General features: G+C 38.3%; 2 protein-coding genes across 4 annotated transcripts; one reads left to right on the top strand and one right to left on the bottom strand.

Moving 5' to 3' along the window:
* Nucleotides 1–47,498: 47,498 nt before the first annotated feature.
* Nucleotides 47,499–51,066, top strand: LOC131046716 (disease resistance protein TAO1). Of its 3 annotated transcripts, XR_009358581.1 has the most exons (5): nucleotides 47,499–47,790; nucleotides 47,882–48,921; nucleotides 49,002–49,146; nucleotides 49,302–50,488; nucleotides 50,594–51,066. XR_009358581.1 is itself a non-coding variant. In XM_059209365.1 (3 exons), exons 2-3 carry the CDS (start codon nucleotides 49,102–49,104, stop codon nucleotides 50,280–50,282), a joined length of 1,026 nt encoding a protein of 341 aa, XP_059065348.1. In that variant the 5' UTR covers nucleotides 47,499–47,790; nucleotides 47,882–49,101; the 3' UTR covers nucleotides 50,283–50,489. The 3 variants fall into 3 exon arrangements, 1 of the variants encoding a protein (XP_059065348.1); XR_009358580.1 differs by having other exon boundaries at nucleotides 47,882–49,146; XM_059209365.1 differs by lacking the exon at nucleotides 50,594–51,066 and having other exon boundaries at nucleotides 47,882–49,146; nucleotides 49,302–50,489.
* Nucleotides 51,067–52,653: 1,587 nt separating this feature from the next.
* On the bottom strand, nucleotides 52,654–141,328 carry LOC131046705 (uncharacterized). Its single transcript, XM_057980488.2, has 4 exons — nucleotides 140,821–141,328; nucleotides 53,494–53,548; nucleotides 53,321–53,384; nucleotides 52,654–53,210 (listed from the first exon to the last, which is right to left on the bottom strand). The coding sequence occupies exons 1-4, from the start codon at nucleotides 141,219–141,221 to the stop codon at nucleotides 53,158–53,160; spliced, it is 573 nt and encodes a 190-aa protein (XP_057836471.1). The 5' UTR covers nucleotides 141,222–141,328; the 3' UTR covers nucleotides 52,654–53,157.
* Between the last annotated feature and the right edge of the window lie 2,851 nt (nucleotides 141,329–144,179).

The raw sequence follows: 144,179 nt of genomic DNA, 5'->3' as shown, positions 1-144,179 counted from the left end.
TTGTTTATGAGCTTTTTGGCAACCTAACTAGTTTTGCAGGACGATTGTCAAAGATACGCTAGCCAAAGAATTATTTCAACCAAACACATCATGATTACTAATGGATCTATTTTGCAGGTTGCCTAAAAGAATTCAACAAAACTTTGTGTATTTCTTAAATCTTTCTAGGCACACTTATCTTTTGCTAAAGGAATGAATAATCATGTATTTTGTGTTTTTGATGATAGGCGAGTGTGCTCTCACCTTTCTTAGGTGATCAAAAAGCTAGACTCATCTTTTACTTTCATTAGTGCATATCTTTAGCGGGCCTACCCTCCTGAGGAGCTAATAACTCTTAGCCATTAAGACCAATGAGAGGGGAACGACCTAAGTGGGAATGGCTAACGCCTAGTAATCCAACCCACTATAAAATAAATGTGATTTGATGAAAATAAATTCAATAGCAGTGCTTGGGAATAGCTCTGCTTCATACCTTCGGGTATAGAAAACCTTGGTTTTCAAGGCTGGGAGACCTCTTAATTGAGTATTATACCTCGACGCGCTGAATAGATCCCTTACTAGTTCAAGTTAAATTAGAAGCTACCTGATTCACCTCTGAAAGGGTGATAATCTTTGTGCAAGAGAGATAGTAACTCTCCCAAGACACTTGCCATATCGTGCGCCCATTAGCGTTTGGAGTCGGATAATACGGCATTGAGAATCCATTGCGTGAGACTCAACGGTTGTATTCTGATTAGCTATTGGGTGTGTACCTAAGATTGCAAGAAGAGGTTTTCTCTCTCAGCCAACTTCCTTAGGGTTTAGCATGCTTGAGGTCACTTAACATATCGCGTGATTGCTATGTATTCATCCCTAAATCAAAAAATCAGACATCTAAAACTGAAAAACATAAGCAAAACATCAAAATTCATTAATCAAAAATCGACCAAACAAACACGTTTACCTTTGTCCTGTTATTTGTCGTACGAGGCATTTATCTTGTCGTATGGTTCAAAAAAGTTTGTCGTACTGATTGGTCATTCATCATATCAGATTAATCTTTAGTCATATGGTTCAGAAAAGTTTGTCGTAGGAGCCTGTTCTTTTTCACATGAAAATCCTAGTTTGTCGTATGGTCTTGTATCTTTTGTCGTTCGAGGCTATATAGTTTGTCGTATGAGTCTCTGTTTCTATCAATCCAGAGCTATGTCTTGCATGCCTTTTTCAGATCTGTCATTTTTTCTTGAGCAATTTCCCATTATCATAAATGCTTGTTCTTTGTCAATATGTGCTTGGATTGTCTTCTTGGTTCGCTTGCTCAAGTTATCATCCGTCGAAATTAGAATTTAGAACATTCAAGTTCTCACCCTCAACAAGTTCAAGATCTAAACATCTCAAAGTGCATTATCACCCTCTTTGGTAAACTGATCACTCAAACATAGTTTCTCAACGGGATATATCATCCTCTATCACGAAACTAAAATGTTTGGTCAAGATAATCTTGTCCCACATCATAGGACATATCGTTCCTACTAGACTTGGTTCTTATCAAATCATCATCATTGCACTCTAAAACTGAAGATCGAAAAAACTTGCAAACTTTTAAACACTTGAGTCATCTTTTTGTGTCATACCCGCTAGCACATTTACATCGACAATTGTTCACTTACCAACGCAACTTTTGGACAATAGAATTCTAGCACAATATCTAACGCACATGTATGCCCGTTCTAACTAGAGCTTAGAGACGAAGAATCGTAGGACGAAAATTGAAACATTGGAAACAACTAAAGAGCATATAACCATGGAACATGAAGATGAAATACAAGTTGAAGGAGAAATAACAGAAAAAAATATCAGAGACATCAAAAAGGATCCTCAATTCAATAAGTTTATGCAGAAATTATTGGAAGGGGAAAAAGAAAAATATTTTTTATTATTAGCAAAATCTAGTGCTACACTCCCCCAAGATTTTGATGTGAACAAATTGACAAAAAAGAAAACTGATCCTCCTCCTAATAACGAACAATACGAAGATATTTTTGGTAGCCACATGAATGACACATCAATTCCTAGTAATACTAGAACCAATGAAGAAACTTACATACCCCAAAGAGATGAAGTAGAAATTCTGAATAACGTTCAATCCAATGAAGATACAAGAAGGACTAGAGATGACACAAGAAGAGATCCAGATCCTCCTAGAATGCAAAATCATGGCTATGCCATAAAAAATCATGTTGATAATCCGATCACAACTCTAACACAACAACTACAAACAATGCGAACACAAATTCAAGATATGCAGAGAGAAAATGTTAGAAGATACTCACTTCAAGAAATTTGTCCTTATCCATTTGACAGAAATATAAACATGATACCATTTCCTATAGGTTTTGAAACTCCTAGATACAAAAAATATGATGGAAGCATTAATCCTCAAGATCATATACAAGAATTTTGCACAATGAGTATGGAGTTTGCACATGAGGATACCTACTTGATGAGATTATTTCCAAAAAGCTTAACTGGACTAGCTATGGAATGGTTCTCCAAACCTCCACCTGGAATCAGATCATTCTTAGAATTGGTGGATAAGTTTGTTTCACAATACTCTTACAACATACAACATAAAATAACAATGCTAGACCTATGTAACGCCAAACAAAAAAGTGGAGAACCTTTCATGACATTTTTTACAACGATGGAGATGGTTACCTTCGCGATATCCTCGTACAATGCTAGAGTACAAAAAAATGGACATATTCATCGACAACTTGAATGATCAAATGAGTTATTATTTAAAAATGCAAGGAAATCAAAGTTTCAAAAAAATGATTGATAATGGAATCAGAATGGAAGAAGCCATGATAAAGAAAGGCAAGTTGAAAATATACAAAGAAGGAGTCCATCCTCCTAACAACAACAATCACAGTGATAAGCCAAAGTTTTCGAATAGAAATTGAAATATCATCAATGATGGAATAGTGGATAGAAAGAATGTGAAACCAAAGCAACTAGTTTTTAATTTAGCCACTCACTCAGCAGCGGCTCAACAAAACAACCATCACCAAAAAGCAACTATCAAAAATTTCTTTCGAAGGCAATTTACAAAAATTAGTGAACCCCTTGGATCCACACTAAAGACGCTTCTCACAAACAAATTGATCACTTTGCTAGAAGAAAGAAACTATGAACCTCAAATAAAACCACCTTGGTGGAATGATAACCATTATTGCAATTTTCATCGAAATGAGGGACATCACACAGATAGTTGTCAGCAATTGAAACATGTCATCCAAAATTTGATTGATAATGGAGTACTAAATGTGGATGGACATACAACAAATGAATCTCATACAACTTTTAAAACTCTGCTTCCAAACTATGAGAAAGGTGAATCATCAGCAACAAACAATGGTAAGGGTAAAGTGAAGGTAAACTATGCTCATACATATGATAATGTGGCAAATGTGATTGTAGTTAAAGAAAAGAAAAATCAAGAACCTTCTCATGCTATCACAAGTAAAGCCAAATTTGTTTTGTCGAGTCCTACGATAAACACATCATCCACTACCAAACAATACAATCTAGTAGAGCAATTGCAGAAAACACCCGCACAAATATCCATCTTAGAAATTTTAAAGCTCTCACCTACACACAAAGAAATTCTTGAATGAGCATTAGTAGATACAATGGTGTCCAAATATCTTGATATTGATCAATTCCAAACCATGGTTGCACACCTCACAACCCCTCACTTCTTATCATTCACCGAAGAAGATGACATGTCCTTGCAACATCCCCATAATGCTCCTTTGCATATCAAAGTCATCATTCGCAAGACGTGCATTAAACATGTCCTAATAGATGGAGGAGTTGGCTTAAACATCTGCTCTTTCAGTCTTGTTCGTACTCTAGGTTATTCAGAAGATGTAGTTGATCCCCAAAAAAAGATCACCATTAAAGCCTATGATGAAGAAGAATGTTCCTCTAAAATAATTGTGATGTTACCCATCAGAGTCGGACCTTTGTAGAAAGACACAGCATGCCAAGTTCTAGACTTAGATTTATCATACAACATACCCTTGGGAAGACCCTGGATACATGACATACAAGTTGTTCCATCAACATACCATCAGTGCTTAAAGTTTCCCTATAGTGGACAAGAAATTATGATCTCAATAGATTTAAATCCATTTTAGTATTGTAGTAATCTTAAACCAATTCAAGAAGTCAGTGTTCCTCATAATAGGGAGGCATCATCTTTGAACACACAATCCAAGGAACAATCATTTGCCTCTATCTTGTCATGTATGGAAAAACAAATGCAGCTAAGAGATCAAGGGAATGGAGAATATTCAATATCACAATTACCACTTTCTCCTAAATCCTTTGGAAAACCATCAAACTCTAAACAACAACCAATTGTAAAACATCTTCCAATATTTGATGGAGCATTTGTTAGTGTTGGAACCTTATCAGAGGAAACAGAAGACAAAGATGTGCTACAGTGGCTATACAAGGATGAAGAATTTCAACAAAAGATCAACAATGTTCGCATACCTGCAGAAAAGTATGGAAAAGGATTTAACATTCTCAGAAAAATGGGATACACTGGAACAAGTCCTATAGGAAAAACAAAAGAAGGTATCTCAGAACCTATCCAACCTTACACTCAGGAGACTATAGACAAAATAGGCTTAGGGTATGGATAAGTTACATTACCAGAAGACACATCTTTTAGTCAACAACAAGAGGAATATGAAGACAGACAAGAACAACTAGCAATTGAAAGAAAAGAAACATCAGATAAACAACAAACACAAGCAAACATGAAATGGGAAACAAAGAAATCTTGAAATCAACAAGACAAACAAACTAATAGCACCTCTCAAGAAGCATTAAATCTCAATCAAAACAAGAAAGAAGCTAATATAAGTCAAGGAGATCTCGTAGCAAGATTGACAAAACTCAATCTCAGTCCTAAAGAGGTTGAATATGAAAGAAGAAAAAATATAGCCAGAAAAGCAGAAGAAATGCTATATGACCAAATCTATAGATTGCAAGCTGCAAGTGATACAGATTCTAATGAATGGGATTGGGATTCCTATCACTCTGAAGAATCAACTAAAGAAAATTGCTTTGAAGGAGATGCAGGAGTCAATGTAGTTCACACGTATGTAGGACAAATGTCAGGAAATAGTTCACTTGAATTAGAATTGCATTCGGCTGACTTGGACTTAACCGAGGACGATTAGGAGTTTCTTATGCAAGGTCATTCTAATGAGAGTGCCATTCTAGACATCGACATGCATTTTGAAAAATTTGATACATCTATCATAGCCCTTGAAACCCTTGAAATATCCCAACCTGAAGACCCCCTACCTCTAATCCACCCTGAGCTTATTGATTGGGAAAATGAAGGACATACCGCCATTGATACCTTTCCAAATGACCATGCCATATCTATATATCTTAATGCAATCGAACCTGCAACAACTCTCACTAGGAATTTCAACAACACATCTTCTAGTCAAGTGGGTGCCAAATCTCCTAGTTGCAAAAGTGAAAATAATGGAAAGAATGTCAAGTCTAATGCTGAAAACCATTTCTTGGCAACATTAGATCAAGAAAAAGTAAAAAGAAAGGATGCATCTAACGGTGAAAACCTCCTCGAGGCACCGAAAGATGGGAAATTTGACACTTTACCTGGGCACTATCAAGAAAGGTCATCCATTTTGATCGAACCAACAGAGGCAGTTAACATTGGGACAACAGAGTAACCAAAGATTCTTCATCCGGCAACTTCTTTGTCTAAGCAAGAAATACAACAATATGTGGAATTCTTCAAATGATGACAAATCAATTTTGCCTAGTCCTATGCAGACATGTTAGGGTTAGATCCAAAGCTTATTATGCATCACTTAAATGTGAGTCCAGGAGCCAAACCAGTCAAACAGAAGTTAAGGAAAATTCATCCTCATATTTCCCTTCTAGTCAAGGCAGAACTAAAGAAATTATTGGATGTTGGATTCATCAAACCTGTAGCTTATCCTCAATGGGTATCCAAGATTGTTCTTGTTTCAAAACTAGATAAAAGCATCAGAATATGCACAGACTTTAGAGATCTTAATAACGCATGTCCAAAGGATGATTTTCCTTTGCCTAACATCGACATCATTGTAGATTGAACTATTGGATACTCTATGTTTTCTTTAATGGATGGTTTCTCTAGATACAATCAGATCAAAATAGCACCCGAAGATCAAGAAAAAGATAGATTTCACATGTCCATGGGGTACTTTCTGCTGGAATGGCATGCCTTTTGGATTAAAGACTGCAAGTGCTACATATCAAAGAGCTATGACAACTATATTTCATTACATGATGCATACATTCATGGAAGACTATGTGGATGACATATTGGCTAAATCATACAATAGAGAAGAACATATAGAGATACTAGAAAAGATCTTTGATTAGTTAGAACAATACAACCTACTGCTAAACCCTAAGAAATGTGCCTTTGGTGTTGCTTCAGGAAAGCTATTAGGATACATTGTTTCAGCTAGAGGTATCGAAGTGGATCCAGCTAAGGTTAAAGCAATCATGGAAATGGCATCTCCCAAGAATATAAGTGAACTCAGATGACTCCAAGGAAGACTCCAGTCAATTAGAAGATTTGTTGCTCAACTAGCAAATAAATGTCAACCATTTAGTCATCTATTGCACAAAATGGTTCATTTCAAGTGGGACCATCAATGTGAGGACGCATTCAACAAGATCAAGGCATGTCTCATACAACCACCCGTCCTAATGTCACCAATTCCAGGAAAACCATTGTTACTTTATGTATCAACCACTAAAGCATCATTAGGAGTTTTTCTTGCACAGTAGGATAATGAAGGAAAAGAATGAAATATCTACTACATCAACAGAACACTAGTAGGGTACGAGATCAACTAATCACCAATAGAAAAAGCATGCTTGGCAGTAGTTTTTGCTTTTCAAAAATTATGACACTATCTACTATCTCACTCCATCAAGTTAATAGCTAAAATTGATCCATTGAAGTATTTACTCAACAACGCAACATTAACAGGACAACTAGCAAAATGGATCATGATTCTAAGCGAGTTTGATATTGAGTATGTTGACAAAAAACTATAAAAGGACAAGTCATTGCAAACCAACTAGCAGAGGCACCACTTAAAGATGATCATCCTTTACAGATTGAATTTCCTGATGTTGATATCCTAACAGTCACCACAAAAACATGGCAATTATACTTTGATGGTGCATATACACAACACGGATTAGGAGTAGGTATTCTATTCATCACACCACAAGGTCATACAATCCCAAAAGCATACAAATTAAGCTTTCCATGCACCAACAACACCGCAGAATATGAAGCTTTGGTTATAGGTATCAAAATGGCTATAGAATGGAGCATTACACAACTTCAAGTCTTTGGAGATTCTCAGCTCGTCATTAATCAAATCAATGATGATTATCAAACAAAGGACGAAAAATTAATGCCTTATAAAAAGATGGTTGTCGATATCAAGAAATACTTTGTAGAAATAACTTTTCAGCAAATTCTAAGGAATGACAACAAAGAAGCAGATGCTATGCATACACTTGCTTCTCTCCTTCAGACACAGGAAAATCAACAGTGTTATGAATTCCTGGTGGAAGAGTTGTTTTACCCTGCTCATAATTGTCCTGATTCTCAAAATATGTCACCTTGTGGGGCATGATTCCTCACATTATGGCCAAACTTACACACACCTGAAAGATAACACCTTACCTCCCAACTTATCAAAAAATCAAAAGACAAACTTTATTCGTCAATCCTCCCATTTTACTCTCGTCATGGATACCCTATTTAAATGGGGTCTAGACAATACTCTTTTAAGATGTCTCGAACAAGAAGAATCTGAGAAGGTCTTACATGAAGTCCATAACAGCATTTGTGGCACTCATTCAAGTGGTCTTACCCTTTCAAAAAACTCATATGCTTGGGCTATTATTGGCCGACTATGGAATGAGATTCTTTTCAGATAGCTAGAACATGCAAATAATGTCAGATCCATGGGAATTTGATTCATGCACCAGCACAAGAACTTCATGATTTGGCAACATCTTGGCCTTTCTGTCAATGGGGTCTTGATCTAGTAGGAAAGATAAATCCTTCTTCATCTAATGGTCACAAATTCATCCTTGTAGCTAAAGAATATTTCACAAAATGGATTGAAGCAGTACCTCTCACAAACATCATAGAAAAACAATTTTTTGCATTTATCTTGAACTACATCATCTGTCGCTATGGAATACCAATGACCATTATCACTGATAATTGGCGACCATTCAAGAATAAGGATGAACAAGAGCTATGTGAGAAATTCAAGATCCAACACAGATTCTCCACACCATACTATCCACAGGGAAATGAACAAGCAGAAGCATCAAACAAAACTATTTTGAAAATCCTCAAAAAGACAGTGAATGATGTTGGAAGAGATTGGCATATTAAATTAAACCCTGCTTTATGGGCCTACTGTACCAGTATCTACACGTCAATAGGGACCATACCTTTCTCTCTTTTTTATGGATCAAAAGAAATACTGCTAATAGAAGTAGAGATGCATTCTCTACGAGTATCATTAAAAGGTCTCATCCCAGATGAAGAACAATGAGTATCTAGATTACAAGAGTTAGAACTGATCCATGAACGAAGACAAAATGCCTTTGATCATTTAAAGGTATATCAGCAAAGAATGTGTTGGAGTTATAATCACAGGGTCAAACCATGAATCTTTCAAGTAGGGGAACTAGTACTAAAAAGAAAATCCACGCAACCAGGCAAATCGAGAAAAGAAAGGAAAGTTTGAACCAAACTGGTTAGGTTCGTTTGTGGTCACAACAGTATTTGGATCAGGAGCATATCAGCTATCAACATAGGATAGAGATCAGCTTGAGGAACCTATCAATAGCATGCATCTGAAGAAATTATATGTCTAAAAAATCAAAAAATCAAACAAAAAAAGTGAAAAATCAAAAATAAAAAGTGAAAAAGCAGAAAAATAAAAAGCAGTGAAAAATAAAAAAATAAAATAAAAAGTGAAAAAGAAGAAAATCAAAAATGAGAAAAAGTACAATAAAAACTGTAGACATCTAAAAATGGTCAACGCTTGCGGAGTCATACTTTAACATTGGCGCATTGCCTTATTTTAGGGTTTTTGCGTCGCATTAACATTTCTCCTATGTTGCGCACTTGGTCTTTATTATTTGCGAGCATCGAGTCCTTCTTCTGTGTTCTTCATTTGTCTTGCTTTCAAATTTGGTCTTGTCAACAACAATCTTCAGTCATGATTTTGGTCAATCTTATCTTGTCGCATCAATGTGCGTGCTCATTTGTTATCATTTTGGACATCGTCAATCCTAATTAGGGTTTTGTCCTTTATCAATCTTGTTGTTTTGTGATCGATTTGTCATCGATCGTTGGTCCTCTTATCAATCTTGTCATCGATCGTGGTCATTTCCAATCTTGTCGTTTTGCAATTTATTTTTGTCATCGATCGTTGTCGTTTTTGTCATTTTGCGATCGATTTGACATCGATCATTGTCCTTCTCAATCATGTCAATTTGGATCAATTAGTCATTGTTCCTCATCAATTGGCACATTTGTCAATCAAATCACTTATCAGCATTGGTCTTTTATCAATTCAAAATCATGATCGAATCAACATCAAATCAATCTTACATCAAGACCTAATTGTCGTCCTTGCATTTCTAATTTATCTTCTAGGGTTTCATGATTTATTCATTTAACCTTGTTTGTCATTTTCTCTCCATTTTCTCTTTAGGATAAAAGATTTATTTATTTATCCTAAGTCTTCTTGTCACAATTAAATGTTTATTTAATTGGCTAATTAATTTCTCCTATTTTTGTAAATTAATTAATGAATGAAAAATTATTAATTAATTTACCTAATTTGCATCAATTTCCTAATTTCCAAGTCATTATTTCCAACTTAATTTTCTAATTTCTCCTAAATTCCTAAATGTCTATTTCTATTTCAAAATCTTGTCATAAATTCTTGCATAGCAATTTGTCATAAATTGTCATGAATCCTTGCATAGCAATTTGTCATACAGTTGTCATAATTTTTCTATTCCTGATTTGAATTTCCATTCGAATCACTTTCATGCTAATCTGATCTTTTCTCCAATTTGTCTATAAATTGGATGAATTTCTTCAATCAAAGTCCCTGGTCGAATCAATCACGCTTCTAATACCCTTATGTCGTCATCTCGTCTTGTCTACTTGCTTTCACATCATGCTTATGCACTAGTAGGTGAAATCCACAAACAAAGCTATTTGGAGGAGAAAGAAGGACAATAGAGCCACATGAAGGAGACATTCAAGTTTGCAATGGTTTGCGTTTGAATTGATGTCTTGTTTTCATGTCTTTATTGAGTGTTTTTTAGGATTGTTATCATTGCATTTGAGTTTTCGTGATTGAGCTAGTCCAATTTGATATTACTTTGATGATTTCCACATTTCCTATCTACATAAATTGGTGAACCCGACGTGAACTAACCCCCTAACCATGCTTTTGAGTTCTTTTCAGTTGATTTCCAAATGAAAAACCCAAGAAACAGGGTAATTCAGGGCTTTTTGGGCACTTCTGTGCCTGTGTAGGAGAGTTCTGCGCCTGTGTCAAGCAATCTGCACCTATGTCAAGGACTTTTGCACCTGTGTCAAAGGGATCTGTGCCTATGTTACTGCATTCTGCGCCTGTGTGAGACATTCTGCGCCTGTGTAGGGCCAGAAACAGAGGTAAAAAGCAGTGTTTCTTACTTGCAAATTGTTTTGTTTTGCATTTTGTTTCTGCTTTTTGGTTTTTTGGTACTGATTCTTTGTGCAGCACCTTGGCATTATGCATGGCAAAGACAATGATGAAACTACTAATGAATTTTATGCAGGTTCGCTAATCAAAGATCAAACAAATCAAACTTCTGACTTGGTGGTTTTGCAGGTTGCCTTGTACTCCAACTAAACTTTGTGTTTGTGATTCATAATTAGGCACCTAGTATGAATGCTAAGTAGGATGGAATGAATGTGTGTTTTCTTTGATTGTCGAGTTTGACATTGGAGTAGGAGAGTATGCTCTCATCCTTCTTAGGGTGATCAGAAATCCAGATCTTCGATACCATTCTCTTGGTTTAGATTGTTTGTTACCTTTAGAGGGCCTGCCTTCCTGACCATTTGCTTTCTTTTGCAAGCAAGTGACAATCGTGAGAAGGGAATGACCCAAAGTGATTACAGCTAGAATACCTTGGCATTCTAACTCACTATAAATAAATACCTGATGGGCGAAAGCTTTGAAGGAAGGGTTACGTGGGAATTGTAGTTACTTGGGAAGTGATGACCCTTGGACTCTTTCTCATATCAACATCTAAGTAGGGTCTCAAGGTCTAAATCATGCTTGTGCGACTACATTTGTTTGGTATCTTGGTGGGCTTAATGTCTCAATCATGCTTGTGTGACACCAAGGAGTAACGCTTAACAGAAATCCTTACTAAACACATTGTATTTAGAGGCCAAAAATCCTTCTAGTTGCTTGAGAAGGATGAGTTCGGATACTTGGAAGAGATACTAAGTTCACCATGGGGAGATTTCCATGGGGACTGATGCTTGGCTACCCTGAGAAGTGAGTGTCATGGAGGAGAACCCGTGGGGTCAAGCATCTATGTATTCTCCTTGAATCTCATAACGAGTCTACCTCTCAAGTACCTACTGCCCTTGCCATCCATAAGAAATGTGTGAATGAGCATGATTGTCTTGAGTCTAAGTTAAAATATCTTGTCTTCTTTACCTGTCAAAAGTTGAGTTGTGTCTCATTTCAAAAACAAGACAAATTGATTCAAAACAAGGTTAAACACAAGAGTATTTCATCCAACAAAGTTTAAAAAACACCTTCAAACATGGTTGTCAAACATTTTTCAAAATCTTGTCTCAACATTCATGTCACTTAGATTTAGGTTCATCCTAGGTTTGCATTTTGCAAATTCATTGTCAATTACCAAGGTTAGTTTGCACCTAGGTCATACTCCTTTGCATATCAATAAGGGTCATCCATTTGCATGTGTCCTCTTGCATTAGAGTAACACCATGTCATAATTCAACCTTAGGTTTTGCCTTAGGTTGACATTGTCATACATTTGCATTTGCATCCTTGTCCTCATAACATTAGGTCACATTTGCATACCCTAGATCTCTTCATTAAGCTTAGGTCATTATCATATCATATTAGGGTCATCTGCATAGTAATTGTCCCTTTGCATATAGTGTCAAAAGTAGGTTTTGTCATACTTGAGTAATTGCAAATCTTTGATAAACCCTAAGTCATTGTTAAGAAGTCTAGACCTTATCAAACCTTTGTCTTTTTGTCATCACTGTCATTTGGTCAAACCTATCTTAGTATCCAAGCATATAGGGGAGACATTGTCATTTTGTCCTTTTGTCACTTGGTCCTTTTGTCCTTTGAGGTCTAGACATCATTTCAATTTCCTAAGGGTCTCATTTTTAGAATTGCATTCATGAGTTCGTCAAAATCTTGAAAAACAACAAAAACATTAAGTTGCATTGTCATCCTTTAGGTTGCATTTGTCAATCCCATTAGTTGCATTTCATAGTGACATGTTTGTTGAAATGAGGTCTCACCCTTCTTACGAAGCCATGTCATCACAATTGAGCAATCAATCATGTCAATCCAATCTCTACATGTCTCATAACTTGGATCAAACTTATCATGATGATGTAAATGTCCAAATACAAAAACTAGAGGAGAAACTAGCTCAAGAAAATGAGATTTTGGAACAAAGAGTGAAAAACATTGAGAAGAATAGATCAGAAATGTCCAAAATGTTTCAAAAATTTCCAGGTCAAAATCCAAATATTGAGCCAATTGATGTAAGATCTCTTATTGAACGATCAGACATACCAGCTCTCCTCTCACAAATAGAGATGATGAAACAATTTCAAGAAAAGATACAACAACATTATGTGCCTCCACATCAAGAACAAGAAGGTGTTTACTATCAATCACATTTTCAACCATCACAACCAATGGTTCAACTAGTTGTTCAACATTTCCAATAGACACAACCAATGGTCCAACATATACAACCAATACAACCAATGGTCCAATTTCAACAATATGTCCAACCAACTATACAATGTCCACAAATGGTTCAACCAATGGTGGAATATCAATGTCAACAACCACAACCAAACATTCAAAAACAAAGGTTGCAGCCCACACCAAGCCAAGTTTCAAATATGTTGGAACAATTGAACCAAGTCCAATATCAAAACATGACATCAGATCAGAACCAACTCCTTGCCAAACAAGTTCAAATTCCAGATACAACCATGTCAAAACCTCGAAAAAAAGGTGGCTTTATTGCAATGATCTTAAGGAAATTACCAAGTGAGTTCTTTGAGGAAGATCAAGATAATACAATTATGTCTAGCAATGCCTCAACCCCCCACAAACAAATTGACTCTCTAGTGGCATCTATCCCTACACCTTTAGAATTTTCCCAAGAACCTTCCATATTGTCCTCATCAAACAATACACCCAAGGATGAAATTATCCAAGAGCTATCCATAATTGATTGCCAAGATAATCCAACTCATGATGCACATCCTTGTCATGTTTCAAAAATACAAGACCCAATGCCACCATGAACTTTATTGCCATTACCTATTTTAGAGGACCCCATTCAAAGTCTCTCTTCCTCATGTTCAAGCATTGATTCCTTGCCAAAATCCATCACAAATGTTCAAAGTTCATTTCCTTCATGCCTAAACATTGATTCCTTGTCAGAATCCTCCATGTATATCCAAAGTCCAACCTCATGTCAAGAGGATAATTTAGAGCACAAAGAAATGAGTCCTAAAGAAAATCAAGATCAAGATCCTGAAACCTTATCATCCCATCCAATTGTTGACCAGGACCCCATGTTCCCAAACACTCACGATGACTCCCCTATTCTTGTCCATACTATCCAAAGTCCTATTGACACTCCATTCCCTGAGCAAGATCAAGATATCCCAGTCCATCCAATCCCAAATGATCCCCTCCCATTTCATGAAAACAATGTCTTTTCAAATCCCATTGACATTCCACTTCCTAAGAAAGATCAAGATATCCCTTCCATCTTTTCCGATGATTCCATTAAAAGTCAAGAGCAAACCACCTTTAAAGAGGATTCCAATGGTCTTCCTCCTTGTCAAGATCAAATTATTCCTTTAAATCCTCCACAAGATCCTTTTGTTCCTCCATCTCCTTGTCTTAATGCTCCATATACACTCCAAGATCGCATTTCTTTTGATGATCCCATTATTTCTCCCATTCCATCTCTTGAAGAGCCTATCATTGAACCATGTCCACTACACAATCCTAGCCCCCCTCATGATCCTAATCTCCCTCATGATTCTAATGTGTCAGTGCAAGATGTTCATGAACCCTCGACATGCATAATGGGTTCTTCCACTTTGGTGCAATCCGATCCACTTCAAGATCTCATTATTTCTCTAATATCATATCCACCTCATAATGGACTCGCGTCTTCTTCTCAAAGAAAAGAGTATCCTACAAGTCAAGGTATTCATAAAGGCAAAGGAGTAGATCTCCATAAGCAAGCATCCCTTCATGTTAAAGAAAATATTAAGGGTCACGGCCTCAGTGAAATTCCTCAAGACGTGGGTACCCCTACTAAATCCAACATCACTTCAAAATCCAAACATATCCCTTCCCCATCGTCCCTTCCATCCATCTTAGGTCCTTATATTCCTTCATCCTCTATGCAAGGTCAGCAAAGGCACGCATCTTTGAGAACCTTCCAGTCATCCAAAAGAAGTCCATTTCATTCATATCCATCCATGCATTCCTTTTCTCCTCCAAGCAATTTGGATGCCAAGTATAAATGTCATAAGTCTAGCAATCCACATGTATTCAAGGATCAACATGTCCAATATAATCGACATGTCAAAACAAAGAACAATATGATCTATAAAGAAAAAGAAATATCCAAAAGGTCACAAAGGCCCATTGCTCAAAAACAAAAGTTAAAATCTATATGGGTTCCTAAATCCCTTATACAAGCAATGCACTCCAACGAACCACAAAAGCATGAAAAATCAAAAACCATGTGGATCCCTAAGCGGCTCCTTGAAGCACAAAAGCCTAAAGAAACATCCAACTTGGCATCCAAAGTTCCTATTCCTCCATCCAACCCTCTCAAATTTGTTCCTCCATCACCTTCTTCATCCATTTTGGGCCCTTATGTCCCAAAATCCCAAGCCTTTCCTCCGTCAAAATCTCAATATCCAAAACCCACTCTTCCTCCATCAGTCCATCACCCCTCAAGGTGTATGCCAATGTTGATCTTGCCTTCATTTCCACCCACTGAAGCCTAATTCTTCCAATACCCTATCCATTATTATTTTCCATCCTTCGATCCCTTTGGTCCAATCCTTTACATAAATCATTGCCTTAGTTTCATCTTATTTTCCATGTCCTTATCCTACCAACATCTTTGCGTATAATTTTAAAGGTCATGGTCCATTTTTTTTTCAAGGCTACTATCCAAAAAAAAAAGACGCTTGAGTCCTTCTTCCATTTTTCCCCTATCATGTGTCCATCTTCTATTGAAAAAGTCAAAAAAAAAAAAAAAAGACAAAAGAAAAAAAAGTAAAGCAAAAATAATTCGTCCACTGGTGAAAACCTGGCAAACAGGCGCCTTGGGCAAGTACCATGATGAAAACCTGGCAAACAGGCGTCATGTGTAATCTATGAACTTCTTGCACACCACACTTGGGGGCAGGTTTCCTCCTTCATATCATATTGCCCTTCATTATCCTATCATACCATGTCATACTCCTTCACGTCCTATTACCCTTCCTTATCCTATTGTCCATTTCCTCTCATACCATGTCATACTCCTTCATGTCCATTTCCTCTTTCCACCTTTGATCTTAACAAGGCTGAGGATCGTCATGAGCATCATGCATCTTGTTTGTAGCTTTTAGTCCATCACAGCTTTTGGTATTTATCCATTTGCTTATTACAACCTTTCATCCATATTCCCTAGCTTATTACAACTTTCTGCCACTATCCCTTAGCCTACCCCGACCTTCAGTCCATGTCCCTTATCCATTCTTGTTCTTGCTTATCCTATCCATATCTTATCACTATCAATACACTTTTTATGTCCCTTGATCTTGATCTGACATAAGGACGCAAAATTTAAACATGGTTTCAAACACCTCTTGACATGTCCCTCATGCCATGTCACTGCTTTACATTGTCATATCCAGTCTCTTGTCCCATCACGCCATAGCCCTTGAAAATTGCATCCGCTTTGTCTCCATAATAAAAGGTCTTTGTCTTCCCTCTATCCACCATCATTTCAGAAAGCCTATTTATTCACCTGTCATATTCCTTGCCTTGCTAGACACTGGGGGCAAAATCATAAAAATCAAAAAATGTCCTGAAATAAATCATAAAAATTGAAAAAAGTCCTGAAATAATCCAAAAAAATCAAATAATGTCCTGAAATAAATCATAAAAATTGAAAAATGTCCTGAAATAATCCAAAAAAAATTGAATAGTGTCCTGAAATAATCCAAAAAAAAATTGAAAAATGTCCTGAAATAATCCAAAAAAAATTGAAAAATGTCCTGAAATAATCCAAAAAAAATTGCAAAATGTCTTGAAAAAATCCCTAAAAAGTCAAATAAAGTCCTGAAAAAAATGAACACAACAAAATAGTAAACACTCGAAAAGCAAAACAAAAAAATATCCCTTTTGTGCATAAGACAAATCACTGAGCATCCCTCCAACGACATGCAATCACACATTGTGCTTTAATGGAATCATGCGTTAACAGATAAACTTTTTCAATCAAACCAGACATTCAAACTGATTAAAATTGTCTTATCAATCGAACATCAACATCAATATCACTCGTCCTTGGCACACTATCATGGGTCTTATACAGGGTGTGGTATACTCGAAACCAGACTGTGTCCTGTCTTAGACAGGGTACCGCATGTCCTAAAACCAGACAGCATGATCGTCCTATCAACACTTTCAACTTTTGACAATGAAGATCAAGATGTTTGTTTGACTTGTTGGAATTAGTGAGTCTTATCATTTATTGATTTATCTTCGATCATGTTCCTATGTCGTTCAATGATGTCACTGAGTGATTTAGAGTAACCGGGATGGTTCATGGTCCCTTTCTTTTTTGTTGTGATTGTTGTTTGTGGAATATTTGTTACAAACTGGGGCAACTATATCATTGGGTGTCTGTGAACGCCGCACATACCTCGACCCTTGATGTATGCACCCTAAGATGCTTCACTCATTCCTTGTGTGCGATGTGTCTGTCTTTTGCAAAAAGGGTTGTGTTTCAGCTCTGGCCTTCAATGCCATGATGCTCTGCATCCATTTTGCTACATTAAATAAAGGTTCTCACCTACAAAGTACATTAGTGAAAGCAAATTTTTCCTCGTCTCTAACTGTCCTTTGTCTCATTTCTTCTTACTAACATTTCTTCCATCAGTTTGGGCAATCAGTTCAGTCTAGTTCTCCAATTTCCCCAAAAAACATAAGCTGCATCCTGCATACATTGATTAGTACATTTGCATTATATCAAGCATTTTATCCATTTCATATTATCAATGTATCAAACACACATAATAATATATCCATACATTTTCCACAATGGTACATAAATGGTGCATAAGATATCCATACATGGAAACCAACTATAAGTCATAACACATTGCATCCCATCATATTGATGCATATCATATCATATGTCAAAATAATATCGAAGTACAAAATTGGACTGTCTGTCCTAAGTATGGCCCACAGGCTGACTATATAATATCACACTACATAATACCAACTGTCTGTCATAAGGAGCACGTACCTCTGTCACTGGGTGCTCCCTCTGTTCTCCTCATCCCTACCATGTCTCATGGATGATGTCCCTCCTGCTCCTGGTCCTGGCTGTGGTAGTCTCATAGGTCCACTCACCCCCATGCTGCTCACTAACCTCCGAGAGTGTGCCCTACTCTCTATCCTCGATCGTGCCTGATATGATGCTGCTCTCTGCTCTGGTGGAACTGCACTGTCATAGAGTGTCCTCCAATGGTGTATCTCCTCTCCGGTCTCTACCAACATTTGTGCCATCTCATGTGCACTAGCATCCCTAATTGACCCAATATACTCAGTGACTCTTTGTTCTTCTCGTTGTGCCTGAGCTATTGTTGTATCTCGAGCTGCTATAAGTCTGGCTATCTCTGCTCTGAACTGATCATGCTCTATCCTCAAGATAGCATTTTGTCTCTCTAATGTCACAATGTGATCATGCTGACTCGCTATGGTAGCCCTGCACATCTCCATCTCCTCTATGCTAGCTATCTCCAGCTCTATGGGTATATCCTGCAATGACTCCTGATCGGCTGAGTCTGGCTCATAATCGTCATCCCCCTCATCATCTCCATCCTCATCATCCACCTCAACCTCATCATCACCCTCATCCTCCTCATCCTCCTCATCCTCATCATCTCCCTCCTCCTCTCCTATGAGTGGGAAGTCCTCTTGTCTCCTAGGTACTGGAATATCAGGATCTGTCAATGGCACTGGCCGTCATCGTGCAAACCATCGCTCATACTCCTCTATCATCCCGGCATCCACCACAACTGATCTCCAATCCCACTTTCTCCGTTGTAGCTGTGTGAAGTCAGCATATGCTATGTGTCGCTAAATCATCCTCCCCCACTGACTCGTCTCTCTGTGAGATCGGGCAAAGTGTGCAGTCCCTCTCGGTACATCCTGTCTCTCTCCAAACTATCATCTGACTCTCTCTGGCAGGTACATCTCAATCACTCTCTGGCGATTCACTGGTCGCCCAATCAGGTATCTCTCATGTCTGCAATACGATAGCTCATCACTATCATCTGACCATCCAGGGCAATCCAGATATGGCCTCCATGTGAACTCTCTCAATCTGTCTAGCTCATGTCGCCAATACAATATGTATCCAAACAGACCCTGTCTCAGTGCTCCCCCATAGCAATATACATATGGTCGGTGTGGTAATACCTATCTTTCTGCAATTGGTCGACATATGGCTATGTGCTCAAATGCCCATACCTGTAACAATGTGACTCCATAGCTCAAAGTCTGAACTCCCTGATATGCTATCTGATGCAACTGAAAATATAGCATCGCGAGCACGCATGGTCCCCATGTGTACACCGTACCCTCTGTCACCATCTGCTATAGCACTCTTCCCCATCCAATAGGGAATCCATGTCCTCGTCTGTCTTCTGCTAATAGGCATGCTATAACCACTACTATCACCACATATCGTCGATCGTACTCTGATGCCATGGTCTCCCAGCCAATCTCCCTCTCTACGATATCCAGATCATCTGCGTCGCACTCAAATAATCTGCACAACATGTCTCTCCCTGTCACTAGGTCATACTCTATCATCTACCCATGAATCAGAATGTGGAGGATACGCCATACATCCTCTAGTGTCACAGTCGCCTCTCCAGTTGCCAGATGGAATGATGAAGTCTCTGAATGCTATCGCTCTGCTAATGCGGTAAGCAGTCCTATGTTTTCCCTAATCTTGGGCATGAATGTGATATAGTATATTCCAAGTCCTGCTAATGTATCTTTGTCTGTGCTTCTGAGTCTATGTCGTAACATGAAGCAGTCAAGTCGGTTCTCCTACGTAATCAGTGGATACTGTCGACTCTGCATCACAATTGGGGCACATTTTGTCAGTTTTAGGGTTTGCTCCTACAGGCTGCATTTCCTTGTTTCATGTCCAAATCAGGGTGTTTCTAATCTATTTTGACCTATCCTACCCTTATCCCCCCTTTTCAGATCATTTGCATGTTGTTTTTGACCAAAATTGAGTTCCCATGGCACAACTGCGCCTGTGTGTTGTATCTTGCGCCTATGTTGCATTGACTTGCTCCTGTGTACCCTACACAAGCGCAGGTTACCCTACACAATCGCAGGATGTGCTCACACAAGCGCAGAAGTCAGTTTCTGCATTCCTTGTGGGCCCCGCAATGTCCCGCAAGCAAGTCAAATTCATAAAATTGACAATATGGGTTTTTGAGACACATACCGCTACTCTCGCATCGTCCGATTGTCTGTAGGTGTGTACATGTTCTCCGAGGTGATCTGCCATTGGAATGTTCGCCATCTCTCTTCACGTGTCCTTTTCCAAAGCAACAAATTCTCCTATTTGGCTAGTGCAAATGAGCTCTTTTCACTCTCTTTGTCTCATTTATAGATCTTTGTCAGTACATAGATGGACGTGCACTCTTTCCATCCTATGTTGGTCGCGGTCTTTTGCATCTTCCTTTGCTTGTCATTCATGCATCCGATCTCTGATTTTCAGTTTATTTGCTCCTATCATTTTCTATCATTCTTATCGATCAATTGGCCTCTTTTCTGGACATTTCCGGCCAATTCCTCAAGGGGGCATGCATGTGTCATTGTCAGTGTCTGGGGCATTTTCATTATTGTTCTTTGAAACAACGCTTGAAATTGCATTGTCTCAAAGAGGGGCAAAATGTAGACGTCTAAAAATGGTCAACGCTTGCGGAGTCATACTTTAACATTGGCGCATTGCCTTATTTTAGGTTTTTTGCGTCGCATTAACATTTCTCCTATGTTGCGCACTTGGTCTTTATTATTTGCGAGCATCGAGTCCTTCTTCTGCATTCTTCATTTGTCTCGCTTTCGAATTTGGTCTTGTTGACAACAATCTTCAGTCATGATTTTGGTCAATCTTATCTTGTCGCATCAATGTGCGTGCTCATTTGTTATCATTTTGGACATCGTCAATCCTAATTAAGGTTTTGTCCTCTTATCAATCTTGTCATTTTGCGATCGATTTGTCATCGATCGTTGGTCCTCTTATCAATCTTGTCATTTTGTAATTTATTTTTGTCATCGATCGTTGTCATTTTTGTCATTTTGCGATCGATTTGACATCAATCGTTGTCCTTCTCAATCATGTCAATTTGGATCAATTAGTCATTGTTCCTCGTCAATTGGCGCATTTGTCAATCAAATCACTTATCAGCATTGGTCTTTTATCAATTCCAAATCATGATCGAATCAACATCAAATCAATCTTACATCAAGACCTAATTGTCGTCCTTGCATTTCTAATTTATCTTCTAGGGTTTCATGATTTATTCATTTAACCTTGTTTGTCATTTTCTCTCCATTTTCTCTATAAATGATTTATTTATTTATCCTAAGTCTTCTTGTCACAATTAAATGTTTGTTTAATTGGCTAATTAATTCCTCCTATTTTTGTAAATTAATTAATGAATGAAAAATTATTAATTAATTTACCTAATTTGCATCAATTTCCTAATTTCCAAGTCATTATTTCCAACTTAATTTTCTAATTTCTCCTAAATTCCTAAATGTCTATTTCTATTTCAAAATCTTGTCATAAATTCTTGCATAGCAATTTGTCATAAATTGTCATGAATCCTTGCATAGCAATTTGTCATACACTTGTCATAATTTTGCTATTCCTGATTTGAATTTCCATTCGAATCACTTTCATGCTAATATGATCTTTTCTCTAATTTGTCTATAAATTGGATGAATTTCTTCAATCAAAGTCCCTGGTTGAATCAATCACGCTTCTAGTACCCTTATGTCGTCATCTCATCTTGTCTACTTGCTTTCACATCATGCTTATGCACTAGTAGGTGAGATCCACAAACAAAGCTATTTGGAGGAGAAAGAAGGACAATGGAGCCACATGAAGGAGACATTCAAGTTTGCAATGGTTTGCGTTTGAATTGATGTCTTGTTTTCATGTCTTTATTGAGTGTTTTTTAGGATTGTTGTCATTGCATTTGAGTTTTCGTGATTGAGCTAGTCCAATTTGATATTGGTTTGATGATTTCCACATTTCCTATCTACAAAAACAGACAGTGAAAATGTGGCAAATAGGCGCTATCTGTCTGCTAGCTCTTCCATCTATTAGTGCATGCATCTTTTCGCTTGCATTCATGTTTCAATCAGCATTGCCATATCCATCATGAAGCCTTTGTACATACGCAGGCGTCCCAGCTAATGTCTCGTCATGGTTTGGATTATTGAGTATATCATAACAACTTTGTTTCTAGGCTTGGGGAAAAATCCTACACCTAGCTGGGGGCAAACTTCTTGATCATTTTGAGCTTAATCAAATAGGTAGAACAATAGTTAGACAACTGTTAACAAGCGAAAACTAAAACACATCCAATGTTGAACACGAGATCAAATTATCAACCATCAAACTATCACAAATTCAGTCTACGCAAATCACACTTTTCAATGGATGATATCTTTTGGATAATGATTTTAACATGATTATTCAATTCTTTTCTATATTGATTTTCGCTATCATGATTTCTGAGTGACTCCAGGATGTCTTTGACTAGAGGAACAAGGAAGGAACAAGATTTTTTTTTCTTGTCTGTTGTCTGAAAATTAATCATTAATATGTGCAAATTTGTCTTGGGACATGATCATCAAAGTATCATTGAAGACATTTCTGATTTGCGTATTGAGATGATTAATACTGCCTCTTTTACGCAAGCAACACTCGGTTCATCTTGGTTCAATTATACCTCGATGCTTGTGCTAACTTGCCATATCAAAATATAGGAAAGAAGTGCTTAGGTCATCATGGTTTAATTATACCGTTGATGTTTGCACTCACTTCCCACATTTCAAAAGCTCAATGATGACAAAATGCAATAATCCAATGACTAGTCCGATCGTAGCTTTGCCTTTGCATTGGCATTTTAGCTTGCATTTCATTCTTGCATGGGATCCCGCATGCTCATTTTATCCAAGGTTAAATATATCGCAGGAATCACCAAGGTATCATCACAAGTGTATACGTAATCAAACTAATGACTCATATCTCTCCAGATATTGTCAACCCAGCGAAAATCTTATGCTATCCCTCTCAACAGAATCAAGATCAGCATATCCAAATCTTTCTGTAACTTGATATCAACAAACTGTCAGTTCTTTATCTAATTAATCTTACCAATTTTATCAATCAAACCTAATCGATTCTATCATGTCTTATACAGGATTTATCTTTCCTGAAACTAGACGTTCTGATCATGTCTTATACAGGATATATCGTTCCTGAAATCGGATGCTTTGATCATCTTTGTCTTATACAGGAGGTATCATTCCTGAAACCAGACTGAATTTCGATCTTATCAATCTAATCAATCAAGCTTTATCAATAATCAAGAACCACATCACCGTGATTGTAGAACTCGCATTTTCATCAACCATAGTTGTAGAAATCAAATCATTTTTAATCAGGATATCAATTTCGCAAAAGATCCAAAAACTCCAAAGATCAATTATCTCAATTGATCTCCCGAGGGGCCGTCATCATATCGAATTTTATTAATCAAGAGCTAGGGCATCCTATCAAACCAATATCATCATCAAAATGAGATTATTCTTTGAATCAACGTCTCATCACACCTCGCTTCAAAGAGGGGCAAAATGTATACACCTAAAAAATGGTTTGAAGATAATTAATTGAATAAGCAATTATTTAATTAATCCCCCTTCCCGATTTAATTGAATTCATTAGCAATTTGATTAAATTGTCCCTTTTCCTCTACTTATTAATAAATCTAAGGATTTATTTAATAGGTTCATTTCAGTAATCCTCTTTGATTAATTAATTCAAATTAATTAATTCTTCTCCATCAAATTCATTTCTTCTAATCCCTAATTAATTAAAATAAATCAATTTATGAGCTGTTGAGAATTAATTAGTCTTTTCCTATTATTTGAATTTTTAAATTCAAATTACCCACATGCCTCCTAAATTCTAACCACCTAACCTAACCACTTCTAAACCTAACCCCTTCCAGCTAACCTTGGTTTTAATTAAACCTACTCTCCCCTTGAGACACATGGCATTCTTGGGACACATGTCCCATTTCCTTATACACTTGCTCTCTCGTGAGAAAAGCCTCTTGACACTTGTCACCATAGAGATGAAAAATGTTCCCTTTCATCCAACCTCTCTAGAAGCTTCTTGACACTTCTCACCATAGAGATGGAAAATGTTCCCTTTCATCCAACCTCTTTTCCAACCTCCTCCAATTTCACCATTGATATCTTCAGACTCAATCTTGACCGTTGATTCCTGCCACCTCACCCCTAGCCTTGGAAATCCTATAAATAGACCCCATTTTGGAGTAATAATCATCCCATCTCATTTGCATTTCAGGCATTGTTACTATAGGCATATTGATCTTAGCATATCATTTGAGCATTGTTATCATAGGCAATTGCTTTCTTAGATCTAGCTTATTTTCTATCATAATTGTTGAATCATGTAGCTTAATCATTCTCTTTTATAGCTTAAATGCATCATTATCATCTTAAATCCTCCATCTAGATGTAGTCAAGTCACTAGAATTTTCTTATCTAGATCTGAGAGCAAATCTACACTTGCATTTATTAGGAGGCAATAGATTGATTAGCCATGGTTTTATCTTTATTTGTTTTAAATTTGCTAACCATGCTTGTAATGATCTATTGAGTGTTTTGTGTTGCAACTGCAAGTATACACTTCATAGGCATGACAGATATCGAATAAATCAAATAACAAAAAGGGTTCCTCGCAAAGTTTTTTGCTATATTCTCATTATTCCACGTATACAACGATTATTCAAGTGCACTAGTTTGGCACAATTTATGGATTACCATGCACACAATAGAAGTCGAGATGACATTATTCAAATGTCTGCGGATGGTTCAGCATTTATGGGCATAGAGGAAAAGTAGCCACACTTTAAAGAAGAACCTCGTAATCTCATGATTTCATTGGCAGCGGACGGTGTCAATCCATTTGGAGAGTTGAGATTTGTTTACTCAGTGTGGCTTGTTTTTGTTATCAAGAATAAGATTCCTCCATGGATGTCAATAAAGAGGGAGCACATAATGTTGGCAATGATTGTTCTTGGTATTTTATCATTTAATAGTCGTTTACATTTAATTATAAATATTGCAGTAAAATGGTCATAATAATTATGTAATATTTCTGTTCATTCGATTAGGTAAGTACCAAGTTAAAGATATGAATGTATATATCGAGCCTCTTATCGACGAGTTATTGGAGTTATGGAATGGTGTCACTATGTATGACGTCTCTAGACCAATAGGACAAAGACAATTTCAATTCCATGCAATGCTTGTATGGACAATACACGATGCCCCAGGGCTAACACATTTTTGTGGTATGTTATAGTGTTCAAGTTGTGCATGATAATTATAATTAAAAAATTTAACATATTTAATCCAATTATACATTATCTTGTAGGTCTTCAAACAAAGGGAAAATTTGCATGTCCAGTTTGTGGTCCAAAGATGAAATCTTGTCATTCAAAAAGTTTAAGAAAGCAGGTGTTTGATGAGTATAGGCACTTTCTCCACAAAAATCATAAGTATTGAAATACTGAAAAAAAAACATCTTTTCAATGGGAAAGAAGAGAATACATCAAAGGTATGAAGAATGACACCTTACCTGTGGAAGTTGGAATATAATAGAATTAATCGTCAAGGTAATGCCATTTCATCTAATGGTTTATGTCATAAAACATCTTTTCTATTGTGTTTTGTTTACTGATGATGTGATTGATGATCATAAAGGTCGTCAAGGCATAAATGACCACCTTCCTAAGGGACTAAAAAGTTATCTCTGACAATTTAGTAGGTTGCCCTACTATGAGCAGTTACAAATTGTGCATTTGTTTGATACTATGCATATTGGAAAGAATATAACAGAGGCATTATGGAAAATATTGGATGGAAGGTGTGACAAAGAAAAAATTGTCAAAATTTGTACTGAACATAAACAATCTCATATGAAAAAATTGATTTCCCATAGGATTTGTTGTGAACATAAACAATCTCATATCAAAGAAAAGTGAATTTGGGCCAGGGATGAAAACGCATGATTGGCATACCTTCATTAAGGTAATTCATGTTCTTGTGTTTTTACTATATATTTGTATATTGTGCATGTAATTTTCATTGTATTATGTTAGAAAAAAATGAAAAGATAATTTTATAATTGTTGCAGTACGTTCTACCTCTATCTCTCGCAGACGACTTCGACAATAATTTCAAGCAAGTCATATATGATCTTGGAAAATACATGAGGTAAGTAGTGATATTTGTTCAGTTCGTTGTATAGATATTATATTTGTGATTTGTTTTACTTGTTATGTAATATATTTTTTTGTGCCTTGAATATCTTCTAGGTGGTTGTCATGTAAAGAAATCCACAAAGATGATATAAAATATTGGAAGAGAAAAATTCCTCATCTAATGTGTGAAATGCAAGTGTCTACCTTCAGCTTTTTTCAATGCACAAGAACACTACCTCATACACCAAGTTGAGGAGATTGAATTGTGTGGACCTGTACACACTAGTTCAATTTGGATAGTTGAGAGGCACTTGAAATTTTTGAATTCTTTGGTTTGACAAAGAGCACATATTGAGGGTTCTATGGTGGAGGGATATATGGTATACCAAACTATGGTGTACATTTCTCAATATCTTCCTAAGTTTGCAACAAAGATCCACGTGGATCGCATTTGGGATCCCAACCCCATTAACAAATTCAAAGGGGAGTACTTCACAGGGAGAGGTAGATTAAGGAAAGTGAGAGGTTATTATAATTTGTTATTGTAGTTAATTAATTCTTAATCTTCGAAATAAATTTGTTTTAAGATGTCTATTTATTGTTTGTACACTTGGTCGAGAGTGGGATGCACTACATTTGTCTATTACAAACAATCTTGATTGGATGACGGTATGGATTGAACGTTGTCAACATTCTGCTCGCACATTAACATGGGAAGGTGTGGCTTCATTGGTTAAAGAAGTTCATCGTAATGGAGATTCTAATGTTACGCAAAGGGAAATGTATTTAGCATATGGTTTAAGAGATAAACAGGTATGTATAAATTTATTAATCACCCATATGTTTATCAACTCACGATGCAATAATTTTTACATGTTTAACATATCACAGGTCAAACACCACAACACTATGTGTTGCAATGGTCATAAATTTCGCATCAAAAATTTGGATGGCACGAAGAAAACTTGTGATTATGGGATAACTGCAGTCTTTGAGGTGACAAATATTTCATCGAGAAACGACATACATCCTTAAGAGTTTCAAAATCAATACTATGGCATTTTGGATGATAAACTTGAGTGCGACTTTAAATCCTTCAAATTAGTTGTGTTTGTCGTCAAATGGTATAGGCTACGATTGAATAAAAATGATCCTGATAGAACTGTTATTGAACATGATAATGGTTTTACAATGGTTAATACAAGGTCATTTGAACCAGTTGGGGATGAGCCCTATGTTCTTCCAAGCCAATGTGAGCAGGTGTTTTACTCAGAGGTTCCACATAAACTGGCTTGGTCATTTGTTGTTAGACATGATCCAAGAGGAAGGCCAATAAAGTATAATTTGATTGAAGAAGTTGAAGATGATGTAGATGATGATCATGATCGATAGTTACTCGATGATGATGAAAAAGAAGAAGTTGACGATGATGATGATGATGATGATGATGATGATGATGATGATGATGATGATGATGATGATGATGATGATGATGATGATGCTGATGATGATGATGCTGATGGTGGTGGTGGTGGTGGTGGTGGTGGTGGTGGTGGTGGTGGTGGTGGTGGTGGTGGTGGTGGTGACCATGATGATCATGATGACGATGATGATCATGATGGTCATGATGATGAATGAAATATATGGTAGAAATTTAATATTTTCTATTTAATATTGATTTCTTGATAGAATTTTTTTTGACTTATATGGTTACATAATTAATTCATTATGTTTTGAATTCTAATGCCATTACATAATTAATTCATGATGCACCTTTTAATGTTTTTAATTCATGTTCCTTGACCTCTAGCAGGTCCTTATAGTAGAACTATGCCACCTCGAGGAGATGGAGATAGGGAGTGACTATTTATGTGACATTTTTTAAACTTTGTGTTTATTTATGGAATTTGGATTGTTTATTAGATATGTGATGGATGTTGATTTAAAATACATATGTGATGGATTACATGTTTATCATGATACATGTGACATTTAATTTTGAACTTTGTGTTTATTTATAGAATGTGGATTGTTTATTACCTATGTGATGGATGGTGATTTATGATACATATGTGATGGATTACATGCTTATGATGACACATATGTGATACTAATTATGATGCTCAATTACATATATGATGATACATCATGTGATGCTTATGATGCTTATGATACATATGTATTTATTGTTTATCAACTTACAAATGTAATGCTTATGATGCTCAATTGATGGTGTTGATTTCATGTATAGTCCCTGTGTGATGTTTTCACCCTTGGTGGGAACACGTCATTGACTACAGACATTGTCAACCTTTTAGTTGAGGATCCTGCATAGTCTACATAAAGTAAAGGTAAGGAATTAAAAAATTTACAATGATTATGATGACAACATTTTTTTTTTATTTAATACTCTTTTTGTCTATAAAGTTCATGTTGTTCATGTTGTGTACTATGTAATTTTTAGCTAACATAAGATAATTGAATTACATGTGCAGGAACCTGAACCCCTTTGACGGGATCCTACACAGTCTCATGGATCGACAGGTATAAGTCAATACACCCTATAGAAATAATTTATTTTTAAAAAATTACTTGGAAAACAAACTTCCTTAGTTTTTCAAACCTTGACATGCGTAGCAAATCTAATACAGTTATCAACACTTGAGGCCCCAATTGGACTTATTCAAATTTTAATCTCAACATCAACTTTAGGGCCAACTTCTTCATCAAAATTACCCTCATTTGCAAAATATCTCTCATTACCAACTAACTCTCTCATTTGATGGAGTGCAAGTACCACCAAATAGATATTTGTCAGATGTGTCTTCCTCGAGTGAGGGAAATGTAGGAATAGAAAATGAAAGTGAGACATGTAGTAGGTCTACAATAAGGAGATCAACTAGAGGTCAAAAGATTAGAAGAAAATTCAATAAACCCATGAAATTTTTCCTTGCTCAAGGGGGGTCATGTTCTTATGATGATGAGACCAAAGCCGACATTGAGGTGCCCTTGAGGTACAAACATCTATAGAAACAATGGATACCCAAGGAACTTCCTCCAATAAACACCATTTTTTGTGTTAACGATAGGATATATCGCATACCACCTTCGTCGTTACATAGTTTGGGCCTATTTTCCATGGACAGCATAAAGGTTTGTTACAACAAAGTTGTGTTGAATTGATGGAGTTTGTCGGACCTTGTTACAATTACAATAATTGGATGCAGATTGTTCGATATAAAAAAACTATGTGTAGGTATGCACTGTCAGCAAATTATATACAACAAAAAGATAACAATGAAAGTAAACGAGTGGTTGTATACATTGATGGAAGGCCAAAAGCAATAGGGAATATTGCAAGATTTATAAATAGTGCACGACCTGGGTCAACTAATAAACAACCCAATTGCATATTTGACGCGTGCGAGGGAAATCATGTGTTTGTATGTGCGATAAAATCAATAAGTGCAGGGGAAGAGTTGTTAATCGATTACAATTTGAATCATATAGATACAAACAAAGTTACTGTCATGGAGATGGTACATACTATATACCTTTTAAATTAACCAACCTCCAATTAATGACTCGAATATACCATTTTATTATGAAGTTTTGCTAAGTCTATTGGTTTAATTTCGCTAACGTTTTTATATTTTTTCTTCGTCACAAGGCGACATGGATCCATCACATAGCGTAGACAGGGATGTAGGTCACAACACTTCTACCGAGCAGGTAAACCTCATTGTAATTGTACAAATTAGATAGAAGCAAACTGTTACATTATTATGTTCTTTTTTTGAGTGTTTTAGACTAATTTTGTAATTGTTAATGATATTCTTGTCACAGACGGATGTTCGGGGAAAGGGAAAGGAGGCTGCAGTACCTGAGCACCTCTCTAGGGATGTGGACTCAATAGGATTGAGCGATGATGACCCTGGAAATTCCACAAACCCTATGGGATTGTTAAGAAAGTCTATTAGAAAAAATAGTAGAGAGATTATTGCTTTAGCAGCCATGGAGCCTCAGACTACTGAGGTACGAGAGAGGGTGCAAAAATTGATTCGAAAAGCAGACAACTTGCAAGTAAGTAGTAATAAAAGCTTTAATTATAACAAAAGTTCAATAATGGTTTATATTTTATACTCTTTTATGTCATTAACTAAAATATGTACGTGTTATTTTTATAGCAATTTTTGTGTCATGAGACTCGCGGCCATGATCAGGGTGTTGCAGGTAGTTCAGGTGATGATAATTTTCTTGGCTTATCACTTGCTTGGTTTATCACTTTGAGTACCCAAAATACATCATACTTGATACTGTCAATGTTCATAATAAAGGTTCATCCTTGTTTACAATTCTTGCACTTTTCATATATTTACTGTTTTATATATTTAATGTATTATTCTTCGGGTGTTGCCAATGTTCCTGTGCAAATGTCGTTGGCACCTCATCAAAGGTCAGACCCACCTGTATTGCCGATTGCAATGTCGAAAACAAGTAGCATGCAGACATCCTCTACTACACGTCATATTGGCTTGCCCACTGTTGGTAGATCCCTCTTTTTCTCTATCTTATGTTATGTGTTTAATTCCCTTCAAGCGTTCTGTCTTGGGGGCATTTCATAGTGGATTCATTTTCTGCAGCAGGAGATGCACATGAGGATGCGCCAAAGGCGACTACTGGTGATAACATACCATCATTTCCTGGATCTTCTCATATTGCTAGTATGGGAACGTTGCAGGCCATATTAGTGGTGAGAGACGAAGAAATGATTCCCTTAAAGATACAAAAGGTTCCAGGTACTTTAAAATTATTATTATATATAGTCTAATTGTAATTTACTTTCTGATCACTCGTTTTGGACTAATGATCCCATGAATTTTTTGCAGGAAATGATATTTTTATAAAAATCTCAGTGACATTGCATTGCAAATATCTGGGCCCACCATACGTAAAAGGTGGAACATCATATGTGAACTAACCCTAATCCACTATTTTGATTTCATATTATTGCTAGAATAGTTTTCCTTTCATCCATTTCTTGAACTATAATAAATGTAGCTTCAGTTCATTTATGAATCTAACAAGTTTGTTTTTTCTTTAAAAGGTGGAATGACCAAGAAAAATGGTTAAAAGGCGAATTGACAAATTATATGGTTGAGAGGTTTGGAAATGACACCTTTGACAAAACCAAACTCCTTGAAAAATTTGGCACATATCTAAAGTATGTGAGGGACCAATACAAGACCCATTTAGAGAAGAACATAAAGTATGAGCATCCCCCCACGATTCTAGAGAGGGAGTGGAAGGACTTGATTTTGTATGCCAAGGAGATAATTGAAAGGAAAAAAGGAAATACACCACCAGACGCCAAAAGAAGGTGCGGGATACTATTAAGAATGTAATTATGTACTAATTAATTACTCTTTATATTTATATAATATAACATATTTCAAACTTTTCATAGACTGAGTGACATGTCAAAGGCAACCAAGGCAAGACAAGAAAAGCACAGGCAACACAAACTCGGCTCTGGTGGTTATTTGAAACTTGTCGCACGAATTGTAAGTATTTGTAAATGAAATATCGCATCAAAATATTTATAAATTGCAAACGATTTTTTTTTTATCAAACAATGCAAGCAAAATTCACGATACCAAGCAAAAATGAAGGGCTCTAAATTCAATAGAGTGCCCACAAAAGATGACAAGAGAATTGCCTACATGCAAGGCTATACAGTCGTGGTTGATCAACTACGAGAATTGAGTGGGCAAACACAAGATTCTGGTGCATCCATCACATGGGTAAATAAGCTAAATAAAAATTGTTTCAAATTGAATACTTTACCAATAATCTAATTGGTGTTGAGTTCCAACATAAAGTGACTATATTTGTTTTAAATAAGAAATCAATGATAACAATGTGCATGACATTGGAATGCAGTCTGCTAATCGTGGAACACCACTTGCACATGAAGGTCTGGATGTGCATCCTAGTAGTGGAGGTATTCATTTTCTATTCAAATTTATTTATGTAATTATTAATACAATTAAACATCTTAATTTGTAATTAGAGTAGTAATTAATTGTAACGTCATAAATTGTACGCACTTGCTAAAGCAGTACAATTTAACACCTAGTTTAGCACCCGCCTTGGCACAGTTGCATTTTGCATTGCATTTCCCCTTTAGCACTTAATTAATCAAATTAATTAGGTCTAAAGGTTCTATTTCATCATCTTCCACATCACAAAGTCGGGCCCTTTCATTAAAGCGTGCCCCTTTCATTTTATTCCTCCAATACATCACTTAATCAAAAACCCTAATTAAGCCCTATTCTGAGCTTGGGGGCTTGATTTTGGGGGTCAAAACATCTCGAAATCACCTGTAACTTCGGGATTCTCTCTAAAATCATCATATCTGACGGCCCTGAAAATTTGGTGAAAAGTTGTCGGGACCGTGGCGCCCGGAGTGCACACGGTCCTGGACATTTTTCCTGAAATTTTAGGAGCGCGATCCAATCATAAAATAAAGCTTAACCCCAAGAAATTCGTGGGATATTCGATCTCTAGGTCGGCCAAAAGACGAAATGGCGACCTAGGGTTTCATACATAAGAGCTCTCTTTCTTCATTTGAAAGCATGGAATTTTGTTTTCAGGAACCTCATATGCAGTGAAAGAGCAGATCTTTGAAGACTTCAACATCTTACAACATCCCTCTACCAAGCATTTATCAATTCCATTCATCCATTTAGGGCTTGGAAGACATTGAAGAACAATAGGAGATTACCGACTGAAGATTGGCTTGTACCTCTCCCTTGAGGGTTGGGTATGATTTCATGTTGTTTTCATGTCTTTGCATAAAGCTTCAATATATCCTTCATTCATGCTTTAGATTACTTTGCATCTTGATTTAGAGCATTTACATTATCATTTACAAGCAATTAGGGTTTACTTTCTAGGTTGCTCTAGTTTGCTTTCTTGCATTTTAGGACCTTGCACACACACTAGGTCTGCACACACAATACATTTTACAAAACAACTTGGCTATTCGTGGAGGTGGAAATCACCGAAGCGGGGGTTTGACTAAGGCAAAACCCTATATAGCCGCCCATACACCCTTTTTCAGATATAAGTGCAGGTTTCGGGGCTCGGACGACGCCGCAGGATACAGATCCGGAGAGAACAGGTCGAGACAGCACTCTGTATCAAATTGCAGAGCAGAAGACTGGGACAGGGGCGCTGGGCGCCCTGGTCCCTAGGACAGAGGCGCTGGGCGCCCTGGTCCTCCGGACAGACAGCTTTCCGACAGTGTTTCAGAGTGCAGAACGACAGTTTCCGATGCAGTTTTCAGGACAGTGGCGCCCGCGCCCCCGTCCCGCACATTTTCAGTCCGATTTTGACTTTGGGTACACATCTGCATTCTTATTCCATCCTTGTATTTACAGCTGTTCATTGATTAATCTCAATTCTGCAATCTTGTTATTAGTTTATACTTGCATTTTGGGATTAGGGTTTGAACTTGCATTACTTGATCTTACAATTTCAACAAGGGAATAGAAACCCTAATAGGTAGCCCGTGGCTCTCTCTTTCACAAAAAGAAGTAGCCAATTGTGTGATACCTCTAGGCTCTTTCGTATTCTGTAATGTGTGACAAAAGGTAGGGTTAGGGCATGATAACCTAGTCTCGCTTTTTCCCCCACACATTAATGTAACCTTTTTTTTTAATATTTTAGAGCATGTAGTCGGTGTTGACCAAGTGGAGCATGATCTAGGTACACAACATCAGAAACGTGATGTTCCCCAATTAGGTAAAAAGGACCACTATTATTCCTTTAAAAAACTATAATTGCAATTGGTGTTTAGCATTAATGTAACCTTTAGTATTTCAACTCCAGATGATCTAGAGGGTGTTCAGCATGTTGAGGTTGAGGCTAGACAAAATGATGTGGCCCCATCGGGTAAAGAGTGCAACAATTATGTTCTCTAAATTAATGAAATACTTGTAACAACAATAAAAAATATTTTGAATTTAACCCATTTCTTCGTTATTGCAGAGGACCCCCCTTAGCTTCAGTGTGCTCGTCCTCAGTATAGGACTGGGCATACATCGAGATCACGAGCAGAGGACGAAACAACTGAAGAGGGGGGAAGTGATGAAGAAAACGATGTTCCACTTAGTCTTTTCATAGCTTCAAAGAAAAAACAAAAAAAGAAATGATTATAATCTACTGTATTTGATAATGACTGATTTTTATGTGTTAATGAATGTAATTATGTGCTAATCAATGGTTATGAATGATATGTGTTAATTAATATTGATGAATGTTGCATGTCAATTTATGTTAATCAATGTTGTGTTAATGAACGTTGTGTGATATTAATGAATGAATGTTATATTTTATTAATTGTAGAAAGAATGAATGAATGAATGTTAGATGTTAACGGGGAATTTAGAGTGATTTTAGGGGGGGGGCGCCAAATGAGCTTCCACCTTCACGTGGTTGGCCCTATTAATTAGAGAATATTAAACTATTCTCAAAACCAAGTGAAGCTCAATAAGATAACACACTTTTCAATATTTCATTATGTTGGACAGTTAATCTTATTGAATAATGTATATTGAATCTTAATTGCAGGGTCCAACAAAGCCAACGTGAACAACAACACCATAAGTTGTTGGGTATAATGAGCTCCCATATTGTCTTGTATGTACACTAACAGTATGAGTTGCTTCTAGTGTTGATATCCATGGCGAGACTGCAAAAGTTATGAATATGCCTCATCCTTGTAAGTTTTTTATTACTTGACATTTTCTTTAGTTTTTACTTCATGAATGAGATGTTTTCAGATGTCTATTCCATGAATACCTCTCTTTTGTATGCTTCATGATCGATGTGTCTTCAACATGTCCACTCTGTGAGAACCTTTCTCATATATACTTGTACCTTATGTGTATTTATGTATTACTTCATGGTTTACATGTATGATTCATGCCTTGCATGTATTCATATGTATGGTTTGTGCTTTACATAGCTCCTTCATGCATTATGAGCATTACTTCATGCCTTGTAGTCTTCTCAAAATATTGCAAAATCATTCAACAAGAAAAAGAGTAGTAGAGGCTACATACCAAAATAAATTAGATCTCCCTCTTTATTTCCTCACTTTCTTCCCTATTTTCTTCCTCCCTTCTTTATCACTCTTCCCTTTTTTCTTTATACACCAATCTCGCATTATTCAAAACATAAATAAATAGTTTAGTAATAAGTTGGTCCTTCTTGTGCATCCATGACTATTGATATGACCAAGGAATTAATCTTAAGTGAGGATTTAGTAGATATATTTTATGTGTGTTATGCTCACCCAGCTATATCAGCTATATAGGGGTTTTATGCAACCAGTCTTCCTTCAACTAGGGACAATATTTGGGGTCGAGGGTGTAATTAGGTTTGGGTATAACCCACTCTTATAGAGTTGACCTTTAACCCTCCATGTTTTGTTGATGATCCAGTTTCACTTGCATGATGACAACCCTAGCCTTGTGAGTGGAATTTCACTCTAGGATGTGGAGCAACAATTTTGGGACCAAAGTCCCTTCTTTATCACATACCAAAATCAATTAGATACTCTTGTTGATCGTTTGGTGGCTCCGAACAATGGCTCCTTTGAAGAAGTAATGCTTGTAATTTTGGCCTTCCATGATTTGAAAAGAGGTTATGTTATGAATAATGGTCCAGATGATTTAGTTATTTCTTATTATGTTGAGTATCAGTAAATTTGGGCTTCCTTGGCTGTGGTCACTATTTTCTACTAACTATTGTGATTTAGTGTGACTTGAGCATGGACTTCAAGTAATCAAGAGGGTGGAAACAATCTTCAAGTGTTAGGGGGTATGCGGCCTTGACCAAGGGATGAAAGTATCAAGAAAGTACAAGTGACTCATGTGTAGATCAATGTATCATTCACCTATTAATTCCTAGCAACATTCTTAAATAAACAAGCAAAGAGGTATGTTGAGTGCATATATACATTTTATGTTGCCATGATATAAGTAAGATATCAAACATGTAACTTGGATTGAATTGCATTTTCATTCATAAATATTAGATCTTCCTTGTGGATTTTTGAATGCATAATGTCTTGTTGATTTCAATATCTTTATTGCAAGTACTCTTTTCAACATGAAACTCCACTCATTGAGGTCTCTTACTAAATGCAAGTCAGTTATCCTATCAATGATGATACGTTTTTCATGCATTTTATGGGGAAATCTTATTAATAGCTATGGTTGGGTTGTTCATTGTTTTGTGAAAATATATACAAGTAGATTGGGACATTAGAGTTATAAACACCATAAATCATGTTTGGGATCATTGTCATTGTGACACCAAGGTTTGTGCATACTGGTGTAAGGGATACTCTTAGGATATTTCATTACCATTACATATCCACGCCTGGGGTTTCCAAACACAACTTGTTTGAGTAGGCAGTATCACTGGTAAAATTGTGATTGTCACAATTGGTACCCTTAGGACAGTCATTAATATTTGGCCTATGGCACTTTTTTATGGCTTCTAAATGCTTCTATCGGGTGTGTGGGGGTCCCACACATCTCTTCCAACATTCCATCCAGGGCACTTCACTCTCACCTATCTTATATTCCACTTTCGCTATGTTGTTATCCCAGAGGTCCGATACATGATGAATATCAAACCAATCAATCAAATCTAGCATGTGTCTCAAGGTTTTGGAGACCTAAAAGAAAGAGAAATGAAAATACATATTTACAAGAGACTTTCCAACCAGTGGTGTGATTTTTTAACGGTGAAAAGGCCAAAAATACATTTTTTCCCACTCATTGCAAACCCTAGTGAGGGTTTTGATAGTTTTTGGAAAAATAGTGATATCTTCTTCAAATTTCAATGGATCTCAATGCTACAAAAGATGAAATAAAGTTAATTCACTTCTCTACCATATCCAATCGACTTCTAATGAAAATATGATGAATTTCACAATTAAAGATAATGAGAATCAGACTGAAACGTTTTTGTATGAACAAAAATCTCCAACTTCATTTATTAAAATTTTCAAAATTCAACAAGACAAACTTGGGTGGTGTGACAAAGGCCTATTTATGCCCATCCAAGTGGGTTACAATCTCAAACCACCAAAAACCAACCTCCCAACCAAATTTTAAAAAGTTGTCATGACAATAATGATAACTTTTTACAATTTTTATAATTTTTGCCCAATGGACCTCAAACTTTCCCAATTAGGTCCAAATACATCATAATGGCCTCAAATGGCCTTATTTACATGAAATAACACAACAACAACAACAAAAAATTGACCATTTTGGCCAAACCTATGCTTATCTTGCAATTGTAACGTTTCATGAGGTGACAACAGCTATGAGTTTTAATTGATGTTTTCATTAAAGGAGTTGTTGCATATCCTTCGTCAATTATGTAAACTACTTTATTTAAAACTCCATTGGATTTATATCTTAGGACTGAAATCTAAACTTAATTATTATTATAATGGCATCAAGCAAACAATAAGGTAAAGAAAAATGGTTTTATTCATGATTAAGTTGTCGGGAGATTTGTTTTTGTGATGTCCCTTATAAATTCTATTAAGCAATGTGTAGTGGATTCCATCAATAATCATCCCATTTCATAGGTTAAATGGTTGTTTGTAATATTTCAATTATTTCTTTTACTTCTAATCACCAAAGGTCTTTTGTCTAAGGTTTTGCTTGGCTTTGATTTTTCTTTACCTCATCGTTTGCTTGATGTCATTATAATAATAATTAATCTTAGATTTCAATCTTAAGATATAAATCCAATGGAGTTTTACATAAAGTAGTTTACACAATTGAGGGAGGATATGCAGCAACTCCTCTAATGAAAGCATCCATATACCCTTGTCAATATCTTCCCACTAATTATAGTGATCATGGGGCAAAGATCTAGGCAATGGACTGTAGGCCATGGTTCAATAGTCGGGCAAACTTTGTCACTTTGTCTACCCATTGATAGAAAGCCCTTTCAAGGGTTCCTTAGGGACCAATTCATTCTGCATATATTGATTATATGTAGAAACCCTAGAATTGGCAAGTGATCATGTTTGTCACATGATCCTTGTACTCATGTTAGCATGCTCACCGGTATATATAAATTGAGATAAACTAATTGAGCTAACAAATAGAAATTGAAGATAGTTGAGAGACATGATAGACAAAGAAAATAACTTTCAAGACATTATTGTAAGTCTGTAAGTATGATAGTAGTTCTTTATAAATTTAACGTTCTTCCACTATTTTGTTAATTGTTATTTAATTTTAGTCTACCTGTAGTATTGTTGGTGTGTAGATATGTCTCACTCTAATACTTGATCAAGCACAATCATCTTGTGATTATGAGAACTAAGTATAAGATCTTCAATAGGTTCTTTGCATTCACTTTTCCAAGGAGAAGCAAAATAAACAAATATGCTTAAGAAGATATAGAAATGAACTTAATATGAGGAAATGGCCAAAAGGTCATTCACTGGATAACAATAATCAACAAATGCATAACATAAGAATTCACAAATTAAAAATTCACAAGTGTTTCAATTCACAATGACAATGGTTTCATATCCCATCCTTTATGGGTACCCTTGGACACACCTATTGGCCACTAGACTTTGATCACCCTTTCAAGGCTTGATCCAACATTACAAGGCAATATAAACATCATGGTAAACTAGTCTTGGGCTTGTGACATCATAATAAGTGCAAATTAGTGGATCTCAACAATGCCACGCATACTATCATTGACGGTTACTAGTCCTTTGCAATTAGGATTGTCAACGTTGATGGCCAAAGGCCAAATCAACACATCTATGCCTTTAAAAAAAAACCCTTGAAACTGACTTGCAAAACCTACACAAGAACTAGGACCAGTCTCTTGGACTTCCAACCTCCCAAACCCTCCAACAAGACTCTGTTTTGCAGCAATGACACTAGTAATTTAAATTTGTCACAGTCTGTCCTTCTAGGAAAGTCAATAGTGCTTGTGTTCTTCTGTTACAACATGATCTCCAACCTTGTTGATCAGATGCACAGGGCCCCCACACATCTCTCTATCACCAAACACAAGGTGAATTAATCTCTATTCATTGAACATGGTGTATATTCAATCTTGTTGTCCTTAAATGTCTGGTACATGGAGATATCAGACCCTCAATCCTTCACCACAAATACAATGTGAGAAAGAGAGAGTGAGCTTAGCATACAGTCCTCTTAGTTGGACCATCTCAACCATTTTTAATAGGTTTATCAGTACTCAGTGGTTCATATAGTCCTCTTAGTTGGACCATCTCAACCATAGTGTGCCTCATATTAGCTTGAAACCAGTGCCCCTCATATTAGCTTGAAACCTATGCCCCCTATTGGTAGCTGATGGGGATAGAATACCATTTGTTGTACATATCAATGAGGTGTTCTTTACGTCTAGATAAGGAGAACCAGTCACAGTACGGAATAATCAAATTTATTTATTTTTAACAAAAAATATTGACGTGGGAATTCCGACGAGAACCAAACTTTGCACTAACGGCCGAACCGTCAGACCAACAGCATTCTCGTCGGTGCAAAGTTTCTGGTTCCCATCGAAATTCCGACAGCATATAGACTTTGTACTGACGGCCAAACCATCAGACTAACAGCATTCTCATCGGTGCAAAGTTTTCGGTATCTATCGGACTTCCGACGCGAACTAAAGAAACATTCAATGAGGATGTTGTATGTCCGACGACACTTCCTTGTCGGATGGTCGTCGGTGCATAGTAGTGGGCGCGCGTCGGCATTCCGACATCCATTCGATGATATTTTTGGCCGAAGGAGGGATCATGGTCATCGTTGGAATGTCAACCTTCAATGGCATCATCGAGAAGTCTGACGACGAGTTTTCGATGGCATCAATTGTCAGTAGTTCAACGAAAAGTAGTCGGAATTCCGACAATAGGCCATCGGAAATTAGCCCCGAATGTACTAGTGATGTAGAACATAAGGACAGACACAACATGTGTCCTACTGTCTAAACGATTTGAGAATATACAAAAGATACTGGAGGAATTTTGGACTGTCTACCAGAGAAACATGGATAACACAGTGTCGCACCAGAGGATCCTTGATAGGTTAAACATGCTACTGCAAGATCAGACATTGAGTGACAAAAGGATCAATAAGGTTAAAAAATTGATTGGCACTCATGAAGGATTCACAACAGAGTTGGAAATTGAATATGAGGAGTGTAAGGATATTGTCAATCATGGATTCCCCAGTGTGGTAGATGATACAGGGGTAATAAAGGACAAAAACCAGTGGATCACCGAATGTAGATCCCTACTCAGTTCAGCCCTTAGCGTTGCTCATGCGGATACGTTGGATATGAATGAAACAGGGGAAGAGGTTGAGAATTTTGTTATAGAAGAGATAGCGGTCAAAGACATTATCTTCAACGCCTGCACATATAAAGATGAAGGATATCTTCGACATCCAGAAATGTGGTCAGCAGCTGGATGGAAAGAATTAGTCTATGTCATTGTATTTTGTTTTGTTTATAGCAATTAGGAAGTCAGTTAGGTTTCTGTTAGTTTTAGTTTGCACTAATGAAAGGATGTGTCCTTTCAATCATATCTTTTGAGTCATATAGAGAGAGAGAGTCATTTTGTATTCTAGAGGGGACAGAACGAAAAGAAAATTGTTATCTTTCCAATGGTTTGTTGGAACTAGTAGTGTTATGTAAAGCAGGTTTGTAGAAATGAAAATCCATTTTGTGCAAGCAAATGTATCATGAAGTATTTGTGAGTCTGCAATTTTTGTACACCCATTGTTCGAAGAAATTAATATACAAGATTTGTTGCTTTTTATCTTCAGATTGTTTTTGTACACCCATTGTTCCAAATAACAAACGAATCAAAATTGAAGAAGTGTGAGGAATTGCATAAAGAAAATAAGAAGTTGAAATTTGTGTCAATTGTAATATGTTTTTTAATATTGTTAGTTGTTATAGCAGTTGGGGAGTTATTAGTTAGGTTTTTGTCAGTTTCTAGTTTGTACTAATGAAAGGATGTGTCCTTTCATTTGTGTCTTTTGAGTCACATATGTATAGGGAGTCATTTTTGTATACAAGGGGAGAGTTCAGAATTTACAAGCTCCTATCTTTCAGATTGATTGTTGGGACTAGTAGTGTTAGGTTAAAACAAATCTATAGAAATGAAAAGTCATTTTTGTGCAAGCAAGAATATCATGAAGTACTTATGAGTCTCTAGCTTTTGTATATCTTTTTATTCCAAAATTAATATAAGATTCGTTGTCTTTATAACACATAAGCATAGTTGCAGGAAACATTTTGCCATTCTTGCAAACAGCTAATTTGACAAGTTTAAATTCACTATAAAGAAGTCTCTTTATGCTTTTGAGATTAAGGTATACTCGCCTACGTCTAGTGGAGCCTAAAGTGCAGAGGAATTTGGTCTTTGACCATTCCTGTTCATTGGCCAAGGCTGATTGAGAAATCGGTAGGAGATTTGGCAAAGCTCTAGGATTTCCAATCTATGGTTTTGGGAACCAACAGGTTCTTTGAGTGAATTTTGAGTAATTGCCTAAAAAACAATTGGAAGCAACTATTGAGCACAAATTGATAGGGAGCACTCCAAGAGAGTTTGAGTGTTGGAAGCAACTATTGAGCATAAATTGATAGGGAGTACTCCAAAAGAGTTTGAGTGTTTTGACTTGTTAAAGGACAAGTGAAGAGTGATAGGAGCCCACTAAATCATTATCCAACTACCTTTTGAGTAACGTGTGACTCTCTTTGAGAACCTCTCCCCATCACCCATGAGGAGCTACAAGATGTTGTTTATTATTATTCTCTGAAATTATATGAGATGTTGCAATGGCATTGAATAAGGGAGGTTATAAAAGGAAGTTAAAAACAAGTTATGTATCATCTTTTTCAAAATAGGCAATGAAAATATGAATACAATTATATAACTTGTGGAACTCATAGCAAAGAGAAAGTAGGCTTGAAAAACAAGTTATTTATCATCTTTTTCTGAACTCCACAAAGAAATGCTGGATGATTTATTAATTCAATTCACCATTGCATTATCATAGGATTGTTGGGAGTGGATGCGTAAAAGGTTGAACTTGATTGACATTTATTTGGATTCATAGTTTGTAATCAGAGTAAATCATCAGATGTAGAAGTCAACAAAGATAGTAAATCATCCAATCATCAACACACATAAAGAACAATCATAACACAAGTAAATGGACCAGCAACAACATCATTATTGTTTGAGTTGTTCCCTCTAGATGTGAGCTTGTTGTAGCTAACCATTCAACACTTCTAACTCAAGCCAACTCTACGAGTGATATCCCATCTTGGCAATTGTATATAGCAACATTGGAATTGATATCCGGAATACAGAATATAGAATATGAGATAGAGAACAATTTCATGCACATAGAATCAAAAGACATTTTTTGTTTTTTTTTCATCATATATATTGAAATCCTCCAATTTCTTACCGAGCCAAAATAGAAACTCAATTGTGCTACAAGAATTTAATTTTATTTGTAGTCATATATATTGAAATGCTTGAATTTGATGTTATAGAACAATTTCATGCACATACAATCAAAAACATATGGTTTTTCACCATATATAATGAAATGCTAACAACAATTTCAAAACAGGGAAGATAAGAGTATCAGTTGGTGTCAACAATTTTTATTTTTGTCCGGTGAAGCTATATTTTATATTAATTCTAAAAATGTTTGCATTCTAAAAGAAAAACCTCCACGGCTAGCCGACTAGACTATCGAAGCTAGTATACATAACGGCCCATACATAACACATTCAAAAACATTTTTTTTTAAAAACACAGTCCTTGCTTCAAAAAAGGTTGTATGTTCCATCTCACTACTCCACGTGAACAGTGACCGTGCCCTCTTCCACATCCATCACTTCCATGTTCCTAACTTGGTTCATTTATGTCTGCCTGTTGGAGCCTTCACCAAACTGCAGCACACAACCATTCTTAGTTGTCCCTCTTCCACAAGGTCGATCCCATCGTTTTGTGCGTGTAGGAACCATTCGTTGCACAAGTGCTTTATATTCCAACCAAGGTCCCCATTTTTCCATCTCCACACGCACTTGTCAGACATCAACCGTCTCAAGGTATTGCACAATACCATACATTTCAGCCTGTGATACACTTCTTCTCGCCTCTTTATTGAATGTGATGCTCCAAACCAAGAACAATCGCAAGGGAGGAATGAATTCACTCACGTGAATCCACGCTACGTCCACACTTTCAAAGTCGTCCATGTCTCGTGCCAAACCTAATAAAGCTTCCATTCCCCCTAGCCATTCCTTCTTGACACACCTATTCATGATTTCTCTGACTTTCACAACAGGTTGGAGCTCCAGACACCATGCCATAAACAGAAACACTATGTTCGCATTTGTTTTGTACTTCCATCTATCATCTACATACTCAGGTCCAAGGATCAACTTCAATGCGGAAAGGAATGCAGTGTCTTCATAGATAAACAGGTTCATCAACCTATCATCGCTTTTTCCTCCCCAAAATGCACCCTGTGTTTTGTTTGTCTCTAAAGAAAAGTTGGCCTCCATATTTGAAATCAAGATACCTGTGATTCCAAAACGGACATGCAACTCTGTCAAACTAATAGCGACGTCTATAAATTATTTGAATTTTTATCAACCTATGCGTTAATTTTTTAGTGTTTTCTAATAACTAAATTCATCTACCACATGTTCCATGTTATTCTAGAATCTAAGTACTTGTATTCTGCATCATAGTCTGTGGACGTTTTTGTACACTTACACCTATCCATATCATGCTATCCTACGAAGACCTTGGATTCATATGAAGCACACAGCTAATAGAAAGTTTCATTCCGATATTGACTAACAAGGCGTGTTATGCGCTTTCGCGCATGACCACTTCGAAACGATAGTATGCAATAACTAACACGCCTGTTTGTCGCACGTTTTGCACCATCGATTTTGCAATCAACGGGCAACGATTGACTAACACAACGCTAACACATTGTACGATAGGTGCTCCAAAGCGGACATTTCGTACAACATGTTAGCAATAGGTTAGTCAATCACAGCCATTAATTGCAAAATCGACGATGTAAAACGCTCTACTAACATGCGCATTAGTAAATATGTACTATTGTTTTGGAGCCAGAATAGACGCGTCTGCTTCAACTCCGCTCCCCACCGTGCGGGCTAGGGTCAAAGCCTTTAATATGCAAAGTTAATATTGCATGTTAAAGTTGCAAAGAAGTCAATTTTTTTAATGTATTTGATTAAGTATATTAAATTTTGTATTTATTTTACTTTTTAATAAATCTATTTATGTAAATATATTTTGATTGAGATAGTGTGCATTAGTTTATAAGTTTTATTTTCTGGCTCCAAAACGGAACTTTCGTACAGTGTGTTAGCGATAGATTAGTCAATCACAGTCGTTAATTGCAAAATCAATAGTGTAAAACACGCGACTAACACGCATGTTAGTCAATCCGTACTCTCGTTTTGGAGCCAGAATAGACGTATTCGCATCTCAGGAAACATAATGAGAAAAGGCACCCTTATGGATGGAAGAAGTTCATGTTTGATTATTAATCTTTTGTATCCTGGAGAGGAAAAAAAATTACAAATAATGGAAAGTTACACTATCAGGCTAAGTCAACCCGATAAAAACACTTAGGCAACAAATACTAGCTTTTGATCGGCATATCATATACCGATAAGCATGCATGGAAATCCAAGGTCAGACCTATCGGCATCAGTCTCGCCAATTATAGTATGGAGTCAACGGCAGTTATATCGGAGAAGCATATACCGATAAGGCTCATCGGTATAGTGAATATAAGAGGCAAAAGCAAAAAATTGTCTTGTCGATAACTGATGAGGCTATCGGTAAGACTTATACCGAAAAGCGCAATAGTGAAAATGTCCATCAGTGAAGGTTGTAGCAAAAAGAAAGTCATCGAGGAAAAATGTTAGTCAATTATGTCATTTCGCGGGGCAAAAGGAAATGGCAGCCAGGCAGTCCGCGAATCAGCGAAATAGACTAACACGACGTGTTAGTCAATTTCGTTGTTTCGCAAGGCAAAAGGAAATGGCGGCCAAGCAATCCGCGAATCAGCGAAATCGAGTAAGACGTGTTCGTCGATTTCGCTGATTCGCAGACTGCTTGGGTGCCATTTCCTTTTGCCCCGCGAAACGGCGAAATCGACTAACACGTCGTGTTAGTCGATTTCGCTGATTCATAGATTGCATGGCCGCCATTTCCTTTTGCCCCGCGAAACGATGAAATCGACATAAGCAACAAAAGCAGAAAATTGTCTTGTTGATAACCGATGAGGCTATCGGTAAGACTTATACCGAAGAGCGCAATAGTGAAAATGTCCATCAGTGAAGGTTGGAGCGAAAAGAAAGTCATCGGGGAAATAATGTTAGTTGCTCGTTTTGCACTGTCGGACCTTTCGTACAGCGCGATAACAATGTGTTAGTCAATCGCAACCATTTATTGCAAAATCGACAATAAATCCATTCTATCATTTTGGAGCCAGAACAACCTTAACACGCGTGTTAGTAAATCTATTCTATCGTTTTGGAGCCAAAACAGACGCGTCCATTTTGGAGCCAGAATAGCTTCGCCCAAACGGGACTGACCAAAAACCTCACACCACTTCTAACCCTAACGTCGCTAACCCTAACCCGCCTTCTAACCCTAACCCGTCTTCTAACCCTAACCCACCTACTAACCCTACCGTCGCTAACCCTACCCGCCTTCTAACCCTAACCCGCGTTCTAACCTAATGTCGCTAACCCTGACCCGCCTTCTAACCCTAACGCGCATTCTAACCCAATCCCACCTGTTGTATCCAAAATCTCACAAAGATATTGGACAAAAATGGCGTGTTATGCACCTTCGCAGATTCGCAGACGGCCTGGCTTAGCCGCGGTCGCACAACCTACGGTTAAACAGGTCAACCCACTACCGGACTACCATGGATTGTTAGTCGGGAGTCGGTAGTCACGATGTAAGGCTTTTTGGAGCCACCAAACACGCATATCTACCCTAATGCGACAATTAGACAAGCAAATTTTCTCCCTATTATGCCTCCAAAACAAGCAAATTTTCGCACTACATATAAACCAAAACAAGAAACGAAAACAAACAATGCAAACATAGAATATATGCATCCATCATTTTAAATAAAATCCAAACACAAACAAGAAAAAGATAACTTGTAGAGGTCGATTTCCACATACCTCACACCCTTCAAAAACGCAGTCTGCTTCAACAATCGGATGCCCTTCAACAACAAGAGCCCTTCAACAATGAGTCGCAACCTGCTTCTTCAACAATAGCACTTCAACAATAACTCGCAGCCTACCTTTCAACAATCATGTTTTAATCACGCATTAGTCTTCTCTTTTCCACGTTAGGCACAAAATGGCGCCACGTTTTCTGACGAAGGTACATATTTTGAAAGCAACGCCCTCTTTTTCCCATCGATATGTCATCTGAACGCAATTTCTTAAATCGTCAGCGGTTTTTTTATTTTATGGCTTTTTTTAAAGCCTGCGCTTTCTTTTTTCTACCGGTATGTCGTCCAAACGTGGTTTCTACAGTCACCGACGGTTGTTTCTTTTTCCTGGCTTTTAATGTGTGTTATGCACAACACACTGTCGCTAACCAGTAAGCGAGCCGCGGTCGTCCTCCGGCATGTCCACATAGTTTCGCATGGGCTCCGACGATTGAAACAAACCGGCGAGTCCACGACAAGTCCACGTCACATATTGTGGGTCCAGCCGCTACGCCAAATTGGCATGGTATGCATGTCACGGACATGTATGTCGTTGCATGTCGTTGGTACGACAAGCACTTTTGGAGCCAGAATAGACGCATCCCTAGTTTAATATGAAGAGCATTGACTTATACGCAATGTTGAATAGATTGATAAAGCGCCAACCAACATGAGTATCTTCATTCTTTCTTTTGAGATGAGTAAAGTAAAACATTTGTCCACGAGGAGCCTAGGGTTCCTCTTAGAACAACCTTCCATTCACATTTGATGGAAATTATCTTTAATGTGTAGCAACATGAATTATTTTCTCGGCATATGCGTTGAAAAGAAACTCATTTACCGCCATCCACTGAAAAAAATGTTACATTTTATTGCATGTAATTGAAAGATTGTTGGAAGCTGGAACGGATGGACAAGAACTTGCAAAGCTTCGCATTCAAGTGGATGAAATGGGCAAGACGCTTCTTTCACAAATAAGCCTTTCTACTTTAGATGTTGCGCATAGCAATTTAGTATGCAGCCATCCACAGGTTCCATCCCATAATTCTGCAGGTAAATTATCTCTATTTAATTTATCAATATTATTTGTTCATGGCAACCATATGCTTGGTTTGTTTAAAACTGATATTCTTTTTCTCTGTAGCCGTGGGCATAAATCAAAAGATTACTGAAGTGATTGAACTCCTTAAGTGGGGAATGACAAGTCAGCTGTGGCCGTGGCTGTACACGGCATTGGTGGAGCAGGAAAAACCACCTTGGCAAATGAAGTGTATGCATCTTTAAATCTGCAGGGCTGGAAATATTCAAAGGTCACCCTCATAAAAAATCTGGAATTAAATCCCAACATAGAAGAAATCCAGTCTCAGATTTTGAGCGACTTGACGGGTATAAAACATGGTGTAAGACAGGATGGACAAAAGGAGCTGAAATCAATCATAGAGAGAGAAGTTGTTTTCATATACATCGACAACATCTTAAAGAGAGAACATCTGGAAATGCTTTTACCCAAGCTGATCGACAGTCCAAAAAAGAAACTGAGGATTCTTGCAACAGCTAGAAAAACAAACATCTCTGGCGTGTTTGAAAGTTGCTGAATTAAACACAGTAAATTATATTCCATTGAATCCCTTTTGGTTGGGGATGCCGTACAGCTATTGTGCAAGAAAATTGACAGCGAAATAGACGTAGAGTCCATGGTGGAAGGAAGACCTCAGGCAATGAAAATAGCGGAGAAATGCAATTGCTGTCCGCTATTTTTGGAGTGGTGGGAGCCTATCTCCATAAGGAAAAAAACGAAGCTGAAGCTTATGAAAAAGTATGTGTTTGGCTAAGAGATGGAGAGGATTTCAGCTGTGACAAGGAAGACTCTTTTGAGGATTCTCGAATTCTATTTGCTTACAATGAGCTTACACTCAGTGCTCAAGAGGCGTTCCTCGACATCTGCTCATTTTTCTATGATTGGGAGTGGAATGAAGTTGCCTGCATTGTGGGAGAGGAAGAACTGGATTGTCTACTAGAGGGTGCTCTGGTAAAAAAATTACGGTTTGAAGCTTATGATGGAAAAACCAGAGAGAGAATAAGCATCCACGATCTTATATTGACAGCAGGTCGTAATAAATCAAAAGACAGTCGCTTCAGAAGCACAGATGACTTTTCTTCCGCCATAAAGAATGAAGAATTCAAGTATAAAATACTCAAATGATTGAAATTTTATAAATTACGTTAGACTCATATGTAACTTTTCTTGGTTCGAATGTATCCAGGATCTGACCCAAACAAAAGGGGTTCGACTAGAGGTTTCTACAAGCGGGCAAGGTGCCCGATTTCGCTTTTGACGTATCGAAGCTTAACAACTTACGCTTCATGGATTATAGTTTCAAGGAGAACGAAATTTGGCGTCTGCCCAAGGTAAGTTTTCCTCTCTACTCAGAAATATTTGTTGTAAATATTACCCTTATGTTTTGGTTATGAAATCTTTTTATATGACCTTTTCTTTTCTGTTGTTCCAGTTCTTAAGTCTTTTTTTTTTCCAAATATTGTTAATAAGGTCCTTTTGGATGCAGAATTTCTCTGGATTGAAAGTACTCAAACTTAAGAGGAGCAGGGGAACTGACAGGTGCAATATACATGCAGATATAGAGTTTGGGCATCTTATTAAATTAAAACACTTGGAGTTGGAAGGATTTCATGATACGCAAATCTCAAGTTTTGTGAAAGTTTATGGTCTGCAGAAGTTAAAACTGTCCAGCATTGTAGGTCTGAAGAAGCTACCAGGGTCGATCAGGAAGCTCCGATCACTACGAGAGTTGCATATATTCAGGTGTGTTGATCTTATGCGATTAGGAGAAGGATTTGGAGAACTGAGCTCCCTTGCCAAGCTTAGTTTGAAAGGTTGCTGCAAATTGGAAGAGCTGCCCTGCGAATTCCAGAAACTCTTGTCATTACAGTCACTGGACTTAACAAATTGCTCTGGTCTTGTTCGGCTACCAGAAGGGCTTGAAAACTTACCATCTTTAAAATATATTAGTCTCCCGAACAGGGTCTGCAAGTTATCTTTCTGGAAAAATACAATAACATTTTCTGGAATTTCAAGTTTGAAAGAATTACCAGATGAAATCTGCAAATTCACAACATTGACTGGCTTATCATTGAAGTTCTGTAAGAGCTTAAAAGTGCTTCCCACCGGCTTCGGACAACGGAGTTGTCTGGAAAATTTAGACTTGAACGAATGTGAAAGTTTGCAAGAATTGTGCGATGACTTTCATTGCCTTGCAGCGTTAAAAAGATTAAGCATGTCTGGATGTAAGAGTTTGTTAAGAGTCTTAAGACTACCTGAAGGTTTTGGGAAGCTTGGCTGTTTGGAAAGGTTAGAATTATCAAGGTGCTATAACATTCGGGAATTGAGCAGTGACTTTGGGTACCTTGGAGCTCTAAAATACTTGGTTTTGTCCAAATGCAAAAACCTGTCCAAACTTCCTGAATGTTTCGGCCAGCTTGGATACTTGGAAACGCTGGTTTTATCAATGTGCTCTAACCTGGAGTAGCTTTCTAGCGATTTTCACTGCCTGACGTCTCTAATAAAATTAGACCTGTCGAATTGTGAGAGCCTAAGTGAAAAATGGATGGCCTATTCAGAGCTTGTGGCGGTTAAATATTTCACTAAGTGAAAAGATGATCAGGCGGCGGATAGAAATGCAAAGAGAAAAAAGAAGATTGAAATTTCGTGGTGCTAGCTGACTCCACTTGGGAGGTACGAGTAGTCCAACTACTACTTAATTATATTTTATTTTTCAATGTATTTCATTTGCAGCAAATGAAAGATTTAATTCATTCCATTATTCATCTTGCTTTGCAGGAAACAGAGGATTGGCAGAAATCTTTGATGTTGAAATGTGGCCCCATTAAACACATTTAAGTAGGAAGGCCTACCGATTCGTTGGAAGTTGATTCCAACTATTGTACCAGTCATCTCTGTTTCCTCCATATCTACAGATAATATCAATATCTATGACAAGCATTTAAGGCAGGATTTTGCCATGGATTCAAATGAATTTTGCATTAAATCATTCAACATGCTCATTGTCGCATCAACTGGTTTCTCATGCGTTGTGGGCAATATAAAATATCTTATTTTATGTGTTCTCTCTCTGCATCGTATATGTTTAGCTTTCTATATATTGTATGGCTTTGTATTTTGTATGCACTCTCTTAGTAGAGTCCGGCTCTGGAGAGCTGTATGAAGAAGTAAGAAATTGTGAGTAGGAAGAATGTAATCATGTTTGTATTAAATGTTTCATTTTGTTTAATATAAATTTCTATATTTGTTTCTCTGCTGCTTTTTGCCTCTTCCCTTCACAATTGAATGAATGATTTTAATAATGTTAGTGAGATCAAAGTAGTCTATGAGATTCAAAAGTAGGACACGACTCTTTACAAAGAAGCCTTATAAAGTTTATAAATTTCTCTTGAGACTATTTAACTTTGATTATTTTGTTTTCTTTGTTCATGAGATTATTTTTCGACGATTTTTGCTAAAAAATATTTACTTTTTGTTGATGTAGAGGCATATATGGGATGGTCTTCATAAAAACTTCATAACACTAAACTGCTCAATAAAATATAATGCTGATCCTAGTTATGTGGCTAGAAATCAGTCATATTCTTGGTATAAACAATACTCACATAGGGGAGAGGACCCAGTAGTTGAGCACCCTAATTTTGCACTTCTCAAAATCCTACGTGGAAAATTTCAAATCACTCCCAATTTTTTTACAGTAGTTTACTTGGCAAGTCCCCTTTTCATAACTAAGGTTTCAAGGCCAAATCATCAAATATGATGCCACATCAGTATGCTTTTTGCCAAGGTGTCCAAAACAGCCCAAAAAAAAGGTGAGACCAATAGTCACGCATAAGGGGCCCCCATACTTGTGCAGCTGATGTGGCATCACATGATTGGTTTTTTTTTACAACTAAGGGTACATTTCATTCAATTATGGGTATTAAAGTCACAACTATTGGTACAATGTTAAAAGAATTGGACATTAAATAAACTAAAAATGAGTATTAAATCAACAACTACTATCACAACAGTTGGAACGCACTCAACTACTAGGTCGTCTCCCCTATGTTTATTAATCCATTATCTATATATATGTGTGTTTACATGCTGCTGATGCCTAGTAAGTGATGCTTAAGTGTATACCTTATGGTAGAAAATAGAATATGTATACTTGTCATTTGCAAATAGATCAACCAGCCATTCCTTAATAAGTTCAACTATAATATTCTTCTATCCTTTCAAAACCTATTAGAGTATCTAATCAGTGTGGTTTGACAGATGTGTTCTTGCAAGTGACCTACGGTTACAACATTCTTACATTTGCTTACCTACGCCAAGGCATGTGTGAGAAAAGCAAAACACAAGGCAAAAATGTTGCACTCGAGGTTCTTTGAGCTGCGTGGAGAACTGCTAATACCAAGCTCTACACAAGAAAAGACTTGCATGTAAATTGAGATGCAATTCACCAGAAACGCACCAAACCAACAAGGTCTGCAAAAGGTTGCTAGAAAGTTACCACACCATACATAGGATGTGCAGAACGCTCAAAAATGCCCAGACAAAATAGAACATGTACACACAAGTTAAGCTTGCATAAACAATCAATCACAACACAACACACACACACATGAAGGTTACATGCATGGGGAGCTACAAACACAACAAATATATCTAGTTGACATAAGATTGCTCCAACCAAAGATGATCTTGCATCAATTTCAAAGGTCCTATAGATCGATTTGGCTGAAAGAATGTTAAAAAATTATCATTATATTATTTCTTAATAATAAAACAATGCTGGCATATGCCACTGATTATTTTATCCATTATTTTACTGTTTCTTTAAAGAAAAAATATCAAAAACTTGATTTTATTATATTTGTATATTGTAAGCCTCAGAGTAATTCTGTCGAGGACTCGAATTAAGGTGTTCAGATGTACTGCAATGAAAAGAAAATATAAATGGAAATGGTTAGCACTTCTTCAAGGGCACATCACAGATTTTTTAAGCTTTCTCCATCCACACAAAAACAAGATAATCGAGATTCTTTCTCTCATAAGCCTCATTATCCGACAGCAAAATTCTGGAAGCAAGAGTTTCTAATCTTCTAAAACAAGTTGCATATCATAGCCTGATTCCTACTTTTCACATCTGTGTTATACTTTGATGAGGGTGTACAGAAGTGTCTAACTCTTTTGACTTTTTTTTTAATCCTGTGATGTTTTAATTGTATGGGGTTCTCATAATCGGCATCACCTTCATCATTTTAACAGGTATCTTCTTGTGCAGATGAGTCATAACCATTCTCCACTTCAACTTGGTAACTGTTTCATTTTAGAGTCATATCTTATGGCAAATCTCATGGGTTCTCAGATCTTCTATCATTTATGTCTTCAACAGTTATGACAGAGCCTGCTTTATTGGAAACAACAGTAAAAGAGCACAACCATTAACACAGTTGACATAGATAAAACTGCTAATTGTTACTTCATCATTAAGCAAACAAAGACTATTTATAGCACCTTCACTTCCACTACTGTCATCTTCACTGCCACTGTCATGCGGTAGGACAAAATTTCTTAGGGCCTGCATAGTAGAAAGAAATAAAAATACAGTTGTTTCAGTTATTAAAACTGTAAAACATTTGCATAAAAATACCAAATTATATTAAATGAATAGAAATAGTCAAACCTACATCCAAATTAAAAAGTCGTTGATATGCATCACGAGAATAGCGATCGTACCCCATTCTGAAAAGAACTAAGCAAAAGGGTAAGATGTTATTTTCACAATTATATAAATATAACTCTAAAATACTACAAGAAACTTGCGAAATGCTATTATGAATGCACTAGGCACGTAGAGGACATGTAACTTCAGCATACTATCTAACAGTTTGATAATGTGTTCTGGTAATCAACAAAATAAATAATCAAATGCATAAAACACTTCATTCACTCTCACTAATCAAATTCTTTTCCACCGGTTGCATGTATGATTTCCTACATCAAGCCATTTGGGGTGCTGCCCTTGATTCTTACCCCCACAGCATAAATTACCTCAGACCTTCTCACCTCCACAGATCCTGTCCTCCAAACTAGTGGTTTCATGACAAGTGTAAATCTCTTCATCAAAGACTTTGGTCCTTTGGTCCTCCCTAACCCATGACCCTAACCCTGTACCCTCCCATCCACAATAAGTATTGTTGTCTTCTCTATGAGAAGCAAGAGTTTCTTGCTTTTTAGCAACTTTCCCTCCTTTTAGATCTTCACTGCTCCCCCAAAACCTTTTGGCATACTCTCCTCCCATAAAAAACTTGATGAGGACATGATTATACTAAAGAGAGGGGATGTCAATCAGTATAATCCAATTCTTTACTTTTTCAAACTTAATACCATACGAATATCAATTGCACAATATCAACAACATAAGATGTAACAATTACACAACACAAGTAGAACACATGATTTACATGGAAACCCTTAAGAGAGAAAATGATGGCAAAATATCGCTTATATAAATTCTCTTTTACAAACTTTGTAGGAACCAACCCACAGGAGACACCAATCCCCTAGATTCATAGGCACCAACCAACTTGAGGCACTGACCGCCACAACTAAGCACCAACTTAGCGAGAGACACCAATCTCTCCTTTAGGAAACACCAACCTCTCCAATATGAGACACCAACCTCAACACAACAAAGTCTATCTTATTGAAAAACTCCTTCACAAGTCTGCTCAAAGCCCTTCTCTAAAACATTCTTCAGAATTCAGAGATTTCATAAGTCTCTCATTATTCTGCTCATATGTGTGCTCAAATTTACTATGTAAGTTTGGTCCAAAAACTCTCTCCAATATGCTCCAAAATCTTCTTTTAACCTTGCATGAAACCCCCTCCACAGATCTCTTTATGCCTCTCTTGAAGTCTGCATATACATACTCCTAAATATGCACAAAACTTCTTCATGAACCTGCTCATAAGACATTCAAAAATCTACTATTAGGCTGCTCATAAATCTGCTATAATATTGCACATAAATCCTTCATAAAATCTGAATAGATATAATTCTTAAAATCTGCTCTTTATGTGATTGGATCTGCTCATGTATAGATGATATAACTGTTGTTCTCACACACTGCTGAAACACTCATTCAAAATTCCTTTTATGACCTAGCATGGTGTGGTATTGTTGGAATTAAGCTACATACAGGTTTGCCCCTTTTGGATGGGTGATGGTGACTTCAAGAAGAATGAAACACTACAAATTCCTAGCATTGTGAAGGCAAGGCAATCAGTCATCCTTTTGGGTGAACAAGGAATATGTAAAGATTTATATATCATGATCTTGGAGGGATCAACAAAACATTGAGCTTGCATTGGGAGCATGTAATGGGAGAGTTCATTGGAATCTGTTGTCCTTTGATTGCACCCTGGGTCCATCAATGAGAACCAATCAAAGATATGTTCCATGGACCAGCACTGCCCCAGTTGATCAAGGACAAAACCAATGGAATCATGAAATGTTAAGTGTTACCTTGTCAGGAGGCGATTTTGGGCCTTCCTCCTTCCTTCGAACCCCGGAATCCTCGAACCCCCAGGTTCCCGAATCATGGAATCCCAGAACCACCGATTTCCTAACCTCCTTTCCTCCCTTTCCTCCTTCCTTCCAAACCCCGAAATCCCAAAACCTATCCCCTTGCAATGTTTTCCAGAGGGCCCAATGTCCAACTTTCGACGACTTGCAACACTCCAGATGACGTGATCAACACTCAAAGCTCTTAATGCTCCACCAACCCCTATGACTAGTCTACTTTCATTCATGGAGCTACGAAGGCGCATTTAATGTTTTTTGCAAGATTGCCACCAAGTGGAGTCCAAGGCCATGCTTATTTATGGTTACTTGATGGACTTCATGTTAATTTTGCATGTTTAGACTTTGGAATATCAGGCAATCCACCTTCTAGAAGTACTTCTCTTCTTGGAATTGCCTTGTCAAGGTATGGCCAGGTTGCTTGCGTGCACAACCATATCAGATCTATTCCTAGACTGACATCCTCCTGTGCACACCAAGGTCAAGGCTTCCCCTCCTTGACCATTGGTCTGTTCTTTGCGACTAGTTCGCTATATTTAGGCTGTTAAGCCTCATTGTAAAGGGTTCTCTCCCTGCTAGCTTGAGCTACTCTTTGCTCTTTCACTTCTCTTGAAGATTTGTATATTTTCTCGCATTTCTATAACTGTAAGTTTGGCCATTGGCCTGAGAATGAATTGAGATTATCATTCTTGCCCCCCTTCAACTTATGCATGTTGTGTATGTTCTCTTACCTTCATTGTAACTATATGTTTTGTGGCTTTCTCTCACATATATGCTCTGTTAACTTGTTTTTGATTGTGACTTGTGGGAAACCTTCTCCCCTTTTGACATTCAGCAAATTCTAACCTCCATACATGTGTTTGGGGTCATTCATGCAACTAAAGTTTGTGCATCTCCAAGGTTACTTGATTGATTATGTTTGCAGCTATATCTGATAAATTAAGTACAGGAAATAATAATACAAATGATAATGCATACTAGACACGGCGGTAAAATATATCTTTATTCGCACATGCAATTATTACAAAGAAGACCAAAGATAGTCGGCCAAGTATTACAAATGACCTGAGAGGTACACAACATATTTAAAGGACCCAACGGTTGCCAAGAAGTACACAATCGTCAACCAACCGACACATTAACTACCTGAGAGTGACAACCCACTTAATACAAACAATTAATACATTGACAGATAACAAATATTATCACATAACAATAGCCATTTTATGCCGACTACATCATCCCCCCCAAAAGAAAAAGTCGTCTTCCAGACAACAAGTAAACATCAAGTGATATTCGGAACAACTAATGATAGACAATAACTTGGACTGGACGACCCCAACTTGTAGTGTACCTATCAAATCAAATGGGGGTTTGGGGGCAGTGCCCCCAGCAAAGTCAAGGGGCAGCGTGTTGATGTGTCTTTTGTACACGACCAAACACAGAATAAAATACCCAAAGGTATCTTATCCTCTCTTGAGTAAAGTTCCCGAATGCTGAAGATATCGCAAAAGGATCAATCGAAGGAACTTCAAGGTTCTGTTATGTAGGACCTCTACTCGTGGATAAGCACCAGTGGTCATTCTGTTTGCTGTTTTACAAGGGGCCTTACGTATTTTCAAGGAAAGCTTGTTCGTACAACTATTTTTCTAATGAGGCTCTTAATACTAACTGATGTTTCAAAAAAGATCAAAAGATAAAGGTTTTAAGGAGGTGATACTTAAACTAATCCTAAAGAACGACTCAATGAGGACTGGTCTTGATAAAACTCTACCAATTTCAGTATTGCCAAAGGATTACAACTCCACTGGAATTGGTGCGATCTTCTAAGGGGATTCAATGGTTTTCAAATCATCAATGGGATAGATACTATCAGTAAGATACATATCAATACCACAATAATGATTGAACTTTCAAACAATCTTAATGTCTCCAATTGACTACACAGGGCGTACCAACAATCAGTAAGGAGCTAGTGGTTTGGATTCTGAGTTTTACCAAAGATCAAGCACAACATTCGTCCTTCAATCTTAAGACTTAAATGCTATCTCTACTAAGAGTGATTCAAGAAGATAAACAACCATGAAAATAGCCACAAGGATTGCAATAAAACACCATAACTTCAATATTTCATTGATCTCATAGCCAAATAAAACAACAATTGTTCAACTTTCTCTCTTCACTACTTATTTCTCTGCTGCTAACAATATTAAACTAATTTCTCTTTTTAAATTCTAACTCTCTCTAACTCTTTAAAATGAAATGAGTGAGGGCTTATATAGCACTCTCAAATACAATGAACGGCCTAGATCAAAAGAAGATCAACGACTGAGATTTTGACACCTAAACCCTAATTAGGGTTTGTTACAAAAAAGTTCCCATTTAGATAAACATTATTAATCCATAGCCAATAAAAATTGGCACAAATAACGAGGAAACATAGCCCAATGGGAATAAAGTTGCCACATCATTTTATAACAACTTTTCATCTAGAACTTTGTTCCCTTTCCTATGCTCTTTTCTAGCATATTCAATGAATCTGGATGTAATCCCCTCAACCTCAGCAATGGGAATCTTATGAAGATTCTTCATTCGTTCTTCTAAGTGGAGGACTTGATCAAAAGCAGTGAGAAGAGTCGTCTCCCATCCAGGCTCTAGCTCTTTTGTTTTCTCAATCAAGAACATAGTAGCATACATCCGATCTCGCTGCTCCTCTGTGACTAAGTTCTCTTCCTTGCAAAAAATGATCTTGATCCTATCTTCCAACTCTTGGACATCCACATCTGTCTCAATCTCAATCCTTCTGTCAAGGATCGTACACAATACATCAAACACCTTGTCTCGAATAGGATGGATCGTGTCTTCAACTCGATTGCATCTAGTATTGATATCTTCGAAAAGAACTTCCTTCATCTGGAGCAAAGTTGACCACTGCAGAAGGCTATGGGCTTCTCCATCCATTATCTTCTCTTGTGCTAGAATCTATCTCGGTGTCCTTCTTATCACTTGCAAGATCGGGATGACAACATCTCTAGTGTGAGCGAATGCATCCACAGTTATCAATAGATTATGAATGATCTCAAGAACCTGGATAGCCCAATGGACTGTCGTCTTCATCCTTGTTGCAAATTCAAAGGCTACCTTGTAAGATTCATCAATCCAAGAACTCATGAGTTGGGCTAAGTTCTTCATCCTTTCTGCCTCATTTACCGATTCGGGAGGAAGTGCCTGCAAAGGTGATATTGCTGGATCTTGTCATCTCAATGGCTGACTAAGATGACTAAAGTAATTTCTCCAAGCACTAACCTCTCTTTCTAGCTTCTTATTCTTTTCCATTTCTTCCTTTGAGTTTGTCATTAATTGCTCTCACTGAATCAGTTCCTTCTTCCATGGCCTGCTCGGAGGTAAGTGGACCAAGATCAAATGTCTCTAGATCATATTCCTCTGCTAGAATCTCATCCTCATACTTGTCTACCACTGGTGTAGCTATCTGTACCTTTCTAGATCCTGCTTCATCTCTAATTACCTTTGACATCTTTGTGGCCTTCCTCTTTTCGATCTCTTCATGGGAACTTCCTATGAGACTTTCCAAGTCGAACAGTTGTTCTTCCTCTTCGACCACAACTACCCTTGTAAATCTTTCTTTTAGCCAATCTGGAATAGAAGAGTTTCTTTCCCTCACTTGTATTTCCTTAGGCAGAGGTCTATCTTCTCTGAAGGGGGATGTTGCTTCATCATCATTCCTTCCTTCTTGTTGTTCATTAGCCCCAACCTGGAGAGATTGACTTGATGAATGCTGAGGTGTTTGTCCTTTACCTTGTTTATCATTCTACACCATGGATTCCATAGACTCTTCAATCTCATACACTATCCGTCTTTGATCTTCTCTTTGACTTGTTTCTTTTTCATGCCTAGAAGATGTACTCGGTGGACAATCAGGATTTACTTTTTGCTTCTTCTAGGAAGGTTCTCTCTTCTTAGGTCCTTCCTTTCTCTTCGATCCCTTGGAATGAGAAGCATTCTCACTCACACTTGCTTCTCCTTCCTCCGTTCTTGTTTCCAGGGTGAATGTCATAGATACATTCTGCTCTTTCAACTTTTGATGTTGTACATCCACCCATCTGTGAGTGCAAGTTAAAACGGGATCCATAAATGCTCTTAAGTCTGCAACTTCGGGCTCGTTCCAATCTATCTTCACCTCTTTATCCTCCTTCTCATAGGAAGATTGGAGATATCTACCATTGTCCTGGGCTTGATCGGCTACTCTATAAACCTTACATTTCCTGATGAGATCCAAGGGTAATCTGGAATGCATCTTTCTTTTCACCTCTATATCATCCTGAATATTCATCCAGAAGTCTTCTACTTGAAACTCATGTTTGTGCTTCCTCCCAACTGTCTCTTCCATGTGACCATGAGGGTCAAAATTCTCCCTTGAGGCAAAGGATGTGAACAAATATAGAGATAACTCCTTCTCTGCATCCTCCACGGCTTGAGAATTAGGACATACTTCAATTGAATTCCCTAGTAGAATGGGTACAGGGATTCCATTTCCATGCTTATGTCTTGATGCTCTAGCATAGGCTGCCAACTGTCTGGTCACCTCAAGTAATACTACTCTATCTGTCGGATACCTTGGCAACATATAAGGAGGTGAGGGACATCCATGAATCTGATATAGGTGAATTTTGGAAACTGAATGAACCATGCACCATGCTTCTTCACGAGTTCTTGTGCCTCCGGAGACAATCAGTGATGAATCCCTCCTTGCAATGTCCTGGTGATATACATCGTGAAGGTGTCATTGATTAGCTTGTAGTCATTCCTTGGCGGATGATGTAGTTGAACATAAGAATCACAAACTCTTATTTCTCCGGGTCTTCTTCCAACAACTCCCCTGTGTGGTAGCCCTGCATACTCAAAACTTCTGACTAAGGAATATATAACATATGAACTCATGTGAAATGACTTGGTAGGGGCTAGCCTCCTCAACTGCACGTCTAGGTTATTATTGATGATTCTAGCCCAATTGAGCTTTTCTTTTCCTTGGACAATCACTTGTATGAAGAAGAACATTCATTTGTCGAAGAAGGCTTGAGAGGCACCAGTAACCCAGTTGAGCATGGTTATCAAGTCCTTGAATTCTTCTTAGAAATCAATTATGTGCGGCGTATTGGGAATCTTGTTCAAGCGAGGTCTACTCTTGAGTAACCAATTCTTGTTGATGAAGTTTAGACAGGAATCAAGATCATCCTCGTAGATAGACCTAGTTCCTTCCAAACTTTTGTAGATGATGTCTCTTTGCTCCGGGAGATGAAAAGCTTCACTTATAGCTTCCTCTGAAAGGTAGGCTAAGATAGTTCCATCCTCAACCACGATCGTCCTTGAATGTGAATCATAGTGTCGGGCACATTCAATCATCAACTCGTGACACTTGACTGCAAGAGGGAAACCTGCAGCCTTGATGATGCCACTCTCAATTATCTTCTTGGCAACAAGCAACGGCTTGCCGATGTAGGGCGCTTCCTGAAACTTCTTCACATTGAAGTTTCCTAGATTGGTGTCTCCGATATTGCTCCACTTGGACACGATCCTGGTCTCCAAATCATCGTTCTTCTGATCCTCCTTGATGAGAGCTTGCCGGGTAGTGGATCCACTAGCCTTGGGGGTCGTCATTTGATACCTACAAGAAACACTTAAGTTAGGTTTGAGCATGATATCTTAAGATAGGAGATTTGAGACCTTTCAAGGAAATGATAGATTATAATTTGAAAATAGTGTGTTAAATCCTTAGAATTATGAATTTTCAAATTGATATTACTTATGAATTAAATCAGATTATGAAAGACTTAACATTACAAAGGATTGATATAGAAAATCAAATTAAATCTTCAATAAGCTTTTAAAAATCTGATTATACATACCTTTTCCTTGATTTTAGCTATCAACTTTGAAAAAATGGATAAAGGAAAATGAGAATTTGCTGGATAAGAGGCCTTTGATCACTTTTCAGGTCCTTCCTTTTGATGACTTAACCTTCAATCAGCTTCCAGCAAGAAGTTCGCCTTCAACCAGCTTTCAAGTATTCTTCAAAATCTGGAAATTCGCCTAAATCTGCTCAATTTTGCACCTCTAAATCTGCTCTTCTAATTCGCATAGGAGAGAATGAATAAATGATAAATGATTTCACAAAACACACCTCTCCTTTATAGGGCGCTCACATTATTTGCCCAATAGGCCGACTTGACAAATGCATAAATAAATAAAATATGGCCGACTTGATGATAAAATACAAAAAAATGTGTTTGAGTGCCAAAATGTGGATTATTTGATTTTTAAGATAATTTCAAAGCCTAAAGGTTGATTTTAGGTTGATTTTGCCAATCTTAGGAATTGCTTAATCAAGGAATATTTGCTTTATTTAATCAAGGATAAGGCTTAGTGAGTGATTTGAAACAAGAAGAAATGGGCCCTGAAGAATTTCGCTTGTGAATTATTTAAAGAGACAAGGTAAATCAAGGAGATGCTTTTCATAGACACTAGAATGTCCATGGTATGAGAGAGGTTTAGATCACCCCAAGGAGGCTTGTTTGACTATCTCACTTAGTTATATTTACTCCATTAATCAACATCTTCATGACCTTGACTTTTCACCCCTTCATGCTCTTGTCATCATGTCTTTGCCTAGCCCAAACAAGGTGAATAATAGGTATCTCCAAGGATTTCGCCCTCGACCCTTTGGAAGGGTCAGGAGCGATTTCCTTGATTTTGCCTCAATTGCCCCATTTTTTACTCCAAATTCCTCTTAAAGGTGAGCACATGCTAGCTTTAGTTCAACAAAGCCTAGGGATTCAACTTTTTAGCTTCCACTAAGGGCAAATTAGGGGATTATAAGAATTTCGCTCTGGACCCTTTGGAAGGGTCAGGAGCGAAATTCACTTTTTAGGTCAAAATTCACCTTTGTTTCACTCACAATCTCTTCTAAGGCAATCTCTAGGGCAAATCCATCTTGATCACTGACTTGGCTCAACACCACCCTGGAGGAAAACATGACATTTTGTGAATTTCGCTCTGGACCTTTTGGAAGGGTCAGGAGCGAAATTCACCTTTTAGGCTTAATTTTCAATCTCCTTCACTTCAACTCATCTTGTAAGGCTTAAATAACCTCACTCCAATCTCAACTACACTCTAGGAATCAAAATCCTAACTTGACACAAGGAGGAAATAGTGGGTTTGAAGAATTTCGCTCTGGACCCTTTGGAAGGGTCAGGAGCGAAATTCACCTTTTGCTTGCTTATCCACACTCAATTCCATTCTCTTCACTTCAACTCATCTAGACTCCCTCACTTTGAATCCACTTCTCAACTTGGCAACATTTGTTTGATCTTAACAAGGCTTAAAAAGGAAAATTCGCTCAAAAACCTAGCCAGGGACAGGACCTATCCAAAATTTCGCTCTGGACCCTTTGGAAGGGTCAGGAGCGAAATTTAAGTTTTAGCTCAAAATTTGCATTTTGGTGATCAAAAGTCTTTCCAAGGCAATCCAAATGGCTTCTCTCACCCTGGTCTAGGCCTGACTTTACTCAATTTTTGGAGAAAAAGATGGTTTTTAGGGTTTTCGCTTTGGATCCTTTGGAAGGTTCAGGAGCGAAAATCTTGTTTTAGGCTTCTTCCTCCATCCTTTCAACTTGAATCAACCTCAAAAGGCAAGAAAACACTTCTCCTCACTCATCCAAGCTATAAAAACCAAAAAATTGACTTGATTTTGCAAGGAAAATAAGTGATTTTAGGAATTTCGCTCTGGACCCTTTGGAAGGGTCAGGAGCGAAATTCATAATTTGGCTCAATTCCTTCAAATTTGATAATCATTGGCAAGTCAAAGTCGCACCCAAGGACTTCTCCTTCTTGAATTTACCTTAGCCCACACTTGATCTAGCACAAAGTTGAGAGAAAAGAGAGGTTTTGAGAAAATTTGCTCTGGACCCTTTGGAAGGGTCAGGAGCGAATTCTCATTCTTGACTTGATTCTTCATCCTTTCAATCTCATTCCTCATTACAAGATAAAATTTCATCGTTTTTCACTCAAGGAACAAAGTTTTAAGCCGAAGCAAGGTTAAAAAAATAGGTTTGCAAGGAATTTCGCTATGGACCCTTTGGAAGGGTCAGGAGCGAAATTCACCTTCTAGGCTAAAATCCTTCACATTCTCACATCTCATCACTTCAATACTAGAATGTAGGTCCAAACAAAGAAGGAAAAGAGGTTTATGGGAAATTTCACTCTGGACCCTTTGGAAGGGTCGGGAGCGAAATTTCCATTCCTAGACAAAATCTTCACTCTTCAACGCTTTCAAACATCCCCCAAGGCAAGAACACATCAATTCACTTTCCAACATGCCTTAGAGATCAATACCTAGCCAAAATTAGGAAGGAAATGAGGGTTACGAGGATTTTCGCTTTGGACCCTTTGGAAGGGTCTGGAGCGAAAATCATGTTTCGGGCTTGATTGCTCATCTTTCCTTCTTCAATCTTCTATGGGGGACAAACATAAACTACTCTCCTTGCATCTCCATCTTGGTCCTAACTCTGGCTAAAGGGAAAATGAGTGTTTTCAAGAATTTCGCTCTGGACCCTTTGGAAGGGTCAGGAGCGAAATTCACCTTTTAGGCTAAAATCCTTTATCTCCTCCACCTCAAGTCACTCCCTAAGGCTAGAACATGTCAAACACTTCCATACATGCCTTAGAAGCTATGAACTTGGCCTTGATGAGTGATAAATTAAGGTTTAAGGGGATTTTCGCTCTGGACCCTTTGGAAGGGTCAGGAGCGAAATCCCTATCCTTGGCTAGTTTCCCACCTAGGTTCATTTCATTTTCCTTCAAACTTGATCAATCCAACTTCCTTCTATCGCAATCAAAACAATCCACCATCCAACTGGCTCTAGGCAAGGTCAAACTAGGTTTTCTAAGGCCAAAAGAAGGCAAAATGGAGGATTTCGCTCTGGACCCTTTGGAAGGGTCAGGAGCGAAATTCACCTTCCAGGTTGATTTTCATCATCCCAAGGTCTAAAACCTCCTCTCCAAGGCAAATATACATCAAAACCTTCTCAACTTCGCCTCAAAATTCGAAAAACTTGATCACATCAAGAGCAAAGTGGAGAAAAGGTAGTTTTTGCTCTGGACCCTTTGGAAGGGTCAGGAGTGAAATCCATGCCTTAGGTCAAAACCTTCATCTTTTAATGCTTTTGATCACCTCTTAGGCAAGAACACATCAAAAAACTTCACCACATGCCTAAGGAACAAGACTTTTAGTGCAAACAAGGAGAAAAAGGGTGCCTTCTTGGAATTTCGCTCTGGACCCTTTGGACGGGTCAGGAGTGAAATTCATATTTTAGATTGATTTCACACTCAATTCCATTCCTTTTCATTCCAGACTTGATCAACTTCATCTCTCCCTAGTACCATCATGTCTACTTGCCATCCACTTGACTCAAAAATCTTCATTTTCCATGTCTTAGGCCAAAATTGAGGGTCAAATGAGGGTTTCGCTCTGGACCCTTTAGAAGGGTCAGGAGCGAATTTCCTCTTCCAAGCTAACTTCCATCATTTTATCGCTTCAAACCTTCTTCCTAAGGCAAAGATGCATTCCAGTCTCCAACACCATGCAGTAGAAGTTTCGAACTTGGTCAAGACAAGGAGCAGAGCAGAGGAAATATGAATTTCGCCCTAGACCCTTTGTAAGGGTCAAGAGCGAAATTCATGGTTTTGGCTCATTTTACACCTTAAACCTTCTTTCCTTGCCTTGGATATAACTTTCCAAGACTTCTTCAATCATCATCAAGTGAATTTGCTCATCAATTCCTGAAATCGTCTCCTAAATCTCCCCTTGGCCACTGACTCTGCTTAATAGGCTCTGACCTGGAGGAAAACGAGAGTGACAAGAAAACCAACATTCCAGACCTACCCTGACCTGAGACCTACCATCTCTTTCACCCAATCTATCCATCTTCATTCCCTTGAAAGGTAAAACTCCTCTACGACAACCCTAGGGTTCAATCAAGGTAGACAATATCTGACTTCCCAAATCCAGACTATACTCAGCTTTGAAAGAAACCCTAAACTACCCAGCCCAGGCGACCACTCACTCACTCAAAACCTCTAGCAGGCAGAGAAAACCTAACTAAGGGAAAGCAAAACCTAAGAAAAAGAGGGTGTCCCCATTCTAATGGGGCGATGTGTGAAATGGTCACAACACAGCGCCACTCGCAAGGTCTCAGGGTAGCACCTTCGTCACCAAGCTCAAATTAAGACCTTCAAAGCCACACGGAACTCCATGGCACACATTATTTTCATGATTTTTTTAGACACCAAAAAACATTGTTAATGAAGCTAGAAAATGGAGATTTTGCTCCTACCACCTTCTTTTTCTACCCTTCCCGTACAATCTGATACACATCACATACGGAAGAGTGTTGTTGCTGTCGTATGGGAAGGTCCTACTATAGCTGATTGTGTCGTATGTGATACAAAAGGATCTGTACACGGTTTTTAAGCCAACCAAGAAAGTGTCATATGAAAAAATCAGAAGTTGATCCCATAGGAACAACCAAAGATAACCATACGGACAAGGCATGAGATCTTCGTATGGTGGAAAACTATCGTACGATACAAACTGAAGCACATAATCGTCATACAAGGTAACGCCAAAGCCATACGAAGTGACAAAAACGTTGCCCAAAGAGAACTATTGGTTGTCGTATGGGACACCAAGAAAGTCGTACGAGATGAATGGACCTCTGATGTTGTACAGAATGAGAAATAAGATGTCATATGATGTGTACACTTGAATGTCGTACTCTACAAGTAGAATGTTGTACACATGAGTTGATTGCTCACCATACAAGAGAAAATCCCTGATATATTAGTGGCTGCATTAAAGAGTATATACCATATTTCACTAGTGAAACAACTACTACTCCCATAGAGCACATTCAAGACATTGCAAACATCTGCTCTATCCATAATATCACCAATGATGATGTTGTCCCTAGGCTCTTGGCCATTTCCTTGAAAGGAAAAGCCTCCTCAAATGAGATTCTCTTCTCCCTTTTATATCTCATGTTTGAGGGAGTCACAACTTTTCATTCCATCTCTTTTGACCATTCATTACCTTAATTAAATTTTAATTATATTCTTTTATATTTTAATTTTATTCTTTTGAATTTTAATTTTGTTATTAGTATTTACCATTAAATTATATTCCAAAGTGGGGACATACAGTTAGTGAGTTGATCACCAAAGATGATACAATTTGGGAATATGCCCCGTCAACATCACATTGAGTAAAATGGATAATCTTGAGTATCAAGAGATATTGCTCAATCACATATGCTTTGTTATGATTGACATAGCAAGTTGAGGTTGAATCCATTTCATCATCAACCCAATCGTATCATTCCAAGTCAAAGTGTCCAAATTTTTTGAACCTAACTCATCTCAAGAGGGACAATCACACATGTGACACATGGCACTACATCGAAGTTTGTTTATCATACCTAATCCCATTTCCTTTTGGTCATCATTCAAAGAGGGACATGTGTCCTAAGAGATTTAATTTTATCATTGGCCAAAAGAAAGTTGGTTCTAAATAACCCTAATTAGCGTTTCATTTATCTTGACTGTTGATCTTGAACCAATCTAAGCCTTTGAATTGTAATTGAGACCTCTATATAAGGCTCAAGTCTCTCATTTGTAAAAATTAATAGTTAATAGCCAAATAGTTAGATGTAGAGTAGGAGGAAAGAAGAAATTGTTCCCAAGACTTCTTGAAACTAATACAAGATTTTCATTGAAGCATGGTGGATTTCAATGTGTTGTTTCTACATGTTGCATGGTTTATTGTCGCTTCTCAAGTTTTAATTAAAATTCATTGATCTTAATGGAGAAATGCAATGATATGTGATGAATTTCTTGGTTCATATTTTTTGTGGTTTGCTGATTGTAAAATACAGTGTAAAGTTAGACTAAACCTTATAATTGTACTAATTTTGATTGTGGATACTTGTTCAAGTTGCGCTGGCATTGCGTATTTGGATGATATGTTTGCAATGTAAAAATCTTCCATTTCCTTAGAACATTGCATTAGTTTTGTGTAGTTGTTGTCATCATGACGAAGCAAGGCTTGATTTGAGGGAATCTGTCTATCTAAGTATCATCCATTGTCATCATTGTTCTTCGGCTTAGTATAGGCTTTATAAACCCTTATCCCTTTAATCTTTATTTTCCAAGTTATATCCCACGTTCCAACAAAGTTTAAGTAAAACGTAAGTCCCCTTGTGATTCTGACAAAATCACATCATTTCACTGAGTCTATCCCAAGCATTTAAGTCGCATAGTTCGCATTGTAAACCTTGGAGTTTCCTTATTTGATCAGATCATTCAACATATAAGGTTTCTTTGTTCAAGAGAGGATAAAATAGCTTGGTATTTTATTCTATGTTTGAGGTGCATAGAAAACACATCAACAATAGTTATCAACCAAATTTCAACAAAACAAGAGAAACTCGAAATAACTTGTGATCAAATACAAGCCAAGCCTCAGAATGAGTTATCTGTCTACCCTAATGTGTCACTAATGGATGAGATTCAAACGATGCAAAAGAGTTTTCAAGATATGATAGATAAGCTATTTGGTAGAGAAGCTTCTAATAAAGACGCAATGGACAAGCTTAGTAACATCTCTGTGGCTTTGAAAGCTTTTAACACCCACTTGCAAGATTTACAGCTCAAGTTGGGAGGTATTCACATGAGCCTAAAGATCTTGAGAATGAGAATGACCAATGTTACCATCTCAAAGAACAAGCTAGTTGCTCCTGCTATCAAGCTTTTCGGAATCTTCGAAGAGAAATCTCTTCTTCGACAAGGTCAAACTTCAGCATCAGCTACTACATCAAGGACACCATCAATTAATATAGAATGATAATAGAATGTTTTTTGTTTTTTTTTGGTCAGTAAAGGCAAAGCCATATTTGTATTAATTAGTGTAAATACATATGATTACCACTGAATTTCAAGATATTCAAAAAACCTCTGCTCTTAAAGAGCACAGAGGTCCCTCCAAAACCAGAACCTTTAAACTTAAGGTTTAGCCATTTTCTGAACCATTTAAGGTTTGATAGTCTAGAAAAGCAAAAAACATAATTACTGATAATGTCCAAATTCAACGACCTAGATTCAGAGTTTTTGAACTTAAAATTTAAGTCTAATAAAAATATACAAGGATGACTGCATATCCAGTAAACTAAAGGAGGTATCCATAGAAAGCCTAGCTTGAGGAGGGAATGTCCGGTTGAGGAGGTTGGTTCCTGGGACGGCCTCGGCCTCTGCTTGCTAGAGAGCTCCGACCACAACCCCTGCTCCTGCGACCTCTGCTCGAGCCTCCTCTGCAACTTTGTTCTGGTTTAGGATCTGTTTCTGCAGCAAGCATAGGCAGGAAACCATTCATCCTTGCAAAAAGGAACAGAATCTCCTCTTCCCTTCAGCCTCCGGATCTTCACCTAAAAAACGCCATTTGAGGTAGCTCAACCCTGCACTAGCGAACTTTCTGTGCCTATTCAATTCTTTATCCTTCAGGTCCAGAAGGAATGGGTAATAGTTGATGAGAGCTCCGTGAGCGTTAAAAAGGATTCGATCACTAGGTCTAGGCACACCAGAGTCGTGGATGGCCTTGTTCAGAACTTCTTGGAGCTCTTGAAGAATTTCGACTAGGAAGAGTTCCCTGGTAAGGTTCCAAATTAATTGCTTGGAAAGCTTCTGGTCCAACAAAGACGCCACAAATCTGGACGAAATGCTGGTGTTGTCTCTTGGGTATTCATCTCTGCTCAAATGAGCGCTCCCCAGAATCAATTTGACTGCTAGAAGAACTGGGGGTCCGAGTAAATGAGGAGACGATTGAGTCTCAGGTCCGTAATCTTCCTAAAAGAAACTTGGCGGGTAGAAGCACTAAGTGATATGGGGCTGTCTGCGCCAAAGCAAGAAACGGCCTGGGATAAACACTCATAATGAAACCGAATGGGGGCTCGGAAGACATGGTGACCGTGAGCAGGGGCAAGCAAGAGGAGAGCCAGAGAACAACCAGTGGAGCCGAAATGAAAAAGAGAAGCGATAAAAGGACTCTTCTGCAGGAAGGCGGTCGCACAACTCAACGAGCAATGATGGGGAAAAAGAAAGCAATTAATTCTCACGTGAAGGTGGCGGAGATTAAATGCTCAAATCAAGCCAAATCCATTCAAATGCGGAGGGAGAGATTAGCCTGCAGACAGCTCATGCAAGGACAAAGAGGCGACGCTCACCAGCTGGACATTCGTAGGTCCCGTATTAATGTTGCCAGTTTGTCTACTCAGCTTAACCGGACCCACCTTGCATCCCAAGGTTAATTGAATGGTTAGTTTGAAAAGGAAAGTGACCGGTGGTGTTAGCCGCCAAGAGGAGGGCGGGTAAGGAATTTTTGAATTTGATTTATGCATTCCTCCAATCTGCTAGCAAGCAGTGTCTCGAACCTTATCTGATTGGTCTTATTAGCTTGGTCGATCTAAATTAGCAGATGCTAAGATCCCTGTGACCACCAGTGAATAAAGGTTCCTAAAGCTGCAACTTTTGATAGAGCATCCGCCTCTGCATTTGCTTCTCTATAAATATGTTTTGCCTCGAAGTGTTCAAAACTGTTTAGGATTTCTAGAATTCTTTCCAATAAAGCTTGAAGCCTCCAATTGGGGGTTGTCTTCTTCCTTATAGCATTAATTGCTATCTCCGAATCTCCTTCCACTGAAACATTTTTGATACCGTGGTTGATGCAGTCTTGCAGGCCTAATAGTAGAGCGGTAAACTCTGCTATGTTATTAGTGTCTGGAGGGATTGGTTTTGCCATTTTCCCGATGATTGCTCCTGATTGGTCTCTGATGACATAGCCTATTCCGGAGGGGCCTGGATTACCTTTGGAGGCCCCATCAAAATTCAGTTTCACCCAGTCTGGCTTCGAGGGAGACCAGATTGCATCTTTCCTTTTAATTGAATTATGGCGAGAAAGTGAGGGAATAATGATTCCTTGCCAATTTTGACTAATTTTCCTATCCCATGAAGAGAAAACTTTAGACTGATTCGGAGCAAAGGTTGTTCTGCTATTGATTGAATCCACTATTGCCGATTCTATTGAATTTAGAATTGATTTCTGATTTCTAGCTTTGCCTTCAAATAGCCTGCGGTTCCTTTCTTTCCATATTTCCCAAATTAAGCATGATGGAGCAATTTCCATAATTTGGCTCAGCAAGCTCTCCTTTGTATGTAGAGGCCAGCTCTGGAATAGAGGCTTGATTTCATTCGGCAAGACTAAGATCAGTTCCAATTTTTCACAGAGCCATCTCCAACATTTAGAGGCAAAGGGACAGGTCAAGAGGAGGTGATCCACTGACTACGATTGGGCTTTGCAAAGTATACATCTAGAAGGTCCTTCATAGCCCATTCTTGTGAACCTATCTGCAGTTAGGATTTTTTTTTGGATTGCCAACCATGCAAAGATGCCCGCTTTCGGAATGATTTTGGAGCTCCAAAACATCTTGAGGGAGATATTGTGGTTGTTGAGCTCTACTGGACTAACCAAAATTCTATAACCATCCTTTGAGTTATACTGTCCTGTTTTGGAAGGCTCCCAGATGAGAGAATCTTCCCCTCTTCTAGGGGTGATGTTTCTCACCTGTAGGTGACCTAAAAGCTCTTCCAGGTCCTCCCTTGGAATCGGCAGGCCCTCCATTGATTTCCACTTCCAGCATAGTGTGTTTGGTGAATCTACTATTTCCATGTAGTCTTTAACTCTGACACCCCAATTCTGTTTGAACCAGTTTTCTATTGTAGGGATATGAGTTATATTTGCCAGGGGTGGATAACCACCCCAAGAGTCTTCCCAGAATAGGCTTGCTAAACCATCATGAATATCCCAAGAGACTGAGTTTGAGATCAAGTTTCTACAAGAGATGATGAAATTCCATATTCTTGATCCTTTCGAAAATGACCCTGATCTGAGGATGTTTAGATTATTCTGATCTGAGAGATACTTTGTTGCTAGCATTCTGACCCAGGATGCATTTGGGTTTTGGATGACTTTCCATACTAGTTTGGCCCCCAAAGCTATATTTTGTAATCTAAAATCCTTGATGCCTAAGCCACCCATTGGTTTAGGCTTAATAATTTTGTCCCAGGCTATTAGTGCAATCTTATGCTTCTCTTCAGTGTTTTGCCAAAAGAAAGCCCTCATCTTCTTAATAATGTAGGTGTTGGCACTAGATGTTAGGGATAAAATAGATAAAAGATAAGTTGGTAAAGCCGAGATCACTGCTTCAATCATGACTAATCTGCCCGCCCAAGACAACCATTTGCCCTTCCAGGCATTTGCACTGCTTTCAACTTTAATTTTTAAAGGATCCCAGAGTTTGGAGTTCCTCAAACCCCTGTCTATTGGGATGCCCAAATAAGTACATGGAAGGCTTCCTTCTTTGCAATTTAAGATTCTAAGAATTCTGGTCTAAAGTGAAATTGATGTTGAGAAGAAGAAGACTTTAGTTTTGTCCTTGTTTCTTAATTGGCCTAAGCCCTACCATACATCTCTAAGATCTGATTTAGGTGTTTGGCTTCCTTTACATTTGTTGATCCCAATAAGAGATTATCATCTGCAAACTGCTGATGGGTTGCTACAAAGTCTTTAGTTATTTTGACTCCTTCTAGCTGTTGATTGGCATGACTAGCTTTTATGGCTCTTCCCAGAGCCTCCCCCATTATTATGTACAAGAAGGGAGAGAGGAGGTCCCCTTGCCTAATGCCCCTTGAGGAAGAGAAGAAACCCGCTGGCTTTCCATTGACTAGTATTGAAAACTTGGGCGTTGAGATGCACTCAAATACCCAATTTATCCAGTGCTTATCAAAGCCAAAGGCTTGCAATGTTTTAAAAAGGAAACGCCAATCTACACTATCATAAGTTTTTGTGATGTCTAGCTTTATTATCATACCTGGCCTATTTGTGCTTTGAAGGGTGTGGATTGCTTCTTGTGCTACAATCACTCCATCCAGAATCAATCGGCCCGGTACAAACCCTGTTTGTTCTTCTAAAATGATGTTGTTCATGAGAGGCTTCAATCTGTTGGTCATGATTTTTGAGAGGATTTTGTAGACTGTGTTGCATAGAGATATAGGCCTGTAGTCTCCCAGATTTTCTGCCTTCTGCTTCTTTGGGATGAGTGCTATAAAGGTATTATTAATCTCCTTGAGTATTTTCCCTGACCTTCTTGAGCACTCTAAGGCTTCTGAGAGTTCCTGCCCTAAGATGTGCCAGCATTTCTTATAGAAATTTGTAGGGAAGCCATCCGGCCCTGGTGCCTTACCAGAGGGAAGTTGGTTTAGAGCTTGAAGGACTTCTTCCATTTCTATTTTCCCATTTAAACTCTGATTCTGTTCCTCAGATATAATCTTGGGGATCCCAGACAGCAGCTTCTTTTGGTCCTGAAGATGGGATCCTTCAATGTTATTCAGGAGATTGGAGTAGTAGGAGATAATCTCCTCTTTTATAACCTCTGGGTCCTCTGAAGTTTGGTTGTTTCTGATTTGTAGTTTAGATATCCAATTCTTGCTTCTTCTGATTTTTGTTACATTGTGAAAAAACTTAGTGTTTTTATCCCCCATCCTGAGCCAATTCTCCCTTGATTTTTGCTTCCAAAAGATTTCTTCCTTGGAGAGGATATCCTCGTAATCCAGTAGGAGGGATCTTTCCTTCTGAAAAGATTCTTGATCCATGCCCACCTTGATAATCCTATCATATAGGGCTTCTAGTTGCTCTTCTATGTGTCTTTTTGTTGAGAAGATGTTTTTGAAGTGCTGGGAGTTCCATTGAAGCAGTTTTTGTTTGACTGATTTTAATTTTGCAATGAAACAGAAGAGTTTTGAGCCCTCAAAGGACTCTTCCTTCCATCATTTTGCTATCAATATCAGAAAATTTGGCTCTTTCATCCACATATTGTCGAATTTGAAGGGGGTCCTGGTTGATCCTTGGGTGTCTTTTAAAGTGAGCAGAATAGGATAGTGGTCCGAGCCTGAGCAAGAGAGAACGTTGCAGAGTGGGGTGAAGGGAAAGATAGAAAGATCCCCTTGCCAGAAGAATCTGTCTATTTTTTCTGCTATATTACTAAAGCCTTTCCTCCTGTTAGTCCATGTGTAAGAGTCTCCTGAATCTATTTCCAAGAGGCCATTCCTCTCAATCCAACTATTAAAATCCTGCTGAGCACTCCCTAGGCGAGTGATACCCCCCCTCTTATCTGATGCATTCCTGATAGCGTTAAAGTCACCCCCAATGAAGACTTGTTCCTTAGATAAGGTGGTCAATACTCCATCCAAAGAAGACCATGTCTGTCTCTTTTTGGAAGGTGCCACTGGGCCGTATACATTGATTATGAAGAAAGAAGTGTTCGATTGCAGGTGAGTGATTTTAACAAGCATCCAGTCCTTATTAGATGCAATACCTTCAGCTTTAATTTGAGAGGGCTTCCAAATTATCATTAGTCCTCCTGAGGAACCTTCTGATGCTACTGTAGTCTCCAAAGAAGATTGGAATGAGGAGCCTATCCCATTCCCAAAGGCAACCGCAAGCTTCTCTTCCAGTTTAGTTTCTTGTAGTAGGATTATGTCTGCACTGACCAAAAGAATCTGTCTTTTGATCACCCTCTGCTTGTTAGGGGCATTGAGACCCCTAACATTCCAAGATAGGATTTTCATTGTTGTTCAGGAAGGGGATTTCCCTTCCCTACTTTCCAAAGATCCAATAGTTTGGATTGATTTTCCGCCATTCCATCCAGGGATCTGACCTCTATGAAAGATTCTCTACCCTTCTTGGGAGGGGATGAGCCAAAATCCGGCTTTTCCAGGCCCTCCTGATTCTGATGAATCCCTAGCTTTCTTTTCTCCTTGATCTGTGAGTAGAGCACTGCCAAGGGGGTGTCTAAAATTGCCTCCTGATCCTCCTCTCCTAACATGGCATTTTGCAGAAGGTTCTAAGCATCCTGGTCCAAAGGCAGATCCAGGCCGTTTGATTCAAAGGGCGGGGATGAAAGGGAGGGGAAGGGGATTTCCGAAGATAGGTTGAGAAGGGGCTTGTGGTGAAGACAGTCCGAGAAGGGGGAAATTTCTCCCTCTGAAAGGGAAAAGTCTGCATTGGCCTCGAAGTCTGCTTTAAGATCCTCTTCTATAACCTCCTCCTCAAGCAATACTTTCACAGGGTGAATATTTTTGGATTTTGCGAATTTAGGTGTGCGAGAAGATCCCCTTAACTTATTGGACCTGAAGCTGCTTTTCCTTCTTGAGGCTTTAGGTGGAGGTTGGGAAAAGGTTTTAAAAGCCCCTCTGCTCAAAGCTGGTGTTTTTTTTTTTGCCCGAATAGACTCCTAACAGCCTTTTGGGAATGAGGTTTGGCAATCGGGGATAAGATGAGATGAGGGCCAGAGCCCAGGGAGGGGGGGGAAGCCAAAGGAACAGGGCTTTGGAGCGGGGAAACATGACCTGCAAGTTTGGTTCTCAAACTCGGACCAGCGGAGGGGGAGAGGAGGACAAGGGGATCTAGAGCCACTAAAGAAACCAGGGGAGGAGAAGAGACAATACTTGAGGACTGGCGAAAGGACTTTGAAAGGGCTTGGACCGGTATCTCGACTTCTGATTCTAGTGCAGTGTCCAGCTTCGAGGTTCTCTTTTGAGGAATTGGGCTCGCGAATTGGTTTGAGTGCTGAAGAGGGAGATTGATGACTCCAATAGACACTGCCAAAGAGCTATTATTTACTATTTGGTTTCTCAATATGCATTTGCCAGGAGCTACTTTACCCAATCTAGTCACTTTTTGCTTCCATCTTCCTAACTCCGAGATGATCTCGAGCTCGCTGTAGAAACCTTTGGACAAGTCGATCTCGACATAAATATTTGCCATGTCCCCGCTCTAACCTTCAAAGAAGTCTACTTCAATCCCTACCAGAAATCCAAGAGCATCCCCTATCTTAAGGAATGATTCCGGGCACCAATATTAAGGAAGGCCTACTAGGGATAACTAGACGAGTTTTCTCGAATCTGTGTTGAGCTGGGTCGAACCCTGGTTTCCAATCCAGGAAATGGAATGTGGAGCCTTGGCAGAACAAGGGACTACCCTTTGTGATTGTTTGCTTTAGTGCCGCATCCACACATTCTATAAACAAGAAGTCATTCTGCATTTGTCTCACTGCTATGAGGTCTGGAAAGGATGATTTCCACCACTCCACGATATCTTTGCTTGTCCCACCAGTGCCACACCATTTCGCAAACAAAGCATTCTCCTTGAAGCGGACAAGCGAAGGGTTTAGAGATTTCGAGGGAAGCACAAAGAGTTTGCTACCCATTGATTTCCTTGACCATTTCTGGTCCTTGTTCACAAATCCCTGTTGGTTGGGCCCTGAGGGGAAAGGGTTTTGAGATTTCGAGGGGAGTGCAAAGAGATTGCTTCCCATTTTCCTTGGCCATTTCCGATCCTTGCTCATAAATCCCCGATGGTTGGGCCCTGAGGGGAAAGCATTTCTTGAATCCTTGGCTCGCAGATCTCTGTTAGGCGGACCTGAAGTGCTCCAAACCTTGTTAGGCCATCCTGTTATTAAAGAAGGGCAGTTTTGTGGTCTGATGCCTAGGCTGCGTCTTGGAGTACAGAGATTGTTTAGGAGAAATAAAACTTTTCTTATGAGTTGCAATGGGAATGTGGTTTGATCCTGTCGCAACCATTTTTGCCCAGGGGTCCAAGTTTTGAAATTCCTCAGTGACATTTTGCCGAGGATACCTAGAACAGCAGTTGTCCGAGCTTTGAGACAGCTTTCGATTTTGATACCCCAATCTATGGCGCTGCTGGAGGGGAATAAGTCCATAAGAAGTCCGACCCTGGTTTCTGATCCAGCCCTAGTTTCTCAGAGGACCGTTTCCGCGAGAGGGCCAACTCTGGTTTCTCAGTGCTCCAGCCAATTCCATCAGAGCACTAAATGATAATAGAATGTTTGCAATGTTTATTATATATATTTTGGGCTAGATAGTTGCAAGTCATAATTTTTCTTTTTGTAATTATTGTAATATGACTTGTGTTTTTTCTTAATTAAAGTTTGTTTTGGAACTCTTTCATTGTAAAAGTTAGGTAAACCCTAACTTATCTCCAAGAAGATAGTTAATTGTAAGAGTGGACTTAAGTGGTTATGTTAGCAATCTTGTCATTGATGTCAAATACTTGCAGACTACATAATGTATCTATTGCCATTTACATAATTTGTATTGGTTTCCAGTGTTCAGGTTTTTAGATTGGTATTTGGTTTACCTGTTTAGATAGCATACATATCATTGAGTGCTGTCCTTGTCCATTTTGCTCATTGGTGCATCTTGAGAAGATTTGTCAATTCGTTGCTTCAGTTGGTTGTGTTTGTCAGGCATTTCAATTTATATATACTATATGATTTTGCCCAAACAAACCTGCATATCGTATTTTCTGTCAGAAAGGTTGTTGAGTTTAATCAAAGTTTTTTGATGACTTGATTGGGTCTGACTTCTGTATATTGTAATAGCTGCCTTTATTATAACTTCAGGTTCGTTGTTGTTACCATCAAACCAAGTTGTAACTACCTGATAATTTGTTTAATCTGAGTATTGTCTATATTGTTATAACTAGACACGGTTATGCTCTTATTGTTACAAATATAATCATGAAGAGTCTATTCGATGAGGAACTGATTAATAAACAGTTATAACTGTGGTAGTTGACAGCTAACAGTTATAAATAATGTCAAGGTGGTTGGCAGTTCGAACTAAAGGAAACTTCTTCTTTTGAGATAGGAGATCTATTTATCTGTTGTTTGAATTCGATGAGAAAGGTGGTTGAGATGTTATGATATCAATTTATAAGAAGGAAAAGTAATACTGATTAATATATTCAAAACAAAGTCTGCAGTGTGTATGGTGGAAATACACGAATTTTGAAGAAAATCTTAAGGATACTGTTAAAGGGAAAAATTCTGAAAACCACACTCTACAGTTATGATTCGCCTTTGAAACGTTTCTAATCAGGTATATAACAATGTGATTATAATTCTGTGTTTATTCAGAACTTGTATCCTGGAAGGAACCATTTGATACATATACTTAAGAATTTCACTTACAGTCCTTAGTGATTTAATAAACAAGGATAATTAGTTTTCAGTTTGCAGAGAGTTCATTGAAGGATAACATTCTTTTGAGGTACATATTCAAATTGCAATCAGATTGAACCTATCGGTCAATATTCAAATTGAAAGTGATTGTTTCAGTGATCAAGTTGGATACTTTAGCTTAACAACCAAACTGAAGTTACTTGTTTAATTATTCAGATTGAAACTACTTATTCTGGATTTGTGCAAAAAGTAAGTTCAAAGATTGAAGTGTAATCTGAATAAATCAGGGTCTCTGAAAAGTGTTGATTTGAACACATATCTTAAGATTTTCATCTGCTATTATCAATGGTTTAACAGACAAAAGTATTCAGTTTTGGTTTGCAATGTTTTGTACTTCAAGGATGCAATCAGTTTCGAATCATTTCAATCTTGCAGATCTTTGTGATACTTTCTATCTGAAGAGTGGAGACAATCAGATTATGACAATCTGACTTTATGATATATACTGATATATGTATGAAGATAATTTAATTGAATCAGTAATATTGATGTAATTCAATTTTTCTTTCCACAAATTTCGTACTGTAAAAGGGCTGATTTGGTGCTCAGTTTGAAAAAAGGGGTTGAAAGAGTTGGTGCTCTTAAGATAGGGGTTTGGTGACTCCTTAGGGTTAGTGCCCTTAAAGATTGTATTTGATTTTAACTGAGGCTGATTAGGATAGTAGATCCTAGCAGCGTTACTCGCCATGGTTTTTTCCCATCTTGGGTTTCCACATCAAATCTTGTGCAGTTTTCCTTGTGTGATTGCTTTGCTTTATTGTTTCAATTTCACTTTAAAGCAATTTTTAAAAGGATTTAATTGGATAAAAAAATTTAAGATTCATTTACTCTTACGGTTGGTGCCCTTAAAAATTGTATTTGATTTTAATTGAGGCCGGATTAGGACAGTAGATCCTAGCAGCGTTACTCAGCGTGGTTTTTACCCATCTTGGGTTTCCACATCAAACCTTGTGCAGTTGTTCCTTGTGCGATTGTTTTGCTTTATTGTTTCAGTTTCAGTTTAAAGCAATTTATAAAAGGATTTAATTGCATAAAAAGTTTTAAGATTCATTTACTACTGATTCTCTCCCTCCCCCACCCCCACCACCTCTCTCCGTAGTAAACCTGTGTTCTACAGGTTATCCTAAGTAACTACTTTAGGAAGTTATCCTAAGTAGTTATCTAAGTGACCAGCTTAGCTGGTTACACCAAGTGGTTACCTTAATTAGTTATTCTAAGTGGTTGCAAAGGTAGTGAGGTACTTAACCTAAGTGGTTATCTACCTACACCTATATATATGCTTTAGTGTGATGTAAAATGGGGTCCACTTTTTCACAAAGACATTGTATAAAGGACTTGGATAGTACTATTCAAGCAAAGCAAATAGAGAACAAAATTTTGAAAGTGTGTTCAATTTGTTCCTATATGTTATTCGTCAATACTTCGTACGTTTCATAAATGATAACTTTTGCTTTCCTTAATGTCATATGTGAATGAGATTATCTTGTCAAGTTTCGGTACGTACACTTGAATATGTCGGACTTCGAAAGTTAGTTTACACATCTTTTCTTTCATTCTTGTTTTCTTACACAATTCCTAGTTCAAATCCCAAAAATACCAAATACCCTTATCATACGCGGGAGTTGTGTTGACATGTTTTTCATGTACAATTTAACACTGAATAAAGTATTTGTGATGTCCCCTTCTTGCTAACATCAGTTCTTCAGTGAGGACTAGCCTATCATCCTAGCTCTCGTAGGCTAATGAGGTTGGTTAGAGGGTCTCTAGAGGAATTGTATCATCTCCAGTGTTCAGAGTGCTTCAATTTGGTCTCCGTTTGGCATCATCATTCAAACATTGTTTGCTCTACTTACTATTTTTAGTAAGTCTTGAGATGTTAGAGATGGACCCCTGCTATTTTTAGTAAAGGGGGTATGGTCATATGCAGTTTCTTCATGGCAGCTCCCTATTCCAACGGTGTGCAAAAATGTTGAGTAATAAAGGAGACACTAATTTTTATTTGGTTATGAGCTTATATTATAAAGTTATAATATAATTTTAGATTATAACTTAAGTGACTTAAGTTGAGGGTCTTGGCATCATGAGAAGGGGGCCGTATTTTTAATTAATTGTGAACACATAATCCAAGGTCATAATTACATTAAATGATGACAATTTAATGTAATAACATTTAATGTTATTAAATCAGCTTTTTAGGAGAAATCGAACTTCCTTGACAAATACATATTTTTGACATGAAGAAGTTTGAATTATTGTGATTTGGCATTCTTCTTTCATGACTTTGGAGAGCAGAGACCGAGGGTTTCAGTTTTCTTCGCCATTGGAGAACGTGAAATTCTTCAGTGTTGCAGCCATTTGAATTGGTACAATATCCAATGAATTTGGCTACCAGCGGGCACTTCAATCAGGGGTTCCATTTGTTCTTAACCAGTGAAGTTTGTGGACAAATTATAATCAGTTTTAGGGATTTAAAGTGGCAGATTGGAGACTTGAGACAGGCGATATTTTTACCAGCAGACACCCATCATTTAAGAGCTGCCAATCACTCCCAAGTTCCTCAGCATCACAGCTGCAAATAGGGCAAATTAGCAGAGGAGACGATTTTGAGGAGGGAAGCTTTAAAAATTCTCCAAAAATATTAGAAGGTGGCGGCTTATCTTTAGGAGCCTAGCACAACAATTCTAGAGTAATTTGGTGGGCTATTGCAGCAGCTGGGACATTCATATCAGGTTCATAATTGCAAAAATAATATGCTTTTTTGTAGTAAATTTCAATAAAGCCTTCAAAACTTTGCATTCAGGAAAAATAATTGTGTCATAGCTTGATAAATGAATTATGAGTGATTTTCGGTTTGTAAGCATTAGTTTGTTGTAAGTTTGTTGCAAATTTTATTTGTCAAACCCTATCAAAAAGCACAAAAAAACTGAAAAACATTAAAAACACAAAAGATTGCACTTGAAAAATCGGTATTTGAGAATTGAGGACAAAGAGGTTCTCTACATTGGTATCAGAGCGGTCTCCTGCCATCCTGTGGGGCTGAATCAGTTTGTTAATGCAACCGAGTGACAGAGAAAGAAGGTACTATCAAAGGGAGTACAGGAAAAATTAGCATCCACCACAAATACCTGAAGAGGAAACAGCTTATGGTTTGATTGGTGTTCATTAGGGGTCATCCTCAGGACCACTACAACAGGTTGCCAGAATGGGTGATAGAAGAGATAATAGTCCCCCACGTGATGATGTTGCAGAAGTGAGGGCAACCATGAGAGGATTACAAGATGGACAACAGCGGATAGCTGATACACTTCAGCAACTTACAGCAGCCATTCAACAGTTGGCAAATCCCCAAAGGCAGAACTTGGAACAGATGAATAACAAGAGAAGGCAGAATCAAGAACCTGAAGATAACCGGAGTGCAGTTGGGACTCCCAGAGCACATCGAGCAGCTACACACACTGTTGATCAGCCTACAAGACCCACCTTCTTGAGAGATGAACTAGAAGAAGAAGAAGGAAGAGGAAACGGGGAGGCTGAGTTTGTAGATAATATTATGACTGTGCATGATAAGTGGAGTTTGCTACCTCTTGGTGTCAAAGAATGTATGAACTTCGATCAGTATATGAAGCAAAAGACAGAGGCTGTCAGAGCTAACCAAGACAAAAGGCCAAGAAACCAGCACAGGGATTTGGAGTTTGCTACTAGCAAGCTCACTTTACCTTTCTTTGATGGGAGTGGTACAGTTACAACACGGTCATGGATACATAAGTTGGACACCTACTTCACTATGAGGCCTATGACAGAGGGAGATGCAATAAAATTTGCTACATTGCATCTTGATGGAGTTGCTCACGAGTGGTGGCACAATGGGTTGATAACCTTATAGCATGATGAGATCACCACCAACCAGGAGTTTGTTGATTTGTTGGTGGAGAGATTTGATAAAAAGGGTCTAGAATCCTATTTCAAGGACCTTGCACAACTTAGATAGGTGGGGAGTTTGAAGGCATACATTGGAGAGTTTCAAAGGTTGTCTTGTTTGGTTACCAACATTTCAAATCAAAGGTTGGTAGTGTTGTTTGTTGAGGGACTTATGGAACCTTTGAAGGGTTGGGTTAAGGCTTTTGATCCACCTACACTCCAAACAGCCATGAAGAAAGCAAGGAGCATGGAACTTGCAGCTTCACAAAGCAAGTTTTCATCTAAAGGATCCTCTTCTTTCAAAGATAATAAATATTTCTCTAAGAACAAGGAAAAATCAGATTATAAGAAAGATCAAAAAGGGAAATCAGCAGCACCTATGGATAGAGAAACATTGAATGATTTGAGGAAAAAAAAGTTATGTTTTTATTGCAAAGGACCCTATGACACAAACCATGATTGTCCCCTAAGGCCTAAGGGGAAAGCAAACCATGTTATGTGGGCATATTATGAAAATTCTGAATCTGAAAATTCGGAGCAGCAATCTGATCCAGAGAAATCCAAGGTAGAAAAGGAGGAATTTGAGCCTGGGAAGCTAGAAAAACTTGATGCTCATGATGAGGATGTCAAACTTAAGTAAGCACATCTTACCAATATTCAGCAGGAGGGGTCTTTCAGGATGCGTGGAGTGTTTGCAGGACAGAAGGTTATCACCTTGTTAGATACAAGAGCCACGCACAATTTCATAGATGCCAGATTGGTTGAGAGATGTGGAATACAAACTGAAGAATTTGAAGGCATAAGGGTGAGGGTAGTGTTGACGTGGCTAAAATCGTATCACTACAACTCTATCCGTCCAACGCAGAATAGAATGTTCTCGCTGAGTATCATATCCTCTCTTATGTAAGGAATCCCTAATGTTGTTTTTAATTGATCAAAGGGGACGACCTCAAGGTTCCAACTATCAGTTCATGACTGCAGAATAACTCAATGATAGAATCGCTCTGTTAGGTTACGAATACCCGAGATCAGCAAAAGGAATATTTTCACTTGTATAAAAGGGAGCAAAATCGTGCCCTTGTGCTATCAAAACCGACAAAGCCGATACCTAAACCAAAGCGCAAGGTGGGAAGTTCGGCATTTGCCTCAACTATGCAAGAAATCAAATCACACATTTCTTGAAAAAGTGTCGAGTTTTGCTAAGTGATTTTGTGTTGTGCGAATCGCACACCCATCCCCATCTTGGACAGGGACCCCCCCAGTTTGTGCCTTTCTGTCATTGCGGAAGAGGAAGGGGATATGAAGGGTCAAGTGCCGCTAAAACCAAATTCAGCCTCTAGGGCCATATTGCGAACTTCAAACTCCCCAATTCTCGTAAAGTCGCCTAAATGTGAAGAAAGAGTTAAAGCTCGCAATGACGTTGAAATGCCGATTTTCGCCAAGGGATACAAAGGAGATAAAGAATGCAAAGTGTCAAAAAACTAACAGAACTCCTTCAAATCCTAAAATTTGCACTCAGGGGGGAAATTACATGAGTTTCTAAAAATTGGCAAAATGGGTGAAATCCCTGAAATTCGCCAGTATTGGATAAAATACAAGAGGTAAAACTTGACAAACTCCTCCCATTCACCAGAAATCGCACAATGAGGGACAAGTGATAGTTGAAAAGTTTTTTAAAATTTGCAAAACCCCCCTCAAAATGCCGAAAATCGCATTTTAGAGGGTAAAAGTGCGAAAGGGAAAGAAGTTTGCAAAACACTCCAAAATCCCGAAGTTTGCAAAACACTCCAAAATCCCGAAGTTTGCAAAAGTGCCCAAAATCCCAAAGTTTGCAAAACACTCCAAAATCCCGAAGTTTGCAAAAGTGCCCAAAATCCCGAAATTCACCATAAAGGGGTGAAAATGTCAGTTTTTAAAGTTTGCAAAAGTGCCCAAAATCCCGAAATTCACCATAAAGGGGTGAAAATGTCAAAGTTTTTAAAGTTTGCAAAAGTGCCCAAAATCCCGAAATTCACCATAAAGGGGTGAAAATGTCAAAGTTTTTGAAGTTTACAAAAGTGCCCGAAATCCCGAAATTCACCATAAAGGGGTGAAAATGTCAGTTTTTAAAACTTGCAAAAGTGCCCAAAATCCCAAAATTCGCCATAAAGGGGCGAAAATGTTAAAGTTTTAAAAACCTTGCAATTGCTCTCAAACCCCTCGAAAATATGAAAATAAAATAGAAAGGCGTTAACTTAAAGTTTGTGGAAGTGCCATTTAGGCCAAATTTCGAAAACATCTAAGTATGAACTTTAAAAAAAAAACTTTTTGAATGCCCCTCTTGCCTAAAATTGCCAGGAACAACTAAATTCGCGGAAGGAGTAAAAGCGTTAAAACTTGGGAAATTTTCAAATCACCCTCCAGCCGTTAAATTTAATGTTTGTTAAATTAATTTTAATTTTTCAAATTAATTTATTAAAATGGGATTAATGGTTTGCAGGTCGCAAGACGCCATCACAGAGAACCAGGCGAAGGCCTGAAAATGCAAATCGAAGAGGGATCGCAACCAAGGCCAAGCGCTGGAAGCTGGAGGAGAAAAGATGCAGTGCAGGATCAAAGCGATGAAGCATTGGGAAGTGTGCCACCCGGGCAACAAGTTAAAGTTCACCACCAAAGACCGAAGAACACTCTGAATGCAACAATCATGCATTCTCAGGAAAAGTACACAACTGGATTCAACTCGAGTAGTTCAGTTTTTAAAAACTGAAACTGTTTTATTATAAAATTGCCTGTGGGTCTGTTGACGTGTATTTTGTACACAATCAAACACAGAATAAAATACCCAAGGGTACCTTATCCTCTCTTGAATAAAGCCTCTGATTGCTGAAGATGTCACAAAAAAGGATCAATCAGGATGACTCCAAGGTTCTTTGATGTAGGGTCTCTACGTGTGGATAAGCACCAGTGGTCGTTGTGAATGTTGTTTCATCAAGGGGCCTTATGTTTCCGTTATCGCAGGAACAGGATTTTCTAAAACTAACAAGTTCTCAAAAAAGGATCAAAAGGTGGGGTTTGCAAGGGATGAATTCTAATCTAATCCTAAGAATGACTTAATGTAGGCTAGCTTTGGTAAGATTCTACCAATTTCAGTATTGCCAAGACATAACAACTCAACTGAAATTGATGCGATCTTCTAAGGTGACTAATGATTTTTCAATTCATCAAGAATCATGGACACTACCATGAAGGTACATATCAATAGTTCAATAATGATTGAAGGTTTAAGCAATCCAAATATCTCCAGTTGACCACACAAGGCGTCCTTACAATCAGCAAGAAGCTAGTGGTTTGGAACGTGAATCTCACCAAAGATCAAGCTCAACACTTAATCCTTCAAATTTGAATACTACTTCGACCAAGAATGATTCAACAAAGTAAGCAACCATGAAAGTAGCCACAAGAATTGCAATAAAACACCATAACTTCAATATTTTATTGATCTCAAAGCCAAAAATAGACAACAATTGCTTAAAATTCTCTCTTCAATGCTCAATCTTGCTACAAAATAACTTTCTTCTCTCCAAAAGCTCTATTCTTCTAATTTCTAACTTACTATCTCCTAATCTCTAATGACAAAATGAAAATGAATGAGGGTATATATAGCATCCTCAATTACAATGAACGGCCCAGATCAAAAGAAGATCAACGGCTGAGATTATGACACCTAAACCCTAATTAGGGTTTATTACAAAAAGTTCCCCTTTTATTGAACAATATTAAATGCATAGCCAAATATTTAATTGGCACAAAAATCTAGGAAACATAGACCAATGATAATTGAGGTGCCACATCATCTATAACAACCTCTCTTCTAGAACCTTGTTCCCTTTCCAATGCTCCTTCTTAGCATATGCAATGAAGCTGGACACAATTCCTTCAATCTCAGCAATAGGAATCTCGGGAAGATTCCTCATTCGTTCCTCCAAGTGGATGACCTGATCGAAAGCCTTGAGAAGAGCTACATCCCATCCAGGTTCGAGTTCCTTGACTTTCTCAATCAGGAGCATAGTAGCGAACATTTGATCCCTTTGCTCATCTGTGATAATATTCTCATCTTTGCAAAAGATGACCTTAACCTTCTCTTCCAACTCTTGAAGATTCACATCTGTCTCATCTTCAATCCTTCTGCCAAGAATAGAACATAACACCTCAAACACCTTGTCCTGAATTGGATGGATGACCTCCTCAACTTGATTGCATTTGGTGCTAATGTCTTCGAAAAGAACTTCCTTCATCTGGAGTAAAGTTGACCACTGGAGTAAATTATGAGCTCCTCCATCCATTATCTTTTCTTGTGCTAGGATCTTCCTTGGCGTTTGCCTGATTACTTGTAGAACAGGAATGATAACATCTCTAGTGTGGGCAAAGGCGGCTACTGTTATCATTAGGTTGTGAATGATCTCAAGGACCTGGATAGCTCGATGGGTGGTCTGCATCATTCTTGTTGCGAACTCAATGGCAACAGTATGAGATTTGTCAATCCAAGAGCTCATAAGCTGGACCAAGCTCTTAACTCTTTCTGCCTCGCCAACTGATTCAAGGGGAAGTGCTTGCACGGGAGACACTGCTGGATCCTGACGTCCCAAAGGCTGACTGAGATGGCTAAAGTAGCCTCTCCAAGCACCAACCTCTCTCTCAAGCTTTCTATTCTTTTCCATTTCTTCTTTAAGCTTGTCTTTAAGTGCCTCAAATGAATCAGTTGCCTCATCCAGTGTCTGCTCGGCGGTGAGTGGACCAAGTTCAAATGTTTCTACATCATACTCCTCTGCAAGGATTTCGCCTTCATATTTGTCCACTGCCGGTGTAGCTATCTGCAACTTCCTGGACCCTGTCTCATCTCTGATCATCTTGGACATCTTGGTGGCCTTCTTCCTTTCTGTTACTCCCTGAGAATTTCCTACAAGGCTCTCTAAGTCAATTACATTATCTTCATCTTCGATCACAATCACCCTTGTTAGCCTCTCCTTCAACCAATCTAGAATGGCGGATCTTGTCTCTCTAACTTGTATCTCTTTAGGCAATGGTTCTTCTTCTCGGAGAGGAGATGTCACTTCATCATTATTCTTGTCTTCATGTAGCTCATTAACTTGAGGAGATTGACTTGATGAACGTTGAGACGCCTGCCCTTCTTCGTGTGTATCATTCTGTACCATTGATTCCATCAATTCCTCAACTTTAGGTACCCTCTTCTCTTGTTCTACATTCTGACTTGTCCTTTTTTCATGTCGAGAAGATGTACCGGATGAGCGATCTCTATTGGCCTCTTGTTTCTTCTTGGAGGGTTCTCTTTTCTCAGGTCTTTCTTTCCTCTTCGCACCTCTAGGATGGGGATTGCCTTCACTTGCACTTCGAAGATTACCTTCACTTGTGCTTCTAGGATGAGGATTGCCTTCACTTACACTTGCTCCTCCTTCCCCTGGTCTTTCCTCCAAAGTAAAAGTCATAGGTATGTTCTATTCTCTCAACTTTTGATGTTGCACATCAACCCATCTGCGAGTACAAGACAAAACTGGAGCCATCAAAGCTTTTAAGTCAAAAACCTCAGGTTCATTCCAATCTATCTTCACTGCTTTGTCTTCTCGGTCATAAGATGATTGGAGATGTCTGCCACCGTCCTGGGCTTGATCGGCCACTCTGTAAACTTTGCATCTCCTGATGAAATCTAAAGGCAATCTGGAATGCATCTTTCTTTTCACTTCTAAATCATCTGAGAGATTCATCCAAAAGTCCTCTATCTGAAATTCATGCTTGTACTTTCTACCAACTGTTTCTTCTATATACCCATAAGGATCAAAATTCTCTCTCAAGGCAAAGAATGAAAATGAATATAAGGCCAACTCCCTCTCTGCGTCATCCATGGCTAGAGCATTAGGGCATACCTCAACTGAATTCCCTAGTATGATAGGCACAGGAATTCCATTTCCATGCCTGTGTCTGAATGCCTTTGCATAAGCTGCCAACTGCCTAGTCACCTCAAGTAACACTATCCTGTCTGTCGGATATCTTGGCAACATATATGGAGGTGAAGGACACCCATGAACTCTAATATATGTAAACTTCTGGAATTGGATAAACCAAGCACCATACCTTTTCACAAGCTCCTGTGCATCTTGAGATAGCCGATTGTGAATCCCGCCTTGCAATGTCCTGGTGATGTTCATCGTGAAGGTATCATTGACTAACTTGTAGTCACTTCCAGGTGGATGATGCAAATGGACATAAGAATCACAAACTCTGACTTCTCCGGGCCCTCTTCCGATCACTCCTCTGTGAGGTAATCCTGCATATTCAAAACTCCTGATCAAGGCATATATGATGTACGAGCTCATGTGGAAGGATTTGGTAGCCTTCAGTCTTCTTAACTGCACGTCCAAGCAATGGCTAATAATTCTAGCCCAATGAATTGTTCCTTTTCCTTGAACTATCACTTGGATGAAGTAGAACATCCACTTCTCAAAATAGAAGGCTTGAGGAGCCCCTGTAACTCGATTGAGTAAAGTTATCAAATCTCTGTACTCCTCCTGGAAGTCGATCCTATGTGGTGTGTTGGGAATCTTGCTCAGGCGAGGACGACTTTTGAGTAACCAATTCTTATTGATAATGCTCAAGCAAGTGTCTGGATCATCTTCGTACATGGACCTAGCCCCTTCCAAGCTTTTGTAAATCATATCTTTATGTTCTGGTAAATGGAGAGCTTCACTGATAGCCTCTTCTGAAAGGTAAGCCAAAGTGTTTCCTTCCTTGGACACGATTGATCTTGATTGTGGGTTATAATGGTGGGCGCACTAGATCATCAGCTCATGGCACTGGACTGCTGGAGGGAAACCGGCCGCCTTGATAATGCCACTTTCAATTATTCTCCTTGCGACAGGTGATGGCTTTCCAATGTAAGGGACCTCTCGAAACTTCTTCACACTGAAGTTTCCCAAGTTAGTATCTCCAATGTTGCTCCATTTTGACACGATCTTGGTCTCCAATTCTTCATTCCTTTGATCTTCCTTCATGAGAGCTGGACGACTAGTGGATGCTCCTGCCTTTGGGGTCGCCATCTTGACACCTACACAACATTTCATAATGAGCAATATATTTTGCAATTTAAACATTTAGGAAACTTCATGATAAATCTTTGAATTATCATTTCCTAAATTTAACCACGCAATTTTCAAAAACTTGAAGTTCAACATTCAAAATTACAACGTTGGGACAAGGGAGATATTGCCATACCTCCACTTAAGGATTAATTCTAAAATATGATGCAAAAAACAAGGCGAATTTGCTAGGCAAAATGTGGGTCGAGGCTCTCCCTTTAGCAAAATGCTCTTCCTCTAGACTTCGCAAGTATTAATTCTACCACCTTTATCCTCCAATAAAATTCGCTCCTCTTAAATCATATTTCACACTCCTTCTTGTTCTTCCAAATCGCACTTGAAACAATAAGTGAATGATTTGAATAATGAAAACACACCCCAAATATATAGAGCGCTCACCATTTCAATTTCCCATAGGCCGACTTGGAAAATAGGCCAAAAAATAAATAAAAATTAATAAAAGAATAAGGCCGACTTAATTAAACAATAAAAAAGATAACTCAAGCGCTCTTCTTTTAACTTTAATTTAATAATAATTAACTTCGAAATGCCTCAATTAATAATAATAAAAAAAAACGATTTTCCAAGGCTCCAAAATTAATTATTAAATGCCATGCGCCTTTATTAAATGCCAATTTAATTTTTTTAAATATTTTGGAGTTTTAGCGAAATTGGCATTTAATGTGATTTGGAGGACATTGGCGTCTAGGCATGGTAAAAATATCAATTTGTTAATAACCTCGCTCTAGTCCCTGGGAGAGGGACAGGAGCGCCTTTTCATTTTTGGCCTTGTATTCCTTGCTTTCACGTCCAAAATCTCTTCCTGGACGTCCAAAATAGGATCTTCATTTGGAACTTTGAGTTTGATTTATTCGATCTTTGGAAGGAGTGTTCCTTAGGACATTTTCGCCCTGGTCCCTTGGTGAGGGACAGGAGCGATCTCTCCCTTTGTCCTTGGTCTTTGTCTTTCAAATCGCCAATTCAAGTTTGGAGGTAAACAATGATCTTCATTCGTCCCTTCAGTGCATGCTCCACTCGTTTTCTCAAGACAAAATAGACTCTCCAAAGATTTTCGCCCTGGTCCTCCAGTGAAGGACAGGAGCGATTTTGCATTTGAGTTTAAGATTGTCGATTCTTGGGGGCAATTCCTTGTTCATCATCTTTCGAAAGATATTTCTCACTTTGCACAACCTTGTCTTGGCGTGATTCTGGAGGGGATTTGTTGATTTTATGAAAATCGCCTTGGTCCTTCAGTGAAGGACAGGAGCGCTTTTTAGTTTATTGCACAATCTCCTGACCACATCGACCTCCAATTACCCTCAAAGCATAAAACATGATTCTCCATTCTATCTTGAGTCCTGGAAACAAGAAATAGTATTTCAAACGTTAAGTGTTTAGGCATACTTGAAGATTTCGCTCTGGTCCCTTGGAGAGGGACAAGAGCGCCCTAGCCCATTTTCATCGAATTTTGTGGTCCTTGCAACTCCATTCTTCCTTGAAGCATTTTAAATATCATTGCAATCTCGTGCCTTGGCCTGGATTCGTCCCAATTTGGGGAGGAAGGCTTGTTAATGTGTTTTTCGCCCTGGTCCCTTAGTGAGGGACAGGAGCGCCTTGGCAATTTATGAGCTCACTTATGTTTTGCTAACTTTCAAAATTATCTTCAATGGACCGATTATGCCTTCCTTCATTCATCTCAAACTTGAAACTCGATTTACTTTTGCCAAAAATCTGTCTTGTGAGAAAATTGCTCTGGTCCCTTGGAGAGGGACGGGAGCGCCTATTGCCATTTGGGTTGATTCTCTTCTTTGTGGCCTACTCAAGTTATATTCAACGGGCAAAACACACTTCCCTCGACCTCTTCAAATCGCGAAATCACTTAAATCTTGCAAGGATAATGCAAATTTGGAATTCAAGCTCCGGTCCTTCAGTGAGGGACAAGAGCGCCTTTTGCCCTCAAGGCCAAATCTTTTCACTTTTCATCTCAAATTTCCTTTGCTGGGGAAGATATCATCTTTTTACAATCCATGAACGAGAGCCCAAATCCAGAAAAGGTCCAAGAAGGTGTGTACAAAGAAAATCGCTCTGGTCCCTTGGTGAGGGACAGGAGTGAATTCATCTTGCTAGACAAAATGTTCAACCTTTCAATGCTTTTAACTAAGTCTGGATACTCCATTATGCTCATTTCATCCTTCATTGTGCCCTTAATGCTTCAATTTGATCAACCAAGGCCAAAAATGACCAAAATAAATCATTTCGCCCTGGTCCTTCAGTGGAGGACAGGAGCGATTTGTCTTAAACCTTCAAACTTCATTATTTTCAAATCTTCAAAATCCTTAAAATCTTCAATTCATCATCTCCCATGGAGACCCTGCACCAAACAATTTAAACAAGTCAGTAACCAATATGCACCAAATAACATTTTCGCCTTGGTCCCTGGGAGAGGGACAGGAGCGATTTCACCTTTATAAGCCAAAATAACCACAATTTAAATCTTCAATCACTTCACCAAGCAGGGTTAGGTCATCTTCAAGGCCGGGAACCAGTTATCAAGCCTTCAAAAATTTGGTCAAAATTTACCCAGACAAAAATGCACAATTCCATCCTCAAAATGCTAGCACTTAGGCATAGCTTGAATTTGCCTCAAAATCCTGATTAGACCTAACCTGAGACATACCTGACTTCCTGATAGGCTCATCCTATTTCAAAAATTGCAATCTTTGGGAGGATGCTTAATAATCTTCAAAATTTGACTGGACTCGGCTTGAAAATATCCAAAAGAAACCCCTAAGGCTTAACCCTAGTCTAGACAACTCACTCACTTACTCAAAACCCTAAAAGCAAAGAGAAGAACAGGCAAAACAAAAGCAAAAAGAGGGGGTCCCCATTTTAATGGGGTGATGTGTGAAATGGTCACAATAGGGTCCCGCGCAAGATATTTTTTTGGACAATTACGTCCAACTGCCAAATTGACCAAATTAAAGCCAAATAGTGGCAGGTAGTTGGCATTGTGGTTGGTTGGATAACTAAGAATTGATTGGGCATGGGTTAAGGCTGCCAGCTTTTGGATGGCAGGTTGCAACCCTTGGATGCAGTCAATCCTAGCCTCTGATTCAATATTGTAAAAACTATAAAAGGCAGAGGCCTTTCTTTTGTAAAAGGTTAGAGATTTTTGTTAAATAGTTAGACTCTGGTGAGAGAGTTAGATTTTAGAAATTAGAATAGGTTAGATCTTAGCACTAGCATAGGGATGTTGCAGAAATTGTTGTAATAGGCAGCTGAAATCAATATATAGACATTGATTTGGTGTTTATTGTCTTGTTTTCATCCTGTTTGCATGGTTTCTTTCAGCATTTTAGATAGATCTTTCTGTTTTGGGTGTTTAGGTATTTGATAGATTCAGGCTCATACCATTGAAGATATCCTGATTGTGTATCATTTTGTATGGTTAACCTGAGCCTTTGATTGTGCTTATTTGTTCAATTGCAGGTGTCCGTCTGAGCTGCGCCAGAATTGGGTGCTTAGCCGTGCATTTGCAGCCTGAAAATCTTCCAAGTCCCCTTGAAGATTGCACCGTTCCTGCAAGGTTGTGAGCTATTCTAGCCAAGCAGGAATTGGTTATGTTGAATCTGTCTACCCGCATACCCGTGTTGTTAGTTTTCAATCTCCTATCCCTTCCCTTTTGATTTTATTTTGTAGTCTGAGAATCACAGCAGACCACCTTGTTGCAAAACGTAAGACCTCTTGTGCTCCCAGCAAATCACATCAATCACTGAGTAATCCCGCAGTCAAGACTTGACAATCAAAACCTTGAGGTCGTCCCCTTTGATCAACAAAGCCAGCATTAGGGATTTCCTTATCTCAAGAGAGGATAGGATACTCAGCGAGTACATTCTATTCTGCATTGGCCGGATGGAGTTTGCAGCAATGCGACTTTAGACATGTCAACACTTTGGCGTTTAAAACCCAAACTCGGCATTCTGGAATGAGATAAAATCACGCAGTTGCATTGGAGAGCTTGAATTTCGTTGCTAAACGTCAAGTTCATTCAACATTTGCAATCAGCAAACTTCTTCAATTCACTGCCAGGTATGTTGTAAATTCCACCCTCCAAATGGTTAAAATATTGCAAAACATCACATTTATTAACCTAGGGTTAGAATATAAATGTAAATGCGAGAGGCTGTGAAGAGTATAATTTAAGAAAACATTATCACAACTCACAACAGCATTCAACTACCATTTGCCAAAATCGACCCTTCCATCTGAAAATTCAAACTTAGGCAAATCTATGGATATTGGTCAAAAAACTGCAAACACAGAATCATCTTTTCAAAACAATCAGCACAAGCAAAATTGAAAATTTAAAACGCTTATTTGCACCTATCGGTTAACCGTTGCAACTTTCCACCCTTCAGCAGCAGAGAGAGCAACATTTTCAAAATCTGTTCAAACCAAGAAAACCAACCAACCAATTTTCAGCGTCCCAATCATATTTAAAACGCACGGAATAAAAATTGTTTAAGTAGCCTGTTTTAACGCACTTTCAAGTTTCAAGTTGTCTGGTTGTTTAAATAATTTTTCATGCTAACGCTGTCTTTGGGCACTACTAACCCGTGTTTTCGCATTAAACCTGTCTCGTAATCCGTGTTCGGGTGTGCAGGATAAATGCCTAAGCAAGCGACAGAATCTTCAAAGGCACCCGACATGCCAAGAGCATCGCAGACCTCCAAAGTTGACATCCCTCGTAAGCTCGAAAAAATGAAATATCAATATCAAGGAGTGATCAAAGAGTCAAAAGTCCAAAGTATTTGGGACAATATAAGGGATACAGACCTCGAGCACATAGACATTCAAGACTTCAGAAACAGGGTGCACTCACCCAATGCATATGGAAAACCCAGACGAATGTTGGAGAGTGGTATTGCTTAGGCTGTTGGTTTCCCACCGACCATGCAAAATTATGAGCTTATGGTTGAAGCCGCCAAGCACTACCAGCTTGAAACCAGATTAGTGGTGGTAAGAGGGATGGTAATGGCTGACTTCACCCCTGAGGCTATTGGAGAAACATTTGATATCCCGCTTCCTATGCACATCACTGCAATAACCATTGACAAAGCCCAACTCGCTTATGACATGAATCCTAGTCAGTGCAAAACACTGATAAATGAAGAATGGTTTAAAGAAAGAAAAGCCCCAAGCACTAAGATTGGCAAAGAGACCCGCAGAAGCGAGTTCAACAACGAATATGGGGACATGGTTGCCTTACTTAGCCGAGTAATGGGACTTCCCCACTCTAACCTTTTTGAGGAGTGGATGTTCTATTTTACCGAGCTAGTCTTCAGTGGGAATGCTAAGTTTGACTGGGCTCAAATCATCAATGACAACATTCACACATCTGGTTGAGCGCGAGGAGAAAAAGTACTTCACCCTGACCTCCTACTTAGTCTATATGTTTGCTCGGCATCAGTCGCTACCAGGATTGATCAAAAAGGGTGAGATTGGGAACGGGCCAAATCAAGTGAAAGTGTGTGACTACTACCCTCAGCTACATTACTATAACATAGCTCAACGAGAGAAAAACAACATTGTGTATGCAATTGGTCAGTATGAGCGTGTAAATGATGCTTTCACAATGCGCATGGTCAGATTGATGCAAAGGGGGTTACACATAAGATTATCAAAGCAGGCTATCACACTGATTTGGAAGTACGGTGCATGGTTCATTCAGTTCCCTAGATTCTCCTACATCAAAATATCAGGCTTTGAGGGAACACCTTATCGACTTCCTCGTTACCCATTAGACAGATTGATCCTCATGGAGGTTGCAAGACAGGCACACCCAGCAAGTAGCATGGAGTTTTAGCAATCAATGAAATTTGGTGAATTATCAGCCCTAAAGTGGAAATTGCTAACCTTGATGATTAATTCCAGTTTGTAGACATTGATATCATATCAAAAAAACTAACTTAGACAACTCTTCCAAGTGGAGCATGGCAGCCCCGAAGATCGAAGCAAGTGTATAACAAACCCTCATTAAGGAAAACTCAAAGGGAGATGCACTGGAATCCAAGATAACATCATTTTGGAGCAATGTAGGAGACACCAACCTAGGAGGAATGGACATGAAGAAGTTCCAAGGCCCCTTATATACAACAAGCCCTCCATATTTTCAAAGATGATGATCGAGAGCGGGATAGTAAGAGCAGTGGGCTTCCCTCTGGCTATACAATGCAATGAGTTGATTGTTGAGTGTGCCAAACATTATGATGCCAACACAATAATGATGGTGGCACCTGATGGCAAAGTACTCACCTACCTATCTGAGATGGCCATCAGCAAGGCTTTCCACATACCCAACCCCAAAGGCATGGTTTACAAAAGCAAACAACGAGCATAGGCAGTCTATGAAGATGATCCAAACAAATGCCTTGGCATAATCAACAAGTATTGATTATTAAAGAGTAGGCCCGACATATCCAAGGTACCCAACAAGCTTCACAGGATTGATTTTAAGGAAGAGTTTGGTGATTTGATCACTTTGCTCAACCGAGTTATGGGAACCTCTCAGGCGGTTCAATTTGAAAATTTGATGTTCTATTTCACGGAAACAATATCAAGAAGAAGAGATAATATCAACTGGGCAAGAATCATAAGCAACAACGTTGATCTATAGCTAAAGAGGCTTGCACGTACAAATACATTTTGCATGAGTTCATATATCATATATTCACTTGGCAAAGCTCGTGACTACACAGGATTAATTTATAGAGGCCCAATCGGAATGGGAGTTGGAGAGATGAGAGCATGCGAATCATACACATAGTTGCACTACCCTAGCAAAGCACATTACAGAAGGGTGAAAGACGCTTTCACCATGCATATAACAAGAACGCTGCAAGGCATAATTCATTAAAGGCTATCCCCGCAAGCAAAAGAATTAGTAAAGAAGTTTGGTGCTTGTATATTCAATTTCCCAAGTTCACCTACATAACAATTGAAGGATTCTCTTGTCCACCCTATATGCTATTACGCTATCCTAACAACAAGATAATATTGCTTGAGTTCGTGACACAATTGACCACATATGATAAAGTGCAAAAGAATAGACATAAGACAAGAATTGCTTTTGCCATCTTAGTCGGGCAATCATTAGAAGTGTGTCCATCCCTACAAGCAATGGAGAAATCAAAAGAAGTGTTGAGATCCCATTTCCTTATTCCATACTTCTCTAGAGAGGAATTTGATCATTATGACAACAAGAGAAGAGCCAACGAAAGAAGACACGAACACAAGCTACAAATGGAAAACTACTGGATGAACGCCCAGGATGACTTGGACATAAGAGAAAAATGCGCTCAAGGTTACCAATTGACATCATCAGGATGTGCAAAGTTTTCAACATTCCAAATCAAGCACAAGATAGTGGAAAACGCCTTTAGCCGATATATGAGCAAGAGAAAGACAAGAAGGTGGAAGTCAATTGGATTGATGTGGAGATAACCAATTTGAAGGACTTGATGGAAGCCAGTCTTAGCATACACACGACGATGGGTAGACATTCAAATTCAGAATTTGAAGAGCCAAAATGCACAGCTAACTTTCAAATTGATAAGAGAGACAGAATCATCCAATGAAGATATAGAAAGCACAAGCATCAATGGGAGTGCTACCCAGTCAACTCACTCTAGGGGTTCAAAGAGAAAAGAAAGTCACAAGGAAGGGCCTTCACACAAGAAGCATAAATGAGAGTTAGGCCACCCTTCCACTCGTACTTCTTCCATACATGATGAAGAGATGAATCAAGCAGCTGATAAGGAGTGTCAACCACCTAGAGAAAGCATAGATCATGGAGTGAATGAATCCATGGAGTCTACAGTCCAAAATAGTAGAGGCAAAAGAACAAACAAAGGGAAGCAACCACAAGTCCAAGACAATTCAGTTCCACATGCGTAAGCTAATAGCAGGGCAGGTGAAGATGTATATGTGGATATAGAGAATGAAGATGAAGAAGTAACCTCTCCACCTCGAGAAGATCAACAGGTCAAGAAGGTGCAAGTGGGAGAAGAACGATCCGCTATCCCAACATGGCTTAGAGAGAGACTGGCAAAAAAAGTAATAGTAGTAGAGGAAGATCCTAGTGATGATTCGGGCAGCTTCCTGAATAGAACTCAAGAGACAGCTGAAAAGAAGAAGGCTACTAAGATATCAAAGATAGCAAAGGATATGTGCAAGATCTCGAGTCAAAAAAATTGAACTCCAAGAGTATATAAGCCTAAAAATGAGATCACATTAGAATATTATGACTTGAGACTACTAACTTAGGTCCTCCCACCACCGAACAGGCGATGGAAGACCTGAATGATACAGTGAAGACAGTCCATGATATGTTGAAATTGGAAGTAGAGAAGAACAAGAAACTAGAGAAAGAAGTAAGTGCATTGGGAAGCTGCCTATAACAGTTCAAGGAACCACTAAGGCAACATGATCCTTCAAGCACACCTCCATCACTGCTTCCTCCAGACTTAGTTGATAATCTAGAGAAGACGAGAACTTCAGCTCACCTAATGGAAAGTTGGATAAATAAGACTTTCAAGAAGGCGAATGCATTTGTGAAAGAGCTAGCAAGGATATTTGATAAAGTTACAAGCGTTCTTGAAAGAACTCAAATCCTCATGGCAGCTTATAATACTTTCGTTTTCACCAAAGATTACACTGTTGAGATTGCAAGCAATGAAGAATTTACCTAAGCAAACTTTGGCGAATGGCGGAGCGTTGAAAGATGGACAGTCACCTGATCTCCAACAGTAGTATAATTTGCTTGAATGAGGAAGGTTATCTTTGAAGATATCAACAGTGGATGCGCCTAAGTGGACAAGACAATAAACTTAATACATGATGAGATTGTGGAAGTGGCCAAAATCATACTTGAGAAGGAGATGAATGAAGGAATCCACATAGATGCCGATCAGCTGATCAAGAGAGTGAAGATCATATTCTTCGAAACAATTGGATCACCTTTAGAAAAGCAACTGGAAGACATACACTCTTTCATGGTACTTGACAACAAGACTAAAGATTTTGGACCAAGATGGGAGAAAGCCTTTGCCTCTGCATTAGACGAAGTGAGATTCATGGAAGAATAGTTGAAGAACATACTTGCTGCCCCAATAACTGAAATTGAATTCATGACGTTCGGGTTCGTTGAATTTGCGACAAAAGAAAAGGATAAGGGAAACAAACTTCTAGAGGATAGCTTATTATGATCCCATGTGGCGTCATTTTTTCTCATTGGAGGCTTTTTCCTCGAAGTTTGTGCCATATGGATGTCACATTCCCATTGGCTAATATTTAATAATTTGCCATAAGATTAGGTTTTGATGTAACAAACCCTAATTAGGGTTTAGGTGGCAAGATCTTGACATTGATTCTAATTTAATCTTGGACATTCATTGTATTTGGGAGCACTATATAAGCCCCACTCATTTCATTTGTAAAGGATCGATTAGAAGAATTCTGAAGATTTGTTGCTTGATGCTGCAAGAATTAATAAAATCATTGAAGTGTTAGTGACTTATTGTGTTTTGGAGCATTTGCTTGGTTCTTCATCCTTTTATGAGAGAACTTAAAATTTAAAAAAGGACAAAAAAAGAGATAGAATAGAATTTGCTTTAAATATTTAGATGAATGAAAGATGCATGTGCATAATTTAAAAGTGAAGCTCTCATTGTTCATACTACTAGTATTTCATCGATGGTAAAGTATCTTGCGTAGTCAATTGAACACATTTTAGCCAAGCTTAACTTCAATTACTATTCTTTCATTGATATGCTTCAACTTGATGGTATCTATGTTTGTAGTAGTGATTTGAAAATCATAAAGCTATCCCTCAAAGATTGCACTAGCCTTGTGAAGATGTTCATGGCATGTCAAAGCAAAGCTTAATTGAGCTCATATGAAGTTGTCCATTATCTTGCATTCTTAGCGTTAATTTAGCATTCCTAAACCTTACTCCATTTTTCACTTTTTAATCAAAGATCATTAGTAGTAGTAGAAAAGAGCGATATTGCAATAACATTCATAAAGCAGCATTCCTTAAGCTTGAGAAGTTTCGTCTTCATGAACAATTATGTAAGTCCCTTTGAAGGTGCAACAAACACATCACACCATTGAAGCTATCCAACACGTCAAGACCTAACATTGTAAACCTTGGAGTCGTTGCAGCATTTGAGAAGTCTTTGTTCAAGAGAGGATAGGTTATTCAATACTTTATTTTGTGTTCGATCATGCATGAAAAACATGTCAACATGTCCCAAGCTGAATACTTGAAGATGTATTCTTAGAAGAAGTATCTATTGCCTCAGATTGAACACTTTTTGATGTATTCTTAGCACCATCACTTGCTGTCCCAATTTGTACATGAGAAGAAGAATGTTGGATAGCACCTTCCACTTCATCTCTTCAAGCACTATTTTCATAATTTTCATGTTTGTCACAAGTGTTAGTATCCTCATGAATTTTTACATTAACTGTCATGTCCCCATCTTTTTGATGCAATTCTCACATTGCATTTGATGAATAAAGACACTTAAAAATTTCTAAGTGTCAAAGGTTAATAAGGAAAAAGTAACTTTTATAAAGTTACTTTATAAGCCTAAGTTTTTTTTTTTTAATAAAGGCTTATGTTTGAATAAAGTGCTATGCGTACCTTTTAATAAAGTGGCTCAAATCACTTAAATGACATGGCATGGTGGGACCCTTGTCATTCTTTAAAAGCCTTTAAGCCTTTAAGCTACGTGGACCTAAAAGATGCCAAGGAAGATGCTTTTTTAGTTGGATATTCCATTTAGGGTTACACCACTCTTTGAAAAAGGTTATTAGACATTTTGGAGGAGGGAATTGGCATTATGTTATTATTTTATTTTCTGATTTTCTCAGCTCTGCATTAGCAGCAGAAATTGCAAGTGTTTGGAGGACGTAAACCCTCAAATCTGCATTGGTAGTAGAGGTGTACCCACTAATTTGCCCATGTGGGACAAGGATGTGCCTTGTCTAGACCCAATGGGGGTCCAAAACCAGCCCAGCAATCACCATTAGGTATGATACATCAGTTTTGAGTAGTTTATCTTGAAATTGCAGCAAGTGTGGGTTCCATAATTGCAGCCGTACCATTCCAGGCGGTGTCGTACCATTCTAGAAGGCTGTACATCAATTTTAAATTAAATGGAGGGTTCTAACTCCATTTCTTGTGCTTGATCTCATTGTTGGGATTATAAAGGGTAGTATGGAAGAAATCACAGTCAACTGACTAGATTTGTGATCAAGGTGAGCAAAACAGTGGGAAAAGAAGGTCAAAATTATATAAATTTTGCCTGGCAAAGGTTGGATTTCCAGCTGGTAATTGGGTTCTTGCCCAATTTGTTATTGGTAATTCATCTTATGGCAGAATAAGAAGATTGGATCCACTGATCTGCTTCTACATCATCCTTCTCAGCTTGTATCCGTTTTCTGGATAGCAAACCAGCCTCAAACCCTAGCACTGGATCCTTGGTATGTTTTCTGCTTGTACATGTGAATGTTATTTCACTTCTAGATGATTGTAATCTGCTGTCATATAAAAAATCAGAAGCTGATCTCTTGATTACATTTCATTTTTATGTTGTTTCTTGTCATATGTTGCAAACCCCATCACCAAAAAACAACACCAAAGAAACAAACTCTTCTGCATCTTTTGTGTAGTCTCTAAGAACACCAAAATGGCTCCAAAATATAGTTTATTAAATTAAAATTTAAACAGGGCAGCAAAAGACCTATTTAGGGATCTTTCATTAGCACTCTCAACAATCTTATGAAGTCTTTTATTAAAGCATCTATAAGCTTTGCTTTTAGAAGAGTAACCCAAAAAGATACCTTCATCATCTCTAGGATCAAATTTACCTAGATTGTCTTCATCTTTCTTAAGGTAACAAGGACTGCCAAAAACTCTAATGTATTTGACTGAAGCAGCCTTACCTTTCCACGGTTCATATGGTGCTTTATTTTGCTTTGTTCTAATCAGCCCTCTATTCTGAATATAAACAGCAATATGAATTGCTTCTCTCCAAAAAGTGTCACTCACTTTTAAATCATTCATCATACTTCGAGCCATTTCTTGGACTGATCTGTTTTTTTTCTCTCAAAAACACCATTTTGTTGAGGTGTCCTAGCAGCTGACTATTGTCTTTTTATACCATTTTTCTCACAAAAGTTGACAAACTCATTAGAAGTAAACTCACCTCCATTCTTTGAACGTAAACATTTAATTTTCAGACCTTTTTCATTTTCAACTAGAGCCTTGCAAGCTTTAAACTTCTCTAATGCTTCTAATTTCTCTTTAAAAAACGTAACCCAAGTCATACGTGAATAATCATCCAAAAAAACATGAAATATTTCTCACCTTGCAAGCTTGTAATCCTGGTTGGTCCACACAAATCAGTGTGTATCAACTCAAGAGGCTTTGTGCTTGAATACTTTAAAGCTCTTCCTTGTTTGTTTACCAAGTTGACACTCTTTACAAACAATGTCTAAAGGTTTAGAGAGATATGGTATATCTCTAACAGCTTCCTTTCTGCTGATCTGAATGAGACTATCAAAGTTCATATGTCTCAATCTTCTATGCCATAACCATGTTTCATCAAATTGACTCAAACATGTTTCACTCTTAACATCATCAAGAATATACAAGTTGTTAGCAGCTCTACTAGCATCAACAATATGAACACCATCCTTGCTAATTTTACAACATTTTGAACTGAAAATTAAGCTATGTCCCTGATCACATAATTGACTAACACTGTCAAAATTTACTTTTATTTCCAATCATATGTCTGGAGCGGCCACTATCTACATACCTGTTGTGACCATTTCACACATCGCCCCATCGCAAATGGGGACCCCCTCTTTTTGCTCGTTTTTCCCTTGCCTTTTGCTTTCGTTTTTAGGATTTTGTTAGTCAATTAGTCGTCTGGATTTAGGGTCAAGCCTTAGGTTTTTTATTTTTTGTCTTTTCAGGCCAAAATCCAGTCGTTTTTGAGAGCTTTTGAGCTTCCTTTTCTAGGATGCAAATTTTGAATGCAATAAATTCGCCAAAATGGTCTAATTTTCAATTGGAATGTTGATGCAGAGCTTAAATTTGTCTAAGTATTGAAAGTGAAATGTGAATTTTTGTCTGATTGAATATTTTGACCAAATTTTGACCTTTTTGATTTTTGATCCTAGGCATTGGAATCGATTTGTTTTCGCCTCGTGAAGTGTTAAAATGTGAAAAATCATGTTATTTTGGCCTGTAGGAGCAAAATCGCTCCTGTCCCTCAGTGAAGGACGGGAGCTCATTTTCAAATATCTCATCATCCCTGCAGAGTCCAGACAAATTTCGAGTTGGAAGTGATGGAGAACGGCGATATCCTTCCATTGAATATAAATTGAAGATTTTCATGAGCACAGAAATGCCTCCAGGAGGAAAATCGCTCCTGTCCCTCAGTGAAGGACCGGAGCTACAAATCAAATTTCGCCTTGTCCTTGCGAGATTTCGATGACTTAACAATTTGAAAGGGTCCGAAGGAAGATGCTTTGCCAAATGAATATAATTTGAGATGCAAAAATGAAGGAGAATGACCTAGAATGCTAATATCGCTCCTGTCCCTCTCCAAGGGACCAGGGCGAGGTACCTTGTAGCTCTCGTCCCTCTCCCAGGGACCAGAGCGATTTCCTTCATTAGGCAAGATCCGAGCTAAAATCAAGGCAAGTTTACGTTCAAAGATAAGGGAAAACATGAGATGGACGCATTGAATACAAATTGAAGATTTTTTAAACGTCCACTAGGGTCCTAACTGCCTAGCTCGCTCCTGTCCCTCAGGAAGGGACCAGAGCGATTTTTGATATAAATGATTTTCTTGCAAAGTTACAGATGATGTCAAGGCATGGACGAATGGAGTGAAGAAGGACGAGTCCGTTGAATATAAACTTGGAACCTGGCAAAGTGAGGCAAAGGCTACAAAAGGAGGATCGCTCCTGTCCCTCTCCAAGGGACCAGGGCGATACAATGGTGATGTTACTTCCTATGCAAGTTCAAGGTCGATCCAAGTCAAGACAAGGTGGCGAGGGACATTTCAAGGCGTTTTTAGCAAGCACAAACATTCAAGGGTCGTTATAATGAAGAGATTTGCACCCTAGGACCTAGTTCGCTCCTGTCCCTCTCCAAGGGACCAGGGCGATGTTAGATGCATTGGCCATTTCATGCAAGTTTTTACGTAAGGACAAGATGTTGCAATGTTTTGGAAGGTCCATGGTATGATAAAAGGATGATATACAAGGGTTTTGAACGTAAAATGATCATCATTTTGAGCATGGAGACTATATCGCTCCTGTCCCTCTCCAAGGGACCAGGGCGATTTGCTTTGGATTCCTCGTTTTGCTTCAAGGTCGATCTAAGTCAAGACGTCATAAGATAGCATATGGTCCAAGGCATCGTTTGAAGATAATTCGCAAGAGTGTTGAACGTCCAAACATTGCCAATCAAGGTAAAAGCTCACATCGCTCCTGTCCTTTGGACAAGGACCAAGGCGACATCACCAAAAGCGCTCATATTCTTTCAAAAACAAAGCAAGGCGAGGTTAAGCGAGGTAAGGGACGACGTTTAGAAGACATTACAATGAAGATCGAAGTGCAAACTTGCCAAGGTTAAGGAGAAAAACATGGATCGCTCCTGTCCCTTTCCAAGGGACAAGGGCGATGATCCCTCAAAGCGTCCAAACACTTCGTGCAAACAAATGAAACAAACGCAAAAGGAACAAGCATAGGTGTTATTCGCCCTACAATGAAGATCGAAGATAGAAGATGCATATTGAACGTGAAAAAAATGAAGATCGCTCCTGTCCTTTGGACAAGGACCAGGGCGATGAGCATCCAAAAGGGACCCATGAACACATGCAAGGCAATCAAATTCGAAGGACCATCAAAATGATCGATTTTGAACGTGGAGATGAAGGAGTTGGACGTAGAAAATGCAAAAATCAAGACAAAATCATGGATCGCTCCTGTCCCTCTCCAAGGGACCAAAGCGATGAGGTACGTCCCTTCCATTTTCATATTTTTGGCGCCAAACAAACAAATTCAAATTTTCTTAAATGCCAAGTTCGATAAAAAAAATTGAAAATCCATTTTAACTTGCATTTAATGTGGCGTTGTCTTTATTAATTATTTTTGCCTTTAAAAATCGAAATTTGAAAATTAAAAAACGCAAGGCATTAATAATTAATCAATTAATTAATTAATATAAAATCGATTTCAAGCGCTCATGTATCCAAGTCGGCCTTCTTATTTTATTGCAAATCATTTAAAGTCATTTTTAAAAAGTGTTTTTTATCTCCAAGTCGGCCTAAGGGATAAATCGATTGCAAGCGCTATATAAGGAGAGTGGAATTATCATTTTCACATCATCATTTTATCCTTTCACATGCGATCTTGAGGAGAAGGAAAGAAGTGCGATTTCAAACCAAAGGTGGCACTAATATCATCTTGTGTGGAGTGCGAATTACGTTGAAGACTAAAGGTGGCGCTTAATTATCTAGGGTGGTGCGAACTTGAAGATCTATTTGATGCGATTTGTCAAGGGCGAATTTGAAGATCCATTTAAGACCACGTCAAAGGCGATAGTTGAAGATCACGTTGAAGACAAAGGTGGCGAAATTGATTTTTTGAGGAGACCACATTGAAGATCTATTTTTTTTACCTCAATTTTGCCTAGGCGATCTTTTCCTTATTTTGCATTCTAGAGTTAGCTCTCGATTTGAGGTATGGCGATTTAATTATTATTGCTTTATTCTTTCGTCGTCATATTTTAAATTTTGAAGTTTTGAATTTTGAATCTCTTAGCTCAATCGTTGTTTTTTAGGAAATGATAACTCTAGAGACTTATCATGACGTTTCCTAAAAACTTCTCTCTCTTATTTACATTATTCATTGCAAAATCGAGTTCTTATAATGAAATGTTGTGTAGGTATGGCGACCCCAAAGGCGGGAGCATCCACCAGCCGCTCAGCTCTCATGAAAGAAGATCAGAAGACCGAAGAGGTGGAGACCAAGATCGTGTCGAAGTGGAGCAACATTGGAGATACCAACTTGGGGAACTTTAGCACGAAGAAGTTCCGAGAGGTCCCTTACATCGGCAAGCCATCACCTGTCGCCCGGAGAATAATAGAGAGTGGCATCATTAAGGCAGCCGGTTTTCCTCCAGCTATTCAGTGCCACGAGTTGATGATCGAGTGTGCCCGTCACTACAATCCACAGTCCAGGACAATTGTGTCCAATGAGGGAAACACTTTGGCGTACCTTTCAGAGGAAGCCATAAGTGAAGCTTTCCATCTTCCAGAGCACAGGGACATGATATACAAGAGCATTGAAGGAGCCAGATCAATGTACGATGATGATCCAGATGCTTGCCTAAGCATAATTAACGAGAACTGGCTACTCAAGAGTCGTCCCCATCTAAGCAAGGTACCTAACACACCGCACCGGATTGATTTCCAGGAGGAATACAGAGATTTGATTACCATGCTCAACAGAGTTACAGGAGCACCTCATGCCTTCTATTTTGAGAAGTGGATGTTTTACTTCATCCAGGTGATTGTTCAAGGAAAGGGTACGATACATTGGGCTAGAATAATTAGCCATTGCTTGGACGTACAGTTGAGGAGACTCAGGGCTACTAAGTCCTTCCACATGAGTTCATACGTCATCTATGCCTTAATCAGGAGCGTTGAGTACGCAGGACTACCTCACAGAGGAGTGATCGGAAGAGGACCCGGCGAGGTCAGAACTTGTGAATCCTATACTTACTTGCATCATCCGCCAGGGAAGAACTACAAGTTAGTCAATGATACTTTCACGATGAACATCACAAGGACGTTGCAAGGTGGAATTCACAACAGATTATCTCAGGATGCCCAAGAGTTCATCAAGAGGTACGGTGCTTGGTTCATTCAGTTTCCCAAGTTCACTTACATTAGAGTACATGGATGTCCTTTACCTCCATACATGTTGCCGAGATATCCGACAGACAGAATTGTGTTACTTGAAGTAACAAGGCAGTTGGCAGCATATGTGAAGGCATTCAGACACAGACATCAGAATGGAGTCCAGGTACCTATTATTTTGGGTAATTCAGTTGAGGTATGTCCTAATGTCTTAGCCATGGATGACGCAGAGAAGGAGTTAGCCTTGTATTCTTTTTCATCTTTTGCTTGGAGAGAGAGCTTTGATCCATATGGACATTTAGAAGAGACGGTCGGTAGAAGATTTAGACATGAGCACCAAATTGAAGATTTTATGATGAACCTCCTAGATGATCTTGAAGTGAAACGTAAGATACATTCTAGATTGCCTTTGGATTTCATCAGGAAATGTAGGATTTACAGAGTGGCCGACCAAGCTCAGGACAATGGCAGGCACATCCAGTCTTCCTATGATAGAGAAAGCAAAACAATAAGGTTGGATTGGAATGAGCCCGAGGCCGTGGATTTAGATGATTTGATGGCACCAGTTTTGTCTTGTACTCGCAGATGGGTAGACGTTCAGCATCAGAAGTTGAGAGAACAAGGCATAGCTATGTCTTTTACTTTGGAAGAAAAACCAGCCGAAGGTGGAGCTAGCGTAAGTGAAGGCAATCCTAATCCTAGGAATTCAGGTGAAGGTAACCTTCGATGTGCCAGTGAGGGCAATCTCCATCCAAGAGGTTCGAAGAGAAAGGAAAGATCAGAAAAGAAAGAGCCTTCCAAGAAAAAGCAAGGTGCCAACAAAGATCAAACACCAGGTACTTCTTCTAGACCAGAGAATAGAACAGTTCGAGTGGAAGAGTCCATGGAGTCTATGGTACAGAATGACAGGCAGGAGGAAGGACAGACATAGCATGTTTCATCCGATGGATCTCTTCAAGACTATGATTTAGATAATGATAATGAAATGACATCTCCTCTCAGACAAGAAGAAATAGTACATAAAGAAATTCAAGTTCAAGAGACAAGATCAAATATTCCAGATTGGTTGAAGGAAAGATTGACCAAGGTGATCGTCGTAGAGGACGAGGACAGTGCAATTGATTTAGAGAGCCTTGTTGGACGTTCACATGTGATAACAGAGAAGAAGAAGGCTACAATGATGTCCAAGATGATTCGAGATGAGACTGGATCCAGAAAACTGCAGATAGCTACACCGGCAGCAGATAAATATGAGGGTGAGATCCTAGCAGAAGACTATCATATACAAACTATTGAGTTAGGACCATCCACTGCAGAGCAGACAATGGATGATGCTACCGACACATTTGAAGCATTGAAAGACAAGCTTAGAGAAGAAGTGGAAAAGAATAGAAAGCTTGAGAGAGAGGTCGGTGCATGGAGGACATATTTCAGTCACATCAATGAACCTTTGGGACGTCAGGATCCAGTTAGGTCACCAGTGCAGGCGTTGCCCCTTCAATCGATCAATGAAGCAGAAAGATTCAGGAACCTGGTCCAGCGTACATGTAGTTGGATGGATAGATCTCATACAGTGGCCATAGAGTTTGTTACAAGGATGTCGAAGATCATTCATCAGGCTATCCAAGTTCTTGAGATAATTCACAGATTGATGGCAACAGTAACTGCATTTGCCCATACCAAGGACGTTGTCATCCCTGTCTTGAAAGTTATAAGACACACATCCAGAAGAATTTTAGCGCAGGAGAGGATCTTAGAAGGTGATTCTCACAGTTTGTTTCAGTGGTCAACCTTACTCCATATAAAGAGTGTTCTCTTCGAGGACATCAGTGTTAGATGTGGTCAAGTTGAGGAGGTGATCAATCCGATCCAGGACAGAGTATTTGAGGTACTTCGTACCATTCTTGGCAGAAGGATCGAGGTCGAGACAGATGTGGATATGCAAGAATTTGAGGATAGAATCAAGATCATCTTTTGCAAGGACGCAGATGTTACAGATGAGCAGTATGATCAGATGTATGCCACCATGCTCCTGATTGATAGAACGAAAGAACTTGAATCTACTTGGGACGCAGCTCTTCTAGATGCATTCGATCAGGTCATCCACTTAGAAGAGAGTATCAAGAATCTTCCCGAGATTCCAATCACAGAAATCGAAGGAATCGTGACAAAATTCATTGCATATGCTAAGAAAGAGAATTGGAAAGGGAATAAGATTCTAGATGAAAGGTTGTTACAGATGACATGACATCTTATTTCTCATTGGTTGATACCTCCTAGGTTTTTGTGCCGAATTTAATATTTGGCTATGCATTTAATATTGTTCAGTAAAAAGGAGGTCATTTGTAACAAACCCTAATTAGGGTTTAGGTGTCATGATCTTGTCCGTTGATTTACTTTCAATCTGGACCTTTCATTGTAACTGGGGATGCTATATATACCCCCATTTTTCATTTCATTTGGTAATAGTCAGATAATAGTAATAGTTGATGTAATAGAGAATAGAGATTAAAGCTAGAAGCAATTTCATTTTGTAGCAAGATTGAGTCTTGAAGAGAGAACTCCAAGCAATTGTTGTACATGATGACTTGGAAATCAATAAAATATTGAAGTTATGGTGTTTTGTTGCAAATTTCTTGAGTTATCTTCATGGTTGTTTGGTACACTCGAATCGTGCTCAATCGAAGTAGTTTGTTAATTTGAAAGACTAAGTGTGAGATTTGATATTTGGCAGGATTCGCAATCCAAACCACTAGCTTCTTGCTGATTGTAGGAACGCCTTGCGTGGTCGACTGGAGAACACTTTGAGTCCTTAATCTTCAATTATCATTGTGTCTTGGACATGTACCTTCGTAGTAGTGTCCTTGGTCTTTGATGCATTGAATACCATTATATTACCTTAGAAGATCGCACTAATTTCAATTGAGTTGTTATCTTATGGCAAAGTTGAAGTTGGTTGAGTCTTGCCAAATCTCGTCCAGGCTAAGTCATTCATAGGGTTAGGCTAGATTAGACCTCTTAAACCCTATCTTTTGCTTTTTTGAAAGTTCCTTTAGTTTAGTAAAATCTTCGAGCTTTAGAATGCGTAAGACCCCTTGGAGGAAACAGCAAATCACATCATACCACTAAAAAGCTTGTCCACACGTGGAGACCCCACTAAAAGAACCTTGGAGTCCATCTAACTGATCCTTTTTGCAGATCTTCAGCAGTTAGAGACTATTTTCTCAAGAGAGGATAAGATACCTATTGGTATTTTATTCTGTGTATGATTGTGTATAAAATACACGTCAACAATACCAAATGTCCTTCTCATTTTGTGCAAGGAAGGTTGTTTGCACAATCAAGAACTCCTTGGTAATTTGTTTCTCCTTCTTTCTCCAAACTTTAGCACTTTCCTTTACCTTGTCCTTTGACTCAACCTTCTTGGTAAAATCTGCCATGCCACTTTTACAAACTCTAGCAATATGACCAAAGTTATTGCATCTATAACAAATAACATTATAATTTCTCAAAGGAGCAAATGAATTTCCATTCACAAAACTGAAATCACTTCTAGCAACACTCTACTATTTATGGCTTTATGACCAAAATAATTACAAGTAAAACAATAACCATAAAAGTAAGAGTTGTTTGACCTAGTCATATGTCATGTCCCCTTCCTAAGACAATTGATCTCTAGCAGGATTAGCCTATTGATAGGAGTCCACGTATGCTAATACAGTGGACAGGGGACTTACACAGTGGGACAAGAAGCTTTGGCGAGGCATATGAGTCATTTCTGGAATCTTGAGCCAATTTCCTATTTTTTAGGAAGGGCTCCTATTTTTTATGGAGTGATTGTTAGTTCACCCGGAGCTTGGGGAAGCATAGCAAGAGACACTAGGAGCATTCCCAATTGTTCAAGAATTGTCTCCCAAATTTTAGGGAGGTTCCTATTTTTTAGGAGTAGACTAGTAGTCACTAGTGGGCCCACCAAGATGTCAGGAGAATTGTCAAGGAGCTAGTGAAGTGAATTTCAGTGACCAAGGACAATTCCTTAGTCTTTGAAGAGGATCCCTATTTTTTAGGGGAGACTGACAGTTGGAGCTCTATGTCCAATCATCACCCCAGGTATTCTTGTGAGGTATTCACACATCGCCCCATTGCAAATGGGGACCCCCACTTTTTGCTTCCTCGGTTGTGTTAGAGTCTTTGCTATTAGTCTTTGCATTGAAGGGATAGAGTTTCTCAAGTATCTAGAAGGTCATCATGTCAAGTTGGTCTCCTAAGTGGAGTAAAGTAAGTCATCAAGAATGTGACAAGAATGATTTATGGGTGAAAGACTTAAGATTGAACAAACTGAGCAAAGTCAGGTGAAAGGACTAAGTCAAGAGTCTTTTCTAAAGCCCGTCCCTTACACCAAAGTTGGAGTGAAATTTGCCTAAATGCCTTGACCCCATACCTTGGAGAGGTCCTAGAGCGAACTCAAAGTCATGTCCTTTCTAAGGGTCCAAAGCGAATTTATCCAAGTGAAGATCAAGAGTGAATTTCACCTCCAAGTCTTGTCCTTGCCAAGGTCCAAGAGCGAAATTCTATCTTCAAGATAATGTCCTTCCAGAGGACATAGAAAATCTTTACCAAGGTCATGTCCTTCCAAGGGTCATGGAGCGAAATTTTGATTAAAGTCTTGTACCCTCCGAAGGACAGAGAGCAAACTTCATCATGTGTACCCTACTGAGGTCCAAGAGTGATTTTTATCTTCAAGGTCATGTCCTTCCAAAGGACATTGAGCAAAAATTTTATCAAGATAAAGTCCTTCCCAAGGACATAGAGCGAAATTCTTTGGAAAGGTCCTAAGGCGAATATTGAATTGATGACCTTGGAGAGGACATAGAGCGAAAAATTTTATCAAGATCATGTCCTTCCTAAGGACCTAGAGCGAAAAAAAAATTATCAAGTCTTGTCCTTCCTAAAGACATAGAGCGAAATTTTTTATCAAGTCTTGTCCTTGCTAAGTACCTAGAGCGAATTTTTTATCCAATTGATGTCCTTGGAAAGGTCATAGAACGAATTTCACTTTTGAGTCTTGTCCTTCCAAAGGACATAGAGCGAGCTTTTTCACCTTGACCATGTCCTTCCAAAGGACATAGAGCGAACTTTTTCACCTTGACCTTGTCCTTCCAAAGGACATGGAGCGAATTTCTTAGGCCCTGTCCTTGGAAAGGACATGGAGCGAACTTTTCATGAAGGCATGTACCTTGTCCAAGTTGAAGAGCGAAATTGGAAAAGTATGTCTCTTCCTTCAAATTTTGAGCGAGATTTCCTTGATTCCTATCCCTTTTCAAGGGCGAATTTCATTAGCAAGGCCAAGGAATCCAATCAACATCATTAGCAAATCTGATCAGCAAGACAACGAAGTTAATCTGCAAGGGAGCACATCATTAACAAAGACAATGAATTCAGTTATCAAAAGGAGTGATCTCCTCTATAAAAACACATATCAAACCTGCAGCATATAGAATAAGAGATTAAGTCAAAATGGGAATACGAAAGGGCTATAAATCATGTGTTTGATGCTCAATTGTTTGTTTTGACGTAAGGAAAGAGATCAAATGGGTAAGGTTCAAGGAAGATTGGAACAAGGATCTCAAGGAGAGAATTTCAGCACCAAGGTCAAGATACAAGGAGGAACCCTTCAAGAAGGTTCATCAACATCAAGAATACCTCAAGTGCATGAAGAAGACTCAAAGTGCTACTAGGTTGAAATACTTCAAATATTCAACAGCTGCAAGCAGTAGAGCGGGATATCTTCAAGGTTCTCATTTTATCACATTGACATAGAGAGATCATAAGATGGCAAAGGAGAGATCCTACAATCACCATGAAGCAAGATATACAAGCAAGGATAGAAGGAATGACTTGACCATGACAAGTACTTCCTATCACCACTATGCAAGATCAAGAGGAGACTTCATCAGCAAACACAAGAACATCAAGGAAGAGAAGATCTCAAAGTGTTTGAAGGCTCTCACCACATCATGGAAGTATGAGGATATCACAAACTATAAAGAAAGATCATTCAACTACCTCAAGGCACTAGAGCATGAAGAAAAGATAAACCACATGATGGAAGAATGTTTGACAATCTTGAATTCCCTTCGGGGATCCACTCAAAGTACATCCTGGGCAAGAGAAAGTCAATCAAAGTCATCACAAGACCTACATCGAACATGATTGAAGAAGTAGATAGTTTTAGAAGAGTTAATCAAAGTTTGCTTCTCATCATCATCATTACACTGAGCAAATTGGATAATGTTGAGTATCAAGAGATATCTCTCAACATCCCTTCATGATGATGAATCAAATCAAGTCTACAAAGTGCAAGATTGAGGTGGCAGCCCAGTCATCCCTTCCACCAATCAATGAAGTCCACATTAGTGTGTCTTGATTCAATTAACCAAGCTCACCCATGGATGCACAAACCGGGGTGCAACCCCCAACTAAGCGAGGGAAGCAATCCTGGTCGTTCATTGTAAATGAGCTTTCTATATAAAGCTCAAGCTCTTCATTTGTAAAGGTTAATGGTTGATAGTTAGCTAATAGCGAATAGTTAGTAATACTAGTGAATAGAATAGCAATTAGAGTAGAAATTAGATTAGGAGAAGGAAAAGATTGTTGTCAAACCTTGTTGTAAAGAACAAGTGATTTCATTGAAGTTATGGTGAATTTGATTCGTTATTTCAAAAACTCACATGGTCTTTGCTTCTCAATTTACTTTCATGTTTATTAGATTGAGTGGAGGGATATGTTGAATGTATTTGTGTGGTATCCGTTTAGTCCATACCACTAGCCTCTTGTTGATTGTAAGTGCGCCTTGTGTGGTCAACTGGAATGATATGAGCTTAATTTCGAATCATTCTACACTCATTGCTTATGCATTAACTTGAATGGTGATCAATGTTTGATGGTATTGATTTGAACATCTTTGAAACGTCCTTAGAAGATTGCACTAAGCTTGTGCCAAATTGTTCAAGTTGATGGTGAGACCTCGCTCGGTAGGGTTCCATATAGTCATTCATCCATGTTCTTACATTCTAGGCCTTATAATAGACCTTCTCAACCCTTTACCTTTTGCCATTTTTTTCAAAACAAGCTAGTTTAGGACAAAGAGCATCACCATATAGCAACATCAAATTATCGAGTTCCAACAAATCAAGCATTCAGGCATTCAAATGTAAATCCTCTTGTGATCCCAGCATAATCACATCAAACCAATGAGCTTATCCGCATGTAGTGACCCTACATTCATGAACCTTGGAGTCTTCTCAAGTGATCCTTAAGCTAATCTTCAACATCCAAGAGATTTTGTTCAAGAGAGGATAAGATACTTGAGGTATTTTATTCTGTAAACATGTGCATAAAAAACACATCAACAGGTACGAGTGGCACCATCAGTTTTAGTTTGGGGGTGATTGGGTGTGATTTCAGAGAATAATCTGAATATTTAAATAATAACTTTAATATTTTCTTTTATTTAAATAAAATGCCTAAATAAGGTTATTATATTATTATAATAATAAAGGGGCCAAGTGGACCCCCGTGGGAGTCATGATGCCTAGAGAAATAATGTTTTTTACAAACTTAATGCAATGAACAAAAGTCTTCCCCGAGGAGGTTCGAACTCGTTAGAGGGGAATATTCCAAGCATAAGCCATAGAATATGACAAAAAGATGCTCCTTGAGAAAGTTTGACCCACGTAGAGGTTAGCTTGTATTGGAGCCTTGAACAGGATTTTCATCAGTAGATCAGAGCTTTTGAGAACATACACTCTCAGAAGTTTGAATGCCTACAGGTGTGTGAGACCATCTAAGGGTATTCTACAAGGCAAATCCTTATTTATCAACTTATTGGTAAAAGAAGTAGTGGATCAGTCAGTGTGGACAGCAGAATTGAAGAAGTAAATTGCAGATCGAGGTTGTCTAAGCATCAAGCATTCATATTTATCAGCAATCTCAGCCTGCCGCACCCCAATTTGAGGAGTTACAGCAAGACTTTAGCTGGGCACAGGGTTTCAGACCCATAAGTTCTCGTCTCAAACCTCGAAAACAGATTGAACATCAGATTATAACCTAGAGGGGCTATTTATGGTGGCATTACAATCACTAGGTGACTGTTTGCGGCCTCAGATCTATATCAGACCTATATTTGGGTTGTACGTGTATGTAATGGTCCATTTACCATTATATGTAAATAAATATCAAAAATAATTTGTCTTTGCTGTAATTTACTTTCCTATACTTTCAATTCCAATTTGTCTCTCTTGTATTTCTCATTTTATCTACAAGCATCAGCGTAAACCAAAAATACAAAAAAAACCATAAAACTCAAAACCCAAAAAATCAGAAAATTCAGAAAAGAAACAAAAGATCAGATTTACACTCAGTTGTGTTTTTGTGATCTGGGGTGGGTAACTACAGCATATGAGCTTGTCTAGATATAGGAGACCTTTTGAAGGTACTATTTCTGATTTTAGAAGATATGTCTGTTATATTATTAGCTTCAGTCTTCTGCTGTTCTCCTTTAGTGGATTTAGAGCATTGACCTTCTTCATAGCCAACTCCACTTTTATCAATGGACTGTCTTTGAAAGCCTACAAGATCATCCAAAGACATTGAACCTTTTTGATTCATCTTCTCATAATCAATAACTGTGAAGATTTATCCATTTTCCTTGGAGAGACAACTTTAGCTTCGAGCTTCTCACAGTTTTGTTCTTTATACTTGAGCTGACTTCTAATTTCTTCTTCTACTTTCTTTGATTCTTCAATCTGAAGCTTCAAATCAGCTATCAACTTTTCTGCAAGATTTTTCAGATTTTTCGTTACTCTCTTCTTGTAACAGCAATTTTAAATTCTGATTTTTCTTTCTTAACTTCTTGATTTCATTAAGAACACTTACTAGTTCTTGCTCAAGATCAACTTCTTCTTCTTCATCAAAGTAGTCTTTGTTGTGACCGCATCACACATCGCCCCATCAAGATGGGGACCCCCTCTTTTTTTTAGGTTTTGCCCTCTCTAGGAGTATTTTCTCTCTCTATGCTCTTTTCTAGTGAGTGAGTGGAGTAGATTATCAAGCATCAAGATTCAAGATCGAGCAAGTCAAGGTAAGTTAGATGAGAGAGTCAAGTTAAAAGTTAGCCATAAGGTTGCCTTCATTGCCCCAATCTGAGAACAAAGCCTCCATCAAAACTGTCATTGGACTGAAATTCGTTCAAATACCTTGACCCGTACCTTGATCGAGCTTTAGAGCGAGCTTTTGTTTTAGGTCCCATCCATCCGGAGGTCACAAAGCGAATTTCCTATATAGGTGTTCTTAGGGGTCCGAATTGATGATGCTTTCATATGGAGAAGTTGGAAAACTTAAGGTTCAAACCTAAGATAAGGTAAAAGGAAGTGGTGAGATTCATGTCCTTGTAAAAGTCATAAGGTGAATTGCCAAATCTTGTTATATAGGCCCTGTCCTTAAGGAGGTCATAGAGCAAGTTTCATCTATCATACCTTGTCCTTACCAAGGACAGTGAGCAAAATTTTCACATCTTGACTTTGTCCTTACCAAGGACGGTGAGCGAAATGCATTGTAAGTCTTGTCCTTAGGATGGTCATAGAGCGAAATTCTCCTCAAGGGCGGTGAGTGAGCTTCTTCACTTAACTTGCATCAGCTTGGACCGAATGCATCTTTTAGTCCTTAGAATGTATCTTGGAGTAAAATGTTTTAGGGTCTGTCCTCATCAATGACTTAGAGCGAATTATGTTTTGAAGCTTACCCTTACCATGGTCATAAAGCGAATTCACCTCTTGAAGCTTGTCCTTAAGGAGGTCTTAGAGCGAAAAATGGTATATAAGTCCTGTCCTTACAAAGGACATTGAGCGAAATTGTTTACAGTCTTCTCCTTGCTGATGGTTGACCGGACTTAGAATGTGTCTTGGAGCGAGTTTTGTTATGCCTTGTCCTTACCTTGGTCCAAGAGCGAAATTAATCATTTGATTGTGTCCTTAGAAGGGTCCAAGAGCGAACTTGAGTTTGTCCTTAGGAAGGTCATAGAGCGAACTGTCATTTGGATCTTGTCCTTAGAGAGGTCAGAGAGCGAAATTTACATTATAAGTCTTGTCCCTGCTAAGGACAGAGAGCGAAATGCACTGTAAGTCTTGTCCTTAGGCCGGTCATGGAGCGAATATGATCATTATAGGGCATGTCCTTGGAAAGGAAATAGAGCGAGCTGCTTATCTTGACCTTAACCACCCAAATAACATGAAATGAATTGATGAGAACATGCATTTCAAAGATCAGCAAATGAATTTTTATTTAGGTCCTATCCTTGGCAAGGACAAAGGGTGAATTTCATCTTAGAGGTCTTGTCCTTGGGAAGGACAGTGAGCGATTTTATGGCATAGGTCTTGTCCTTGGGACGGTCAAAGAGCGAATTTGACATATAGATCTTGTCCCTAGCAAGGACATAGAGCGAAGTCACTACATCAAGCAAATTACATTGACACAAAGCGATCATCCTCAAAGCAAGCATTTTGGCGCCCAAAAGTAATTCAAAATTTCGAATTGATGGAAGGGAGAGTGTGCTTTACCAAGTCGACCAGCATTAAAAAGGATAATTTACATTTTTTATTTTCACTATATTGAGTCGGCCTTATATCCAAAAGATATGTCTCTATCCTAGGCCGCATATATAAAGGAGTCCATAAGATCATTCTAACATCAAAACAAAACATCATCTTTTCCATCAGCGAATTTTGTAAGCAGCTTGAGCGAATTTCTCCAACAGTCATCGAATTCAATCATTAGCGAAGGCGAATTTAACAAAGAAGCAATAACAACAAGGTCGAAGTCTAGCAGATTGGAAGGTGAAATTCATCATTTAAGCAGCAAGAGGTTAAAGGGACAGCGAATTCTTGAGCATTAGCAGTCACCATTAATTAGATTTCTTTAGAATAAAGTCCTAAAATCAGGAGGTAAGTTCATCATTTAGATAGATATAAGGTCAGGAGCAGGTCTGATTTAGATTGGTAATGATTTTGTTAAAGTCAATTAGACCCTCTTAATGCATATAGTAATTCATTTCATATTTTAGATGCAAGGTTCAGTTCATAAGTTTTAATGCATTGATAATTTACCACGAGTCTAACTTAAGCATCACCATTAATCAGATTTCTTTAGAATAAAGTCCTAAAATCAGGAGGCAAGTTCATCATTTAGATAGATATAAGGTCAGAAGCAGGTCTGATTTAGATTGGTAATGATTTTGTTAAAGTCAATTAGACCCTCTTAATGCATATAGTAATTCATTTCATATTTTAGATGCAAGGTTCAGTTCGTAAGTTTTAATGCATTGATAATTTACCACGAGTCTAACTTAAGCATCTCTCGTAGGTAAATCATGGCAACGCCTAAGACAAGTGGGTCGTCCTCAAGGCAAGCTCTCATCAAAGAAGATCAGAAGACTGATGAATTGGAGAGCAAGATTACAACCCAGTGGAGCAACATTGGAGATACAAACCTTGGCAACTTCAATGTGAAGAAGTTTCATGAGGCACCATACATTGGCAAACCATCACCTATAGCCAAGAGGATAATAGAGAGCGGCATCATCAAAGCAGTTGGCTTTCCTCCTACAGTTAGATGTCATGAATTGATGATCGAGTGTGCCAAGAATTATGATTCACACTCAAGGACGATTGTAGCTAAGGATGGAACTGTTCTTGCCTACCTATCAAAAAGAGCCATAAGTGAAGCCTTCCATCTACCAGAACAGAGAGATATGATCTATAGAAGCCTTGAAGGAGCGAAATCGATTTATAAAGATGATCTTGATGCATGCCTATCAATCATCAATAGGGATTGGTTGCAAAAGAGTAGAACCTGTCTTAACAGGATACCTAATGGGCCACACCGAATTGACTTTCAAGAAGAGTTTATGGGATTTAATCACCTTGCTTGGCCGAGTTGTCTTTTTCATTCAAATAATTATTCAAGGGAAAGGGATGATTAATTGGGCAAGAATCATTAGTAATTGCCTAGATGTACAATTGAGAAGGTTGATTCCCACCAAGTCATTCCACATGAGCTCATATATCATATGTTCTCTAGCAAGGAGCTATGAATATGCGGGGCTACCACATAGAGGCAGAGTTGGAAGAGGGCCTGGTGAGATAAGGGCTTGTGATTCTTATGAAATATTGCACCACCCATCCAAACAACACTATAGATTGGTCAATGATACTTTCACAATGCACATCACCGGGACTCTACAAGGTGGGATCCATCAAAGATAGTCTCAGGAGGCGCAAGAACTAGTCAAACAATATGGGGCGTTGTTTATCCAATTTCCCAAATTCACATATATAAGGATCCAAGGATGTCCTTCTCCTCCTTATATGTTGCCACGTTACCCCACAAACAGGATAGTAATTCTAGAAGTGGCAAGACAATTGTTAGCATGTACTAGATCCTTGAGGTACAAACATGGAGTTGTCGTCACCAATTCCATTTCACTTGGGAATTCAATCAAAGTATGCCCTTCCCTTCAAATAGATGAAAGTGTCGAGCCAAAGTTGTCTCTCTATTTGTTTACACCATTTACTTCTAGAGATAACTTTGATCCCTATGGCAATGTGGAAGAAATGGCTGGAAGGAAATATAGGCATGTGTTCCAAGTAGAAGATTTTTGGATGAATGCACAAGATGACTTCAAGATAAAGAAGAAGATGCACTCCCGGTTGCCTCTTGATCTCATCAGGAAATGCAAGATTTATAGAGTGGCCGATCAAGCACATGATAGTGGCTGATATATTTAGTCTACCTATGAGAAGGAAGATAAAGAATTGAAGATTGATTGGAATGAAAAGGAAGTCACAGATTTGAGAGAATGAATCATTTTAACTTGCACAAGAAGATGGGTAGATATCCAACATCAGAAATTGAAGGAGCAAAATGTGACAATGACATTCAATTTGGAGACAAGGACGGAAGAAGAAGAAAGGGTGAGTGTCAGTGAGAACACTTCTCACTCCAAAGGATCAAAGAGAAAGAATGAACAAGGAAAGAAGGAGACTTCCAAGAAGAAGCAAAAGACAAATTCTGATCAGCCTCCTAGTGCTTCTTCTAGACATGAGAAGGAAAATCAAGGCAAAGATCAAAGGGTAAATTAAGGCATGGTGCACGAAGTAGATGAATCAATAGAGTCAACAATACAAAATGACAAGAATGATAGGCAAGATCAAGGAAAGATGCCTCAAGGATCATCAAATCCAGCCCCTCATATCCAGATTTGTGATGATGAAGAACAAGGAGATAATAATGAAGCAACTTCCCCTCCCAGGAATGAACTATTGTTCGAAGAAGTGCAAGTAAGAGAAGGAAGATCTTCTATTCCCGAATGGCTCAAAGAGAGGCTTACCAAAGAAGTGATAGAGGAAGAAAAAGAACAAGCATTTGATTTATAAAGTCTTCTAAACGGACCTCAAGCAATCATTGAGAGAAGGAAAGCTCCAAAGATGTCTAAAATAATAAGGGATGATGCAGGCTCTAGAAAGATACAGATTGCCACCCCAGCAGTAGATAAATATGAAAATGAGATTATGGCAGAAGAATATGATTCGGAGACATTTGACTTAGGTCCACTCACTTCTAAGCAAGCCATGGAAGAAGCAACCGACTCAATCAAGGCGGTTAATGAGAAGCTAAAGGCCAAAATAGAGAAGAACAAAAGGTTAGAAAAGAAGGTCAATGCATGGAGGAACTATGTTCAACAATTTCAGCAACCATTGATACATCGAAGTCCGGCAGTGTTGTGACGTATTCACACATCGCCCCATTGCAAATGGGGACCCCCACTTTTTGCTTTATGGGGTTAGCCCTTTTGGTCTTGTTGTTAGTCGTTTTAGTGTCTTAGCCTTTGCATTGAAGGGATTGAGTCAGGTAGATCTCCTCAAGAGGTCAGGTCAATTGAGTGATTAGGGGTTATTTAGATCATTCCTAGGGTGCTTTTTGTGTACTATGTGGTCGCACTTCAAGTTGCTAAATCAAACCTTCGTTGAATGCATAATGTCCTCCTAGGTCCCATCCCTTACATCAAGGACAGAGCGAATTCGCCTTAAGGAGTCTAGAATGTCATCCTGATCCTCAAATGTCCTGAAATTTGGCTAAGTTTGTAATGTCATCCTAATCCTGAAATTTGACTAAGTCTAGAAAATTGAAGAATCCTCCAAAAACTAGATTTTGCATTATAACTCCTGGAGGTCCGAAACCACTCTCAAACATCCTAACAATATACATGGAATATAACTTAAATTATAAGAAAGAAGAAAGATATAAGGAAATGTCACTTATAGTTAAATGTTATATTCCATATATGAATCCTGACGGAGAGACTAACATGTCAAATTTCGCTCTTGACCCTTTCGAAGGGTCCAGAGCGAATTTCAAATTTCGCTCCTAACCCTTCCAAAGGGTCCAGACCGAATTTCGTAATATCTCCCTTCCTGGTCTTAATTTGCCTCATAAACCTTGTCCTTATGACGTTATGAAGAGAGAATTGTTGTGTGAAACAAAGTGAAGTGATGGAAAGTGAAGGATTTGAGCATGATAGCAAAATTTGCTCCTGACCCTTCCAAAGGGTCCAAAGCGAAATCCTCCAAATGGCTTATTTCTTCACTAGGGACATCAAATGGTGGTCATACATGGCAAGGAAAGGTTTCAAAGAGGGCAAGTCTAAAGCAAGATGAGTGAAAATGAGGAAGAATTGAGCCTAAAAGAAAATTCGCTCCTGACCCTTCCAAAGGGTCCAGAGCGAATTTCTCAAAAGACATGGATTTTCCTCACAATTCTAAAGCAAATTGCCCTCAAGGTATTTTCCTAAGATGGTTTGAAGCTAAACAAGCAAGCTAGGAGAAAGCTCTCTCAAGGACAAGCCCTATTTTGCAAATTTCGCTCTTGACCCTTCCAAAGGGTCCAGAGCGAAAAAATTTCAAGCTCTTGACCCTTCAAAAGGGTCCAAAGCGAAAAATTTTCAAGCTCTTGAACCTTCAAAAGGGTCCAGAGCGAAATCCTTGTGATAGCCTAAATGCTTGCCAAAACGTTGAAATGGACACCACTTTGAGAGCAAGTTAGCTTAAATATGATAAGACAAAGGGGAATGGGCAAGTTCAAGGCAAGTTGGATGTGGATTGAGCCTAAAAATATCAATTTCACTCCTGACCCTTCCAAAGGGTCCAGAGCGAAATTCCTAGGACTCCCCAATTTTGCTTAATACACTAAAAGAACCTCATTTTAAGCTAAATTGATGGCAAGTTGACTTGATGGTGGTAGAAGGAGGTTTGACAAGTTAAATACAAGGCAAAGAAAGGAGAAAAGAAGTGTGAATTGAGCCTAAGGAAGAATTTCGCTCCTGACCATTCCAAAGGGTCCAGAGCGAAATTTCTTAAAAACTCTATTTGCTCCTTGTTTGAGACCAAGAAACTTATCCCTATGGCGTCGTTGAGGGAAGATTGATGTGTATTTGCCTTGCAAGGTTGATTGGAGCAAAGAAAATGATGGAATCAAGACTAAATGGCAAATTTCGCTCCTGACCCTTCCAAAGGGTCCAGAGCGAAATTCTTAAAACCTTATTTTGCTCTATGTTTGAAACCAAGATTTTTGTTCCTATGGCATGGTTGGGAAGGGATTAATGTGTTCTTGCCTTGAGAAGAGATTTGAGGCAAGGAGATGATGAAATTTGAGCTAAAATGCCAATTTCGCTCCTGACCCTTCCAAAGGGTCCAGAGCGAAATTCCTTATAGGTCCTGTCCTTGGCCAAGGTCCAAAGCGAAATCCTTCGTTTTGGTCTTTTTGGGGGTCAAATCAATGATTTCTTCAGGAGAAAGGGATTCAAAGGTCAAGTGAAGTTCACGGCTAAAGGAATGTGAATTAAGCCTAAAATACAAAATTTCGCTCCTAACCCTTCCAAAGGGTCCAAAGCAAAATTCCTAGGAGGTCTAATATTTTGCCTAGGTCCTTGAGCAAAACCTATCCCTAGGCAATTTTGGAGGCGAATGACTTGATCTTGGTAAGGTAATGTTGAAAATGAGGTCTAATTGAGCAACTTCGTCAAATTTTGCTCCTGACTCTTCTAAAGGGTCCTGAGCGAATTTTACTATAGGGCATGTCCCTGGAGAGGGTCCTGAGCGAATTTTATTATAGGGTTTGTTGATCTTAATGCCTTCTTGTTGATGATTTAAGGTGAGAAATATCATGTTAGAATGAATATATCATGTATACTTAATAATCCTTTGTTTGTTTTGCAGATCAACAAAATCAAGATGGAGGAGGATCAGGCCAGGACAAGGAGGACCTATTCAAGTTTCGCCATCACTAAGGACGCCTTGGATGCATGAGAAGGTACTCAAGGTGCTACTAAATTGAAGGACTCCGAATGATCAACAATTGCAAGAAATGTGTTAGAACTATCCTCAAAGAGATTGCAGGATGACAGAAAAGAAGGATCTTGTAAACATTTCAAGGCAAGATGAACTACTAGAGAAGAAAACTTGACAGTGAGGAGGCTTCATCAAACACATGGGAGTCAAGAAGGTACATCATTCATCGCATCAAAGACAAAGGAGGATCAACCAAGACACAAACGTCAGACAAGGTGGCATCCCAGTCACTATTTCTCCAGCTAGATAGCTCCACCTCAGCATGTCCAGATTCAATGTACCTGACTCACCAGTGACGGCACAAACTTGGAGGCACCTACCCCTTAATTCTATTGGTCCACACTCATGAAATGTAATTTTCTCATTGGCTAAAGGAGTTTGTTGTAACAAACCCTAATTAGGGTTTTCTATCTTGTAATCCTAGCCATTGATTGTCATTCAATTAGAGTCATTGAATTGTAAAGAGCTCTCTATATAAGGCTTTGGCTCTTCATTTGTAAGGGTTAATAGTTAAGAGTTAGTGAATAGTCAGTAAAATAGAAAAGCAAATAGAATAGCAATAGAGTAGATTAGGAGAAGGCATGAAATTGTTGCCTAAATTATAAATGAACTCCATTTTCATTGACGTTATGGTGAAATGTGTCGTTTCTTTGCAATATGCATGGTCTCTTGTTGAATCTTCATTTTAGATGGTAAATAATTAGATTGAATGAAGTTATTGAATGCACTCGCATGGAATCCGCCTAGTCCAAACCACTAGCCTCTTGTTGATTGTAAGTGCGCCTTGCGTGGTTAACTAGCATAGAATGAGCTTAATCTCAAGTCCTTACGCATCTATTGTTCATGCATTAACTTGAATGGTGATCAATGTCTAATGGTGTACGATTTGAACATATTTGAAGCATCCCTTAGAAGATCGCACTGAGCTGGTGTTGAATTGTTCAGTTTGATGGTGAAACCTAGCCCAGTAGGACTCCACCTAGTCATTCATCTATATCCTTGCATTCTAGGTCCTAGAATATATTCTTTAAACCCTATGCTTTTGCCATTTCTTTATCTTCCAGCTAGTAGATAGGATTCAAGTTCCAGCAGATTAAATGCTCAGACAGTCGAATGTAAGTCCCCTTGTGATTCCAGCATAATCACATCATACCACAAGAGCTTATCCACAAGTAGAGAACCTACATATTAGAACCTTGGAGTTGCTCCGATTGATCCTTAGGCAAAATCTTCAGCATTCGGGGAAACTTTGTTCAAGAGAGGATAAGATACCTTGGTATTTTATTCTGTGTTCCCATGTGCATGAAAAACACATCAACGGGCAGCCACACCACCTCCCTTACTTCCCGTTGAGTCAATTGATCACATGGAGAAAATGAAGAACTCGGCACGACTTCTAGAGGCTCGGATCAGCAAATCCTTCACAATGGCTAATGAGTTCGTAAGAAATATGATGAAGATACTTGGTAGAGCCATTTGAGTTCTTGAGATAGTTCATGGCCTCATGGTGCCAGTTGATGCCTTCACTCATGCTAAGGACGTCACCATTCAAGTATTGCAAGCAATAAGGAAAGCACCTAGACAGATACTGACACAAGAAGGGGTAATTAGAAAAGAAACAACTCCTAATCTGTTACAATGGTCGACCTTGCTTCAAATGAAGAAACTCCTTTTTGAAGATGTGAGTAACAAATGTAATCAAATCGAAGACACCGCTCATCCTATTCATGACAAGATAATTGAGGTGATGTGCATCATTCTTGACAAAAGGGCGGAAATTGAAACAGATGTGGACATTCATGAGCTAGAAGGCACGATAAAAGTTATCTTTCAGGGAGAAGGTGGACCAATCACAGAAAAATAGTTAGATCTTATGCATGCCACCATGTTCCTCATTGATAAAACAAAAGAACTTGAGGATGAATGGGAGGTCACACTTCTTGCAGCCTTCGATGAAGTAATCCACCTGGAAGAACATATGAAGAATCTACCTAAGATTCCAATTTCTGAAGTTGAAAGCATGATGTCCAGATTCATTGAATATGCCGGAAAGGAGAAGGAAAAGGGAACAAAATTCTAGAAGAAAGTTTGTTATGTGTCCACTTGGCATTTCCTTTGCCTATTGGAGGATGCTTCCTCAATTTCCATGTCAACACATGTTGTCTTCTTATTGGTTGATTCATGATGATGTTGATTATCTTAATAGGGTTTTCATGTGTATTAAACCCTAATTAGGGTTTAGGTGGCAAGAACTTGGCCCTTGATCTTCATCCGATCTTGACCCTTCATTGTATTTGGGAGTCCTATATAAGCTCCAATCAATTCATTTGTAAAGGTTAATAGTGATATTAGTAAGCAATAGCTATAGCAATAGAGTAGAAGAGAGAGTAATAGTGCTAGAATATTGGCAAGAGAAAGACTCAAAGAATTGTTGTTTGGCTTTTGGATCAATGAAACATTGAAGTTATGGTGTTTTTGCTCAATCCTTGAAGCTTATTGTATGGTTCTTTGTCATCTCAAGTCAAACTTTTATGTTAGTTTTAGTCTTTAGATTGCATTTGATATATTGTGAAGCTCATTATCCATACCACTAGCTTTCTTGCTGATTGTAAGCGAGCCTTGTGTGGTCAACTCGAACATTTGAAAGTGCTAAGTTCGATTATTGCTTAATCATTGATATGCATTCAATTGATGGTGTCTATGGTTAGCAGTGATTTGAAAATCTTCAAACATCCTTAAAAGATTGCACTAGTTCTAGTGGAGTTGTTCACGTATGGCAAAGCTATAACTAGTTGAGTTTCACTTGTGTCATTTCTTCATTCATTCATTTTAGAGTAGCTTAGAATCTCTCTAAACCAGAGAAACGGGACTCGCCCAGACTCGGCGAGTCCGAGTCTGAGTCATGCTCGGCGAGTCCCAGGGGCTCGGACTCGGACTCGTCCGAGTCTGGCGAGTAAAATCACCAGACTCGCCGAGTTGGCGAGTTTGGCCCAAACTCGCCAAACTTGGCGAGTCCCGAGCCTCGGACTCGGCCGGCGTAAGGCAAATGAAAAACACAAAAAAAAAATATAATGTAAAGTTTTTTGAAGTCCGTTTTTTTATGTTAATTGTCTTCTAGCCCTAAAAGTGACTTTCATTTCATTCACTTGCAAAAAAAGGAAGAGTAAAGTGAGTTGGGAAGAAAAACAAGGGTGCATAGAAGAAAAACCGGCAAGGAGGAAGCTCAAGTTTTCTTCAATTTGTCACATTGGAGCTACATTGTGTTTTGATTTGGTGCATCAAGAGTTGGATAGGAAGACTTTGCAGCTCGTTTCAAGCTTGTTGTAAGAGGTACGGTTGTTTTTTTGAAGATTAGTTTGTTTCTTGTATGCAAAAATTTCATTTTGTATCCATTTATTTTGAAAGTTTTACGTCTTCTTTCAAAATCTTTTGTATGTGTGTATGTAGCATGTAGTATGTAGTTAGTGTTGTACTATGTAGGGTTTGTAAATTTCTTTTTTTTTAAAGTAGGGTTTGACAAACCCTAATTTAGTTTTTTTGAATGTATGTAATATGTATTAATTTTATTTTGTATTTGTAATGTTTTATTGCAGCAAACTTCACTTTATTATTTCAATTTGCCTCAACTTCAAGTTTCACAAAACTATCCTAAAATGTCTACTTCAACTTCTAGACCCCCCATTAGAAAGGACCCTGCTTGGAAATATCATGAGGATTTTCCAGGGCAAGGGAAGGGGCAAACTAAATGTATGTTTTGCAGAACAATATTCCATGGAGGTATATATAGGCTGAAATACCATATTGCTGGTGTGCGTGGACATGATGCCGAACCATGCCTAAAAGCAGTCCCTGAGGCCGTACGTGATTGTTATGTAATGGTTGAGGAGATTGAAAGAAAAAAGAAACAAAAGGAGGATCGGGCGGCCATTGGGAGAGAGACAGTTTTAGGAAGAGGGACACAGTTAGGTTGCGTTGGAGGCCCTTCTTCCTTACCTCCATATCGTCCCACTCAATTTGCTACTGCTGGTGCTTCCGTTTCTGCTTCTGCTTCTATAAGTGGCAGTGCCACCGCCACTTCTCATGCTCCTACCACTAGTAGTTGTAGTGGGAATGTCACCATTGGACCTAGGATTCGTAAATCTAGGTTGGATTCCTTCTTTGTGCCTCGCACTACTCCTGGGTCCCAACCGTCGCTTGAGGGCATGGGTTGGAACAAGGAGGTCCATGATGCTGCTAAAATGGCAATTGGCAGGTTTTGGAGCTACAGCTATATTCCATTCTTTGTAGCTAGGTGAATGTTTTTACTAACTTTTATGTTTGATAACTTTGATTGTTTTAATTTTTATACTTAACTTATCTCATTGAATTTTTATACTTAGTTTATCTCATTGAGTTTCTTTGCGACAGGTCTCCTTATTGGCAACAAATGGTTGATGCCATTACCATATGCGGGGCGGGGTTCAAAGCCCCTAGTGAGAGTGATTTGAGGGGACCCATTTTGTCTCAAATGGTGGATGATGTGAAAAAGGATTTAGATGAACGCCGCCACATATGGAGCACTAAAGGTTGCACCATCATGACTGATGGTTGGACGGATAGGAGAAATAGAACTCTCCTTAATTTTCTTGTTTCTTCCGTAGGTGATTGATTAATTTTAGTTTCATATAGTCTTTAATTTTTTATTTTTTATCTAATGGTTTATTGAATGATCATTGACCTAGCTTTATTTTTTTATTTCAGGGGGCACCATTTTCATCAAGTCCATTGATGCCTCCGCCCATTGCAAGAATGCCACCTACCTATGTGAGCAGATAGAGGAGGTGATTGAAGATGTGGGTGAGGAGAACGTGGTATAGGTGGTGACCGACAATGCAGCAAATTATGTTGCTGCAGGTAAACTTTTGATTACAAACTAATTTTGTTTGCAAATTAATTACTATCTTGTAGTTTGTACCTCCATTAATTACAATTTACAATGCAACAAAGTATGTTGCTGCAGGTAGACTATTGATGGAGAGGCACCCATCTATAGTTTGGACTCCATGTGTTGCTCATTGCATTGACCTCATGTTGGAGGATATTGGAAAAATCCCATGGGTCAAGAGATGTGTAGAAAGGGCAAGAAATGTCTGCAAATTTGTATATAATCATTCATGGGTGTTGGCTCTTATGAGACAATACACAGAGCAGAAGGAGTTAGCTCGTCCAGGAATCACAAGATTTGCCACAAACTTCCTCACATTGCAGTCCATGCTTAGGTCTAAGTCTGCCTTGAGACGTATGATTGTTGGTGAGGAGTGGTCTTCCTCATCCTATGCTACCACCCCTGCAGGGATAGAGATGGCAGACTGCATTTTTTATGAGCAAGGCTTTTGGGTCCCTTGTGATGAGATAGTGAAGGTAGTTTTTTTATAAATTCTACAATTTAACTTCATGTTTTATAACTTATTATATGTATTCTCTTATTTGCTCATTTTTCTAAATTACACAATATTTTCAATTTTGCAGTTTGTTAAGCCCTTGGTGGTTTTTGTTGCAAGTTGCGGATGGAGATAAGCCCGCAATGGGCTATATATATGAGGGCATGGATAGGGTGAAGGAGGCCATCAGATTCGTCTATCGAGGAGATGAGAGCAAGTATGGTCCCATTTGGGAGATCATTGATAGGAGATGGCATCATTAGCTTCATAGGCCCATCCATGCGGCAACCTATTATCTGAATCTAGCATTCCGTTTTATCCCTTCTTTCAAGGCTAATGTAGAGGTCCTTAATGGGCTATATGCAATCATGGCAAAGATGGGACCTACTGGTACTTCTCAAATAGACCTTTTTCGAGAGCTACAGATGTTCTCAGATGCACAAGGGGAGACCTTCTCTCGTCCTAACGCCAAAGATGGTAGGACAACTATGATGCCAGGTAAAAATAAATTATTAGGCTTAATTTTAGTTTTATTCAATACTATATTGTAACTTGTTAAATGAGTTCATGAGTGAGACTGATTTTATTTATTTTTCTCATTTCAAACTCAGATCATTGGTGGAACTTTTTTGGCCCAGAGAAACCAAATATTCAAAAATGGCCATTCGCATCTTGAGCCAACCATGCAGCGCATCAGGTTGTGAGCGCAATTGGAGTATGTTTGAGCACATACACTCCAAGAGGCGCAATAGATTATCTGTGGAGAAGATGAATGATCTCGTCTTTGTTCACTACAACCTCCGCCTGAGAATGAGAAAGAATGCAATAGTTGACATGTCTCCTATCATTCTAGATGAGGTTGATCTTGAAGCAGAGTGGGCCAATGAGAATCAGACAACTCCTGGGACTCCTACAGCTGTATTTAGTGATGATGACATTGATTGGATTGACCAGGTAGATATAGAGGCTGAGGCTGTAGCCATGGCAGAGGAGGAGCAGAGAGCACGAGCAGAGACAGGAAATACTGAGACTCAGAGTGACACAGTTGTTCTTGATGTTGGCGAGCATGACACAGTTGTTCCTGATGTTGGTGAGCATGGCATGGTGTCACGGGGAGCAACTATGGCTGCTGAATCATCCAGGACCTACTTTAAACGCCTTCGCAGGGGGCCAGGGCGAGAGGGTGCAATTGCACGGCCCTCTGAGCCATAGGCTTGTACACTTGTAGTTGTATTTAGCATTTACTATTTACCTTTGGTATTTGTATGAAACATTTGATGATGATCATATGATGACATGGATTTTTTATTCCATGAGTTTTGTAATATTGTATACATTTGACAATATTTATATATCTATGTTTGTTATTTTCTTCAGCTACAATTTGCGTTTATGCTTATGTGATTGATGTATACTTGTGTATGTAATCAAATGAGCCGAGTTTGATGATGTTTTTGTGTCTTTAAGGTGTATTCAATAAAGGGTGTCTGAAACAAGTTTTAAATCTTTAAAAATCTCTAAATTTCTTGAGTTTTTAACTTTCCCGAGTCTGGAGCCGAGTCTGACACCGAGTCCCGAGTCTGAGTCCAAGTCGGCCTTGCCGAGTCCGAGTCCCGTTTCTTTGCTCTAAACCCTCATCTTTTGTCATTTTTTGGTAATTATTTAGTAGTCTTAGGAAGAAATCCTATTGCATACCATCTGCTAGCCACTTCAAGAGATCTTTTCGAACCATAAATGCCCCTTGATGAAACAGCAATCACAACGACCAATTGGGCTTATCCAAATGTAGTGATCCTACATACATGAACCTTGGAGTCTTTTTGGGTGATCCTTAAGCTAAATCTTCAACATCCGAGAGATTTTGTTCAAGAGAGGATAAGATACCTTGGTATTTTATTCTAAGTTTGCATGTGCCTGAGCAACACATCAACAGTCTTCTTCTTCTTGTTTTTCATAGATTGTTTCTTCTAGGGCCATGAATAAAATCTCATCATTTAAGGACTCCTCATCACTTGCATTTGATGAACGGCTTTCCTCTTTAGAGTAGTGTTGATGTGTCTTTTGTACACGACCAAACACAGAATAAAATACCTAAAGGTACCTTATCCTCTCTTGAACAAAGTTTCCCGACTACTGAAGATCTTGTCGAAGGATCAATCGGAGTAACTCCAAGGTTCTTATATGTAGGTTCTCTACGTGTGGATAAGCTCTTTGCGGTACGATGTGATTTTGCTGGAATCACAAGGGGACTTACTTTTGACGACCTGAACGTCTGATTTGCTTTGGATATTACTGGAACGTGGAATTTCACCGGCCCTTGATTTTGAAAAAAGGAAAAAGGATAAGGGTTGGAGAAGGATATAATTCTAACACTAAGAATGTAAGAGCAATGGATGACCTTTGATGAAATTCTAACTAAGTCTTGCTTTGACATCCTAGGATCATCTCCACAAGATTAGTGCGATCTTCTGAGGAAAGCTTCATGATGTTTAGATCATCGCTACAAGCATGGATACCGCAATGGATACCGTCAGGTTGATGCATATCAAGGAAGAAGCGATAATTGAAGTTAAGCTTAAGCTGAATGATTCCAGTTGACTATGCAAAGCAAGTCTGCAATCAACAAACGGCCAGTAGTATGGATATACGAATTTCACCGTTGATCATACAAATTTCTTCCATTCACCTAATAACATGAAATCAAATTTGAGAAATATAGAGACCATGCAAATTGTTGAATCGACCCATAGAATTCACCATTTCTTCAATGAAGTTTACAAGTCTTTTGCAACAATATCTTGGAAACAATCTTTGCCTTCTCTTTCTACTCTACTCTAACTATTTCCTACTCTCTGACTATTCACTATTAGCTAACTATTAACCTTTACAAATGAGGAGCCAAGGCTTTATATAGGGAGCCCTTTACAAATAGACGGCGTTGATTGACTTAGAATCAATGGCTAGGATTACTGGATAGAAACCCTAATTAGGGTTTGTTATAACAAACTTCCTTAGCCAATGAGAAAATTACATTCCAGGAGTGAGGACCAATAGGAAGCAGGGGTAGGTACACTGAAGTTTGTGCCGCCTCCGATAAATTAGGTACATTGAATCTGGTCATGCTAAGGTGGACCAATCCGACCGGAGGAATGATGACTGGGATGCCATCTTGTCTAACGCTTGTGACTTGGTTGATCCTTTTCTGTCTCTAACGTGATGAATGATGTACTTCCTTTGCTTGATGAGCCTTACTTATTGTCAAGTCTTCCTTCTCCAATAGCATATCTCGCCCTAAAGTGTTGGCAAAGCCTTTCTTTGTCATCATGTGGTTCCTTAGCGTGGTGAAGTGAAGGTTTTGGCAACTTCTTGAACACCTGTAGTTTTCCAAGGCTTCAAAACACCTTGAGTCCATCTTTGTGCTCTTGGAATGTCCTTGATGAGGATGGACTGGAATAGGTCGCCCTTGTCCCGACTTGGTCTCCTCTCATCTGCAAAATAAACCAAAGGATGATTAAGCACATATGACATATTCATTTCAACATAGCATTTTCCACCTTAAATCATTAATGAGAAGACATCAAAATGGAATTTCGCTCAATATCCTCTCCAGGGACAGGCCCTATAAAAATTTTGCTTTGGACCCTTTGGAAGGGTCAGGAGCGAATTTTGACAAAGTTGCTCAATCAGACCTCATTTTCAACATTATTCCACCAAGATCAAGTCATTCACCTCCAAAATTGCCCAGGGCAAGGTTTTGCTCAAGGACCTAGGCAAAATACTAGACCACTTAGGAATTTCGCTCTGGACCCTTTGGAAGGGTCAGGAGCGAAATTTGCATTCTTGGCTCAAATTCTTCTCACTTTGTGACCATACTTGCTCAGATACATGTCTAAGGATGCCCTCAATCTCAATCAACACCAAGTTTAATGCAAAATTGGAGCAAAATGGAGGTTTTTTTAAGGATTTTGCTCTAGACCCTTTGGAAGGGTCAAGAGCGAAATTCAAATTCTAGGACAGATTCTATTATTTCTCAACTCCAAAATGCCTTCCAAGGCAAGCATACACTAGCCTTCTCTCCATCAAAGCCTAGGAATCCACCCCTTGACCTTCATTATGAGAAAATTAGGTGAAATTGAGAATTTCGCTCTGGACCCTTTGGAAGGGTCAGGAACGAAATTCAAGTTTTAGACTTGATCCTTCATTTCCTTCACTTCAATTCATCTTACAAGGCAAAAATACATCACTCCACCTTCAACCACACCATAGGAATCAATGTTTTGGCTTCACACAAGGAGAAAATAGGTGGTTTGAGGAATTTCGCTCTGGACCCTTTGGAAGGGTCAAGAGCGAAATTCTTTCTTTGCTTATTTTCTCTTACTTAGCTCCATTCTTCTCACTTTGTTCTACCTTGACTCTCCCTTTGGATCCTTCTCTCATGCTTGCAACACTTTGTTTGACCTCAAAATGGCTAGAAAGGAGAATTTCGCTAAAAATCATGGCCAGGGACAGGACCTATCTGGGATTTTGCTCTGGACCCTTTGGAAGGGTCAGGAGCGAAATTCTTGTCCTAGCCCAAAATCTTCATCATTGGTGGCCACAATCCATTCCAAGGCATGCTTAGGGGTCCTTCCAAGCTCAATCTACCTTGATCCACACTTAGCTTGACACAAAAATGAAAGGAAAAGGTGGATTTTAGGAATTTTGCTCTAGACCCTTTGGAAGGGTCAGGAGCGAAATTCATAAAATAAGTTGATTTCACACTCTATTGCCTCAATTCACCTTCAAACTTGATCAAATTCACCTCTCCTTATCACCATCAAGTCTATTTGCCACTTACTTAGCTCAAAACAAGGTCTTTCAAATGTCCTAGGCAAAATAGAGGGTCAGATGAGGATTTCGCTCTGGACCCTTTGGAAGGGTCAGGAGCGAAATTTCCATTCTAGGTTGATTTTCACTGTTTCATCGCCTCAAACGTCCTTTCAAAGGCTAGAACACCTCAAGGTCACTCCAACCATGCCTTAGAAGTCCAAAACTTGGCCATAACAAGGAAGAAAATGAAGGTTATGTGAATTTCGCTCTGGACCCTTTAGAAGGGTCAAGAGCGAAATTCTTACTTGGGCTCATTTCTCACCTTTTTCCTCCCTTTCTTGGCTTGAATATAACTTCTTAGACTTCCTCCTATCATCAACAAGTCAAATTGCTCTCAAAGTGGCATTTATTTCAAGGCCTTAGTGAGGAAATAAGGTCATTCAAGAATTTCGCTCTAGACCCTTTGGAAGGGTCAGGAGCGAAATTCTTGATTCTAGGCTTGATTCACTTTGGAATTAACTTGACTTTGCCCTAGACTCAACCCTTGGTGCATATCCTTCCATATCCTTTTCAATTCGCTCAACCACTCTTTGACTTAGGTGAAATCTTGGGTCCTTGGTGAAATTTTGCTCTGGACCCTTTGGAAGGGTCAGGAGCGAAATTCAAGTCTAGCTCAAGCTTCTTGACCATTTCATCAAATCATCATGCCTAGACTTGGCCAAGGCGTCTCCAAAGGACAGATAGGTCAACTACTCATCAATCAACGCCCAAGATTTCATCACTCACCATTTTGACCTAACTCAGACCTTCAAAAATGATATTCACTCACCAAGCTTCATTGACCTCTTCAAAAACAAGACACAATTAGCAACCATAGCAAAACTTCGCCCTAAGGAAGACTTTCAAAGATGACCCTAACCCTGAGCATCCACTGACTCACCCTAGCTAAAACAGAGCTTGCTATCTTCGCGATCCCCTTGATGACACTCAAAACGCAAAGGCTAATAGACAGGACCCTAAAAGACCTAGAAAACAAAACCCTAGAAAGCAAAAAGGTAGGGGTCCATTAGAACTTTCACTTAACATATGTCCCTTATCTTTTTACTATTCTTTGAGGCCTTGAAGGCAATTTCTTTCTTCGAAGAAGATTCAGTATTCGTTCTCATCTCATAGGTTGTCAAGATACCATGAAGCTTGTCAACGGTCAACTTGTCAAGATCACCCATATCTTTAATTGCTGAAACTTTAGCATTGAATCTTACAGGTAAAGACCTTAAGGTCTTCAAAACCACAATCTTATCTTCAATCTTTTCACCTAAGCTCTTAAGAGAGTTTACAACTTTATCAACTCTCAAGAAGTACGCTGCAACACTTTCTTCTTCTCGCATTCTAAGACTTTCAAACTGCATTCTGTGAGTTTTAAGTTTGGCATTCTGAACCTTTGCATCTCCTTCATATGCATTTGAATTTTTTCCCACATAGCTTGAGCTGTATCAAAATGCATGACCTGTATCAAAATGCATGACCTTTACAAATTCAGACTCTAATAAGCCACACAAAATTGCATTCATGGCTTTAGCATTACTTTCAAAACCCTCCTTTCCATCAGCATCAATACGAGGAACTGAAGGAATAGTATAACCATCTACTATACTCATCCAAACATCCAAGCCAAGCAACATCAGATAGGTCTTCATTTGAACACTACAAAACGCATAGTTAGAGCTATCAAACAAAGGAGCTCTATTTGTTGCCAGTCCTTCAAGAGCATTCATCTTGTTTGCTAATGAGATCAATCCTTCAAGCTTTTAAGCTTTATTAGAAGGTATCCGACTTTGATACCAATTAAGAAGCACACAAGAAATACTAAGAGGGCGGGGGTGAATCAGTATTTCGAACTTTTCAATTTTAAAGTAGAAAAAACACATAAAACTTGAGGAAAGCAATCATCAAGACAGCAACACTTGTTTTCTCATGGAAAACCCTTTCAGGTAGAAAACCACAACATACAAAGCTTTCATTAACAAGAATGGGCACCAACCCGAATTACAATGGAGAGCACCCACTATCTGTTCAGCTAAAGCACCAACATCATACAATAGAGGCACCAACCTCAAATTTTGAAAAGATTCAAGGGAAGATATTAATTACACTCACAATTCTGTAGCAGCAATCTTGTCTCCAAACTCTGACTCCATTTTTGATAGATAAATTTCACTATGCATTCAATGTTCTTGAAAGCCTCACACAGATGAAAACGAACTCCAATAGATATATTCACCATTCAAAAGCCATAATCTTCCTTCACAACTCATTGTGACAAGCTCTTATGAAAGCAGCGAAAAATAAAATCAGCCTTAGTTGTTTTTTCTTTCTGTCACATCTATACCACAAATAAGAAACTCATTATTTTTTTTAAATCAATACACCACCACCAAAACAAATAAAAAAGTTGTGCTCACAAAACAATAGCTGTTTTGTTTACTATATTGCAGTTGTATGACTGAGCTCCATAAAACGACATGATATGCAGTCCCACACTATTCAAAACCTCTCACCGCACAAAAAATGCATCGCCACTACACATCACACTCCCACGCAGGGATATTTTTCTCAGGAACTTGGTGTTCTAATTTTAACAACATATCACACAACCTATAAACAACTAAAAAACACGATATTGTTCACTCCACTCCTCATACCTAAAAACAGGCTCTTCACACACCAAGAGATTCTATTGTCAAAACAAGATATTTGCGAAACCAAAAAAACAAAAAATGCCATTGATTCAAGCCGATTATTTTCTTTTTTTAAAAACACACAAATCTCCTCATATCACGATTTATCCTTCAAAACATGGACATTGCAAAGAAAACAATTCTAAACCCGACCTCTTGAAAATCAACACCATCTCAAAAAAATACATCCTAATGGCATTATCAAACCAAATACATATTAGTAACGCCCATGTTTTCTGACCCATTCACCAGTCTTAAAAATGTATCACCTTCATTCACGCCATGTGCAACTTCTCAAACCACTCTCAGCAGAAACAAAAAGACAGCAAGAAATAATATGCCTTCGATTAACAAAGAAGTCGATTCCTTTGTCAAGGAAAGAGAAAAACGCATTACTCAACAAACAAACAAAACGCTAGCTCTGAAAGAAAACGATACCAACAGCTGCCAAATTCTCCAAACAAAAACTCCTCTAAAATGAACATCTTTTATTACAGCCGCCTCTATGATTACTGAATGCATAATAATTGAAGACTTACGCAAAGTAGTTAGAAAGGAATTTTTAATGATTTGAATAGCTTGAATCCTGTGAGGAAGATGTTGTACGTTTCCCAAACATACTTCACAATTTCAATTCAAAAACAGAGACATGTCAACCAAGACAGCTACCATTTATACAAATCATATGCAATTAAATCTCTGCCATATAAGCCACGTTAACAAGCCACTTAAGCAAAAACATCTAAAACAACGTCACCCTTCTTAATGAAACTTTGAATAATCCCTAAAAAGGATTGAACAAGTCTTGGTGAATAAGATGACTAAGCACTTAGACCAATTTGTCACACACAACTAAGCAACTCAACCAAGGGAGCAAGCAGACAAGCAGCTCAACTAAAACTTCAATTCAATCTCGGAATCTCAAAAACTGACCTTTGACATCAATGACAAAATGTTCAACAACTAAGTCAAGAAGGAAGACTCATTGCCTATTTTAACGAAAAGATAAATGAAGCCGAAAGGAAATATTCAATTTATGATCAAGAATTCTATGCTATTATTCAAGCATTAAAAAAATGGAGACATTATTTGCTTCCCGAGTAATTTGTTTTATACAGTGATCATCATGCACTAAAATACATTAACAGACAAGATCAATCAAAGCCACATGAAGTAGGTAGAATTATTGCAGGGTTATTCTTTTGTCTTAAAACATAAGAGTGGGAAGACTAATCTAGTGGCTGGTGCTATTAGTAGATGAATATTTTTGGTAAATAAAATAAAAATTGAAGTCATTATATTTGAAGCAATCAAAGAACTATATGACGAAGATGCATATTTCAAAGAGGCTTGGGCTGCATGTAAAAAACCGATTGATCAAGAAGGAACTCCATGGCTTGATTATTTTATACAAGAAGGATCACTATTCAAAGGCAAATGTTTGTGCATATCCGAAGGGTCCATGCAAGAGAATTTAATAAGAGAAAAACATACTGGGGGTTTGGCTGGTCATTTTGGTGTAGACATGACCCTAGCACAAATAAAAGAAAATTATTATTGGCCCAGAATGAGTAGAGACATACAACATTTGGTTCAACAATGTCAAGTTTGCCAACTTGCCAAAGGAATGAGACTGAATATCAGATTATACCAGCCTTTGCCTATTCCTAAAAAGCCATTGAAGAATAAGAATGGTTCTTGGGTGAATGGTTCTTGGGTTACCAAGAACCCAAAGAGGTAATGATTCTATCTTTGTTGTAATTGATCAATTTTCCAAAATGGCTCACTTTATTCCTTGCAAAAAGGCGAACGATGCTTCTCATGTAGCTAGTTTATTCTTCAAGGAAATAGTGAGGCTCCACAGTCAGATCATGATACTATGTTCATGAGATATTTTTGGAGAACATTATGGAAGAAGTTAGACAATAAGCTAAATTTTAGTTCAGCCTATCAGCCACAAATGGATGGGCAAACAAAAGTTGTGAACAAGAATCTGGGAAATTTGCTAAGATGCTCAGCTGGAATGAGGCCTCCCCAATGGGATATAGTCCTAGCACAAGCAGAATTTGCTTACAATAATTCAATCAACAGAAGTACAACAAAGGCTCCTTTTCAGATTGTTTATGGATATCACAAATAAGGGAGGTAGAGTCTCCGAGGATGTTGGCAAAACAAGTGCAAAACAAGGCAAATGCATTGATGACCAGCAAAGGAAGTGGCTAGAGAAAATGGTTGAGAAAGAGGAGAAAAAATTCAATCTGTTGTTGATTTCCAGACAACCAGAGGACATGGAACAAGGAATACAAGTAATGCTTGATCAAACAGAAAAACAGAGTGATTGAAGAGGCTACTTGAATGAAAGAAATGGAAATGGCCAAAGAGGGAACTCTAGTTCTTGAACACCTAAAAGTTCATGAGTCTTCAAACTCATGAACATTTTCTTCAAATTGGGGCTCCTTATGTAGGGGCAAATTTAGCATAATAAACTATTTTGCTAGTGTTTGCAGTAGTGGGGCAGTGGACATTTCCTTTTTGGGTAGAAATCTTCTATTTTCAAAAGGAGGCACCCAATTTGGCTTCCATGAAAAACAAATTAATTAGCATTTTTCCTTCATTGATTCAAGTGGCTAGTGTGGAGAATAACCGACTGTTATTTCTGGAATCAACTCCTCTAAAATACCATGCTCAAGTCTAGCCAAAGGGAGGTCGAGAACATGACAAGGTCAAGTATAAAATTTAGGAGTTTTTTTCTGTTTAGAGGAGTGATGTTAGTTAAAGAAATCAATAGTGTTTGTCTTGGTCACTGAAGTTTTGTGTCTGGAAGAGTCAGGGTCAACAAGAGAATGTTGTTTCTTATGTTTTGATTGAGTTTTGTAATAGTTATGTTGATGTTTGTAATCAAGGTCATCAAGTATTCCTATAGCGTGTTTATGTGTGCCAATGTAATGCCCCTTTTTAGAATTTACATGAATTTAGTCCTCAAACAATAATTCCAACTTAAGATGAGAATTACATTATCTTTCTCAATAGAAACTTAAAATAAAATTGCCAACTATAAGGTCCCTTTTGGAATATTTCTGATTTAGGGCTTGCACACACCATTAATCACTAGAAACTCATATTAGGACATTAAATATTTAAAATTGATAATAACATTTAAAACCATATATATTCATTATTAATATCTAATTCAATACAACATATACATAATTACTATTTTGATCAAAGCATATTCCTATAGTCAATCATACTAGGAACTCATTAGGAATATTTGCAAACCACAATCTCAAGGATAGTTGTACTTGTATTGCAAGAGCATGGGTATGTTCCCCATCCATCCATCTTGGGGTGGCATACTTGAGAAGATGCTCAAGCCCCAAGGCATAATTGGATCCCTGACACGAACATGGAAGGATTTCAACTCCACTATATCCCTCAATCCACCTTGAAGGTTGGTCATCCTCCTCGATCAGGCCTAGGAGCACCCATTCGCCTCCTAGCCTATGAGCATGGCAAGATCTTCAATCCATCCATCTTAGGGTGGCATGCTTGATAAGACGCATAAAGATTGCCTTCCTCAACAAGCCCAAGAGCACTCATTCACCTCCCAGCCCACGATGGCAAGACCTGCAATACATCCATCTTGTGGTGGCATACTTGTTGAAGAATGGTCGATACGTCAACTCTCATGAACTCAGAAGGCTGGTCATCCTTCCTATTTGCAAGACATTTCTAAAAATTCAAAATAGATTGCTAAAGGAATTTGCTAGACTATTTCCAATTAAATGCATCTTGATGAAATAATAAATATATTCTCAAATGGCTGCTACAATTATATTTCTGAATATTATTAGTTGCTGCAATCAGTTTCTATTCCAAATTGATGACTTCCATTCCATGATGAATTGTTGTTGAATGATTGATATTTGTATGATTGATTGATTGATTGAATGAGTTCCCTTGATTGGATGATTTGAGATATTGGTGAGTGATGATTAAGTGATTGCTGATTAAATGATTGATGAGTGACGATGCAATGAATGCTAATTTGATATATTGGTGAATGATGATTGAATGAATACTAATTTGATAAGGTGATGATTTACTGATTGATTGTTTGCTTGATTTGATTATTGACGATTGCTTGATGGATTCATGAGTGATGATTGATAAGTGATCTCTCTTTAATACTTTATTGGTGAAAGTCCCCACTTTTCATAAGGATTGAGTCACCACCCTTCATTGCTGCCTCTTGAGAATAATAAATTATTTTCCAAATTTCTCTCTCTTGCATGTCCTCCTCGAATGAAACCTTCTCTCCTTTATATCTTCTCACATCTCTTCATCATGTCTGCCCTTTTGCAAAAGTCACAACTTTTCACAATTACCACCCTTTGAAAGAGTACAACCTTTCATAACTTCTGCCCCTTGAAATAGTCACTTCCTCATTATCTTCCCATTCCTTTCTTCTTTCATTAATCCTTCCTTGATTCATATACTCCATTCTTTCTTCCTTGATTGCTCAATTTATGATTCAATCTTGATGATCCATGGATGTCCTCCTTAAATGAAATGATCTCCCTTTTATATCTCGTGTTTGAGAGAGCCGCAACTCTTCATTTCATGCCCTTTGACCATTCATTAAATTTAACCAGATTTTATTTATATTATATTTTATTTTTATCTTTCTTATATTTTAATTATTATTAAATCCTAATTCCAAAAAGGGAACATTAGAGCCAATTCAATGGTTGAGTCATAAATGTAAATGTGATATCTGTTGATGACCATCTGCCAGTTTTTGAATAAAATTCTCAATTGTAATCCTTTAATCTATTTTTTTAAAATTTTCATCTGTGTTCTGTAAGCTACCAACCTTCATTGGGTCCTTGACTATTGGACTGTATCAGATCTGCATTCTAGCCCATTTCAAGGGTTTTATGGGAGCAGATCCAGCCCCAGATGTCCATCCTAGCCCACTTCAAAAATTTCAGTGGAGTAGCTCCCGACCAGGATGTCCATTCTAGCCCACTACAAAGGTTTCAGGGGAAGCTCCTGCCTAGGATTTCCATCTTAACCCCCTTAGATCTATGGCATTCTCCAATAAAAAGAATTAGATCAAAATTCATTGTCACACTTTAAGTTTAATTCTCACCCCTTAACATCTTTTCCACTGGAGAAATGATTTATATGCCAGCCTTGTCCCACAATTCTTGTAAAAACTTTCCGAAAATATAATATCCTCCAGAATACCTTCACAATTCTTATCAAGATGAAACTAACCCACACCCTAATCTTCTTGCACCCTAATATGTTTTTCTTGTCTCACAACTCTAACTAGAACATTAACCCAATTTTCAGCTAAGAGCAGCAAGGTAATTAATCCAAGATAAAAGAATTGTCAGCTTCTATTCGTTCCTGTTAATTTGGTTTCAGATATTACATTTAATTATTCCCTAAAAAGATATAAGAATTTATTCCAAACATACAATAGGATCAAAATTTCAAGAAAGCGTGCGGATCTTAAAAAATACGACAGAATAAGCCTATAAATGTATATGGATTTTGACAAAAAACAGAGAAGCGGAGCATTGGCTGGATACGGCATATACACATTAATACTGATGTTCTAAATAAAGAAAAATATAACGGGTGTGCAATCTCACGGCTCTATGAATTGAGCTACTTCATTTCTGTCCTCTTGCTGCTGCTCAATTCCTTCGTTGATGGGGGCAAACAATTGCAGTTGGTGTTCTTCTTTTTCGTTCCCTTCTTTTTTAACTTCCTCCTCCCTGTCTTTTCCTTTCTCGCCTGTTTTTGTTTCCTCTTCTTTTCTTCCATCGTCCTCTACACTTGCTTTCACTTCTCTCTTTTCTTCCTGGTCTTTTCCTCCACCTGGTAAGGCATGGCTGGAAGAGGAAGAAGCCATAGATTTACAGAACAGATCAGTCCAGCACAGTTTAAGAAATGTCCAGAGTCCAGAAACTTGCTTTGTTTGTAATACGAAGAGATCAATTTGAATTAGCGCCAGACCGGAGGAGGGAATTGTGCAAAGATGAAAAGGCATACATATTAAATGATTAAATGAAGGGATTATAGATTATTATGTAGGCTTAGAGTTAAAAAGAAAGCCTTGGTTCCTTAGGCTTCCCTAGCCTAGAACAAAGCAAAATCACACCATGAGAGGAAATCAACTTGGGATTTTATTTTTGTTGGAAGCTACGACGAAGTAATTTCTTGAAGTTCGTTTTCTATGCTTTCAAACTTTGTTTCAAGGATTATATTACGATTGATACCTTCTAATAGAAGGTCGTATTCTATTTTCGTGGTTGTTTTCTTATTATCTATTTTTGTTTTAGATTAAATTTGAATGTGTAAAATTATTTGTGGATTCTATTTGTATTTATGAAAATGAATTGTCTATTTTTCAATGTTTTAAACATATTTGTTATGTTATCGAGACTTGAATAAATGATTCATAGTATTGACGAATACTTTTGGGAACTTGTTGAGTGAAGATCTTTCCATTATCTTATTCAATAAGATAATAATCAAAGACATCCCTAGCAATCATGCAATATGCCAAGAATGTTGATGTTGAGTCATAAGATAATTCCTTCATGTTTTCTAGGTGCTCACTTGATTCTTGGATCCTAGATTAGGTATCAATGATTCCTCAATCTTAGATTAGGTGTCTCAGTGATTCCTAAATCTTTGATCAGGTGTCTCAATGATTCCTAAATCTTTGATTAGGTGTCTCAATGATTTAAAGATCTTAGATCAAGTGTCTCAATGATTCCTAGATGATCATAATAAGTTAGGATTTGTTCTTTTATATGACACCCCAGCATGTAATTTGAACATTTATGTGTTTAAGTTGCTCATAAAGGTTGCTTGTGAAGGGCTTGGCTTGGGCTCGAGTATAAATTTGAATTTGAAAGTTCAAGGATCAAATTTGTGCCCACTAATGTAAGCAAATTTCTTCTTTGTACTTCAAAATCAACCTAGGACAATAAATGACTAAGATTGTAGATCAAATCTAGATCTTTGGGTATGTGAGGATGAGATTAGTTTATGTTTAGGTTGTTAATTGTCAACTTGCATATAAAAGTATTATTTTGTACAATATTTATCTCACTCGAATAGTCAAGATGAGTCCACAACAATGGGGAAAGTATAAGGCATACACTTTTTACTCTTATAGCTTTTTGCATGCAAGACTTTAATGGATACATATGTGAAGTGGCACAATGTGAGCATGATATTTAAGTGTGCACACAAGAATTGTGAATGTTGCACAATTATTTTGGTATTTAGAAAGGTTACTAATTTTTTAGATATCTATTGTCACATCACCTCTACAACCATAAATTATTTTCCACGAGGAGTACCTATGGTACTAACCAAGTCAATAGAGAGAAGTTATGATAATGCCATTCATTTTGAGCCACTTTTCAATCTATTCATCGAGGCATATGTGGCATGCATGATGGTTATATTTGAGTGCACTAACTTCAATTTGAGAATGAGAGAGTATAAAGAAATAGAGATAATAAAAAATTGGAGATGAATATTATTGAACACACCACAGGACTAAGAGGGGGAGTAAATCAATCTGAAGCACTAATAATTTACTTATTTTTTTATCTTTAAACTTTAAACCTCAACCATGTAATCACAACAGTAATAAATCATGAAAGCACAAAGAATAACAAATGCAATAACACCAAATTTACATGGAAAACTCAAGCAGGGAAAAACCAAGGTGAGAATCAAACTCGCAATATGAATTTAATTTATTACAGTGTTGCCTCTGTAACTTGGTACTCCTAATAAGACTTGCAGAACTAAGGTGCACAACATTAGGGAAAGATACAAATGATTTGCAAAATTGAAGCACACTATCTCAGAGCAAGATACAAAAGGCTGTCAAGAGACTCATGTTGTCTTTCGACAGAGAAAGGAATGACTTAATTGAAAGGAACAAGATCTCCCAATCATGAAATTGTCCTTGAATCATTGTTTCAAGTGACTGATGTCATGGCAAATACATCGGACTTCAAACTCTATCTCAAAGCACTATCATACAGAAGATATTATCATCAAATATCTTCACAACTTATTTTTACACAAATTCAACATCAAATATGTTTGCAAACCATTAACATTTTTTTTTGTCAATTCACACTCCTTCCATACATTCACCTTTACATCCACACTCCTTTATATACAAAATTAATTATTAAAACCCTTAACTTGGTTGGCCACATATATAATAAACACTATTACATAAATTTGGCCACCAGGACCTAAAATATTCATTTTGATCCACCACATGAGATAGAGAGGACCCAAAAACATCACAACATATAAATTCCAAATGATTCTAGTGAAACCACACACACTAGTACATCCTCCAAGGTCAACATCAAATGAAACATGTAGATAAACATTGAAGTAATTTAACTAGTTTGCCCAGAAACAAATCTCCAATGCAAATCACACACTGCAGATCTCCACACACTATGGTGAAACCCAAAAAACTAACCAAATTCATTGTAATGAAAACCTAGACCAAAAGAATATGATCCAAGTAAGATACATTACCACAGTCAACCAAAAAATAGACTAGCTAACAACACTGAACTACAAACATCATAATTCCACTTTCCAATCAAATCATCATTTAAAAATTGAACAAAAATACTACACAAACCACCTAATTTAGTCCTCCAAATTGTAGCACGAATCTACATATCCAAAAACCACTAGGCATTCTTCTGACCTGTTTTGACAGATAACCTTATTATCAAAGACAACAACCAATTCTACCATCCAAACAAAAGAGGACCTACCAATCTAATAGTGTAATATAGATAGATCATAAACATTGTATCTAGAGCCACAACACATAATCTTCACATACTAGAGAAATGCAAGGTATTCTTCCACTAGGACATTATAAACTATTCCTTGCATAAATATTGTTTCCTGCATGTTGAAACTTGCATTGCACCAACCTTCC

Source organism: Cryptomeria japonica, chromosome 7 (genome assembly GCF_030272615.1).
Source record: "Cryptomeria japonica chromosome 7, Sugi_1.0, whole genome shotgun sequence".
Lineage (NCBI taxonomy): Eukaryota > Viridiplantae > Streptophyta > Pinopsida > Cupressales > Cupressaceae > Cryptomeria > Cryptomeria japonica.
This window is presented reverse-complemented; position numbering and strand designations above follow the sequence as displayed.

Excerpts from the sequence above, each read along its gene's own strand:
- LOC131046716 (XM_059209365.1), top strand. The coding sequence starts at position 49,102 with ATGGATTATAGTTTCAAGGAGAACGAAATTTGGCGTCTGCCCAAG. Across the intron at positions 49,147-49,301 it reads AAATTTGGCGTCTGCCCAAG|AATTTCTCTGGATTGAAAGT; the intron begins GTAAGTTTTCCT and ends TTTTGGATGCAG.
- LOC131046705 (XM_057980488.2), bottom strand. The coding sequence starts at position 141,221 with ATGCCTTTTCATCTTTGCACAATTCCCTCCTCCGGTCTGGCGCTAATT. Across the intron at positions 53,549-140,820 it reads GTAGCTCAATTCATAGAGCC|AATGGGGTACGATCGCTATT; the intron begins GTGAGATTGCAC and ends AGTTCTTTTCAG. Across the intron at positions 53,385-53,493 it reads AACGACTTTTTAATTTGGAT|GCCCTAAGAAATTTTGTCCT; the intron begins GTAGGTTTGACT and ends TCTACTATGCAG.